We start from the raw sequence: 144,179 nt of genomic DNA, 5'->3' as shown, positions 1-144,179 counted from the left end.
TCAACCTGTAAAATTGCTCCACTAGCTACTTCCTACCATCCCATGGTGTATTTTGGTGTAATTAGACAGTAGGAATGACAGGTGGACACTTTAAGAAAAGTCAGTATGTTTTGTGTGCCAGTAAGCAAGGAAAGATTATACTGCCAGATTTTATGTGATGATTGGCATGACATTATCTCCTGTACAGAGAGAGGAGGAGAGGTTGGCTCGTGTAATAAAGTGTGAACTAAGGTTGTGGGTGGATTTTGCTCTGAGAGCTTTGGGCAGGGCTGCACCTGTGAGTACAGTACTGTCACTGTGGTGGACAGACAACATTGTTTGGATATTTTTGACATGGAGTGATAAAGGCGGTCGGAACAGATTCACAAACGGCATTGGCTGTTGACTGTAAACTTTAAACTCACACTGAAATGAATAATAATAACAGTAACAATCAGGAAAACAACATTAAATAAGAATGGAATTAAAACAAGAGGCACGCAAATGTAAAAACAAAAGAACATAAAAGCAGTGAATCAGGTATTAGAAGCAAGTCTAAAAAAGTGAGTTTTAAGAAGGGACTTGGAGGAGGCCTCTGAGTTTACCCTCTGTCATAAAATACACCTATCGCCCCCTGCTGTTTGTGTTCAAAACTGGCAATCAAAACAAACTTGGTTTTCAAATTTCACAACATGAGGTGTGTTTACACCTCTTTTTCCTGGTCAACTGGTAGTAAACTATTTGACCGTGTACCTTACCACACAGCTAATTGTCGCATTTAATGGGGACTATTTTCACTTTTTCCATTACTGTGCACTGTTACCTAGTATTTGTGGCAGTGAAGAGGCAAAACAAATTAATGGAGATAGGGAAAAAAATAAAATTACTGTGGTATTATCTTCTAACGTCACAATGAAGCTGCATTTTGATAAACTGCTTCTGTAATGTGATTAATGTAATGTGTATTTACTGTTGAAACAGGATGTTGGGGCGGGACATAACATGGGGATGAGGGATCAATCAAAAATGTAAACCAATGGGTGATCAGTCAGGGAGAGAGAGACAGTTTTATTTGGTGGGACGGGCAGAGGGGCAATGTTTTATTGCTGGAATTTTTATTTACGCCTCTTGGTACAGCATGATGTCATCAATAACGACACTCTGTTTTCCAGGAAGTAAAAGTAATGAGATCTTGATATAAAAATACAAGAAAATAATTTTTTGGTCATCTTCTTGGCATAAATTGTTTAAGGCAAACTGAAAGTGGCAAGAGTCAAAAGTAAAATTATACCAGTTCTAAATAAATGCTTCATTCATTCCCAGTGTTTTTGCGTAGAGATTAATGAATTATCTGTCTGTCTGTCTACCTGTCTCCCTGTCTGTGACTCTCAGAGAAACACTCCCTCACCTACATCTACACGGCCTTCTCCAAGCCCGTCCAGCTCCCCGGCATCCACGAGTTCACGGCCATGGGTCTGCTGGACGACCGGATGATCGACTACTACGACAGCGCGAGCCAGAAGAAGGTTCCCAAACAGCCGTGGATGGAGGAAAAGCTGGGCCCAGAGTACTGGGAGAAAGGCACACGGTCACGCCAGAGCAAGGAGCAGTGGTTTAAAGTGAACATCGACATCCTGATGAAACGCATGAGGCAGAATGACACGGGTAAGATCTGTGAAGTCTGCATGGGCATCGGTCTGTCTGTCTGTCTGTCTGTCTGTCTGTCTGTCTATTAAGGTGCATTCAGTGCATGGTCTAAATTTGAGCTTACAAAGGATATAGCACTTAATGGATACAGAGGATCACGTAAATTACTGTATGCTCTCTAGGATACTGATTGGTAGGGCTGGGCGATAATTCAATATTATCGTTTATCGTCTTTCAGTGGAATCATATCGTGACGATATGAAGATATTTTGATATCGTGACACACATTTCTGCTGTCTAAATTGATGATGACAAGCAAATTTTACTTAAAAACTCATAAAATGAGGTATGGTAGGAATATTATTTGAGAATTTCTGTTTTGTTTGACACCACACCTAACATTACCATTCGGTTCAATGAGATGAACATTCATTTGGTTATTTAACATGATTTTGTATACATGAACCATATTGTGATATATATATTGATATCGAGAAAAATCCTTATGATTATCATGATATTGATTTCAACCATATCGCCCAGCCCTACTGATTGGTTATATTACTGTATGTGCACCGCCAAAACGTCCTAAACATTATTGAAAAGCAAATTTCAGCCATTTAAGTATGGACACACAGACTGATAATGTATAATATATTCTATTTCTTTATTGTTATTTTAATTTAAAAATGGTTAAAAAGGTTGCATAATGTAGCTTCTAGTTGCATAATGTAGCCTCTAGTGGCTGATCTACGCCACAGCTCTTACTCAGCTTGAGTTGTACATAGTTCCACTCTGTTAAAGGGGATTTTTTTCTGCCCCATAGCCCACAATGACTGTGATACACAACGATCATTTGGCCAAGTACTGAGGTTTCTGTTTTTCAAAACTCACTTTCTGACTCCGAGCATCCCAACACATTTCAGCTACGAAGGCTAAAAAGCCGTCCTCAAGCCAAAAGAGCAAATGACTGATATATTACCTCTTCACTTACTTACTCCTCACTATTGGGAAAATGCTAATTTACAGGCCACTGTAAACAAATATTAAAATATTCATGTTTTCTGACCACTCCCACTGTGTATCTATCTATCCATCTGTCCATTCATCCATCCCCTCATTATCTGATTTGATTTTATTTGGATCTCTTTTAGCCCATTGGCTAATCTTCCAAGAGTCCACATTAAAAACATTCAAGCATACAATAATTCATAATAATACAACACATAATTGTTGACACACACATATTATATACATACATGCATACATACACACATATAACCTACATACATCGGCATATATCTTGTATGGACCTACACATATTCATCTACATGTGTTCACATATAATACCAATACTCTACAAACCTAATTATCAACCGTTGATTTGTTTGATTGGTCAGTATTTACCTTTGAAATTGCAAATCTGTCTGGTTTCAGACCCCCATGTTCTTCAGTGGAGGCACGGCTGTGAGGTCGACACCCAGCCTGACGGCTCGACCAAGTTCCGCCGGGGCATGGACATGTACAGTTACGACGGAAATGACTTCCTGTCCTTTGATGATGACAACTCACGCTGGATTGCCCCGGATAACTATGGGAAACAGACCAAGGAGAAGTGGGATGAGGTCCAGGTCCTGAACGACTACACCAAAGGCTACCTGGAGAAAGAGTGTGTCGAGTGGCTGAACAAGTTCCGGCAATATGGCGAGAAGCAGCTCCGAAATGCCTGTATGTATGACATTAATCTGTATTTGTTTAGCTTCTTTAGTTTTAGATTTATTAATAGTATATTTAGTAGTGTAGCCGGTTATTATGCTGGTCTGGAAAGTGTGAAAAATGAATTTGATCATTTCCAGGTCTTAAAATGTTTGGGAAAGTAGGAACGGTTTTGTTGCTCAGACCCCAAACACTTAAGACTAGCCATTTGATGTATTTGTAAAGCTACTGTCATTACTTAATTAAATTATAATATTTGTAGGGGAAGAATAAGTCTGAGCTATTGGCCACATTGTCCAGCCACTATCAGCAAACACCATAATCTTCTAATCCAGTCAAGAAAGTTTGGTAAATTTTGAAATGGAGAACGTGTAGGAACCCTGTAGTGGTTTTTGCTTTCGCTAATGATAGTATCAGTATCATCTAAGGATGGGATGATCTGCTCATCTCAGGGTACGATTCGAAACGTGATTTGCGATTCATGATTCAATATATTCAATACAACCACGATACGATGTGATAAATGAAAGTTCCATGACAACAAAGTCTGACTGTGCAGAATTCTGTTTATTTCTGAGCCACAAATCTTTCCAGCGATGCCATTGGCTGCTAGAATGTAAACAACAATTTAAAAATGTCATTACAAAGTGACAATAATATAATTTGGATGGAGAGCTTGTGAAACTGTGATGGTCAAGTGTCTCATTAGTGATTACTACAGCAGAATAACATGGAGCTGATATCACCATTCATGTTCCTGAACCACCATACTAATATTGTCACATCTTTGTATTGAAATATATTGAATTTTGATATATCGTCCCATCGCTAGTATCATTATTATTTGTTGTTGTAGTAGTTAACATTATTAATATTAGTATTTGTATCATTATTGGCTTTAGGTGTAGTAGCTGTAGTAGTAATAGCAATATTATTGATAAATGATTAGCAATCAGCTTCAACCAATTGTCTTTTTTCAGTTGATGGTGAAAGTATTTTTGGTGTTTATCAAATATCTGAAGACATTGGTACGTTGCATACAGTTACTGCTACCTGCAGCTGCCTGGCCACCAGCTACAGCTACGCTAACTCAGTTGTCCTTGTTCTCTTTGCAGCTCCACCAGAGATGCATGTGTTTGCGAAGCAGGCCAGAACTGAGACCAACATCATTTTGACCTGCATGGCCACAGGTTTCTACCCAAAAGACATCATCATGAACATCAGGAGGGACGGCCGTGTTTTGACGGGGCTGGACGGGTTGCGTTCCACAGGCGTTCGACCAAACGAGGACAACACCCACCAGATCAGGATGAGCGTTGAGATTTTAAAGACTGACCGTGCTAGCTATACCTGCGAAGTGGAACACAGAGCGTCCGGCATGAGACGTCTCAAGGAGTGGGGTAAGAGGCTTTTTTTTTTTTTTTTCCTTCAAATCAAAATAGAATAGTGTTTTTTTGCATGGCCCTTTACCAGCATCGCCCTTCTTCACATTAACACAGTTCCACATATCCACAACTGGGAGCTGCCCAGTACAACCTGATGGAGGTTAAGTACCTTACAGTGTGACGATACTTGTTGGAGTGGAGAGCGTCACTCGTTCGGTTCACCCAGCCCAGATTTTCAGATTGTCAGTTCAGGGATCCAAACTCATAATGTTCTAGTCACAAACCCATTTCTGTAAAGTGTGTCCAGGCCGCGGCCAAAGCCTCGAGGGCCTGGATACCATGATCCCCTCAGGAATAGACCAACACCTTCATGGTCTCTTGTTTTGTTCATTTGTTTCTTGTTTCTTGTGAGATCAGATGTTTTATCTCACCTGCATATATTAGTCATTTGCATCTCATTTTGTTTTTTATTATCGGATTTTAACACTATTTATCACTATTTATCACTTTGCTTCTATGTTTTATGTTTCTATGTTTTAGAAACATTTCTATGTTTTAGGACTAAACAAATATACTAAATTAAAACTAACCTGATCTGTAGGGTACATGAAGTTGCAATTTTGTTGAAAGTGAATTGTTTTACCCCAAAAACTTGTGTTGCTCATAGCACCTGCTGGTAGTGTTGTAGTCGAGACCACCTAAACCGAGACCGAGTCAAGACCAAGACTAGAGCGTATCAAGTCCGAGTCAAGACCAAGACTTTGAGGGGGCGAGACCGAGTCAAGACCAAGACGGAAGGGGGGCGAGACCGAGTCAAGACCGAGACCAGACCAATGCGAGTCCATTTTCAAGACCATGTAATCAGAGTGATGGCTCAACATTTACACCATTTCTCTGCTAAAATTCAAAAAGAAAGAAAGCATTATTTAGGAATTTAAGTAAAATACAAATGGATGTACAGTATGTACTCAGTGACAGAAGGCAATCCTTTGAAACATTGCAATTCGATTTCACTGACCTTTGGAAAGGCTCAAGACAGTGGGCAGAATGAAACAGAAGTGTTAAAACACCCTGAGCAGATAGCTTCACTAAAACATTCAAAATTATTATCAGGTTATAGCTGACCCTTGCTTTTATGTATTTTGACTTTGACCAATGTGCCAACTTGCCCTGCTCTCCCCTACTCAATCTGCCAGAGCCCCGTTGTGCAGACGAAAGTGAAACTTAAAATTCCACAATTTACTCACCTGTGTTAGTAACGGTATAAACAGTAACCTGATAACACGTCTTCTGCTGCACTACAGACTTTAACAGTAACGTTATTACCTTGTGGAATTTAAGCCTAACATTATGTTACATTATTGAAATGTGTCGCAATGCTTTAATGCACCGCATTGAATTGAACGCGCCATTTGCCTGTATGGAATTGGTGCTTGTTCTTAGAACTGTTTTGCAAAACTCTCTGTGATTTCTGTAGGCAAATTGTATTATTCTCATTCTCTCCTCCTCAGCCACACATGGTGCTCTCTCCTACTGTGTCCTGCGTTCTCTTTCTTGGCGCAGCTCACAGGGGGGTGAGTGAGGGTGGCAGCGTTTAATGGTTAATAAACTTTCAAACTTAAAATAAGCAAAGTTATCGGTTGCAATTTGAAGGGGAAAGTTTTATATCCAATCACAGTAAAAAATAAATAAATCAGACAATGCACCGGCAGGTAATGATGTTACTGCACTTGTGGTCTCGACTGGTCTTGAAATAAAATTCTGAGTCCTCTTTGTACGAGACCGAGTCAAGACCGAGTAAAAATGCAGTCGAGTCCGAGACGAGACCGAGACCATCACAATGTGGTCTTAAGACCGGTCTCGAGACCAAGACCGATCTCGAGTACTACAACACTACCTGCTGGTGCCCCCATTTTTTAAGAATAAATGTTATCCCACACTAGGGATGCAGCAATTAATCAATGTCACTAATACACGCGGACTTGAACGCAGGTGCTGTGACTGATGTGACTGTTCCTGTGTTTTAGATCACAGTATCCCTGCCAACCCTGGAATCATCGGAGGTACTGCTGCTGCTGCTATTGTTCTGTTGCTGATAATTCTCTTCGTTGTGGTGCTGATCATGTATCTTAAGAAGAAAGGACCATTTGGTAGGTGCAATATATAACAGTTGTCTTCTTTTAACAATGCATCAATATATTGTTTGACTGTTTAACTATCTTTACATAATTTGAGTGATGGATTATTTCTGATACAGTTCACAAGTTCCCTCTGGATTCTGTTTAATCAAGCATAACACAATATTGAAGTCTGAATTTGCTGTGGTTATGGTGTTAGAGTGAAACCATGTTGATGATAAACAGGGGTACATGTTAAAAAGTGTTTGGATGTTTCATTACCTTATTCCATTACTGTTTGTAATTTTTCAGCGAAAAGCAACAGCTCAGCAAGCACTGGCTCAGGTAAGATTCCTTAAACATAACATTATTACAATATGTTTGATATACAGCTTCCAGTTTAGTTTCAGGGAATAAATAAATATAAAACCAACAAGCAGAAAGATAGATGGAAACCAGGGCTGCACTATATATCGTATTTTATTGTCGTGATGTCAACGTGAGGGGCTGTAATATCAGAATAGGACAAATAAGAGTGTTGGTAAACAAAAGGCTTGCCTATACTTGTGGTATTAGGTGAAACAGCAGGTTAGAAAAATTGTTATTTAAACACTAACCCACTGAAAATAATCTCATTCGATTTCATTTTATACACAGCAGCTATAGGCTGTTCATTTTCAGGGTGTACATTTACAGCAAGTATGATCGAAGGTACAATGGTACACTTAAGTATTTGCTATATTGCAGTTCATATTGCTATCGCAATATCTAACAACTTAATCTCACATTGCGTATTATCTCCATATCGTGTAGCCCTAACGGATACATACATACATACATATGTACATACATACATACATTTTTACATGCTTAAAATACTGTTTCTTTACTCTGTAGGGTCTGTTAGTGGTGACTCTGGTGAGTATTACTATTTAATGATTGAAAGCTGCAGTAGGCAGGTTCGCACTTTGGTGAGAGATAACTGAATTTTTTAAAGTTTGAAGGACTTCATTACCAAGAAATCATATAATGTTATGTCAGTAAACTGGCCACTCCTGACCTAAATTTCTTCTTCTTAGTGTCTGGTGGAGGTGGTGAATAACGTTTCGTATTGAGAACTAGTCCTGAATTAGGTCTCTGTTTCTGATTGATCAGAACTGAATCACAGATAAGTGTCTGGATAAACGGTACTGTGAATGGTTCTTAAAGAAACAGTTGACTCCAAAAAGAAAACTGTCATCATCCACTAACCCCCATGTCAGTTGAAACCTCACTGAAGTTTGTACGGCCGCCAAACACACAGCAAGTGAGCTATCGCAGCGCCATCTCAGCCAAACAATAAACTTTAATCAATTAGTTAAGGGTTAACAGTCATGCGCCCTACTGCTGTTTGCCAGAAGGCTCTGGTGGCCCCGCCCCCAACCTCCACTGTTTGATGATTATAATCTTCAGTTTTGATTTGAATTTCATGTGGAGATTTCCTGCTGATCCATTTCTACATTCTTACCTGGTGCCTATAATTAGCAGTTGTCTGTTTAAATGTTTTAATTATTTTCTTTATCTAATCTTTAATTTGTTGACTTCTTTATTTATGATTCTAATGATTTTGTATGCACTGTCTTTCCAATGAAATTAATTTAAATGCTATATTATTAATAGCATAATAGCAATAATAACACCCATTGTTTTGATCCTCTTCCTTTTTCTTGTGCATTTGTGTGTTTTTAACTTGCTGCTGAATAGTAAATCACTTTGAGCTGCATTCTGTGCATGAAAGGTACTAATATAGCAAACCGTTTTTTGCTGATAGAGTATAACATCTTTTCTCCTCTTTCTCCTATGAAATCTTGGGGTAGGTTATAACTGCCTTTCCATGCATGAAAAATCACCATACTTGGCACATAGCTCCAGTCCCATGCCAAACGACACCCACTAAAGTCTGGGGCATATAGTCCAGATAATAATAATAATAATAATAATAATAATAATAACCTTTATTTGTATAGCACCTTTCATACACACCATGCAGCTCAAAGTGCTTTTCATCGATAAAAGGCAGATAAAAGACAGATAAAAAGATAAAATTCATATAAAAGAACAAGCAAAATGCACTGCATTAAAAGAATCAAATCAAGTAAAATAGAAAGATAAAAGAACACAACAAATACTTCCACTTTTAGATGAACATTATGAATTTTCTTTTCCCCTGTCCTTCCTGATTCTACTCTTAATCTGATATTTACGTCAGATCTCACTGCCAAAGGCAGACGAGAATCACAGATTCTCCTCTTGGTCAAAAACGTCACCATCCACAGATGGATGAGAATCAAACAGGGTAAAGCTCTGTCCCCGCACATATAGTGTTCACTCATGCAAGTAAGCATTACCCGGACAAGACCAATGAAAATTTGTACTTGCCCGTGTCAGCTGTTGGGATCCTGAACAGAAACAGTTAAAATGAAGGCTATTTAAAAGCTAAGCTGGAAAGATATGTTTTTAGCAGTTGTTTGAAAATGCTTACAGAGCCCGCCTCTCTAATATTCTTTGGCAGGGTGCTCCACAGTTTAGGAGCATAGTTAAAAAAGGCTGCATCCCCAATCTTCTTTTGAGTGGGGTTTTGTACTTCTAACACACCAGCAAGACCTGAGGCTCTTGATGGAATGTAGAACAGCAGGGATTCTGTAATGTAGGCCGGTCCTAAGCCATTAAGAGCTTTGTATACAAGTAAAAGAACTTTAAAATCAATTCTAAAGGACACTGGGAGCCAGTGCAATGTAGCTAAAACCGGAGTGATATGCTCTCGCTTCCTTGTTTTTGTTAAAAGTCTAGCTGCAGAGTTTTGGATAATGATGGTGGCGCTAGAGCAACGGTCTAGATTTTAAAACTTTAAAAAAATCATAAAAAATCAAGAATACATGCTACAGCTCTGTAATGTTCTGAGGTTAGAGGCCCAAACAAAAATCTAACTAGTCCCACATACTTTGCACAAATTTCATGAAAATCACTACACAGCATCATAATAAAATCGTTGGGTTTTTCATTTAATCAAAAATTGAGCCCACAGCTCATCAAATTATCTGACTATAAATGGTACTGCACACAGCCACGGTGAATTGCTGCTTAGTCGATGTCCAATCTTCATGTTAAAAATAGAAAATATTTTCATATGTTGGTAGATGAAACTTACAAAATTTCAGACTTGTATCTCAAAAACTGATTTTTTTTTTTTATTATTTGAATTCTGCCCTTATGGAAACCATTGTAGTCAATGGGAAATAGAGCATCTTTAAACTATTATTAGTTTTTCGCTTATGGAGCATTCAATTCTTGCAAAAATAAATTACAGACATCCATGATGTTTAGATACAGTACGCAAATTCACATAATTCTATCTTGAAAACTGAATATTTGACACTAGTTTGAAACCTGCCTTTGTATGGATAGATAGATCTTATCATGCACCCTGCTGGTTGCCTCAGTCATAACGTGACGCCTCCTCCCTTCAAACCACCAACAGATAGCTCAACAAGTTCATGACTTGCCCTTGGTGTCAAAGGTTGTGAGTTTGAGTCCTGGGTGATGCTGAGTAAATGCGCTTTGTTTGCTGTAACTCTTTTTCCTCTTAACGCTACATCCGCCGGCCTCGTCCATGACTGCTTACAGTCCAAGTCTGGTTTTTTTTTTTTTTTACAATAATGAGTTTTTCCTTGGTTTGATCCCCAGGACAAGTCAGCCTTCTGGTGAAGAAACAACCACTAACAGGTAACATAATTTCGCCACCTGCCTATGTACTACCTGCACAAGCATGTGAAGAATTCAAAAATAAGAAATCTGCCATTTGAATAATATGACACCAACTTGCACAAATGAACTGAGCACACAAAATTAAAACAACTGATGGTCATTTTAATGGATAATTAGTAACTCAAGTCCTTGCCTAACAAAATAACACTTTGACAGGCTGTAACCTCTGTATTTTAGCAATACTGGATGATTTCAGACTTCAGATAATGATTTGTTTTCCAAAGTTAGAAAATGGATATGTAGCATTTCCTATGTTCCTATTCATGTTCCTATGGACTGTTGCACTATTTGTCTGCACTTAAGATCCTGTGCTCTTTTGCCCTCGTTCTGTTATCTTAATCCTCTAAGTGTAACAGTGAGCAAATGCATCCAACTGTTAATTAGTGTTTTAACTGTTTGTTCCTTTTCTTCATAGGACAAAAAAAGGCTGCCACTGCTGACTCTTCCAGCACTGATTCTGGTGAGTTCTCTATTTCTCTGGTATGGAATGATTTAAAGTCAGGAAATTAAGCCAGTTATGGCACAAGTCCTACATTTCACAGTAAGTGTGTTTATGTAAATCACCATCCTGTAGCAAACGTTAGCAGGATCCATTTTCTTTGTGATATAGATTGAAGTATTTAGTTGTCAGAATCATCGCAGTGTCTCAGAAAACTGTAACAACACTGTTTTTTTTCTGATAGATTACATTTTTCCTCCTCTTGCCTATGAAGTCCTGGGTTAGGTTATAATAATAAGCCCTGAAGTGCAGTGTAGTGTAGAATGCCTATGTAGACTTATGGCAAACTCCCATTGAATCACATGACGTTACTACTGCCCAGGGATCTGAGGCTGCGATTTGGCTCATGGGGGATTAAAATGTCAGAGGTGTAGCTAGGTGCTAGACCAGCACGAACCTTTACCTAATCAGTAAAATCTTAAAATCAAGTCTAAATTTACTGGAAACCAGTGTAGAGAAGCTAATATGACAATCTCTTAGATGTAGTCAACAGCTTCCTGCTGAACTCTGCACTAACTGCAGACAAGAGAAATTCTGATTGAGACAGGAATACAGAGAATAATCTAAACAAGATGATATAAAAGTGTGACCTTTTTCTCAAATCTTTTTATTGATTTTGCACCAGCGTTGTAGACAACAAACAGTGACATATCCAAGATGTATGAGTGAACTGGTTTCTGATTTGACAGACAAGACATAAGCAATATGCAAGACATATAAACAATAACAAGAACATGAACCAACCCTCAGTTCTATCAACTCCTACCCAACCTTCACATACTCATTAACCCTTCCCACCCAAATTCCCGGCATCTAGTTGCCATCCGGGTGAATGGTAGCCTTGTTCAGATACTCAATAAAGGGCTTCCAGGTCTTGTCAAAGGATCTACTGGAGTCTGTAAGTGAAAATCTAGTCTTTTCAAGTTTGATGTGATTTAGGATCTCCTTGAGCCAACTATTGTGTGAGGGGGGAAGAGCATGCTTCCACTTAAATAAAATGAGGCGCCTAGCTATTAGAGTTGTAAAGGCCAAAACACGGCGCTAAAAGTGTGACCTTTTTGAGGTCAGTAAAAGATTTTTTTTTTTAAAAAGTCTGTATTTTGGAGATGGTTTTCAACTTGAGGAAACAGGATTGTACATCTTTCTTAACTTGATCATCAAAACAGAGGTTTGACTCAGAAATCACTCCCAGGTTTCTAGCAGTAGGCTTAACATCAGCGAAGAGACCTTTAAGATGAAGTACCAGCAAATTACAGAAGTTTGAAGTGCCAAATAAATTTGTTGTCTGTAAGGTGAAGGAATTTTTGGACATCCAACACTTGCTGTCAGTCAGGCAGTCTTGAACTTGACCTAGGTTAGATATATTGTTAGATGGATACATCTATAGACTTTTTTTTTTGTTTGATTTCCAGGGAAATCCAGCCTCGGCGAGGACGAGATGGCACCACTGAAAGGTAACATAATTTCTCTGTATGTACTACCTGCTGTTGTTCATGGCACAAGTCCTACATTTCACAGTGAATGTGTTTATGTAAATCACCGACCTGTAGCAAACTACAGCAGGACCCATGTTCTTTATGATACAGAATAAAGTAATAACTCATGTCTGAATCGTCGCAGTGTCACATGTAACGCTGTTTTTTGCTTTTTTGCTTTTACAATAAAACACCTTCTTTTTCTCCTGAAATCTTATGATGAACTTTCAAGTGCCAAATACATTTTAGGATGTTTGTTTATGTATGCTAATGGCAAAAATCCCATTGGATTACTTAACATTTACAGCTGTTTTTTTCATCCTATCAAACGATAAATCGATAGACTTGTAGACAGATAAATGCATACTGTACGGTAATATTAGGGTTCAACCTATGAAGGTTTTTGAAGGCCAAGACCAACATCAATATGTTTAGAAGTTGCCGATAGGTGATAATTTGTGATGATATTAAGTATCTATATATTTTACCATTTTTATGCTGCAAGAAAAGTATTCAGTGTTTCCCTGTAATTTCATACTCATCACGGTGGAAAAGCCTCTGAAACAGCATGTAGACCATCAGAGGACACTAAAACTCTCCATGGAAACCTAAACTAAGAACTATGAAATTTGTGTATTGTTAGTGCCTCTTAAAGGCAGGGAGACAGGCAGGGTCAGTATCAGTCCAGTTGGTCAAACCCTTGTGAATAATCTAGATATAAAGGAGATCAAACAAAAGAAATATAAATAAGTAATATAAAAAAAGTGCAGCTTAGCAATAAAAAATACATGAAGAAGTAATAGCAGATAGTTCTTTTATCTATCCAATGTGTATGTGGAAAATAATGCCTTTGTCGCCCTGCAGCCGCTGGAACAGCCAGCCCCGAGTCCAGCAGTGAACAGGATCAGGAGCAGAATGGAGCAGCGGAGATGGAGACGGTCTGAACTGTCTCCAAAATAACATCATCGCCATCCGAGTACACCAAGCTCGGCTGTGCAGTCTGAAACCAAGCACTGCTGTTGCTTACCTGTGCCAATATTAGAATTTAGAGCAGTGTCCTGCAGTACAAAGACTTTGGGAGATTGGCCTGTTGGTCGGTGTGATGAGATGAGAAGTGATGAGAACATAGACACCAAAATCATCCAGCTTTATGTAGGAGACTGGTAAAATTTACACAAAATGATACAAAAACACACTGTTTTGAACTAGGGACTACTTTTCCTGTTTCTATAGAAGTGAAGGTGGTGGCTGATGGGAGACTGTGTACAGCTAAAAATCACTGCTCAGTGGATGAATACACGCTCACCTGAAATAGTTCCAAAAATAAACCTGGCTGCAAGAGTTATATTGAGTTGACATTTCATTTTTACAGGCCATGTAATAAAAAACACTATACATTTTGTATTAATAGTTCAGTCTCACTTTGGGTAATGCTAGTAGCATACAATAACTTAATATAGTGTAACCAAAAGAGTTAGCATGGAGCACCAGAGCGAATGATCTACTGGGAACACAAGGATGATTTTGGTGTCCATGTTTTATGTCTATGTTCAACTGAACAGGTAAGTTGACCAACAGGCCAATTTCCCCCAAAACTCACTGTATCCCTTTGTCCCATATGATTCAGTTTTGATGAAAGTTAAATTAGTTAAACTGAATGAATTTGATGACCGAGTCCTCACAATTCTGGACCCTGATTGGCCGACAGCAGCAGCAACCAATCAGGATCAAGTCCAGTTGTGATGCGTTTACTTAGTTAGTCTGAAACTGCCTGTAAAAGGAAGGGTGCATTTTTGAAAATGCAATAACTAAGTTTAACCTCCTGAAACAACATCAATTTTTAACATGTTTGAACATATATGTATATAAATAGAGGAAAATTTGAATTCCTATAATATGGGGCCCTTAAAGGCTGTGCTGCTATTGCACTTAAAAGTTAGAGTTCTAGTACACAACCTTCTTATCATGTGTGTAATCTTAGTGATCGTTGCCTTTTCCATGTGAAAGAGAATATTTGCAGCCTTTAGCTTCTTCCAACAAGTAGCCTAATCGAATAAAACTGTGTAAAGGTAACATTTTTATTGAAAAACAATTTCCATTTTGTAATAATCTACATTTGCCGCTGATTGCATTATTAGGGTTGTCAGATTTAGGTCCTGGTAAGACCGGACATTGTGTGCATGTGCATGTACAGATGTGTGTGTATAGAGCTCAAACCTGGGCAACCTAAATGTGATTCAGTTTTATCAGTATCATCCAATCCAGCGACAACATTGTATTTTCTATGCCTGGCCATTATTACATTCGATATTGAAGTTATTGATAAGCTCTGGAGTCATTGCTTTCCTGTATGTTTCCACTGGAACAGGAGGCCATCCTCATAGTCATGTCAAGTGCTGTCATTGCTGTGCAGCTAAATCAAAGTGAGCACAGTAAGCTCTGTCAGTAAACTAAGACAAAACAAACATTACATACTGTAGCTATCTAAACAGTGTGTGAATAGAAAAACACAAAAAAGAAGAAAAGAAAGTGTAATATTTGAGCAAATATATGATTCTTCTCATGCTGATCTTATTGAGCTGCGAAGCTGAATGCAGAGCGGACGTTTTCCTAAATGACTTGTTGGGTTGTAGAATGGTAAAATAGGTGTAGAGCTGTAGACATGTTTGAAATGTTTGAAATTGTGCGTTAGCGACAAAAGGTATTTTTTGTTAAAGATGGCACATATTATGTTAAAGATTGCACATTATGGCATTTTCCATTACTGTTATGACATCAAATATTAATCTGAGTTCTCACTTATTGGGTTTGACGATCGAATACAATTGAATTGCGTTTACACGATCCACACAATAAAACACCTGCCCACGTGCGGTGATGTGGTCACTTGTGATTGGTGGAAGATTCCTCCTGCTCTAGTCATTAGCCAATCGGTAAACCGGTTTTAACTTGTGAAAGCAACAAATACTCACAGACAATAAGGAAAATATCTTAGTCTCATATCTTGGTCTTTGAATGTGTGTGTATATAAGATTTATGTTCATGCTTTCTGTATTGCTGTTTATTTCTTTTAAAGCCTTCAAAGATATGTGTGCCTTCTGTGATTTTGAGCTTGAACCATACATAACTTAGTCATGTTTTAGATCAGTGGCTCTCAAAGTGGGGTCCAGGGGCCCTTGAAAGGGGTTCCAGGTGGTCCCCAGCAAATGGATGAATTGTTAAACCATTATTTAATTTACAAGAAGTTAACATAATTATAGAATGTAGAAGAATGACTGTTTTGATCGTAGTTTCTCTGTTATCTGTCTACCTACAATACAGTCCTGGGATTCTGGACAAAATCAAATCTAACAATGAAAATATTCTCAGATTTGGGTCAGAGAGACAAAATCTCATCAAATGTTGGTCTGTGGCTCTAATGTGACTAAATTAGGGTCCTTGATATGAAAAACGTTGAGACTCACTGTTTTAGATCACTCAGATTGTAAGGAATTTGATTACATCAAGAATATTATTGTTTACATAAGGAATATTTTATTGTATGCTCATGGGTTTTAATAAATCAAATCATTTGGATCATGTGGCTTGACGTTTGATTTGATAAACAGAACTGAAGAATTTAGTGACAGAATTTGTCTACCCAAATCTTACCATAGAGATAAAACAGTTTAATATCTATGACTACTACTACTATTACTACTACTACTGAATCAGAATCAGAATCAGAATCAGAATCAGAATAACGTTTATTGCCAAGTAAGTTTTCACAGTACAAGGAATTTGCTTTGGCATGGAGGTGCATACAATAAACATAAAAATAATAAAATAAAAATAATAATAATACAATTAAAAATATAATAAAAAATATAATAAGAAATAAGAAATAAAAATATGTACAAATATATATGTGCAATTACTAATAGTAATAATAATAATAATAATAATGAATTTTATTTATATAGAACACTTTAAAATACAACAAAACTTCAAGGTGCTTCACAGAAAGAGTAAAACAATCATAGTACAACGTTAAAACTGGTCAATTTACACAAAAAAAAAACATGCGATTATAGGCATAAACCAAAATAAGGTTTAAAATAAGATGAATAAAATTAGCGACAAATAGAGACCCAAGTTTAAAAGGAAGGCACAGATGAGCCGGGACCCTAGGGGAATGCAGAGAGGAATAGGTGAGTTTTAAGATTTGATTTAAAAACAGCGAGAGAGTCTGAGGCCCTAATCGTTCCTGGGAGCTGATTCCACAAACGTGGCCCCAGAGACAAAAAGGCACGATCTCCCAGGCTTCACAGCTTAGTCCGTGGCACAGCAAGGAGGTTTGAGCTGCCGGACCCGAGTGTCCGGGGTGAGGATTGAGGGGTGAAGAGCTTCTGAAGGTAGGTTGGACCGGTGCAATTTATGGCCTTGAAGACAAGGAGGAGAATCTTGTAGATGATCCGTTGGTTTATTGGGAGCCAGTGAAGGGAGTGGAGGACTGGGGTGATGTGTTGTGATTTCCGTGTTTTGGTGAGAACCCGGGCGGCACTGTTTTGGACATATTGTAACCTCTGGACAGTTTTGGTTGGTAGGTCTGCAAGCAGAGAATTGCAATAGTCGATGCGGGAGCTGATGAAGGCATGGACCAGTTTTTCTGCATCACGTTTGCTCAGGGAGGGTCTTAATCTTGAGATGTTCCTCAGGTGGAAGAATGAGGTTTGACAGACAGATTTAATGTGTGCATCGAAAGACAGTGATGAGTCCAGCTTGACACCCAGATTTGTGACAAGTGAGGAGAGAGGGATGGGGTGACCACTGATGGTGATGTGGGTGATACCGGCCTTTTTTGTCTGGTGGGGGGTACCAATGAGAATGTCTTCTGACTTTCTGCCATTTAGCTGCAGGGAGTTGTTGCTCATCCAGTGATTGATGTCGTCCTGGCATTTGGTAGCCCGGGATAGTGCTAAGTGTTTGTCAGGGGAGGTTTGCAGGTAGATTTGTGTGTCGTCTGCGTAGGAGTGGAATTTGATTTTGTGGCTCCTCAGTATTTTTCCCAGGGGCTGCATATAGATTAAAAAGAGCAAAGGCCTCAAGACTGACCCCTGGGGGACGCCAGAGGTAACACAGCTGATGCTGGAGGTGAAATTGCCAAGGACAACATATTCCTGTCTTCCTGTGAGGTAGGAATGGAAGAAGTCAAGAGCAGTGCCTGTGATTCCCACCTCCAGGAGGCACTGACACAGGATGCCATGGTACACCGTGTCGAACGCTGTACTTAAGTCCAGCAAAATTAATAAGTTGGGGGAGCCAGAGCCTGCAGCCATTAGGAGGTCATTCACAACCCTCACCAGAGCAGTTTCAGTACTGTGAAAAGGTCTGAAACCAGACAGGAAGGTTTCATAGAGCTGGTGGGAGTGGAGATGGTCATGTAGCTGGAGGGTGACAACCTTTTCCAGGACCTTTGCTAAAAAAGGCAGGTTTGAGATGGGACGGTAGTTGGAGGGAACCTCAGGATCCAGATTGTGCTTTTTAAGTACGGGTTGGATGGCTGCCAGTTTAAGTGAGGGGGCTACTTCACCAGTAGACAGGGACCAGTTTATTATGTAGGTCACAGTGGGGACAATAGCTGCAAAACACGCTTTCAATAGTGGTGTAGGGATAGGGTCCAAAGAGCTGCTGGAGGAGTTCATCTTTAAAACAATGTTGGAGAGCTCGGCTTGAGTGACCTCAGCAAAGTGATTCAGGGTTGGGCCATCATAGGGGGCATGGTCAGGGGGAGGGGCAAGTTGGTTTGGGGCAGCCAGGGCGATGTTGTGCCTGATGTTTTCAGTTTTTGTTTTAAAAAAGTCCATAAAGCGGTTGCAGTCATCAGTGGAGGGAGTGGTGGAGGAGGAGTCACTGGGCTTGAGCATCTGATTTATTGTGGAAAACAGGTGCCTGGGATTGTTATGACCAGACTCAATGAGATTAGAGTAGTAGGTCGACCTGGCAGCTCTCAGTGCGGAGGAGTATGCTTTCTGGTGTTCTCTGATGGACAGTCGGTGGACAGTTAAGCCAGTTCGCCTAAATCTGCGCTCTATTTTCCGGCCCTCCGATTTTAGGGCTCTGAGCTGGTCAGTGTACCAGGGGGCGGAGCGATGGAAAGACACCAGTCGCATTTTTCCGGGGGCAAACCTGTCTAAACCATCTTGCAGAGCGCTGTTGTAATGGCGGACGTGCTCTTCGAGTGAGAATGCGGCATAGGGCTCAGACAGGGCAGAGGAGAGAGCAGATGATAGCAGGCCATGGTCAATGTCCTTGGTCTTACGGAAGGTGATGGTACGTTTGCTGCTAGAGGCAGGTGGGGTAATCATTGCGTCCAGTAGCACCACACGGTGGTCAGAGATGCCTAACTCTAGAATATGGGTGTTGGTAACTGAGACATCACCAGTGATGGCAAGATCAAGGGTGTGGCCATGCTTATGGGTGGGTCCTTGTACATGTTGAGTAAGTGGGAGGCAGTCCAGGAGGATGAGGAAGTCAACGGCCAGCGAGCACTTGGGGGCATCCACATGGATATTAATGTCACCAAGTACCACCAGCCTGGAAAAAGTGGGGCACAGGGTTGTGAGGAGATCTGAAAAATCTGATATGAAGGTTGAATTTGCCCTAGGTGGTCTATAGATAGAGACAATTAGCAGGGGTTCTGGAGTTAGGCATCTAGCAGCTAAACACTCAAATAGTACTACTAGTACTATTACTACTACTACTTTTACCAATAATTTTCAGATACTGATAGTAGTTACAGCTAACCCACACATATTCCCCAGAAACTCTTAACCTTTTTCTATCTTTTTGATGTTTTTTTTTTTTTTATTATTTGAAAGTACAAGAGGTCAGGTAGAAAAAAACAGACAGTATTAACATGCATAAATGAGACAAACGTATAATAAGAGAATAAAATAAAAAAATAAGAAATAAAGCAAAACAAATAAAATATATGTAGTAAAATAAGTTAAGTCAGGAGTTTTGTTGAAAAAATCTTTATAATGAGTTCATAAATTACAGATGAAGTGATGTTAGTTCTACAAGGAAGCGAAGTCAGTCAGGTGAAGACTTGGAGAATGAATTGTCTGCTTGTGGATAAAACATTTTACATGTAGAATAATAAAGTTTACAATATATAGAGGTTTGATGTTCCCGCGCTTATCGTGATAACATATAATATCGTTCTGTTTAAAATTACAGGTAGTGCTCGCCCTTCCAAAAATGTAAGATCCTAAGTCTTTTCAAAACGTCCTGAATACACTTTCTTCTCTTTGCTTGCAAAAATGTGCACGAGGTACATTTTTGAGACGCACACGCGTGTTACGGCATGACGTCACTAGGCGGCGGCAGAACACGACATTTTGAAGTTGAGCCTAAAAAACCATAAAACACATAGCAGCAGTTTCACAGCACAGCCGCAGCTCCTCCGTCCCACGTCGGCTGACCTGGTGTGTGTTTAGTGTGTGTGTGTGTGTGTGTGTGTGTGTGTGTGTTTTTTTAGCTCTACCGGGGCTTCAGCTCGTCCACAGCACTCAGCAGCACGGTGTCCTTCAGGTAATTCCTCTGTAGTTTCTGCAAAGCGGCCAAAACCACGGGAGAATTTTGAAGCCAAGTCTCGACAGGCGGCGATATTCCTCCAACGTCCGCTAGAGTCCGGCTCCAAAAAGACTCCAGACCGCCCAACTCCATGAAGTCAACCCAACGTCTCACTCAAATAGAAAGCAATAAATATATAAAATACATAAAAGCATTGATACACAAGTGATGGTAATAAATGAAGATGATAAAATAATGGCAAGAGTGGGCATTTCAGTTCTGGGGAGGCAGTGTAACATACAATTACAGCATAACAAATCACACCCACTCACCCATTTTTACAGTCTGCTTTTATAAACACAGTTGGATATTGTGACCATTTACAGTTTTCTTGCTTAAATTCCTTCGATGGTTGAATTGTGTTATTGGTTAATTGGTTAAAATTGTTCATAAATGTATTTCTAAGCCGCATCAATAAGGTCCTAAAAAGTCAGAAATGTGCCTTTTCTGAAACCCGCATGTATCGTGCACGCAGCATTAGTTCCCGGTTTTACGAGCAGCACCTGAATGCGCCGCCAGTACCTGACTACGAGGCGAAGTCTTCAGCAGAGAGAAGCAGGACGAGACGCTGCTGTCAGCCTGGATTTAAAAACGTCTGCTTTGTGTTCAAAATGTGTGTCATCGCAGCTTTTGTTCTATTTGGGACAATACTGACGGTAAATAGCGGTAAGTTGAGAGTTTACTGCTTCCTTATGTAGCCTAAGCCAGTGTAAAAGTACTTAGTAACTTAGTATGAGATACTAAGTCATAATTATGAGATATAGAAGTCATAATTACGAAGTTAATTAAGTCTTTGGTTAATGCTAGCTTCCCTATAGAAGTGAAAGTCAAAGTGGACAGCTGTGATAACTTTTCAATTTTCAATTCAATTGTGTTGCGTTTGGTTATTTGAGTTAAAATTTTCATTTTTTTTATCCGTTTAAAACAAATTCCAGTTATGCCATACATGCCAAATTCACATATCCCTAGAAATAGTCTGCTGTCTGCCCAATCATTGCACAGAGCAAATACTCTCTGGGCCACAAGTGCCAACAGTTTGAGCTTTTGATGGTACGATTGTAGTGTGAGGGAAAAATCACGGTTTCACGGTTTTATGATTATTATGCGCTAATGACTGTGAAAATAAAATTGGCATTTTAGAATTACAGGATTTACTGTATTTTTCACAACATTTCTTCTGCAAAAAAAAAGGAACTGTGTATTAAAACCACATTTCAACACAATAGTTTCCATTTGAAAGTGAAATAATAAGACCGATCCGGTGTAACGGCAGGGGCCATGGATGTTCCCAGAGAAGTTGAGTAATCTCTGCCAACCAGTACCTGCTTGGTCACATAGGGGCTCAGTATGTTAGCCCCTTCTCCCGTACTCTGGCTAGTGTGGGTGAGATCAATGCCAGAGGAGGGAAAGCGTAGAGGAGAACATTTGGACCCAGTGGAGCCTCCTGGTCCCTCAGGGAAAAATACATTGGGCCCGATTGTTTTCCCTTGAGGCAAAATGGTCGACCTGGGGTTGACCGAACCGTGCCCAAATTTGACTCGTTACTTGTGGGTGGAGTTTCTAGTGGAATACTGCTAATAGCTCTAAATAATTTATGTGGGTAAACTTCAGGTGAGGTCCCCACACCAGTAGTAGTCGATACCAATAACACTGAAATTCCACGATTCTCGATACCCAATTCGATACCACGGTAAAAAATAAATAAATAAATCCCATGTATTTCAACATACACTCCTTTATTTAAGAAAACTTTGAACATTACAAAAAGCAACAACAGTGAAGCCTTGACGTAATAAATAACAAGAAACAAATATTAACATTACAAAAATATGAATGGGAAAAAAGCCTTAATAAATAAAACATTGACTGACTGACTTTGCCTACTTTGCTCCTGTCTCTCCTGCTCGACATCCTTATCAGGTATAGCTCAATGAGAACAGCAGAGTCTGCTGCACACACAATGTACTAACACACACACACACACACACACACACACACACACACACACACACACACACCTATATACTCAGTGTGCAAGTAGTAGTTTAAATTGACCAACATGGTGACAGACCATTAGTGTGGAAATATGTATTTTAAAAAGTTAACGTTATATTTTCATGACAGACTGAACGGTAATGACTGTAGCCTACTATGAGCTATCGTTACGTTAGCCTAGCAAGATAACGTTAGCCTTAGCGTTTAGCCATTGCAAACGTCTACAACAGATGCCAGCTGTCTCAAACAAAAATAACATTTCAGAATAAGAACATTTTGACGATATGTTGACTCACCTTGAATTCTTTGTATAAATCTGGATGCCTGTTTTTGAGTTTGAAGTGTTTCCTCCTTTCGTCTGAAAAGTTCGGTGGCACCGTTTGCAGACTGGTTTTCGCGAATCTATTACTAATCCCTGATCATCCGCCTCAAACGCGAAGTGTTTCCATACACAACTCTTGGTGTGTGTTTTATTTTTTTTTATAACAAAAAAACAAATACTTTAATAGGATATCGTTTTTGAATGTAGGAAACAATATCGGCGAATAATGAAATGACAGCAATAAAACGTGTCATGGTCGTGCCATGCAGCTAGAAGTACTGTAGGCCTAAATGCGACACTCAGCTGGACCACGCTGGTTTTGAAATGCCCACATATTGATTAGGGATGGGCATTTCAAGCAAAAATACTATTCGATATTCACTGGGAACTATTCGACCATTCTTCGAAGATCACCCCCCCCGCGCGCGCACGGTAGGTGCGAAGTAGGCTAGCTATACTGACGTTAGCTAGCCAGGCTAACTAGCAATCTAGGCGGACGTTAGCATACTAACTAAGCCAGCTACCTAGTCCGGCTAAATAGCTCTGGCTTGATTAGCCCCGAACCGGTCCTTCTCTCGAAAACGAGAGAAGGATCGGTTCGGGGCTAATCAAGCCAGAGCTATTTACTACTAGTAAGCTATGAAAATACACTTTTTAAGACAAGACGATAGTTGCATAAACTATTCGATTTTTTTTATAATTTAATGACTATTCGAAAATTCGAAAACCATGACCCATCCCTAATATTGATGTGGGGCTTACAGCCCTTCACTCAACCAATTCTCATGTTATTACTAATTATTTCTGACACTCGACATAACGTGCAATTGTCCACATATTTAGCTGTGGGACTTACAGGGTCCAAATAATTTCTGTTTTGCAGTCATCTGTGCAAATATGAATTTAGATGTTATTGCCCCAGCAGAGACCTAATAGAATTACAGAATATGCTAACATAAGCTGTCCTGGGGGGGGATCCCTATTTGCCTCAGCCCGCCCAAGGTTTCTTCCATGTTTTCCTACTAGGTTTTTCTTGGGAGTTTTTCCTTGTGTGCATTTAGGGTCTAAGGCTGGGGTGCCGGGTAGGTTAGGCTATGTAGAACAGGTAGATTGTTTGTCTTGCTAAATCTGCTCTTGCCTACCTGTGTTTTTTCTTGCTATGTTTGTCCTACATAACTTTGTTCACCTTTGTTCACTTTGTTCTCTGTAAAGTCCTCTGAGACATGCTTGTGACAAAGGGCTATATAAATAAACTTGACTTGACTTAACATGTTTACAAACAAAAGAAACCATGCTTACCTTGTCTAATTTTCCAAAATAGGCCACACAGCGGACATATAAAGGACAGCAAATTCAAACGTATTTTAGCCATGACGATGTCTGAAGTTTACCATAACACACTCTGCAGAGCAACTCACTCGTGTGACGTGATTACTATGCTTTGCTACTTTCTAATAGGGTAATCACCTGTCTTCATATGGCAATTAGGTTTTTGGAAGGGAGGGGAAAGGAAACAAGAGTAAACTATTGGGATCACGGTTACCGCTCCTGTCAAATTATTTGTGGTTATCATATATCGCCCACCAGGGCTACTGGGGAACTTTGTTGTTGAACTGGACATGCTACTCTCAGCTATTCCTGAAGATGGCACCCCACTGATTGTCATGGGGGACATGAATCTCTATCTTGACAAACCCCAAGCGGCTGACTTCCTTACACTACTGTCCTCATTTGACCTCAAACTGGTCTCCACCGCTCCCACACACAAAGCGGGCAATACACTCGATCTGATTTTGACTCGGAACTGTTCCACGGCAAATCTGACTGTCACTCCCCTACATCTGTCAGACCACTTCTTTGTTCAATTCATGGTTTCCTTGCCGGAACATCCTCACGTTCCGCCGCAAATGGTCTCCTTCAGACGGAACCTCCGGTCCCTCACACCGGCTCGGCTCTCCGATGAGGTCACGGCTACCATGCCCCCTCATAATGAGTTCTCCTCACTCCATGTCAATGAGGCTACAGACACACTCTGCTCCTCACTAGCTGTCTCTCTAGACAATCTCTGCCCACTCTCATCTAAACCTGCTCGTAAAACCCCCACTAGCCCATGGCTCACCGGTGTCATCAAAGAGCAACGGGCGGGGCTCAGAGCAGCGGAGAGAAAATGGCGCAAATCCAGTGATCCCACTGACCTCACTGACTATCAAACTCTCTTGTCGGCATTCTCCTCCCATCTAAAAAATGCCAAGACCACTTACTATCAGGATAAAATCAGCAGCGCCAAGGACGCTCGCAAATTATTTTCAGCTTTTAATTCACTCCTCAAACCTCCACCACCTCCACCCTCAAGTTTGCTCACGGCTGACCTCTTTGCATCCTTCTTTACTGATAAGGTTTCTACCATCAGTAATCAGTTCTCTGAGCCTGACCAACTCAGTCTGCTGCCACCAGCTAACAGGACCTCACTCCTGTCCTTTTCCCATCTCACTGAAGAGCAAGTCTCCAAACTACTACTTGACTCTCGTCCCACTACCTGTCCGTTGGACCCCATACCCTCCAACCTCCTGCAGGCCATCTCTCCCACACTTATCCCTGCAGTCACGCACATCATCAACTCCTCACTCTCAGCGGGTGTGTTCCCCACTGCTTTTAAGCAAGCCCGGGTTACCCCGCTACTAAAGAAACCTACACTCAACCCATCTCAGGTTGATAATTACAGGCCGGTTTCACTACTCACCTTTCTTTCCAAAACACTTGAGCGGGCGGTCTTTAATCAAGTCTCTGAATTCCTTTCTGAGAACAACCTGTATGATCCCAACCAGTCTGGCTTCAAACGCGGACACTCTACCGAGACTGCGCTCTTGTCTGTAGTAGAAACACTGCGATCAGCTAGAGCTGCCGGTCAGTCCTCTGTCCTACTGCTACTGGACCTATCGGCCGCCTTTGACACGGTGAACCACCAAATCCTCCTCTCCACACTCGCTGAGCTCGGCTTCTCAGGATCTACCCTCTGCTGGTTTGAGTCCTACCTCTCAGGGAGATCCTTCAGAGTGTCTTGGAGAGGGGAAGTGTCTAAATCCCACTACTTGTCCACAGGGGTACCTCAAGGGTCAGTGCTTGGACCCCTTCTCTTTTCATTATACACCACCTCATTGGGTGCAGTGATCCGCTCACATGGCTTCTCTTATCATTCATATGCTGACGATACCCAGCTCCTCCTGTCGTTCCCGCCAGACGACCCCACAGTCTCGGCGCGGATATCGGCATGCCTCGCCGACATCTCGGCTTGGATGAAGGAACGCCACCTTCAGCTTAACTTGTCAAAGACTGAGCTCCTTGTCATCCCAGCCAGTCCCTCTATACAACAACAAATCAGCATCCAGCTCGAATCAACTGAGCTCATACCCACAAAGTCTGCCAGAAACTTGGGTGTCATGATTGATGACCAGCTAACCTTCAAGGAGCATGTGACTTCTGTTACTCGGTCATGCCGATTTGCTCTATACAATATCAGGAAGATCAGACCCTACCTGTCTGAGCATGCAGCACAACTCCTGGTACAGGCTCTTGTAATATCACGCCTTGACTACTGCAACTCCTTACTGGCAGGGCTCCCGGCCTGTACTTTCAAACCTCTGCAGATGATCCAGAACGCGGCGGCGCGTCTGGTCTTCAACCAGCCCAAAAGAGCACATGTCACTCCGCTATTCATCTCCCTCCACTGGCTCCCAGTTGCTGCCCGCATCAAGTTCAAGTCCTTGATGCTCGCCTACAAAACAATAACCAAAACGGCTCCGACCTACCTGAACTCCCTCATTCAGGTCTACGCTCCCTCCCGCTCACTACGCTCTGCCATGGAGCGGCGCTTGGTGCTGCCACCTCAGCAAGGCCCTAAGTCTCTAGCCAGACTCTTCTCTTCTGTGGTTCCCCGGTGGTGGAACGAGTTGCCAAACTCCATTCGATCCGCAGAATCCCTCTCTATCCTTAAGAAAAGGCTAAAGACCCAGCTCTTTAGCGAATACCTCCTTTCATAAAAAAAAAAAAAAAAAAAAAAAACTTGATGCACTCTATGCATTACCTCATAGCACTACCTTGTAGCACTCCCTCGTAGCACCTATGTCCTGTTGGACCAGAACTTAGCTTGTTGCACTGTCTCGTAGCACCTTTGTCCTGTTGGACCAGAACTTAGCTCTATAGCACTTACTCTCGTTGTTCTTTCCTATCTAGAAACTTGCTTGTGTTGTATGCAAATCTCATGTGTAAGTCGCTTTGGATAAAAGCGTCTGCCAAATGTGAAATTGTAAATTGTAAATTGTAAATTGGATTATTATATGGCAGACAAAAAACCCCACAAAAAAATAAAATGTTTCATGCTACCAGAGGTGCCGGATCCACGCAAATAGGTACCGGAACGCAGGTAGTCCAAAACAGGATCCGGCACAAATTAGGCACTGGTGGACAGACAACACTGGATATTTTTGACATGGAGTGATAAAGGTGGTTGGAACTAAACAGCGTTGGTTGTAAGCTGTAAACTTTAAAATCACACTGAAATGAAATATGACTTTTTAACTGTGTTCACTAAGTAATAATAATTTTATAAACAGAATTACAAAGTGCTATACAAAGACATCAGATTAATAACAGAAAATAAGAATGGAATTAAAATGAGATCATAACTTTCGCCCCCTGCTGTTTGCATTCAAAAATGGCTTTCAAAATGAACTGTGTGTAATGTGTATTTATTGTTGAAACAGGATGTTGGGGCGGGACCAAGCGGCCAAAACCACGGGTGAATTTTGAAGCCAAAAAGGAAGTAGCTGAAATCTTTTGGCTTCAAAATGGCCCTTCAGAAACCTATAGGTGACGTCACACTCACTACGTCCATCTTATGTTTTTTTACAGTGTATGGGTGGGACATAACATGGGGAGGGATCAATCAAAGTGTAAACCAATGGGAGATCAGTTATTGAGAGAGAGGCAGTTTTATTCGATGGGAAGGGGAAATTTTAATTTGTGCCTCTTGGTACAGCATGAGGTCATCAATAACAATACTCTGTTTTCCAGGAAATAAAGGTAATGAGATTTTGATATAATACAAGAAAATAATTTTTTGGTCATCTTCTTGACATAAATTGTTTAAGGCAAACTGAAAGTGTCAAGAGTCAAAAGTAAAATTATACCAGTTCTATCCTTTAAATAAATGCTTCCCAGTGTTTTTGCGTAGAGATAAATGAATTATCTGTCTGTCTACCTGTCTCCCTGTCTGTGACTCTCAGAGAAACACTCCCTCACCTACATCTACACGGCCTTCTCCAAGCCCGTCCAGCTCCCCGGCATCCACGAGTTCACGGCCATGGGTCTGCTGGACGACCGGATGATCGACTACTACGACAGCGCGAGCCAGAAGAAGGTTCCCAAACAGCCGTGGATGGAGGAAAAGCTGGGCCCAGAGTACTGGGAGAAAGGCACACGGTCACGCCAGAGCAAGGAGCAGTGGTTTAAAGTGAACATCGACATCCTGATGAAACGCATGAGGCAGAATGACACGGGTAAGATCTGTTAAATTAACAACAGTAGTATGGACTCTTTGGTAACATCTAATGGCAGCCGTAGGAACTACAACAAGGAACCTCCTCCACCAGTCTCAGTCAAAGTCCCCGGGTCCGCCCAACCTCTCTCACCCCTCCCCTCCCCGGGAGCTACGGTGGCCTGAAACTGACAGAAAGTATGAACTGGTGTTTTCACAACAGACTCCACCTAGCCAAGTAGTGTTACAGTTCAGAAATGTCAAGTGCAGAGGCAACATATCCCACTGCAAACTGCTATATTTAGAACATGTTTAGAAGTCTGCATGGGCATTTATCTATCCATCCATCTATATATTCATCCATCCCTCATTATCAACCGTTGATTAGTTTGATTGGTCAGTGTTTACCTCTGAAATTGCCAATCTGTCTGGTTTCAGACCCCCATATTCTTCAGTGGAGGGTTGGCTGTGAGGTCGACAGGCAGCCTGACGGCTCGACCAAGTTCCGCCGGGGCATGAACATGTACAGTTATGACGGAAATGACTTCCTGTCCTTTGATGATGACAACTCACGCTGGATTGCCCCGGATAACTATGGGAAACAGACCAAGGAGAAGTGGAATGAGATCCAGGTCCTGAACGACTACACCAAAGGCTACCTGGAGAAAGAGTGTGTCGAGTGGCTGAAGAAGTTCTTGCAATATGGCGAGAAGCAGCTCAGAAACGCCCGTATGTATTAATCCATATTTGTTTAGCTTCTTTAGTTTTAGATGTATTAATAGTATATTAAAGCAATATTCCACTTAGTTGTAACATGGGAGTTATTCGGCACTTGACTGCCATGAAAACCAGAATATAAACTAATTATCAAGATCAGATACAGCTGGACGAGTTTGTAGCGTTCAGATTTTTACTTCCCATTCATTTGAATGGAAACTGACATTGAACAAGTTGGTGAACAGATTCAACAGCAGATCCTGCTTTTAAGACAATAAAGCAATCTTGGGTCCTTCGTCATTTTGCATTTCTATTCTTGCTTTACACTAAAAATAGTATTTAAAAATAAAAGTTTATTGTTTATTGTTTATTGTTTATTTGGATCCCCATTAGTTGTTACCAAGGTAACAGCTACTCTTCCTGGGGTCCACGTTAAAGATCTGGTCTCCCAGGAACTGTCTCTCCTAAATGGTATCCCTCCACTATGTTCTTGTCTATCAATGAAAATGCTATTTGGCGAAATGACGTTCTCTGATTTGCGGTGACGAATCGTCAAGAAAAAGTTCAACTGGGTTGAACTTTCTGTCCGTCAAAACGGAGACGGACGTGTCATCAGCGCTGCCCGGACAACGACAGCTCACATTGAAAAGACGGACAGACACAACGGACTACTCTCCCGTTCTCTCCTAGGAACCGAAATTTCAAAAAGGTAGGAGTCGGACTACTACGCCTACCAAACATGAAGCAAAGAGCTGCAGTTATGCAGTTACATCACTATGACTAGTATTTAAAATATTTTTTCATAATCAGATGATCTGCTTAATGAGGTTGCTTAAGCATAGGCTATAGGGAGGAAAAGTAAGGAAAGACCGGGTGAGTAGTTGAGGATGGGCTGTGGGCTCAAATGTGCAAAAAATAGAAATTGTAGGCCTAATTAATATCCAACATAGGCTACATACATGTAAAAAGTATAAAAGAAAGTATATATAAAAATTCTAGTACCAGAGCAGCTCACATGAGAGCCTTGTCCGTTTCATTTCGGACATATGGAAGAACATCTTGTCTTGTTCGTCTATAAAATCACCCCCCTCCCCAACGATATCATCGTCCATTGCGATGTTTCACTGTGGACATCGTCATATGCCAATTTGGTAGACATCGCCCAACCCTACTACTAACTTGTCCAGCTGCATCTGATCTTGGTGAGGTGATTATATTCTGGTTTTCATGGCGGTCGAGTGCCGAATAACCCCCGAGTTAAAACTAAGTAGAATATTGCTTTAAAACACATATGACTCACCATTTGATATAGTTGTAAAGCTACGGTCATTACTTAAATTATAATATTTGTAGTCTCAGCTATAGTTCAGTCAGAGACACTTACATCAAAGGACCATTTGGACCATTTATAGCACTAATGGTTATACACTTGTATTTGTTGGAAAAGGCTCTGCTCTTGAGGAAGCTCCCCAATGAATCCAAGCAGCATGTGAGAGATTTTTCAGGGAGCGACATAAACCCCACAAGGCAAAATAGACATCATTAATAATATGAAAACCACATAAAATCACATAAAACCAGACATAATTCGGAGAGAGCCTGTGCAAACATCCTGCAGCAATCGTGGAATCCTGGAGGGTCTAGTATTTGTATCGTTATTGACTTTAAGTGTTGTAGCTGTAGTAGTAATAGCAATATTATTGATAAATGATTAGCAGTCAGCTTCAACCAATTGTCTTTTTCCAGTTGATGGTGAAAGTATTTTTGGTGTTTATCAAATATCTGAAGACATTGGTACATTGCATACAGTTACTGCTACCTGCAGCTGCCTGGCCACCAGCTACAGCTACGCTAACTCAGTTGTCCTTGTTCTCTTTGCAGCTCCACCAGAGATGCATGTGTTTGCGAAGCAGGCCAGAACTGAGACCAACATCATTTTGACCTGCATGGCCACAGGTTTCTACCCGAAAGACATCATCATGAACATCAGGAAGGACGGCCGTGTTTTGACGGAGCTGGACGGGTTGCGTTCCACAGGCGTTCGACCAAACGAGGACAACACCCACCAGATCAGGATGAGCGTTGAGAATTTAAAGACTGACCGTGCTACCTATACCTGCGAAGTGGAACACAGAGCGTCCGGCATGAGAGGTTTCAAGGAGTGGGGTAAGAGGCTTTTTTTTTTTATCAAAACAGAACAGTGTTCTTTGCATGCTTTTTTATCAGCTTCAGTCTGCATGGTGATTCATATCGGTCTGATCAAGTCTATCCACCACTGATTCACTGACGGAATTTCTCGCCCCGACTCATTGGTCGGTGTTAGTTGTCAGTTATCAAAATCTGTGACCAATCACAGCTGCAAAGCAGATTGATGTAATCTGGAAATGCCTCAGAGCAACAACAATCATGGCGGCGTTCACTTCTGAGCTTTTAAACAGCTGATTGTTCCTGTTTTAATTCGCCGGCGTTCTTTTTAAGGTTTTTAATTTTTTTTAAGGACTGACGAAATCACTAAATCTAGTTTGCTATCATCCAATTCCTTTGGCGGCTGCCATTTTGGTCGCTGTTGTCGCTCTGTAACGCTCATCATAAGTAGGTTTGTCCCGCCTACATCCACCATCCAATCAGGTTTGTCGGACAGTATCTGTCAGAATTAACTGCTGGTGGATATAGGCTTGGTCCAGACAGCTATGAATCACCATGCAAATTAAAAAAGTGCTAAAGACTGAGAGTCAAGGGGGCTGGACACCAGGCAACAATTCAGCAGTATGACTATTTTTTATTATATAAACATCGAACAAAAAGTTCGGAAATTTGTGTTTGGTAGATTATTTCTCTGTTGTAACAATGCTTCTTGGCAATACATTTTATACCGTTGGAAAGCCTGTTTATTTCCCTTTTAAATGGTGCCTCATTTGTAAGGAACATGCATTTGTGGGATGAGCAGCACAGCTGAGTATGTGGGTTGCGCTCATGTAAAATTTGCCAAATCTTCTCTGCCAATGCCAAACAGCTTATTTTGCTATTGCTATTGACTCTTGTTTGGTGTTGTTTGGTGGATTGGATGATTGAAGTCTATCAGTAACAAGGAAGAAACAAGACATATTGGCAATTTTACAATTTATTCATTTAACAAACAGTCAGGAGCCTCAGTAGCGTGTGGAAGAACCATACACAGCCACAACAGCCTGGCACCTCCTCCTCATGCTGGTCACCAGCCTGGTCACACACTGCTGTGGGATGGCATTCCACTCCTCAACCAGGATTTGTCGCAAGTCAGCCAACGTGGTTGTGTCGGTCACTCTAGCACGAACAGCACGCCCAAGCTGATCCCATAAGTGTTCAATTGGGTTGAGGTCAGGTCTGTTGGCAGGCCATTCCATTCTCTCTACTCCCAAATTCTGGATGTAGTCTCTGATAAACCCCGCTCTGTGGGGGGCGAGCGTTGTCATCTTGGAGGATGGAGTTCGGTCCCAGACTGTGGAGATATGGGATTGCCACTGGTTGCGGAATCTCATCTCGATATCTCTCTGCATTGAGATTGCCTCCAATGATGACAAGCCTCGTTTTTCCAGTGATGGAGATGCCGCCCCACACCATCACACTGCCTCCACCAAAAGGTGTTACTCTATCGGTGCAGCGATCAGCATAGCGTTCTCCCCGTCTTCTCCACACTTTGACCCTACGATCCAACTTCCGTAGGCAGAATCTGGACTCATCGCTGAACATAACGTTCCTCCACATGTTCAGGTTCCAGTGCAGGTGTTGCCGACACCAGCGCAAACGGGCCTGACAGTGAAGGGCAGTCATGGCAGGCCTCCTGGCAGCCCCATGAGCCCGGAGATTGGCTGCGTGCGGTCTGTTCTGGATTGTCTGGGCCGAGAGCCGTGTGCCATATCGTCCTGCAAACCTTGACTGCAAATCTGTAGAAGACAGCCTACGGTTCCTAAGTGCTGAAAGGGTGAGGAACCGGTCTTCTTGGGGTGTCGTCTTCTTGGGACGCCCACTTCGCGGTCTGTCTCTGACATCCCCCGTTTCATGGAACTTGGCCTTCAGTTTGGAGATGGTACTATGGCTCACTCCAAATAATGCCGCAACTTGCTTTTGTGGAACACCAGCTTGAAGTTGCCCTATCGCACAGGCCTTATCGAGATCAGACAAACGTGGCATGCCGATTCTTGGAGCAGACACCAATTGACCACTGTAGCAGGGCCCATGCTCACAGGTGCTGCCAATCAGGTGCCAATCAGGTACCTGATTGTCAGCACCTGGGGGTACCGAAAGCTCAAAACAAGAGTCAATAGCAACAGCAGAATAAGCTGTTTGGCATTGGCAGAGAAGATTTGGCAAATTTTTCATTAGCGCAACCCACATACTCAGCTGTGCTGCTCATCCCACAAATGCATGTTCCTTACAAATGGGACACCATTTAAAAGGGAAATAAACAGGCTTTCCAACGGTATAAAATGTATTGCCAAGAAGCATTGTTACAACAGAGAAATAATCTACCAAACACAATTTCCGAACTTTTTGTTCGATGTTTATATATATTGTCAGAATCAGCTTTGTTCACGTTCGTTAATGTGCTAGAAGAAGGGTCCAAATTAACTTTTTGTCCCATCTGCCAATGGCAGGTAATTAAGAAAATTTACCAGCAAAACAATTTTTTACCAGCCATAAAACTGCATCATTCCTGTTTTAGATCACACTGTTGTAGATGAGCCTGTTCCTTACATCGCTGGAATCATCAGAGGTGTTGCCATTTGTCTGTTGACAATTCTCTTTGTGTTGCTGATCGTGTATCTTAAGAAGAAAGTATGTGGTAGGTGCAATATTTAACAATTGTCTCTTAACAATGCATCACTATATTGTTAGACTGTTTTTTTAAAATATTTTTTATATTTACTTATGTAAAAGAATATATCCATATGAAGAGTTTAATTCCAAAATGAGATTTCCACTCTTTTATGTTGCCCGCTCCTACAAGATGATTTCTGGCAGGAAAGTTAAGTCCTCTGCTTACAAAATAGCTCTGTTTTTGAAAACGTATATCTCTAGAAAACACAACGCAATGCCTAATTAAGCATAAACATGTTTACTTAGCATCACCCAGGACTCGAACTCACAACCTTTAACACCAGAGGCAAGTCACAGGCTTGTTGAGCTATCTGAGAAGTGAGATGACTAGAGGAGGCTTCACATTATGCCTAAGGCAGGCACCAGGGTGGATGATAAGAACAATAGAAATAGAGGGGAATGGTAAAAGAATCACAAGAAGGCTAGTCTATAAAAATGAGTTTTAAGGAGAGACTTAAAAGAAGAAACAGATTTAGCCATCCTAATCTCCTCCTGTAAAATCGGGCCAAGCACCGAACCCTGAGGAACCCCACAATGCAGCTTTGAAGTAGATGACCTAGCCTCACCGAGCCCTACACAGAAAGTCCTATCCGAAAGATAAGACTTAAACCACCGGAGAGCCGTGGCACTGACACCCACCCGCTGCTCAAGACGAGACAGGAGGATAGAGTGGTCCACTGTGTCAAACGCCGCACTGAGATCTAAGAGTACTAAAATGGAGGAGTGCCCAGCGTCGGCAGCTAAAAGAAGATCAGCACTGTGCGGAACACCGGCTCCTGATACACCTCTCTGTTCCCGCCCCTGCTTCGTCCTTATTGGTTGGCAGAACTTTGAAGTGACATTGATGCGTGGTGCGCTTCAGACAATGTTGAAATTGTTTCAACTTGAGAACAGGTCCAGCGCTCACGGCGTTCAGTGCTACGAAGAGGTGAGGTACCTGTTTTGGGTCGTAAACGCTGACAGCGCAACTTTTCCACAGGAAATAATGAAAAAACAACAGCAGCGCTTTTTTCACAGGTCTTTGGTGGACAATGCCTGGCAGTGACCTGATCAAGGCCTATCAACCTAGCTTGTGCTCTCAAGCTGATGTAAGGGAGTCACCCCTGATTCCAACTTGGTTCTTGTCCTATAGTTAGGTTAGGCCCTTAAGAACCTCTAGAAACTCATTCTATTTCACTCTGCTCACGCCCAAGCCCCCTTTAACCCTGTTGATAGTTTTACGCACAAGTAAATTCGTTCTGGGGGTTTGATACCCAGACATGGGATGATTTTAACCAGACTCAGGGGTTGTAAATGAAACACTGGACAAAACCACTTCACTTCTATGCAGAGCTGATCTACAGAACTGCACTTCCTTTATATCGTTACTTTTAGGCACACACTCAAGAGGAATAGAGAAATGACATTTTTCTTCAGGGGGCCTTATGTTCTTGCTTTCGTTGGCTGTGATGAGGGGGAAGTAGTGGTAGAAGCAGCTTGTACAGGCAACACTTGTCAGCAGCAAATTACGCCCTTGCTGCTGACAGAGCCGGATTGGAACCACAACTCTGGAGATAAGCATGACTTCTATTTTTGACGAACTACACATCCGTCTGTTCTGTATTTTAGCCATATAAATGTATATAAATGTCAATATTTCGCGTATTGTAGTCATTTATCACCATGTCAGTTAACAAAATAGAGGATACATACAATGTCACTTAAATAAATGTTGGAGATGAGGTTTTCTATGGAGCCGCTGAGAAGCTTTGGCAACCTACGCCTCTCAAAAAAAAAAAAAAAGTGACATAAGCACTGCTCTATGGTACATTAATGTTCCTCACAGTACAATTTGAGTTGTTTATGGAACAATAGGCAAAACTGGATAACTGTGTTCACTTATCCATAGGTAAAATCCTAGATATGAAATCTTGGGTTAGGTTATGATAATGAACCCTTAACTACATGTAAGGAAGTATGCCCAAGTACTGTAGGCTAATGGCAAAAATCCCATTGAATTTTCAGAGAAAAACATGTTATGTCAGTAAACTGGCCACTCCTGCCCTAAATTTCTTCTTCCCCATAGAAGGTTGGGTATTGAACTAGTGCCGAACTAGGTACCTGTTTCTGATTGATTAGAACTGAAACACAGACATTTCCAGTTGTTTTTGTCATCGAACAGATGATGGATTGATAGCTGGATACATAGATAGACTAACATCAGTCAAAGCACTGAGTGATTTTTTTGTTTGATTCACAAGGAAAAAAGGAAGGCGAGACGGCAAGACTAATGGGTAACGTCATTTCTGCCTGTGTTCTACTATGTTCTATTTTTCTCCATTCATTTACAACTACAGCATGTGAAGAATTCCAAAATGAGAAATCTACCATTTGAATAATATGACACCGACTTGCACAAATGAACTGAGCACATAAAATAAAAACAAGTGATGGTCGTTTTTCGGAATAATTGGGATATGAATTCAGAATTTTACTCAGTTAATGGCACAAGTCCTACATTTCACAGTAAGCATGTTTATGTAAATCACCGACCTGTAGGAAACATTAGTAGGATCCATTTTCTTTAAAAATATAACACTATTTGCTTTTACAATAAACACCTTTTTCTCATGAAATCTTATGATGAACTCTCAAGTGCCAAATGCGTTTTAGGAAGTGCTTTTATGTAAGCTAATGGCAAAAATCCCATTGGATCACAACTTTCATAGCTGTGTTTTACATCCTATCAAACGATAATAGACTTACAGATAGATACATAAATGCATACTGTATGTCGATATTAGGGTTTAACCTATGAAGGTTTGTGAAGGCCGAGACCAACACCAATATGTTAAGAAGTTGGCAATAGGCGATAATTTGTGCTGATATTCAGTATCTATACATTTGACTATTTTTATGCTCCAAAAAGTATTCTGTGTTTCCCCATAATTTCATTGTTGTCGTGGTGGAAAAGCCTCTGAAACAGCATGTAGACCATCATGGGACACTAAAACTCTCCATTGAAACCCAAACTAATTGACTAAATTTGTTTATTGTTAGCAGCTCTTTAAGGCAGGGAGACAGGCAGGGTCAATATCAGTCCAGTTGGTCAAACCCTTGTGAATAATCTAGATATAAAGGAGATCATACAAAAAAAAATATAAAGAAGCAATATAAAAAAAAGCAATACAAAATACATGTAGAAGTAATGGCACATAGTCATTTTATCTTTCCAGTGTGCATGTGGAAAATAATGCCTTTGTCCCCCTGCAGCCGGTGGAACAGCCAGCCCCAACTCCGGCCTCTAGTCCAAACCTGAGTCCAGCCCCTAGTCCAAACCAGAGTCCAGCCCCGAGTCCAGCAGTGAACAGAATGGAGCAGCGGAGGTGAAGACGGTCTGAACTGTCTCCAAAATAACATCATGGCCATCCGAGTACACCAAGCTCGGCTGTGCAGTCTGAAACCAAGCACTGCTGTTGCTTATCTGTGCCAATATTAGAATTTAGAGCAGTGTCCTGCAGTACAAAGACTTTGGGAGATTGGCCTGTTGGTCGGTGTGATGAGATGAGAACATAGACACCAAAATCATCCAGCTTTATGTAGGAGACTGGTAAAATTTACACAACATGATACAAAAACACACTGTTTTGAACTAGGGACTACTTTCCCTGTTTCCATTGGAAGTGAAGGTGGTGGCTGATGGGAGACTGTGTACGGCTAAAAATCACTGCTCAGTGGATGAATACACGCTCACCTGAAATAGTTCCAAAAATAAACCCGGTGACAAGAGTTATATTGAGTTGATGACATTTAATTTTTACAGGCCATGTAATAACAAGACTAGGTCAAAAACTAGTATATGGCTGGACCGTGTATGAGTGTGCCACCTGCCACACAGAGCGTCCCCGTAACCATAGCAACTCACTCTCACTCCTGCCTGAGAGGAGAGGGAGAGACGCAGAAGAGCCGCTGACTGAGATTACTCTGAGCAGCATGCATGGGAATAAATTACAATATAATAATTATATAATAATAATATAATATATATAATAATTTGTGTATATTTCTCGCTATTCAGATGGTCTGAATAAATTCAATAAATTGAAATGGATGAATGTTTGTGTGAAAAGTGGATAAAGCTGCGTACATCACATTGTTTATTTGTTTGTATGTAACAGAAGTTTGTGACATAAAATTTTGCTCCAAATTATACACTAAACATGATTTTTCAAGGGTTCTTTATGGGCTATGGTCTATACAACTATTTCAAAATAAGAAATCAAGAAAACATCAGACTTCAAATCAAATCAAATCTTATAGATTGTACCTTGTCCCCAGATAGTATTGTATTTTTTTAACCTGTTTTTTTAATATATAGTGAATTTATAGCGAAAACAAACAGGAAATATTGCAACAGTCTCACAAAATAGCACAAATTGGACACAGCATTTAGCACATTTGTCACATGAAACGGCTGGCCAACAGTTACGTTTAGCCAAGTAAAACAACTTTGGTTAATGTAGGGTGATAATGTTTGGCAACTAAAACAATTTTGTTTTGGTCATGGTTTAATAAGAAAAGTGTTCACTGAAAATGAAAACTACACTCACAGAAGAAAACTTTTTCATATGAAGGAACTGAATCCAGGATTTGAAGGCGACTGTAGACACCCATCTGTCACCCCAACCTCTACTGTCCCCTTCTATTGCACTACTTCTTAAGATGATTATTTTTATGGCATTTCTGCTTTATTAGACAGTACAGATGAGAGAGACAGGAAAGGGGGATGGCAAAGGTCCCAGGCCGGAACCCAAGACATCACGATTACACGGTGTGCGCCTTAGACCACTGACCTACCGGGACGCCTCTGTGTGATGGGGAAATACCGTATGTTACTTGCATTTTAAGACATCAGGCTCATTTCACTAAATTTCGTGAGACCAGGCTGGAAAGATAAAAAAAGAGAGAATGTCATGGAGCTCATTGGGTTTGTACATGAACAAAATGGCATTTGAATATGTTTTTTTACATTTTTGAAGAAAAGAAAAAGGCTTGATTTAGCTTGGCTTAATAGAGGTTTCTGCTGTCAGGACACTAATGAGCCTGACGACTGAAATCAAATGCGTACCGTCCCAAAAATGTAGGGTTATTCGAAACACGACGCCCGCAGCGTTTAGCTTTGGGCTTTGGCCGCTGGTCGCGGTATCTCTCAAAATGGACAGGGCAGCAGTGGTTCTCAATAGCATCACAAGCCACAGTCACATATCGGTTGGGTTTAGTTAAACTCTTAATATTGCAAGACGGGCTGGACATGTTCACTTCGACGACGTATACCGGCATGCGCCTGGCGCTGATGCACTTGTTCCCTTCGTATTGAGTGCCGGAGCCGCGGCAGATCTGCAGGACTCTGTCTTGGTGTCCTTCGTCGATGAAGGTCTGCAGTGGAGTTCTGCCGCAGAGCTTTTTCTTCTCCAGGTAGCTATAGAATGACATCAATAATACAATCAAACTGACTGTACAGAGTTATATCCACTGTAGAAGTCCTGCTGTTTTCAGCATGCTTGCTAAACTACTGCTGTACTGTTGCTCGATCCCCAATTTGTTTTTTATAATTTAATGACTATTTGAAAATTCGAAAATCATGACCCATCCCTACTTAGGACGGCAGCGGGGAGACAAGCGGAAGGCGAGGAGGGCAGGTTAAACAGAAATGAAACGAGGCCTTTGATACAACACACAGCTGTTGCCATATTGAACCTGCTAGTAAGAGAGTCTGTCTACCTGCCAGGCTATAATGACACACAATTCATTTGTAGGAAACCAAACTGACCCTTGCATCACAACCACATGACGCTGATATGTGACTGTTGGGTTGGAGGGTGAAACCCACTGCCTAAGATGGCATCTGCTTTCCACGAAGTGATGAAGTGCAGAAGAAAACAGCATGGAGCAATGTTCAGGTTTCAAAGCACTTTGATTTACTGAGGATTTTTTAAGTGAACAGGCAACAGTTCCATACAACAAAAATAATCCAGACAATTGAGAAAAATACACAAGAAGAGAATGGACAAACCAAGATGTTAGGGGTTCCCCTACCCCCAGCCAAGTGACTGCCCTTATCCACATGCTAGGCTTAAATACTCTCCGGACTTTTCCATTACCTTTAGCTGCAGGGGAGTTTTCAGTTAACATCTTAACAGTCATTTCACAGGTAGTGGCCTCATAAACATTATTATCAATATTGTGTTCAACATCTAATCACAGGCGGTAAGTACACTACTGCCTACATAGGAAGAATAAAAGAAAGAAACTACATAAAGCAAACCCATCCCAACCCCCCTCCCCAATTCAGTCCACTTGATATAGTCCAATGAGGTTAATCAGCAGCAGCGTTCTCACATTGCGTGCTAGGGTGATTACACTGCCACTCATCTAGGCCTCAACCAGGAAGTGTACCTCAAAGGAGAATAAGGTTAGAAACAAACCACAACCACACACAGAAAACAGTCCATGAACCTATATGACAAAATAAAGTGGATGGCTCAACTGAAATGGGCCCCTTCCAGTAGAGAAACACTTAAAGAATAACAAGTCAAACCATAATAATTATTAAACTACATATACTGTACAAACATAAAGTGTGCTCAGTAAATGTATGAGGGCTGTTCACATGACAGTTGAGGGAGCAGATTCTTCTCCCTCACAGTGACTAAAAAGAAATGCTTCTTATTCACTCATTAATGTACAATCTAATGTGCAACTGTATTTTTTCCTGGCTTTTCCATGTCTGGTTTACTGTTTAATTCACCTTCTCCATGCAGGCTTCGATTTTCTGTCAAATTCCTCCCTCAGGAAATGCCTGTAGGCAAACTGGTTGTATGCATTGTTGTTGCTGCTCTTCTGACAAGGATGTCGATTGTACTGAGGTGGGGCCAAGCCGCTTGTCATGTTGTTGCCATGGCTACAGCTGACCACTCCCTGCCACGCTTGAACAAGAGCTAGAGGGAGGAGGATGGCGGTCAGAAGAGTGATGTTCATCCTGTGGAGAGAGAAGACAGACAAAGAGAGTGTTTTGAAGGGATTCATTTGATGTTTCAAATTCAACAACAAATGAATAATTGACAACTGCTGTCAATGCAGGATCTGAAATTAATCTAGCAGATTAATTAACATTAATCTAATTAATCATCATAAAATTAATTAACAGATTAATTCAGATCTCAGTTACAGTCTTTGGCCGTTGCCTAGAAGTTTTGACCAAGAAAACTAAGCTGAGTTCACACATAGTTCTCATAGTGATTTAGAAATGTATTGTTATTGTTTTTATAGAGCAGCTAACTTTATTTGATATTAGGTTTTTAGCTATCAAGCTATCAAGTTTGATAGCACTAATTAGCTGGCATTGATCAAAAATCAATGGTAAAATGACTTCAGAGCTTGTCATCGACCCCAACGATGGATGCAACTGCAGGCATCGTTTTTGAGATGTTTATTCCTGTGATCATTCAAATAAAAGTTGTAGAGAACCGGGAAGCTTTGAACGGCTGTAATCAATTTCTTGTCCTTTTTGCACTTGCAAGGCAGAACTATTGATCATGATATCAAATCACATTGGTAGGGAAACAAGGAAGTACAGAAATCTGGCTGTTGATAGTTGACGACCGCAAAAAGTTAAACCATGGCCAACTTTTGTCGCCCATGTTTGAACTAGCTAACTCTAGTTGAACAAACTTCTTCCTGATGCCTTCCCCGCTCCCTCCCCAACTGTACCTTCACTGGCCCGTGTGAAGCATACAGTTTGAGATCACTCTTGTTAACAGGAGCTTTCCTTTTACTGAAACAACTGTTGGTTGTTAGAATAGGGTTTTAGTGATAGTATGTTACTTATCGAGTCTACAAGGAACCAATGAGAACCTTCAGGACCTATAGGACCCGGACCTGGCTATTTTACATCAGTGAGGAGAAGCAAATAATCACCGTCAAAGAGCTAGTCTTGCCAAGGGAGGAAGAAAATATTAAGAGAAGATATTCTTTAAATGCAGGTTAAAGAGTATATTTAATTCAGCTGTAAAAACAAAATCACAAACAAAATCAGATCGTAATAATATATATTAACTCAATCAATAAGAATTTGAGGGAGAGAGAGAGAGAGAGTATTCTCACTTACTCTGAAAGCTGTCAGATCAGCCAGCCCAAAAAATGAGTATGGAGAGAATCGATGTGTCTGGAGAGATTTGATAATAGCTGATGCAAGGTTTCTGCTGGAAGCCCTCAAAATGTCTCCCCCTTTTTATACCTTCTCTCTCTCTTGCATATGTTTGATTACAACCAATCATCTCGTCCCAAATCAAACAGCTTAATAGCTAATCATAACACAGCAAAATCATTCTACGATCATTACCACCAAATTTGTGAAGGTTAATGTATGTGCACACAAAGGTATATCTAAATAAAAGCTGTAAGTGATTTTGTGTAACATGGGTAATAAAGTTATTTACTTTTGCTCTTTTATTCTTATTATATTTAATTCCCCAGCTGACTTTGTTGAACCAAACAGTACGTAGTAAGCAATAGCTAATTCTAGTAAATGGAGAAGTGTGGTTTTGTGGTCAGCCATGTGTGAAGGTCTCAGGGTAGGTGTGAATGCCAGAAAATGCTAAGAGATATGCACCAGGGCCCATGCAAGTAAAGCATGTTCAAATGCTGTTCTCAGATTAGAGGTCAGTTCTTCAGTTCTATTGAAGTCAAAGAATACATGATTCATAGCCCATCGAGCCATGAGAACTAGCAAAAACAGAAAAGACCAGTCATTAAGGTAATAAAGTATATGTGTTTGATATGTGAAACCCACAAAATATTCTGTACTTAATATGTCAAGGGCTACACGCATGTTCTATTTAATGTTCTGTGAATGTGACGATAATGGTCAATTACAACACTGTTAGGTTTCATATCAAACATTTTTTTATCTGTCAAAATTAATCAGCTTTTTGTGATCTTGATGATACACAATACAAATTGAATACATGTCAAAAATAATATAGTAGCAAAATATCACTATCCCTCAAATCTGTGTTAAAGAACGGCAATAAACTAACACCAGGAACTGTCTTTCTGTTTTCTACTTATCGGCCAATCACAAACAGATTAGCATGTGCAAAGAGTGTTATTTTTTTTCTCTGTGAAACTGATGTGTCGTGTGCAACAGCTGTATTGCTAAACTAGCTAGCTTAAATGAAACAAAGCAGTTGAAGGAGGGGATTTGCAATATGGCTTGGAACATACATTTTGTAAATTAAGTTTTGAACACCAGGAATTAAGACCTACTCCTAAACTGGACATAATCCATTAGAGTAATGGTGGATCGCGTTGCTTCATTGTGGATACCTACCCAGGAGTGGAATGGCTAACAGGTAACAGTGCTGAATTAGATCTTTTGTTGGATCACAGGGGATAATAATCCTTGGATTACACACGGGTTTGACGAAATGAAGAATTTGTCAAGGGCCATGAGGAGGCATGGTAAGCAATCAAGCTAAAGCTGTTTGGGCGTGTGAGAATTGATGAAGCCCTTAGCCAGGCAGCAGCCATCAGGACACGGTCACACAGGATGACTTGGCTGATGGCCTGCCAGAAGTGGTCAAACTCCTGAAACTGATGACTAACCACTCCTGTAACAAGTGTCTCGGGTTGGTGTCTCAGCTGAAAGATCCTTCTCTTGCCTAAAACGAGTGAAAACCTACTTGCGCAATACCTGTGGACAAGGACACACCTGGGGACTATCTCTCTGGAGTCAACATTAACACAGGAGGTGAAAGGAAAGGGAACACTGACAAGAGTCTTAGACACCTTTGCTTCAAAGGACAGGAGGATGGACTTCTTGCACAAGTAATGGGGGAGTCAGATTGCTTTTATTTCCCCATCCTGTGGGCTCGCTGAAGCCAAATGCATTATTTCACACCTTGTTATGTAAACAGAACTTCTCGTGGATGGTGTAAATAAATGGGAATTGTCTATAAATTGTAACTATTGCATCTGTTGAGTATGTCTGTTTATAGTAGTAATCTCATAGTGAAATAGGATAATTTTGGGATGTATAATTCATATTTGCGTGTTGCCCATTTGCTGTGGTTATAGGTGACCATGATATCTTCTAGGTACATGACTGGTGGTATTTATAATTTACTGTCTGTTTCGAGTCTTCTTTGGGTGAGACTTAGGTGGTTTTTGTAAGTGATGCTTTGAAATAAATGGGGCCTTTTACACCAATAGCATTTAAATATTTATTGAAGCATTGTGTGCGCACTCAGGGAATCCACATGAACACAGGGAGAACAAACTTCACGCTGAAAGGGTTAGGAATTGAACCCAGGACCTTCTTGCATTATTCTCTCTTTATTTTAAAATGAAAGACAGCAGAGGTTCTTTCTATAGATAGATAATTCAAGTCACAACCATACATCAGTAGCATTGAATTTCTTTACTGTATTTCATCATACTGAGCATTTCTACATCAGCATTGCCCACCGGACACAGTGAATGTTTGAACATTATAGAAACCCTGCAGTTTAGTCTGTAGAGCTCTGACACTCTACCATTTTGATCAGGCCCAATGTAACCAGAAGAGTGATAGGTCCCATTATTGTCACGGTAACAGTAAGCACTCCAATAATACCTAGCCTCCAAAACACACCCTGCAGCAATCTTTTGAATTCCAGGAACCACACCAGTAACTACACAGGAGTTGGGGTGTGTACGGAGGATGGTAACCAGGCTCAGCTCGTGTGCCTTCCACTGGCCACGGTTGAAGGTTTTGTCCTGAGGGGCAGCGTTGGTCAGGGTGAAGGTGGCCTGCATGGCACGCTGAGTGGCGGTACGGGACACCGGGAAGAGGTGACCCTTGTCATAGCGGGTACCATCGTAGTCACACACCACAGCCTGGCGATGACCTATGTTATTGGATAAGAGGCTGGTTGGTGTAGCCATGCACTTTCCACCGATACCATCCAGCTTTGAATGACAAGAAACATAGTGATAGCAGCTATATTGTATGTTTTTAAACCTCATTATACAATCTTGAATGGCTGCATCTTCAATGTCTGCATGTGGCACTGCGGAGCCGTGAACGAACGACTCATTTGGAGTGAGTCCTGACTCCCAGTTCCTCATGAAGAGTTGTTCGCCATGAACAAATTGTTCACAGGTCTTCCATCACTACTCTAATCGCATAGTCAGGCATAAAGTGAATGCAAAAGACAGTCACAATGTCAGAGAATGCACTTATGGAATTATTACTACTGTATTTAACTAGGCAAAATGACTAAGGGTGGATTGCACCAATAAGGATTAACTTTTAACTGGGTTAAATCATATTAATATAAATATAAATATATATTAATTATGTTGCACCAAACTTTTAACCTACTTTAAGTCTAAGCAGGGTAAAATTTAAACCTTCATTTCAATCTCAGTGAAATCTTACTTTAAACCTACATTTTATGTAATCCTGTTGCTCCAAAACACTAATTTAATCTTTGATCAGTTGAATCAGTTGAGCTAGTTTAACTATCAAAATGGCAGCACAAAGGAGTCTGACATGGAGCTGAACAGGAAGCTTGGACCAGCTATCAAGCACAACTCCTGTTGGCCCTGACTGCTACTGGAAGCTTCCAGAGGGTGGATGGGGACCTGATTGGTGTACAAACTCAACTGTGTGCCGAAGTGTCAGAGTGTGTAGGGAAAGCCATGACAACCTGAGCAAAGTTGATAATTTGTTTAATTATCCATTTGTCAACTCTGGTCATGTGTGGATGCTGAAACACATAAGCAGAGTACACTGGGATCCTGTTCTCTGTGTCGTAGAGTGTAGCGTAGAAGTACTCAGGCCGGAGGTTCTGGTCCAGGAGACACTGACATATCTGCTGGTAGCGGTTGTTGCTTCTGAGGATTGTTGGCGGGATACCATTCAGAAAGAACTGTGGACAGTTTGCAAACAAGCTCACTTCTCCTTTGGAGAGCAGAGGAAACAGTAGTAGAAAAACTATGTGGAACATATTGTCTGAGTTTGGGTGGAGAGCCGTGGTCATGAAGTGAACTGACTAAGGTTTATATATGCAGGGCTGCCAACCCTCACGCATAAAGCGTGAGACTCAGGCAATTTGCTCCACTCGCCCGCAATCACACCACACTTCCTATTTCTCAGAAATAGAACGAAAGAACTTCTCAGAAAGAACTTTTTCTTAGTTTTTGTTATTTTCAGGAAATGAAAGCCACATGCTAGCACAGGTACTCTGCATTATTATATAGTCATTAAGATCACTGGTACACTCAAATTGACTATATACAGTAGAGTTATATCCACTGTAGAAATCCTGCTGTTTTCAGCATGCTTGCTTAATAGAGCAGGAACCAAACCCACAAAAATTTGAGATACCCCTACCCGGGGTAGAACAAAACATGACCTTGTTTTTTCATAACTTTCACATGTCCCCTTCATGAAATGGATGGTCATAATTTTTCTTTTTACTGCAAAAGTCATTAAATTCATCAATGAAGTGATTCACCACATAGGCAAAAAAGTGCAAAAAAAAAAAAAACGCCTGCCCTGAAAGGGGGAGTACCAAGTTAATCCCATGTAATTTTCTACCTACTGGTTGTATTTACATCATATTTGCACTGATGGTCTACAGGTAGTGTCCCTACACTCCAAAGCAACCAGAATGTCAAAATATGGTTCTATTGTGAATCAACAGCCTTTTATATAAGGCCTTATTATAGGCGGAAATATCAAACAGTTAATTTTTCTGAGAAATACTCACTTCTAATCCTAATCCTAATCTAATAATACTGTAATCACTACCCAATTATGATAATAATTCATTTCAGGTAGTCACTGACATTGTCTCATCAAAAACAAGAAGTAATAGTTTGTAACTGAGCACTATTATTGTGACTATCCAGTGAGTATAACCCAAAAAAGTACACAAAAATGCCTGCCTTGTAACAGGGAATACCAAGTTGATCCCATGTTTTTTACCCACTGGTTGTATTTACATACTTCATATTAGCACTGATGGTTCTCAGGTAGTATCTCTAGACCTCAAAGCAACCTTAAATTAACCACAATGTCCAAATCGAGGGCTTGGAGCCAAAGGGGCGTAAGTGCAATTTTGGTTGAATATGAGTATTATATATCAATTAAAAGGTCTCACAGTGCCAAAAGGACACAACTGAAATCATGACCCACTTTGTTTTAACAACAAAAACTGAAAGCCGTAACAGTAAAAGTAGGGTTTTGCTTGGTGTCAAAAGGGTGGTGTCAGTGTTATGAGGAGTTTTACAGTCTGTGAATGTGTCCCAGGACACATCAATAAGTGATGTGTCCTGGGACACATACAAAAATGTATTATACTAGCAAAAGAAAAACTAGTATATGGCTGGACCGTGTATGAGTGTGCCACGTGCCACGGCCGACCAATGGTGTAACTAACTCCGCTGTTGACAGGGGTTAAAGTGGGATTTGGCAGGTGGGGGAACCCTGTTTCGGAGGGGGGGGGGGGGGAGAAAAAAATAGTAATTTAACACAAATTTCCTGCATTTCTACGGGGGGTAGATACATAATTGGTGGGGGGGTCAGAAAAAAATAGTAATGTAAAACCTGCATTTCTACACCACCTAACCTCTTGGATTAAGTCAAGAAACAGCAACCCTGTATAATGTTAACCAAACATGTAAAATGATGTTATATTATTAGATTTCAGCATTGAGGTGCTTACAGTCATGATCTTGCATAGGCATACTAACCTAAAAACCTATTATTGGGAATCATGAGAAAGTTTCAGAGCGACAGACACAGAGCGTCCCCGTAACCATGGTAACTCACTCTCACTCCTGCCTGCGTGCGCACGGCGCAAGAGGAGAGGGAGAGACGCTGAAGAGCCTGAGATTATTCTGAGCAGCATGCATGGGAATAAAGTACAATATAATAATTATATAATAATAATATCATATATAATAATATAATATAATAATTTGTGTATATTTCTCGCTATTCAGATGGTCTGAATAACTCGCTGCTGCGCTGTGCTGCTCCGTCTCAGTTATGAATTTGTTTTTCACTGCGTGAGTAAATAGACTTGTGGCGTGAGACGGCGTTCATCCAGATTTCAGTTTACATAGAGTTACACCGACACATCAACACGCGACACCACACAAACGTTTCCTTGTCTGAACAAGACAGCCAGGTTAACTTGTGACCACGCTATAGCGCTGCAGAGCTTTTCCAACAAACACGCGCTCATTTACACATTCATTTTAGAGTACTGTCATTTAGTTCTGTAGTTATCAATGCACGGTGTAAAGTTTTTAAGGTTAATGACAAAATAAAGACGAAACCTGATTTGGTTTGATAAGAATATGATAACAGGAGAAGAGGGATGATGTGTGAATGCTGGGTTTACACATTTGAAAGTCACATCACTGTAGTTGCTTGAAACCGAATGGAATCTCAGTCGCAGTGTAAACTCTCTGCTACTCACTGGAAACTGTCAGGTTTCTTGTAAATTAATTTCCATGCAATCTACAACTAGTCGCACGCTGGTATAACTCTTAACAGCTGAAGTCTCAAGCCACATGAAAGTGCTGTCCTCAATCAGTCGTTCAGTTATTTTCGTGACAAATTTAATATAGCCCGATAAACCTTTTATTTTGTCATTAACCTTAAAAACTTTACACCGTGCATTGATAACTAAATGACAGTACTCTAAAATGAATGTGTAAATGAGCGCGTGTTTGTTGGAAAAGCTCTGCAGCGCTATAGCGTGGTCACAAGTTAACCTGGCTGTCTTGTTCAGACAAGGAAACGTTTGTGTGGTGTCGAGTGTTGATGTGTCGGTGTAACTCTATGTAAATTGAAATCTGGATGAATGTCATTAGTCGTGTGTAGTGCAGGTGAAGAACAACAGGTGACCTGTGCCACGCTTCTGTAGTATTTCGTCCTTCGGATCGAATCCCGTGTGGAGTCTATTTTTTTCTTCTTCTTTCTTTGGGGGAAACGTTCAAAAAGCGGTTCACGAATGTCACGAGCTCAGCTTCATTGACGAACTTACAGATCAACATCACAATCAGATGAATATTTATTGAAATGACAGTTACAAATGGCACAGAAATGATTAAGGCATTCGCGAGGTCAGCTACATGTTGTCTTCCTGGTTGCAACATCTGCCGTCGCTCCGAGTAACCACTGACTCATTCAAGCTACGGTCACCAGTTAATCTGGAAACCAGTTAAGAGGTAACACCGGTGTAACGTAGTATCGTAACGTAAATCGAAACAGCTGTGTAAGTATAATTAGTGTAGTTTTCAGTTCTCTCATCCGTCAAGATGTCTACAGATGTTTATGTCAGGCCAGACTTCACTACGAAGGTGAGATATAACAGAGGAGACCAAGAGGAGAGAGGAGAGAGGGAGGAGAGGATGGTGGAGATCTACGAGAGCGCAGACACTTTGAGAGACCAGCAGCCTGAAGGAGGTACATCTGAAATCATTACAACTGAAGAAAGCACCATTGAATTGAATTGAGAGAGGAAGAGAGAGAGAGAGAGAGAGAGAGAAAGAGATTCCTGCAGATTAGAGAAAAGTCTAAGGGAGTTTCCACTTATAGTTCTTTTTAAGTGAAATTTGTGTTCACAGTGTGAAGTGAGAAAACAGTGCGGTTACAGCCCGCGATGTGAACTAGTCACAGATAACTAACTCTCTCTCTCTCTCTCTCTCTCTCTCTCTCTCTCTCCACTCTGTACGTTGAGACAGAGGAAGTGACATCAACTTCTCACCCAAACTCCCTTCAGTGTTTACTCACTCTTTACTCTTCCTCCTCTTCACACACCCTCAGCATGTTTGTGGGATGGATTGCACAGTGAATCTATTTGTGGACAGAACAAACTCATGCATTCTTTGGACCTGGTGCAAGAATTCAGTGACAGTGAACTTCCACCTGAACTGGTGAATGGGAATTAATAAAACACCTGTCTCTGTCTCTGCATGTCACCATCCTGTGAACACATGGCAGGGCTGAACCTGTGGTTTGTGGTCAGTGAGTGTTGCTTCCTCTGCTGGGCCAATATCATGTGTGTGTGTGTGTGTGTGTGTGTGTGTGTGTGTGTGTGTGTGTGTGTGTGTGTGTGTGTGGTCAAATCTTTTTCATCTTGTCTGATATATATGTGGCACACCACTCTGCTCCAGGCATGATGGCCTAAATACAAATGAAACCATCACAGAAGTCGCCTCATCTTAAAGGAACAGCTCTCCCCAAAATGAAAACGCAGTCATTATCCTCTCTTCAATGCTTTTATACAACAGTTCTATAAACAAAGCTGTTCATCAATTTATGGTAATTTGAGACAACAGATTGATTTTATTGTCTTTTATTAGTCTCCGCCAACAAAAGCAGCTTCCTCAGGATTCCACTACAACACATAAAGTCTTAGGGTGTAGTGTAGTTAACTGTATGTCACTGGAACGCCTCCTGTCCAATCAAATTGCTCGACTGGAACTACTTGCTTACTTCCTTTAAATTTCTCTACAGCTCTGCATGACCCAAATGTTTTGTAGCCACAAAGGCCTTTACTGAGGCAGCAGAAGCCACAAGGACAGAGGACCCAGACAGCAATAGTGAGCCGGGCAAAAAAGTGTCACTATTGGTCAAGATAAGTGACATCACCGTTCTTCTGTTAACAGTTCTAAAGCCACTGAAGTCTTGAAAGTCCTCATTTTAAGCTCATGTCCACACAAGAGGAGAGAGCCACATTCACCTTTGTATTTATTACATTTTATTTTGATATCCATGTGCTCTATCTTATAATAGCTAACAAAAATACAGTGCTTTAAACACTTTTTTTTTTTTTTACTCGGTCTTTATTGCTTGATGGCGGGGAGGATTCATCTCAAAAGGGGGCCTCCACAGAAAATTTTGCCTAGGGCCTCCAGCAGTTCAGAGCCGGCCCTGGCAACTCGACAGCTGATTCGTTTAATTGTTCATTAAAGAATATCAAAAGTCAGTTTGGTATTCAGTTTTAAAATCAGATTTTACTTAAAATACTATCTATTTAAACAAATATAGCTATGTATATATAGATTTTAACAAACTTGCTTATTGAGTGTGATATTTTTTACAGTGCAGGGCAGATCCAGTCTGTCCTGTCCTGCTGCCTCCCTGCACCAGTCGGTCTGTATGTAAATAACACACACATGCAAATTCTCTTCTTATTTTCCCATCTATGTTTGCCAGCTGTAATGGAGCGAAAAGCCTCAGTGAAGCTCACGAGGATTTAAACACTGAGCAGTGTTGTTACAGTCGGCTGGTGACTGGTGTCAGGACTGAAGACTGTTAGCAGCCGTCCACAGTGCAGGAGGAACCAAGGAGGGGTCAAAGGTCACTCTGTGTCCCACAAGTCGTTGCATACATGCAGAGGAAGTCCTCTACATGGAACCAGAAAAGTCGGTCGGTCAACTTTGCTCAAGTCCCAAGTCAGTCTCAAGTCTTGAGGCACAAGTCTGAAGTCAAGTCTCAAGTCTAAATGTAGAACAGCAAGTCAAGTCAGAACAAATCAAGAGTCCAGTATCAATTTAATATCTTAAAGAAAACGAAATATCTAGGACTTTTCAATGCAATATGGTTTTAATAGGATAAAAACTTAGTAAGAGCATCATGAGTTTGATTTCTATAATCAGTTTCAACTTCAGTAAATTCAGTCATTCCATACAAATTCAGAAAACAGAATTTAAATTCAGTCGTCTGCTGGAACAAATCTCATCACTTTCAATCTAAGTCATTTACACAAACACAAGATCTCAAGTGAAGACTTTAGAAACCTTTTCAAGTCATCAGAGTACAAGTCAGAGTCAAGTCCCAAGTCACCAGAACCCAAGTCAAGTCAAGTCTCAAGCCTTCTCTTCATGCATTAAGTCAAGTCTCAAGCAATTTCCCTGAGGGAACCCTCCCAAGGGATTAATAAAGTTTATATCTATCTATCTATCTATCTATCTATCTATCTATCTAAAGTTGTGTGAAATCATGTGACTCAAGTCCCCACCTCTGCTCTTACTACTTACCACAGATTCAGGTAATTTAAGGGGTAAAAAACACATTTTGAGCTGTTTTGGCACTTTGTTTCTCCACTGCTATACCATTTACTTACTTTTTAATCTCCTACATGAGACAATTATATTGCTTCCATTTAAAATTTCCATTTATAATGTGTTCACCATCACGATGCTGCTTGACTCCTCCTTGTTTCACGGCTCCCAGCCTGCAGGACAAAAGCTCTTTGAAATGAGTTTATTTGGTCGGACTTGTTCAGCCGGCTTCTCGCTCTTACATCAACATTAATCGGTCTAACAAGGACACAGACTGGAATCTCCTCCATGGATTGTTATTAGACTTTTATTGTGGAATTAAATATCAACTCTCAGATAGCGTTCAATCCATCCGATGTAACTTTCCACTGCTGTACAATCTAAACTTCAATCAGCTGATGACTCACACACCTTCTGTTTCCACACATTAATCTGAACCTGGTGCTTGTTGTGATTTGCTTCATTTAGTTTTGATTCCTTCCTTTCCTTTCCTTTCCTTCCCTTCCTTTCCTTTCCTATCTTCCTCTCCCCTCTCCTCTTCCTCTCCTCTTTCTTCTCCTCTTTCCTCTCCTCTCTTCCTCTCCTCTTTCTTCTCCTCTTTCCTCTCCTCTCCTCCTCTCCTCTCCTCTCACCGGTTCCTCTCTCCTCTCCTTCGTCTCCTCCTTCTCTCCTCCTCTCCTCTCCCCTCTTCCTCTCCTCTCCTCCTCTCTCCTACTTTCCTCCTCTCCCCTCCCCTCTTCTTCTCCTCTTTCCTCACCTCTCTTCCTCTCCTATTTCTTATCCTCTTTCCTCTCCTCTCCTCCTCTCCTCTCATCGGTTCCTCTCTCCTCTCCTTCGTCTCCTCTCCCCTCTTCCACTCCTCTCCTCTCTCCTACTTTCCTCCTCTCATCGGTTCCTCTCTCCTCTCCTTCCTCTCCTCCTTCTCTCCTCTCCCCTCTTCCTATCCTCTCCTCTCCTCCTCTCCTCTCTCCTACTTTCCTCCTCTCCTCTCCCCTCCCCTCTTCCTCTCCTCTCCTCCTCTTCCCTCCTCTCATCGGTTCCTCTCTCCTCTCCTTCCTCTCCTCCTTCTCTCCTCTCCTCCTCTCCCCTCTTCCTCTCCTCTCTCCTACCTTCCTCCTCTCCCCTCCCCTCTTCCTCTCCTCTCCTCTCATCGGTTCCTCTCTCCTCTCCTCTCCCCTCTTCCTCTCCTCCTTCCCTCTCCTCCTTTCCTCTCATTAGATCCTGTCTCCTCTCCTTCCTCTCCTCCTTCTCTCCTCCTCTCCTCTCCCCTCTTCCTCTCCTCTCTCCTACTTTCCTCCTCTCTCCTCCTCTCATCGGTTCCTCTCACCTCTCCTTCCTCTCCTCCTTCTCTCCTCCTCTCCTCTCCCTCTCCTCTCTTGTTCCCTCCTCTCCTCTCCTCTCCTCCTCTCCTTTTTCCTTCAATTTCCAATCACTCTGGTTGCCTCAGACAGCCACAGTGAAAATGGAGAGAGTAGCAGTAGTAACACCTGTTGAGTTGTTGCTGTGGGAGTTTCTGTGAAGTCTGAGAGTTTTACATACACACTGTTGGCTGATAGTAGCATCTGCTGCAGCTCAAACCAAAACAAAGTGTACCTACCTGCTGCTCCTCGGCGTGCGGCGCGCGTCAGGCAGAGTCAGCACCTTTAGGGGGGGGGGGACGCGGGTCTGGGTTCGGTGTCATGCCGTGCCTCCCTCGCTTTGATCCTCGCTCCCAGAAATGTGATATTTTACCCCGTCGGTGAACGCGTTAGTCCTGGAGATTACCTCGCCTTAATGATGCCGCTGCCGCTGCCGGCTGTGTCACGTCGGGACAGAGTGTCGCTCTCGCTGTGCCAGGTGAGAGGCAGACGGGGCTTTACGGGGATTTTCATGCCCAGGGGATTCATTGGATTCCTGGATTTTTTTTTTTTTTTTTTTTAATCTTTTTAGTTTATGTACAAGCAAATCAACTTATGAACATTTACTGACACAGATGAACAAAGGCCTGTAGTATAATATCACACCATCCCGCCCACTTTTACCAGGAGCGTATCTATGTTCCCAGGATGCTATGTTCCCAGGGTCCTAAGTTCCCAAGGTCCTAAGTTCCCAGGGTCCTATGTTCCCAAGGTCCTATGTTCCCAGGGTCCTATGTTCCCAAGGTCCTATGTTCCCAGGGTCCTAAGTTCAAAAGGTGCTATGTTCCCAGGGTCCTATGTTCCCAAGGTCCTAAGTTCCCAAGGTCCTAAATTCCCAGGGTCCTATGTTCCCAAGGTCCTATGTTCCCAGGGTCCTATGTTCCCAGGGTCCTAAATTCAAAAGGTGCTATGTTCCCAGGGTCCTATGTTCCCAGGGTCCTAGGTTCCCAGGGTCCTATGTTCCCAAGGTCCTATGTTCCCAGGATCCTATGTTCCCAGGGTCATAAGTTCCCAAGGTCCTACGTTCCCAAGGTCCTAAGTTCCCAAGGTCCTAAGTTCCCAGGGTCCTATGTTCCCAAGGTCCTATGTTCCCAGGGTCCTATGTTCCCAGGGTCCTATGTTCCCAGGGTCCTATGTTCCCAGTGCCCTATGTTCCCAGGGTCCTAAGTTACCAGGGTCCTAAGTTCCCAAGGTCCTATGTTCCCAGGGTCCTATGTTCCCAGGGTCCTAAGTTCCCAGGGTCCTATGTTCCCAAGGTCCTATGTTCCCAGGGTCCTAAGTTCCCAAGGTCCTAAGTTCCCAAGGTCCTATGTTCCCAGGGTCCTAAGTTCCCAGGGTCCTATGTTCCCAAGGTCCTATGTTCCCAGGGTCCTATGTTCCCAGGATCCTATGTTCCCAGGGTCCTAAGTTCAAAAGCTGCTATGTTCCCAGGGTCCTATGTTCCCAAGGTCCTATGTTCCCAGGGTCCTAAGTTCCCAGGGTCCTATGTTCCCAAGGTCCTAAGTTCCCAAGGTCCTATGTTCCCAAGGTCCTAAGTTCCCAAGGTCCTATGTTCCCAGGGTCCTAAGTTCCCAGGGTCCTATGTTCCCAGGGTCCTAAGTTCCCAAGGTCCTAAGTTCCCAAGGTCCTATGTTCCCAGGGTCCTAAGTTCCCAGGGTCCTATGTTCCCCAGTTCAATATTCTGTTAACACACATTAACCCTCCTATTGTGTTCGGGTCAAATTTGACCCGTCTCAAGTTAAAATATTTCATGAATATTAGGCAGTTGTTTTTTTTTTATTGGAACAAGGCTTCAAAACAGCTATATAAAGACAACAAAACCAATGGTTATAATTTTATTGGATTTTGAAGGTCTCTAACCCTAACCCTAGAACTGGGGAAACATCTACAACGTTAAGTTCTCCTCACCCCATATTGGGGTACTGATACTTTCTACTCCAAAGTCAGAAGGAGCAGAAGTGCAATCAAATTACAGTGGATGGCCTGAGCCTAACCTGGATAGCTCTGATAAAAAGCCCTTCTGTTCTGTGAAACAGTTGTGGTCAGAGCTCTGGGTAAACATCTACACACAACCAACCTAACCCTAGAGCTGGGGAACATAGGACCCTGGGAACATAGGACCCTTTGTCATGTTCCCATTATGTGCCATTTAAATCTGGGGAACATAGGACCCTGGGAACATAGGACTCTTTGTCATGTTCCCATTATGTGCCATTTAAATCTGGGGAACATAGGACCCTGGGAACATAGGAATGACTCCCTTTTGCTCATCCAATATTGTCAGTGACTATGTTTACATGGACAGCAATAATCCAATATTAGCCCGACTAACAGCTGAAGTCTCAAGCCACATGAAAGTGCTGTCCTCAATCAGTCGTTCAGTTATTTTCGTGACAAATTTAATACAGCCCGATAAACCTTTTATTTTTCCTACATTAACCTTGTCATTGTCATTAACCTTAAAAACTTTACACCGTGCATTGATAACTACAGAACTAAATGACAGTACTCTAAAATGAATGTGTAAATGAGCGCGTGTTTGTTGGAAAAGCTCTGCAGCGCTATAGCGTGGTCACAAGTTAACCTGGCTGTCTTGTTCAGACAAGGAAACGTGTGTGTGGTGTCGAGTGTTGATGTGTCGGTGTAACTCGTGTGTAGTGCAGGTGAAGAACAAGTCAAGTCAAGTCAAGTCAAATTTATTTATACAGCACATTTCATACACAGGGCAACACAATGTGCTTTACATAAAAAGACAATACAGTATGCATATGCAATATGCATCAACAAGTGTTAGTGCAGTTACACAAGAATCAGTGCAGAATATGCCAATGTCAAACTACACAAAACACACACACGCAGACTCACACACACACACACACACACACACACACACACATACACATTAAGAACTTAGCCATAGATTGTTGTGAAAAGAAAGGTTTTTAACCTGGTTTTAAAGGTGTTCAGTGTGGGGGCCTCTCTCAGGTCCTCAGGCAGGGCGTTCCATCTACTTGGGGCATAAATACAAAAGGCAGCATCCCCTGCTTTGGAGTTAGTGCGAGGGACGGTTAAAAGGCCGCTGCCTGTGGACCTGAGAGTTCTTGCTGGTTTGTATCTAATTAGCATGTCTGTTATATACTGAGGTGCAAGGCCATTTAGAGCTTTGTAAACAAGTAGTAGAATTTTAAAATCGATTCTAGTTTTGACAGGGAGCCAATGCAGGGATCTAAGAACCGGCGTAATGTGTTCAGACTTTTTAGTTCCGGTGAGAACGCGTGCAGCTGCATTTTGAATTAACTGTAGTCGCCGCACAGCTGATTTTGGGAGGCCGGTGAAAAGACCATTACAGTAGTCTAGTCTACTTGTTATAAATGCATGAATTAATTTCTCAGAGTCTGATTTTGATAGAAAGCCCCTCAGTTTTGAAATGTTTTTTAGATGGTAGAAGGCTGATCTTGTGAGTTGATTGATATGGCTCTTAAAATTTAGATCGCCGTCTATGATTACACCCAGATTTCTAGCTTCACTTTTGCTCTCCAGAGACAGAGAACTGAGATGAGCTGCAATTTTCTGTCTCTGAGCCTTTGCACCAAAGATGAGTATTTCTGTTTTGTCTTTGTTCAGTTGTAAAAAGTTCTGTGACATCCATAGATTAATATCATCAATACACTGAGTTAGGGAATGTATGGGATCTAGGTCCTCGTGGGACAGGGATATGTACAGTTGTGAATCATCTGCATAATTATGGTAGTTTATTTTGTGTTTCTGTATGACATGTGCGAGTGGGAGCATATAGAGATTAAACAGTAGTGGTCCAAGAATCGAACCTTGGGGTACTCCACACATAATACTCACTCTTTCCGAGGCAAAGTCGCCAATGGACACAAAGAACTGCCTATCCTGTAGGTAGGATCTGAACCAGTTTAGAACCGGGCCGGATAGGCCGACCCATTTTTCTAACCTCTGTAGTAAAATGTCATGGTCAACAGTGTCGAAAGCGGCACTGAGATCCAGAAGCACAAGAACAGATAGTTTATTGGAGTCTGTGTTTATATGCAGATCATTCACAACTTTGATAAGTGCTGTTTCTGTGCTATGGTGGGATCGAAAACCAGATTGATAAGTGTCTAGAAGGCTGTTTGATGTTAGATAGTTATTAAGCTGAGAATAAACTGTTTTTTCAAGTATTTTGCTGAGGAAAGGTAAGTTGGAGATGGGCCTGTAGTTAGCAATAACTGTTGCATCAAGGTTACTCTTCTTCAGAAGTGGTTTAATGACAGCTGTTTTAAGCACTGCAGGAAATATACCTGACTGAAGAGAGCAGTTAATCATTTCCAATACCTCAGGTGCTAAGCAGTCAAAAACAGTTTTAAAAAATGTGGTAGGGAGAGGATCCAAGCAGCAGGTGGAGGACCTGAGCTGCCCAACAAAATTGTCTAGTTGTTGTAGGTCTAGAAGGTCAAAATGAGACATGGCACAAGTAATATTCCTGGAGAACTGGAGGGTAGGTTCATTTATAGAACTTGAGGCACTAATGTTCTGTCTGATGGCAGTAATTTTGTTATTGAAGAATGTGGCGAATTGCTCACAACAGGACAGAACAACAGGTGACCTGTGCCACGCTTCTGTAGTATTTCGTCCTTCGGATCGAATCCCGTGTGGAGTCTATTTTTTTTTCTTCTTTCTTTGGGGGAAACGTTCAAAAAGCGGTTCACGAATGTCACGAGCTCAGCTTCATTGACGAACTTACAGATCAACATCACAATCAGATGAATATTTATTGAAATGACAGTTACAAATGGCACAGAAATTATTAAGGCATTCGCGAGGTCAGCTACATGTTGTCTTCCTGGTTGCAACATCTGCCGTCGCTCCGAGTAACCACTGACTCATTCAAGCTACGGTCACCAGTTAATCTGGAAACCAGTTAAGATGTAACACCGGTGTAACGTAGTATCGTAACGTAAATCGAAACAGTTGTGTAAGTATAATTAGTGTAGTTTTCAGTTCTCTCATCCGTCAAGATGTCTACAGATGTTTATGTCAGGCCAGACTTCACTACGAAGGTGAGATATAACAGAGGAGACCAAGAGGAGAGAGGAGAGAGGGAGGAGAGGATGGTGGAGATCTACGAGAGCGCAGACACTTTGAGAGACCAGCAGCCTGAAGGAGGTACATCTGAAATCATTACAACTGAAGAAAGCACCATTGAATTGAATTGAGAGAGGAAGAGAGAGAGAGAGAGAGAGAGAGAGAAAGAGATTCCTGCAGATTAGAGAAAAGTCTAAGGGAGTTTCCACTTATAGTTCTTTTTAAGTGAAATTTGTGTTCACAGTGTGAAGTGAGAAAACAGTGCGGTTACAGCCCGCGATGTGAACTAGTCACAGATAACTAACTAACTCTCTCTCTCTCTCTCTCTCTCTCTCTCTCTCTCTCTCTCCACTCTGTACGTTGAGACAGAGGAAGTGACATCAACTTCTCACCCAAACTCCCTTCAGTGTTTACTCACTCTTTACTCTTCCTCCTCTTCACACACCCTCAGCATGTTTGTGGGATGGATTGCACAGTGAATCTATTTGTGGACAGAACAAACTCATGCATTCTTTGGACCTGGTGCAAGAATTCAGTGACAGTGAACTTCCACCTGAACTGGTGAATGGGAATTAATAAAACACCTGTCTCTGTCTCTGTCTCTGCATGTCACCATCCTGTGAACACATGGCAGGGCTGAACCTGTGGTTTGTGGTCAGTGAGTGTTGCTTCCTCTGCTGGGCCAATATCAGCCAGGGGATATGGTGTTAACCTATATGTGTGTGTGTGTGTGTGTGTGTGTGTGTGTGTGTGTGTGTGTGTGGTCAAATCTTTTTCATCTTGTCTGATATATATGTGGCACACCACTCTGCTCCAGGCATGATGGCCTAAATACAAATGAAACCATCACAGAAGTCGCCTCATCTTAAAGGAACAGCTCTCCCCAAAATGAAAATGCATTCATTATCCTCTCTTCAATGCTTTTATACAACAGTTCTATAAACAAAGATATTCATCAATTTATGGTAATTTGAGACAACAGATTGATTTTATTGTCTTTTATTAGTCTCCGCCAACAGAAACAGCTTCCTCAGGATTCCACTACAACACATAAAGTCTTAGGGTGTAGTGTAGTTAACTGTATGTCACTGGAACGCCTCCTGTCCAATCAAATTGCTCGACTGGAACTACTTGCTTACTTCCTTTAAATTTCTCTACAGCTCTGCATGACCCAAATGTTTTGTAGCCACAAAGGCCTTTACTGAGGCAGCAGAAGCCACAAGGACAGAGGACCCAGACAGCAATAGTGAGCCGGGCAAAAAAGTGTCACTATTGGTCAAGATAAGTGACATCACCGTTCTTCTGTTAACAGTTCTAAAGCCACTGAAGTCTTGAAAGTCCTCATTTTAAGCTCATGTCCACACAAGAGGAGAGAGCCACATTCACCTTTGTATTTATTACATTTTATTTTGATATCCATGTGCTCTATCTTATAATAGCTAACAAAAATACAGTGCTTTAAACACTTTTTTTTTTTTTTACTCGGTCTTTATTGCTTGATGGCGGGGAGGATTCATCTCAAAAGGGGGCCTCCACAGAACATTTTGCCTAGGGCCTCCAGCAGTTCAGAGCCGGCCCTGGCAACTCGACAGCTGATTCATTTAATTGTTCATTAAAGAATATCAAAAGTCAGTTTGGTATTCAGTTTTAAAATCAGATTTTACTTAAAATACTATCTATTTAAACAAATATAGCTATGTATATATAGATTTTAACAAACTTGCTTATTGAGTGTGACATTTTTTACAGTGCAGGGCAGATCCAGTCTGTCCTGTCCTGCTGCCTCCCTGCACCAGTCGGTCTGTATGTAAATAACACACACATGCAAATTCTCTTCTTATTTTCCCATCTATGTTTGCCAGCTGTAATGGAGCGAAAAGCCTCAGTGAAGCTCACGAGGATTTAAACACTGAGCAGTGTTGCTACAGTCGGCTGGTGACTGGTGTCAGGACTGAAGACTGTTAGCAGCCGTCCACAGTGCAGGAGGAACCAAGGAGGGGTCAGAGGTCACTCTGTGTCCCACAAGTCGTTGCATACATGCAGAGGAAGCCCTCTACATGGAACCAGAAAAGTAGGTCGGTCAACTTTGCTCAAGTCCCAAGTCAGTCTCAAGTCTTGAGGCACAAGTCTGAAGTCAAGTCTCAAGTCTAAATGTAGATTACCAAGTCAAGTCCATGTCATTAATGTCAAGTCTCAAGTCTAAATGTAGAACAGCAAGTCAAGTCAGAACAAATCAAGAGTCCAGTATCAATTTCATATCTTAAAGAAAACTAAATATCTAGGACTTTTCAATGCAATATGGTTTTAATAGGATAAAAACTTGGTAAGAGCATCATGAGTTTGATTTCTAGAATCAGTTTCAACTTCAGTAAATCATTCCATACAAATTCAGAAAACAGAATTTAAATTCAGTCGTCTGCTGGAACAAATCTCATCACTTTCAATCTAAGTCATTTACACAAACACAAGATCTCAAGTCAAGACTTTAGAAACCTTTTCAAGTCGTCAGAGTACAAGTCAGAGTCAAGTCCCAAGTCACCAGAACCCAAGTCAAGTCAAGTCTCAAGCCTTCTCTTCATGCATTAAGTCAAGTCTCAAGCAATTTCCCTGAGGGAACCCTCCCAAGGGATTAATAAAGTTTATATCTATCTATCTATCTATCTATCTATCTATCTATCTATCTATCTAAAGTTGTGTGAAATCATGTGACTCAAGTCCCCACCTCTGCTCTTACTACTTACCACAGATTCAGGTAATTTAAGGGGTAAAAAACACATTTTGAGCTGTTTTGGCACTTTGTTTCTCCACTGCTATACCATTTACTTACTTTTTAATCTCCTACATGAGACAATTATATTGCTTCCATTTAAAATTTCCATTTATAATGTGTTCACCATCACGATGCTGCTTGACTCCTCCTTGTTTCACGGCTCCCAGCCTGCAGGACAAAAGCTCTTTGAAATGAGTTTATTTGGTCGGACTTGTTCAGCCGGCTTCTCGCTCTTACATCAACATTAATCGGTCTAACAGGGACACAGACTGGAATCTCCTCCATGGATTGTTATTAGACTTTTATTGTGGAATTAAATATCAACTCTCAGATAGCGTTCAATCCATCCGATGTAACTTTCCACTGCTGTACGATCTAAACTTCAATCAGCTGATGACTCACACACCTTCTGTTTCCACACATTAATCTGAACCTGGCGTTTCATTTAGTTTTGATTCCTTCCTTTCCTTTCCTTTCCTTCCCTTCCTTTCCTTTCCTATCTTCCTCTCCCCTCTCCTCTCCCCTCTTCCTCTCCTCTTTCTTCTCCTCTTTCCTCTCCTCTCTTCCTCTCCTCTTTCCTCTCCTCTCCTCCTCTCCTCTCCTCTCATCGGTTCCTCTCTCCTCTCCTTCGTCTCCTCCTTCTCTCCTCCTCTCCTCTCCCCTCTTCCTCTCCTCTCCTCCTCTCTCCTACTTTCCTCCTCTCCCCTCCCCTCTTCTTCTCCTCTTTCCTCACCTCTCTTCCTCTCCTCTTTCTTATCCTCTTTCCTCTCCTCTCCTCCTCTCCTCTCATCGGTTCCTCTCTCCTCTCCTTCGTCTCCTCTCCCCTCTTCCACTCCTCTCCTCTCTCCTACTTTCCTCCTCTCATCGGTTCCTCTCTCCTCTCCTTCCTCTCCTCCTTCTCTCCTCCTCTCCTCTCCCCTCTTCCTATCCTCTCCTCTCCTCCTCTCCTCTCTCCTACTTTCCTCCTCTCCTCTCCCCTCCCCCTCTCCTCTCTCCTCTTCCCTCCTCTCATCGGTTCCTCTCTCCTCTCCTTCCTCTCCTCCTTCTCTCCTCTCCTCCTCTCCCCTCTTCCTCTCCTACCTTCCTCCTCTCCCCTCCCCTCTTCCTCTCCTCTCCTCCTCTCCCCTCCTCTCATCGGTTCCTCTCTCCTCTCCTCTCCCCTCTTCCTCTCCTCCTTCCCTCTCCTCCTTTCCTCTCATTAGATCCTGTCTCCTCTCCCCTCTTCCTCTCCTCTCTCCTACTTTCCTCCTCTCTCCTCCTCTCATCGGTTCCTCTCACCTCTCCTTCCTCTCCTCCTTCTCTCCTCCTCTCCTCTCCCTCTCCTCTCTTGTCCCCTCCTCTCCTCTCCTCTCCTCCTCTCCTTTTTCCTTCAATTTCCAATCACTCTGGTTGCCTCAGACAGCCACAGTGAAAATGGAGAGAGTAGCAGTAGTAACACCTGTTGAGTTGTTGCTGTGGGAGTTTCTGTGAAGTGTGAGAGTTTTACATACACACTGTTGGCTGATAGTAGCATCTGCTGCAGCTCAAACCAAAACAAAGTGTGTCATGGGACTTTTTATCGGGACAAAATGCGGTTTAGGCGGCGCTGTTTCCACACACAAACAAGTGAAATATGTAAACACACCTGACAGCATGCTGGGGTTTGTTTCTCACTAACAGCCACGCAGGGATAAAGGCTCACACCCGGAGAAAACCAGCATCAAAGAATAAACCGTTGCCGCGTGTGAAATCCATTCCGGCGCGCCTTTCCGCCCCGACACACAAACTGACATTTGGAGTCGGTGAATGAATCATTATGTCACTATTTCCAGCAATTAAACACGACTCCGCTCCGGTCTTTTCTCTCCCTATCCGCTACCTGCTGCTCCTCGGCGTGCGGCGCGCGTCAGGCAGAGTCAGCACCTTTAGGGGGGGGGGGGGGACGCGGGTCTGGGTTCGGTGCCACGCCGTGCCTCCCTCGCTTTGATCCTCGCTCCCAGAAATGTGATATTTTACCCCGTCGGTGAACGCATTAGTCCTGGAGATTACCTCGCCTTAATGATGCCGCTGCCGCTGCCGGCTGTGTCACGTCGGGACAGAGTGTCGCTCTCGCTGTGCCAGGTGAGAGGCAGACGGGGCTTTACGGGGATTTTCATGCCCAGGGGATTCATTGGATTCCTGGATTTTTTTTTTTTTTTTTTAATCTTTTTAGTTTATGTACAAGCAAATCAACTTATGAACATTTACTGACACAGATGAACAAAGGCCTGTAGTATAATATCGCACCATCCCGCCCACTTTTACCAGGAGCGTATCTATGTTCCCAGGATGCTATGTTCCCAGGGTCCTAAGTTCCCAAGGTCCTAAGTTCCCAAGGTCCTATGTTCCCAAGGTCCTATGTTCCCAGGGTCCTATGTTCCCAAGGTCCTTTGTTCCCAGGGTCCTAAGTTCAAAAGGTGCTATGTTCCCAGGGTCCTATGTTCCCAAGGTCCTAAGTTCCCAAGGTCCTAAATTCCCAGGGTCCTATGTTCCCAAGGTCCTATGTTCCCAGGGTCCTATGTTCCCAGGGTCCTAAATTCAAAAGGTGCTATGTTCCCAGGGTCCTATGTTCCCAGGGTCCTAGGTTCCCAGGGTCCTATGTTCCTAAGGTCCTATGTTCCCAGGGTCCTATGTTCCCAGGATCCTATGTTCCCAGGGTCCTATGTTCCCAGGATCCTATGTTCCCAGGGTCATAAGTTCCCAAGGTCCTACGTTCCCAAGGTCCTAAGTTCCCAAGGTCCTAAGTTCCCAGGGTCCTATGTTCCCAAGGTCCTATGTTCCCAGGGTCCTATGTTCCCAGGGTCCTATGTTCCCAGGGTCCTATGTTCCCAGTGCCCTATGTTCCCAGGGTCCTAAGTTACCAGGGTCCTAAGTTCCCAAGGTCCTAAGTTCCCAGGGTCCTATGTTCCCAAGGTCCTATGTTCCCAGGGTCCTAAGTTCCCAAGGTCCTAAGTTCCCAAGGTCCTATGTTCCCAGGGTCCTAAGTTCCCAGGGTCCTATGTTCCCAAGGTCCTATGTTCCCAGGGTCCTATGTTCCCAGGATCCTATGTTCCCAGGGTCCTAAGTTCAAAAGCTGCTATGTTCCCAGGGTCCTATGTTCCCAAGGTCCTATGTTCCCAGGGTCCTAAGTTCCCAGGGTCCTATGTTCCCAAGGTCCTAAGTTCCCAAGGTCCTATGTTCCCAAGGTCCTAAGTTCCCAAGGTCCTATGTTCCCAGGGTCCTAAGTTCCCAGGGTCCTATGTTCCCAGGGTCCTAAGTTCCCAAGGTCCTAAGTTCCCAAGGTCCTATGTTCCCAGGGTCCTAAGTTCCCAGGGTCCTATGTTCCCCAGTTCAATATTCTGTTAACACACATTAACCCTCCTATTGTGTTCGGGTCAAATTTGACCCGTCTCAAGTTAAAATATTTCATGAATATTAGGCAGTTGTTTTTTTTTTATTGGAACAAGGCTTCAAAACAGCTATATAAAGACAACAAAACCAATGGTTATAATTTTATTGGATTTTGAAGGTCTCTAACCCTAACCCTAGAACTGGGGAAACATCTACAACGTTAAGTTCTCCTCACCCCATATTGGGGTACTGATACTTTCTACTCCAAAGTCAGAAGGAGCAGAAGTGCAATCAAATTACAGTGGATGGCCTGAGCCTAACCTGGATAGCTCTGATAAAAAGCCCTTCTGTTCTGTGAAACAGTTGTGGTCAGCGCTCTGGGTAAACATCTACACACAACCAACCTAACCCTAGAGCTGGGGAACATAGGACCCTGGGAACATAGGACCCTTTGTCATGTTCCCATTATGTGCCATTTAAATCTGGGGAACATAGGACCCTGGGAACATAGGACTCTTTGTCATGTTCCCATTATGTGCCATTTAAATCTGGGGAACATAGGACCCTGGGAACATAGGAATGACTCCCTTTTGCTCATCCAATATTGTCAGTGACTATGTTTACATGGACAGCAATAATCCAATATTAGCCCGATTAACAGCTGAAGTCTCAAGCCACATGAAAGTGCTGTCCTCAATCAGTCGTTCAGTTATTTTCGTGACAAATTTAATATAGCCCGATAAACCTTTTATTTTTCCTACATTAACCTTGTCATTGTCATTAACCTTAAAAACTTTACACCGTGCATTGATAACTACAGAACTAAATGACAGTACTCTAAAATGAATGTGTAAATGAGCGCGTGTTTGTTGGAAAAGCTCTGCAGCGCTATAGCGTGGTCACAAGTTAACCTGGCTGTCTTGTTCAGACAAGGAAACGTGTGTGTGGTGTCGAGTGTTGATGTGTCGGTGTAACTCGTGTGTAGTGCAGGTGAAGAACAACAGGTGACCTGTGCCACGCTTCTGTAGTATTTCGTCCTTCGGATCGAATCCCGTGTGGAGTCTATTTTTTTTTCTTCTTTCTTTGGGGGAAACGTTCAAAAAGCGGTTCACGAATGTCACGAGCTCAGCTTCATTGACGAACTTACAGATCAACATCACAATCAGATGAATATTTATTGAAATGACAGTTACAAATGGCACAGAAATGATTAAGGCATTCGCGAGGTCAGCTACATGTTGTCTTCCTGGTTGCAACATCTGCCGTCGCTCCGAGTAACCACTGACTCATTCAAGCTACGGTCACCAGTTAATCTGGAAACCAGTTAAGAGGTAACACCGGTGTAACGTAGTATCGTAACGTAAATCGAAACAGTTGTGTAAGTATAATTAGTGTAGTTTTCAGTTCTCTCATCCCTCAAGATGTCTACAGATGTTTATGCCAGGCCAGACTTCACTACGAAGGTGAGATATAACAGAGGAGACCAAGAGGAGAGAGGAGAGAGGGAGGAGAGGATGGTGGAGATCTACGAGAGCGCAGACACTTTGAGAGACCAGCAGCCTGAAGGAGGTACATCTGAAATCATTACATTTGAATATTGTAAAATGAAGGCTTGTGAATGTGTTACAATTAAATGAGTGATGACAGCTTGATCAATTTCACATTTGTACAATTTGATATTATCATTCTGCAAAAGCCAAAGTGGAAGGGTTCAGATATCTTTGCACCAAACTTCTAAACCATATCTTACCCACTTGTGCACCAGTGTTTCAAAACTTTGGGTGTTGACTTTCCTTAGTGTTACTTCCCACATAATAAGGGTGAAAAGAGTTTGGAAATGCAAAAAAGTAAACTTGGTACATGGTAACACCATGGTTTAGACCACGGTGGAAATCCACAAAGAATCGGGTCGATAAGAAGAATTGAAAATCGCACCGGATTTGGTAAAATCCTACCGATATCCAGCTGTAGGAATAAACACTCCAGAACATGCTTGGTATGAATGTGATCTATGTTTTCCAAGCACGAGGAACCGCTGGCTATCAGATGTCAACATCCATCTCTTTATACCATGTAACAACTCATTATGTAATAACTCGACAAAATGTAATACATTTTCACTTCATTATGTAATAACACCCGCATTTTGTAATAATCTGCCGCATTTTGTAATACACAGCCTGAACGCAAAATGTAATAGCCACGATAGAAAGAACCATAGATGGTTATTACATAATGCACCATATTATTACATTTTCATCAAAAAAAAAGTGCAACTCCTGTATTTTGTAATAACCACCGCAATATGTAATAATTTATTACAAAATACGGGGAAATTTATTACATATTGCGTTCAGGCTGTGTATTACAAAATGCGGCAGATTATTACAAAATGCGGGTGTTATTACATAATGAAGTGAAAATTTATTACATTTTGTCGAGTTATTACATAATGCGGTGTTATTACATAATGTGGTGTTACATACCCATAATCCCTTGCTTTTTGGGGTGGTTTCCCCAAGTTCACTTGTTAGAGGACTGAGACTCTCTCTGTTTGTATTTGGTGCCACCAGAGTTCAAATGCCATCGTTCTCGCCTGGAAATATGAACTGAACTGAAGGAATAAATGCTCAGAACATGCTTGGTGTGAATGTGAATGTGATCTGTGTGTACTTTGCCTCTGCAGGATCACACACTCAAACGTATCTTCCGGCCGTCCAGAGAAGCAGAAACCCTTTCAGAGCTGCTGCAGTGAGTCTGGGCCTGCTGGGCCTTCTGCTGGGGACTGGGATCATCGTCCTGTCCATCTACTGTGAGGCTCTCATTTTTATTTCATAACGTTGTATCTTAGGTCACTGTAATATACTGTATATACTGTATATTTGATTATAGTCTTGGCCATAGTATCTTATTTTTAAGTTATGCCATGTATGACTTAAGCCTTTTTTTCTGATGTACATTAATTAGTTCAAAGCTGTAAAGGGCAACTTCACATTTTGGCGGCACTTTGGAAAAATCACTGAATTTCTGAAAAGCCCAGAAATCATATAATGTGACTTCAGTAGGATGAGCTCAGAGCTAAATTTATTCTTCTTAGTGCCTGTAGGGGTAGAAATGGTGAAAAAATATTTCGGCAGCAGATTGGTGAGTCCAGTTTAGTGTGGACAGAGCTCTCTGCTGGATTTCGTTCAATCTGCTACCTGAAATTAATTTGGGCCAACAGGGTGAATATAAGCTGATAAGATGGATGTATTTTTACATAACAATCTTGCCTTGTGCAGCTTTAACTACTGAATATAGGCGTGGGCATTTTAAAGTTATTTCATAGAAGTAGCAATCACTTAGCCCCTGTGCCACTGGGCATCTTTTTTAGCTAGTAGCTCTAAGCAGGTGATTGTTGGAAATGCCTCAGAGGAAGAACCTGCAGAGTTCAGTCAGCAGTATGTCTCAGAGCTATTTTTATTGTATTTTTGAAATCAATGGCAGTATATGGCTTCTGGAAGTTCGGACAAACCCTTATTTTGCCAAACCCAACATCGGCAAACTCAGTCAAAGCCCCCGGCTCCGCCCAACCTCTCTCACCCCTCCCCTCCCCGGGAGCTACGGTGGCCTAAAACTGACAAAGTATGGACTGGTGTTTTCACATCAGACTCCACCTAGCCAAGTAGCGTTAGCCTACAGTTCAGAAATGTCAAGTGAAGAGGCAGCATATCCCATTGCAAACTGTTATAAATGTTTAGAACTTCCCACAGAGTTACAGACATATTATGCAGCAAGTCAAGTAAAAGATGGAATCAATACAATGCTATGCTATCTGTAGGGTTCCAGATTTGTATCTTGGGAAAACCTTGTGGGCATGCACATTCATTCGCATCCATGTGCACATGCACAGATGTGCATGTATAGAGCACATCCGCTCACTTGTCTCTTGTGATTGGTGGAATTACCCCTGCTCTAGTCATGAGCCTATAGCGATTTGTTAAACAACAAACACCCACCCGTGACAGGGAAATATCAGCAGGGCTACAGTTATTATACAGAATGATTTTGACCGGTCGACCCTTCTGACCGAACACAGACAATGCATCTGAAAACCGGACAGTCTGGTCGAAAACCGGGCATCTGGCAACCTATCGCTAGCTAACCCAGAGGTCTAACAGTAACGTTAGAGCTCCACTACCAGCATCACTTCACGTTGCCATCAGCGTTGCGCCAATGTGACGTTCTCCCTGCTCCACAGAGCATGTTGAATTTTGAATGAATACACCACAAAACAATCAATTCAATTTTATTTCAATGTGGGAGAGCGCGTGCATCAGCTATCGAGAATTGGCAATTTTTTATCCTGGACGCAGCCATCGGACGCAACGCGAGCAGTGGAGCATCTTTCAGTGCTGGGAAAGGAATCACTCCTTCCATGGCTGACGGCCGATGGCTGTAGTGGAGCAGGGCCGTAAGCTGTAGCTAACGCTAACTTTACCCAATCCCCTTTAGCCACTTAGCTACTAGCAACAGGTTGTGATCGTATTGCTTGACAGATACTTGAGCTAATGTTTGCTTTGTTGCATCAACAAGAAACGTTAGCTAGCTAGCCTTTGAAATGCTGCAGCAGTGTTCACTCAGGTTTTGGAGCGGCTGTGTTTAGCCTTTCTGGCTTTAGAACGAGGCTTTTTCGGCTTTGTTGCGGTTTGTGTCCTGCACAAACTAAACAAAAAAGCTGTTGCTGAATGGAATTTAATGGCAGTCACCTCTTTGATTATGAATAAAGAACTTTGAAGACACTCTGTGCTGCTCTGTGCCTTTGTGGTTAGTTTTGCTTTTCCTGTTGCTATTTTTGTGTGGGTGAGATACAGAATGATGTGGGCTATGAGGGTCGGGCCCGGGCCCGTTTCTTTCTTTTTTTGTGCTTAGGACTTGAAATCAATAGGCATACTAATCAAAGAAACTACTAATCTAAGAAAAAAAAATTGATTTTAAAACAAAGTTAAGATAGAAAAACATTTCAGCCTATCAAAATGGACTCTAGCCATGTTCTCTGATGAAGCTTTTGATCGTACACAGCATGCGTTCAGTTTGCGTAACACAGAGCTACTACAGCAGCTCCGTGGTTCTGCCTGCGCTCCGCCCGTTCTGTTGGCCGTATCTATTATTTTACCTATGGGTAAGTCAACACAGTTATCCAGTTTTGCTTATTGTTCTATAAACAACTCATGTTGTACTGTGAGGAACATTAATGTACCATAGAAGAGTACTTATGTCCCTTTTTATGAGTGTAGATGTACTGTTGCCAAATAGAAGCTTCTCAGCAGCTTGATTCATGTATCCTCTATTTTCCTAACTGACATGGTGATAAATAACTACAATAAACAAACTATTATTTATATACATTTATATGGCTAAAATACGGAACAGACGGACATGTAGTAGTCCATCAAAAATAGAAGTCATGCGTATCTCCAGAGTCGCTGCTCTGATCCTGTTAAAAAGCTCAACCTTTTTCTGATAAACATTTGAACTGACACATTTAATACTGGTAATGCTTTGGAAGTGTTTTGGATGGTGTTTTGTATGGTGCTGATTTAATAAGCTATTTGAAATTAATCAAACACATTAGGTTTTTAGATTTAAAAATAAAATAAAAAGAATTCAGGCTCTGGCCGGCCTAGAGCCTGTAGTTGAGGCCCGGGCCGGGCTCTACTGTGAACTGCTACATTCTTCTGGTGGCAGTGGAGAGGCAAAACAAAACTTAAGGCAGAGCGGAAGTAAAAACCCACAATGATCTGTTCACATTCAAGTCTGGAAGAATGGGACTACTTTTGATATGACTGCAACTGCAGTGATTATGGCCTTATAAGATCATGCTAGGAGCTGTTTTTAATGTATTTTATAAAACAACAGGAGCCTGTGACTTCAAACCTGCAGCAGAACAGACAGTATGACTAAGAAGTATGACTGTTCAGAATTTTGTTAATTTCTGAGGCACAAATCTTTGCAATGGCATTGGCTGCTAGAATGTAAACAACAATTTAAAAATGTCATTACAAAGTGACAATAATATAATTTTGATGGAGATCTTGTGAAACTGTGATGGTCAAGAGTCTCATTAGTGATTACTACAGCAGAATAACATGGAGCTGACATCACCATTCATTTTTCTGACACACCATACGGATTGTCACATTTTTGTGTTGTGAAATATTGAATTTCGATATATTGTCCCATCCCTAATATTTACCAATTTAAGAAGAATTGTTGATTGTTTTTTTTTCTTTTTCATGGTTGTCATCAGATATTTCAGTCATTGTGGATAGACACAATTTGCTGACCAGTCACCACAATCTGACTCAAGAGAGAAACCAGTTGCTGACCAGTCACCACAATCTGACTCAAGAGAGAAACCAGTTGCTGACCAGTCACCACAATCTGACCGAAGAGAAAAAACTGTTACAGACTGAAGTAAACCAGCTGAAGAGTAAAATTGAAGGTGAGATAAGATTTAACAGAGCTGTAGACTTGAGACCTGAGACTTGGACTCGAGTGGGACTCGAGTCACACGACTTGTGACTCGACTTACTTGCGACTTGACTGCTTTAAGACTTGACGTGACTCGAGACTTGAAAGCAAAGACTTGATCGGATTTTAAACTGGTAAAACTCCGCAGCAATTGCTTATTCAAAAACAGGCTTTTAAATGCTTCCCTTTATTGCTCTGCGCTCGGTTCCGCCTTTAGCTTTTGTTTTGGAGTAGCCTAACCTTGATAACCGGCCTTTGCGCTGCCAAACTGGTGTGGATGGGGATAGCTGGTGGCTGACTGTTAAGGAATAAAAAAAATAAATAAATCACTTTGGCGTAAATGTTTCCATATAGGCCTAAATGTTGTCTAACAGCCTTAAAGCATAAACACGCCGCCAAGCCTCCAGCCAGCTCTCCAGCTGCACCGGGATGTAAGCGGCGAACAACTCAGAAAATAAATACAAATAATAACTGCATATGAATTGAGTTAAATAAAACAAGTAGCTTTCGTTCATTTCTGTAAAAAAAAAAAAAAAAAATCCTGAATTTGAGGCCTGTGCAGGGCTCTACGGGACATTCACTATCAAAACCACATACTGTATGTCATCAATCACCAAGCTGGCCAATCACACCTCAGTCGTCATCTTTATTGTTTGCCTGTGTTGTAACTACCTGCATTCATTCAACACTTCAATACACATTCTGAGCTCTATAAACTGGACTCTGCATTGTGTTTGATACCTCTGAACCCAGTGAGTGGGCACCAAATGAACCAGCAAAATTAAGGTGTAAAATAAAAGCCTGGTGTTATCCATTGTCAAATTTCATGTTCTAGTCAGGTACACAGCATAGAAAAATAAATAAAATAAAAAAAGTTTTGAAAGGAAAACTTTAAAAAACATGAGAACTGGTCCCGTGTCATTGTAATGGGCATGGTCAGGATTCACAGGCCTGAAAGACTTGCATCTTGACTTGCAATTATGAAAACTTACAGTAAGACTTGACTTAGGACTTGCCCTGAAAGACTTGAGACTTGACTTGGACTTGCACCAAAAGAAGCTCTGGGATTTAAAATACAGAGCAAATAGTAAATTCTAATCAATCTGACGTTGAATTAATTGAAATCCGTTACTAAATCAGTTCTTTGACAACAAGGGAAGTGGTGTCCTAAAGGATGGGAGATATTTGGCGGCAGGTGTTACTGTAACTCTACTGAGAAGAAAACTTGGACAGAGAGCAGAAAGGACTGTCTGAAAACAGGATCAGATCTGGTGGTCATAAACAGCAGAGAGGAACAGGTTTGCATGTATATACTGTACAGTATGTGTTCGTATATGTACATATGTGTGTGCCTGTGTGTTTATTTGTGTATTTCTATGTGTGTGTTTATATGTATTTGGCTATTGAGTCAGCGACAGCTGATAGCCAAACAGTTTGGACTCATTGTTGCAGCAAGAGGCAGCAGAGCTGTTTCAACTGACAGCTGACTGGAGACAATACTGTCTGTGGGTCCAACAGCTACAGGGAGGAAGAGAGGAATTATATATAGGAACAAAATCACTGAACTTATGCTTTAAGAACAGAGAACTGATTGCGGCCTCTTTTGACAAATTATCAGGAATTTGTCAGTAAGCTGAATCAGGATGGAGCCTGGATTGGTCTGCGTTATACAGAGAGATGGAAGTGGATGTGGGAGTGGGTGGACGGATCACCGCTGACACCAACGTGAGATATTTTACATTATTTTTTAGGTTTTTTTCTATCACAATGCCATCACAGGAACTGTTTATAACTAATAGAATGGATGTGTTAAAGAGTAGGGCAGCAAAGAATGTTACATGAATTTAAAAAAAATGGAAGAAATCAATAGGAGAACAGAAAAAAATCTTCTATTCAAATGTGGGAGTCAAAACAAACCTGATTTAAATCTAACTTAAGCTAAGTGTGATTAACTATCATAAAAAATGAAAAGAAAAGCAAACCTCAGAGAGAATGAGGGTTTACTAAACACATTTTCAAAGATATACGCCTATTTAATATATATATATATTTTTATTTTTTACATTTTGAACAGCTTAATACTTCTGGTTTACTGGGATATCATTTTATTGATACATCTCCTGTCTCGTCAAAAAAATTGATTTGTTCTTGACTATAGATTATTTGATACGAGTTGTGATGTGATTTGATGTGAGATTCAATACATTATTTCAAATGAAAATAATCAATAGTTTCAGCTCTATTAAAAAGGATAATATGTTGTTTGCTCTGCAGGTACTGGGCAGCAGGAGAGCCTCAAAGCCCCAGTCACTGGCCCTATGTGTCATGCTGCAATCACCAAGGGCAGTGGACACAAGTCTGGTATACTGAATCAAAGTTCTGGATCTGTGAGAAACAGATTTCCTACTTTCTTTGTTGATAGATGGCTGTGTATTGTTGGGATCTGCTTTTGAATGATTGACAAATGTGACCAAGATCACTTTGCTATGAAACTGTATTTATGAATCTCAAACTTATCCATTTAATGTCCATTCAAGTCATTTGTTCTGTCTTTCATGCTGAATCATGTGGTTTGGTAGATTCCTGTGAAAATATTCCACCAAACAATGTCTGACTTAATGTAATGTGTTGATGTAAGTGTATTTATTCTGTTGGCTTAAAATGCCTTGATTAAGGTGAACGTTTCCAGCTGCACTGAGTGACACTGGGTTTGTTTTGTTAATCTGTCAATAACAGTGAGAATTCTTACAGAATAATAGTAGCTCTGTATTAACAAAGCTTTTTTTTTTTTCATAAAATTGACTGGAAACAGCATTGCAGTGAGCAAAATCTGCGGCTGATATATTTAGAATTTTCAAAATCAATACCGGTAACCTCAACAAATGAAGCCAAAGAGCGTCCAGTCTGTTTCTGAAACCTCCAGACGCTGATAGTTAACAACACTGACACTGCATGTCCATGCTATTCTGAATAGTGGGGCAATGGTAATGTATGATAATGCTATGTTAACGATGTTTTGCTCTTCTCGGTGATCCGAACTTGTTGCGACCAGTGTTGGGCGGTAGCAGTTACTCAGTAACGTGTTATAGTAATGTGATTACTTTTTTCTGCAACGAGTAGTGTAAGGGATTACAATTTCAAATTCAGTTATTACATTACAGTTACTAATCCCAGTAACGCTCCATTACTGTGTTACTTAAACCTGAACCCCCTTCAACGTTTTCTTTTCTCTGCTTTGAAATTTTTGTTTGTTTTTTTCCTCATATGTATCTTAAGGACATGTGCGGACCGGTTTACGTCTGCTTTTCCCATTACTTAATGGACTAATGTCCAAACAAGACCTAGAAAGGCTTACCCACGCCTTTATTTCCAGTAGATCGGATTACTGCAATGGTCTGTTCACAGGGCTTTCAAAAAAAGCTCTTCGGCAACTCCAACTTATTCAGAACGCCGCTGCCAGGGTCCTGACGAAAACTAAGAAATACGACCACATTACACCAGTTTTAAAATCCTTACACTGGCTACCAGTCACTCAGAGAATTGATTTCAAAATCTTGCTGCTTGTCTACAAATCACTCTGTGGCTCTGGGCCCAAATACATCTCTGACATGCTTGTGCCATATGAACCTTCTAGGACCCTTAGACATCTGGGGCTGGCCTACTGGCTGTCCCAAGAGTTAGAACAAAACACGGTGAAGCAGCGTTTTGTTATCATGCAACACAGACCTGGAATAACCTCCCAGATGATATTAGACAAGCCCCGACTCTGACCGCTTTTAAGTCAAAGCTAAAAACTTTCTTATTTTACACTGCCTACTCTACCCTGTAATGTCTAAAAACATATCTTTTCAGCTCAGCTTTTAAATAACCTTCATTTTAACTCTTTCTGTTCAGGATCCCAACAGAGCTGACACGGGCAAGTACGAATTTTCATTGGTCTTGTCCAGGTAATGCTTACTTGCACGAGTGAACACTATATGTGGGGGGGACAGAGCTTTACCCTGTATGATTCTCATCCATCTGTGGATGGTGAGGTTTTTGACCAAGAGGAGAATCTGTGATTCTCGTCTGCCTTTGGCAGTGAGATCTGACGTAAATATCAGATCAAGAGTAGAATCAGGAAGGACAGGGGAAAAGAAAATTACAGAAAAACATATGGGTTCACTCACAATGTGCATCTAAAAGTGGGAGTATTTGTTGTGTTCTTTTATCTTTCTATTTCATTTGATTTGAACTGCACTAGTTTACTTTTTAAGTCTTTTATCTTTTGTATCTCTTGTCTGTACTTTTGCACTTTTTAATTGTACATCTTTTACCTTTACTGTATTTTTATCACTCTGTAAAGCACTTTGAATTGCCCCAGTGTATGAAATGTGCTATACAAATAAAGCTGCCTTGCCTTGCCTTGCCTACTTTGACTTTATCTCAGTTAAGGATGCAAAGAACGTTATCGTCCGTTGTAAACTTTGTGCGGCAGCAAAACGCTTTCCACAGCGAGAAACACATCCAATTTATCAAAGCATCTGATACGGCAACACAGCAATGAGAAACTCTGGGAAAAACAACAACAAGGAGGCTCCACTGCCAACGACTAAACAACAGAAGCTGGATTTCAGAGCAGGACACACTGGGGACAGCTACTCAGCAGTAAAAGAAGTGATGTAGAAGAAGTAACGAAAGGTAATGACAGCAGGACAGACAAGACAGAGCAGCAGTTATTCAGACCATCTGAATAGCTAGAAATATACACAAATGTATTATATTGTAATTTAATCCCATGCATGCTGCTCAGAGTAATCTCAGTCAGCGGCTCTTCTGTCTCTCCCTCTCCTCTCGCGCCGTGCGCACGCAGGCAGGCGTGAGAGTGAGTTGCTATGGTTACGGGGACGCTCAATGCTGAAATATAGTAATATAACATCATTTTACATTTTTGGTTAACATTATACAGGGTTGCTGTTTCTTGACTTAATCCAAGAGGTTAGGTGGTGTAGAAATGCAGGAAATTTGTTTTAAATTACTATTTTTTTCTGAACACCCCCCCCCCCCCCCCAAACAGGGTTCCCCCACCTGCCAAATCCCACTTTTACCCCTGTCTATGACTACTAATATTACCAATACTTCTACTACAGTACTGCGAGTTGCTGCTACTACTACAACTACTACTACTGATATTATATTCTCCAGTTAGTTACAGCTTGCTCTCACACGCGCATGTTACGGCATGACGTCACTGGGCGGCGGCAGAACACCGTTATTTTGAAATGAAACCTAAAACTCATAGCAGCAGTCTGACAGTACAGCACCTCCCGTCCCACATCAGCTGACCTAGTGTGTGTCGGGTGTGTGTGGGTGTGTGAGTGTGTGTGTGTGGGTGTGTGTGTGTGTGTCGTGTGTGTTTTAGCTCGTCCACAGCACTCAGCAGCACGGTGTTCTTTAGGTAATTCCTCTGTAGTTTCTGCTCGGCTAGCAGCTTTTAAGCTAGGCTGTGTGTATGTGTGTTATTGTTTCCATGGTGACGTTACGCGGGAAAGTGGACGCTACGTCGCTAGGTACGGACCAGCCGGACACTGGCTCTCCGACCCGGCAGGCTTCACAGAGGTCCGCTGTCGTGAGCAGGATCCAGAGGAAGATGGAGAGCAGGCGGGGGGAAACTTCGGCTCTGTCTAATGTGAGTTTCTGTTGGGAAAAGAGTTTAGTTTTTCTGTTGGGACCGGAGAGTAAACTGCATCTTTTGAGTTTTATTTAGTGTCATTCATAACTGGAGTGTCTGACTGCAAAAAAAGTAAGGTTAGTATCATGGGTTTTTAAGGGATTTATTCATGGGTTGGTTCACAGATACACTAGAAATTAAGGGATTTTTCATGCCTTTTGTGCAGGGTCACATGTTATTAGTGAGTTATTAATGGAAAGTCTCCCTGAATTTTACATTAAATTAGAAAGTAAGCAGTCAAACATTAAGGGGTGTTTAAGGAGGTTTTGATGGGGTCTCCTCCATTAATAATTCCCTAAACTAATTTTAAGGGGATTTTGCATGAATTAAGAGGTGAAATCATGTAAATGTAAGGGTATTTTAAGGGACTGGTTTGTACAGAGGACTGACACTAGTATTTATCACTTAAAATAATAATAATAATATTAATAATAATAATAATAATAATAATAATAACCTTTATTTGTATAGCACCTTGCATACACAACATGCAGCTCAAAGTGCTTAACATCAATAGAAGGCAGATAAAAGACAGATAAAAAGATAAAATTCATATAAAAGAACAAGCAAAATGCATTGCATTATGCAAGCGTTGCAACCATGGCAGCTGAGAAGGCCATTCTTTGCGTTCTTTAAATATGTGTTTAATACTACAAAATACACTCAATGTTACAGTCACTGCCCTTGCCGTCCAGAATAGCAGAGAACATCCCAATGGAGTGAAGGGGTTTGTGGAAACTGTGCTTCCTAATTATAGTGATCCAACATTTGCCTCATTTGCATTTCAGGATGACAAGGCGAACATTTCAGGTGAAGGATAATCCACTTCTTACCTTCGAGACTGCGTTAGGATCTATATGAGCGAATTATTTTATTATGAGGCCTATCATAATTGCTGATCACTGTTGTTGTGATATGATATTGTAATATTTACCATTTTATATTTAGAGGAGTAGAGTGGAGTAGAAAAGTTTATGAAAGTGTCACTCCACAATGGTTCATACAATAGCAAAAGATACAAACATGTCTTCTAATTAGTTCAGTTGTTGCAGACAGCAAGCTGCAGCGGACGCATTAGTAAAGGACTTTTGTTGGATCCATTGTGCGCACTGCCGTTTTAATGCGGCGGGGTTTATATACACGTCACTGCTGATTGGCTAACAGCTCTGACACGCCCACCAAACGAGAGACAACGTACCTCAAAGCCCGTTTCACACCGTTTCGAGGAAACATGACGTTCAACCCGGAAACCGTAGCAAAACGGTGCACACCGTTTTCAGATTGAACGTGCCCGGTGACTTCATGCTGCACTAGTAGGTGTAAATAAATTTCTAACCAATAAAACCCATCAGATTTTTGAACATTTCCGCCCCTCTGCACCCCTCCCATCAAATACAATTGCCTTTCTCTCCCTGACTGATATTCCATTGGTTTAAACTTTTGATCGATCCCTCACTGCATTATGTCCCGCCCCGACATCCTGTTTCAACAGGAAATGCATCAAACCCAGGAAGTAAAGATGCCATTTCATGGTGTCTTTAAGTTGAATTCTTGTGGTGTTTCTCAGGGCTTCGGGGAAGACGACAGACAGAGTCACATTCATTCAGAAACACAGGAGGATGAAGATGGGAGAGCAGCGAGGACGATGAGAAGGTGGAACCCAAATGTAGCTGTTACATGACTGCAGCCTTCAGTGTTACGCATATGTGTAGATGCACATAGCAGAGGCGGGGGCTCGAGTCACATGACTTGGACTCGAGTCAGACTCAAGTCACATTTTTAATTGCTTGAGTCTTGACTTGATGCATGAAGAGAAGACTTGAGACTTGACTTGACTTGGGTTCTGGTGACTTGGGACTTGACTCTGACTTGTACTCTGATGACTTGAAAAGGTTTCTAAAGTCTTGACTTGAGATCTTGTGTTTGTGTAAATGACTCAGATTGAAAGTGATGAGATTTGTTCCAGCAGACGACTGAATTTAAATTCTGTTTTCTGAATTTGTATGGAATGATTGAATTTATTGAAGTTGAAACTGATTATAGAAATCAAACTCATGATGCTCTTACCAAGTTTTTATCCTATTAAAACCATATTGCATTGAAAAGTCCTAGATATTTAGTTTTCTTTAAGATATTAAACTGATACTGGACTCTTTGTTTTGATTTGTTCTGACTTGACTTGCTGTTCTACATTTAGACTTGAGACTTGACATTAATGACATGGACTTGACTTGGACTTGACTTGGTAATCTACATTTAGACTTGGGATCACACCTCTGACATAGTGCTGAGTCTTGCCGGGTCTCAGGAAGCTCTGCTCTGCCACACCTTCTGTGATGTTTTCTGACACTGAGTGCTGTTTGTTGTATTTTTAGGAGATCTTCGAGGCTTAATAACCCTGAGGGGAATGATGGGGATTTAAACGGTAAGCATTTCGGTCTGGAATATCATGGAATTTCGAAAGGTGGATTCCAGACAGAGAAAGTCTTATAAATGTTATGAATACTCTGAAGAAGCAAGGGAATATCAGGGAATTATGAAATGGGAATAGCCTATAGCAGAATGTATTTTACAGCTTGTTTCACACGTTCGATGCATTAGATTGGTGGATTTCAGCCCAGCTGTTGTGGAAGCCAGACCGTTCACCCCTTTAGAAAAACGACATTAACAAACCAAAACACTTTCAGGTCACAGAAGCGCCTGAAACTCAGTTATGGAAAGTCCTGGAAAAGTCCTGGAAACCGGTCTCCTTGTTAACTATGATGGAACATTGTGAAGGGAAACAGCAACATACAGCCTGCCTTCATCAGCCTGGGTTTCAGTGGAGAGTTTTAGTGTCCCATATGATGGTCTAAATGCTGTTTCAGAAGAAAACTCTGTGGGGGAAACACTGAATACTTTTTTGGCATGAAAATGGTCAAATGTAAAGATACTGAATATTGGCACAGAATATTGGCTATTGGTGACTATTACAGTATGGGCCTTCAAAAACCCGTATCGGTCGAACCCTGATATGTCTATGTGAATATGGGTGTGTTCTGGGTGATGTAACCCCCCCCCCCCCCCTTCTCCCCAAGGTGACAGTAAGAGGAGGCAGGTGAGGAGAAGCTCCCGGCCGACCAGACCGACCAGCAGATACCAGGCTTCCTCCAACATGTTAGTAAGAGCAAGAGAGTCTGCGGCTTTTCACTCCAGCCAAAACACCGCAGCAGCAGCTGAATTCTCTGATTTTCACACCTTCAGCCAGAGAGAGGAGGGGGGAGGAGGGGGGGGCAGGGAAACTCGCCGCTACAGTGACTGGTTGGAATGAAAACACGGGGCTCTTCCCTCGGTTTGCGCCCTCCCCACGTTCTCGCGTTCTTCTTCTTCTCGTACCGTCCGAAGTACGATTCCAAAACAAAAGAACGCCGAGGATGGAAGTTTTACTCTCAACCTTTTTTGGCTCGTGACCCTTAGAAGGAAGCGATGCCCACTCACCCTCCGTCACTGGCTGCATATGCAGAGAGGTGAACAGTTCACCCAAAGAATGATTTTCCCTTATCAGGTTGTTTCATTTGATTATCAGAGGAGGCTGAGAGGCTGAAAACTAGCTGGAAACTCAGTATTTCACAATAAAAAGCGAAAAATAACACAAAATACACCTGATAATATCTTTAATATTAATATATATATAATGTAATATGTATACTAATATCTTTATAGCAGAATTTCTGCGTTTTGATTGTCCACATTGGTGTCCACATTTAAAAGTTACCTCTCTCCCAGCATGCAAAGCTGCCTACTGCAGCTTTAATCTGCATGGAGGAAATGAAAGTTTATCTTATCTGAAATGAATGAATGCTGAAATGTTGCATTTATTTTTTTATCATATTGAATGAAAACACTGCACGAGTGTTCAGCGACTCCAATTTCAAATGTAAGCACTTCACCCAACCTGGAGAGCTTCTCTCTCTCTCTCTCTCTCTCTCTCTCTCTCTCATCCTCCTGTTGCGTTGTTTCTTCCCAGGGTAGTGGAGGCCGTCCTGAAGGGAATGGACAGCATGAAGAAGAAGAGGCGGCTCAGCAGGAACAAAGGAGTGAGTCCTGCTTTCACTGCTGCCATGAACACACACCTCCCATACGGACTGAATCTAGATATGAGTTAGCTGGGTGACATTCACACCTGGCATGAGTGACCTGTCATCCTGCAGGTTAGAGAGTCAAAACAAGTCTGACTCCAGCTCCTGTAACTTTATCTCAGCATGATGGACTTGTCTGTCTCTTCTTCTGTGGTGTTCATACCAGTTGAAAACACATGAAGAAACAGCTGAATATGAATCATCAGTCCAGACTTCATTTTGTTCTGCTAGGCTTTCCAAGCATGAGGAACCTGCATCCGTCTCCTTCTACCCATAATCCCTTGTGTTTTGGGTTGGTTTCCTGTAGTCGGCTGGATTAACGAACCGCGCCGCAGTTCTCTTGTTAGAGGACTGAGGGCGTTTTCACACCTATAGATCGTTTGCTCTGGTCCGAATCAGTCGATGAGTTTGTAAACTCGCAGCGTTTTCCCCTTGGATCGGTTTCTTTTCACAATGGGAAAAATCCAAGCGAACCAAAATGCATCACTACAAACCATGTGAGAATGTTCATACCTGCTGTACCTGCTGTACCTGGCTACAGGAGCCGTTTAGCTCAAACTTGCGGGGTAAATTGAGTACACCTGGTAGTTGGGTCGGATCGAGGTCGGATCACGTTCCCACCACAAACGAACCACTCCAGAGTTCGTTCGGGACCGGACCGAGACCGCCTCCTCTAAAGGGTCTCGGTGCGGTTGTTTTGGTCCGCACCTGAATGCGATTACTGTGTTCACACCTGACCAAACGAACCCTCGCACCAAGGGGGGAAACGAACCAGAGTCCGATTTAACCGGACTAAAAGCGCAGGTGTGAAGACGCCCTGAGACTTATTTGGTGCCACCAGAGGTCAAAGGTCATCGTCCTCACCTGGACAAACCCACTGAACTGAAGGAGGAAACGCTGCAGAGTTCAGAGAAACCGATCAGAACACGCTGGCTGTTGAACGCAGCCTTAGAGTCACACGGATGCAACTTGATCAGACGGGCTGTTGGTCAAAGTGTGGAGCTGCAGGGTCGAGCTCAGGACCGGGCCGCGTTGTGTTTACATCTACACTACAGACTCTGTCTCTCTCTCTGTCTCTCTCAGTGGGTGCTGCCTCTCTTATCAGGTCACTGTGAGGGTGGTGCACCCAGCTGCCCCCCCCCCCCCACCCTCCCTCTGCTCCCTGGTCATGGGGAGTGGGCTGTGTTGGCTAATCTCTCTCTCATATTGTCTCCTCGTCCTGCCGGAGCAGCCCACTGAGAAACACTTTATCAGCTGACACCATATTGGAAGACTGAAGGCCGAGACCTGCCAGCCCTTCTTTGTGTGTGTGTGTGTGTGTGTGTGTGTGTGTGTGTGTGTTTTTGTCACACAAAGGTTTAACAGCTGCCATAGTTTAGATCAGTGGTTCTCAAAGTGCGTCTTCCCCCAGCATAATTAGGAGTTGTTTATTTTCACCAGAACTTAGTTGACTAGAAATTATCCCAACTTTTCTAATCACTCTCCTTCACTCTCTCCACTCACCTGCAGTATAGTACGGAAGCCCATTGAGGACATTTATTCATACATTTTAATTACAATGTTTTCTCGAGATATAGAGTTATTTACGTCATTATCTCGAGATAACATGTTTTGTTTTCCAGAGAAAATGCTAAAATTCTCGGGATTAAATGAGATAATTTCCTCATTATCTTGGAGAATATTATATTGTCGTTTTCCTCCAGTGTTTTTTTTGTTTGATGTGATTGCAGAAGATCTACTCTAAAGCCCAGAGGAGGGAAACGCCGCCGCAGAGGGAGCTCAGTGACCAGGAGGACCACTACGGTTTGGATCAACATTTACATGACTGTTACATTTTAGGCTTTTAGCTGACGCTGTTATCCGGAGTGATTTACAGTAAGAGCAGCAGCAGAATGAGCTTCAAATCCCAGATCAGCAACATTACAAGCAACCAACAGTAAAGAGTGCAAGGGTCAGAGCCACAGTGCAAAGACAAATAGATTTAACACATTTTCCTGGAGTCCTGGACAAAAGAGAAAAGCAAAGTAATGAGATGAGGCCCTTTTTCACGTCGTCATGGTAACAGCTTCCATATTGACGTCACATAACGTCCTGTGGCAACTTTATTTTTGCAAAGATTAAACTTTAGGCAAAAATCTTGTAGCCTGTCGCTAATTTAGATCCAGGAGTCTACAAAATGGTAATTTTGGGAAGGTTGGGGAGCGATTTAGTGAAGGCCAGAGCTGGCGACAGGAAGTTGTAACGCACCTGTTTCTCGATGCAGAAGCTGTTACCATGACGATGTGAAAAGGGCCTGTAACAACACATTATGTAATAACACCGCATTATGTAATAACGCAACAAAATGTATTAAATTTTCACTTCATTATGTAATAACACCCGCATTTTGTAATAATCTGCCGCATTTTGTAATACACAGCCTGAACGCAATATGTAATACATTTCCCTGCATTTTGTAAAATATTATTACATATTGCGGTGTGTGTGTGTGTGTGTGTGTGTGTCTCCTGACATTTGTGTGTACTAGTACTTAGATGTTTGTGTCAGTATAACACTCAGTGTCGTGCAGTTTCTATGTCTCTATGAACCCTGAAGGAAGGAAGGAATACAGTGACACTTAATGCAGTTTTGACCAATGAAAGATACTAATCTACTGAACTAATAGTATCTTTTTAAAATGAATTTTGAGTCAGTATGATTCATGCTAGAATGCATAAAATAAACGTTGTTATAATGTTATAACGATTTTTATGAATGAAGACATCCGTTTTGGTTGGTTATTACATAATGCACCATATTATGACATTTTCATCCAAAAAAAAATGCAACTCCCGTATTTTGTAATAACCACCGCAATATGTAATAATTTATTACAAAATACGGGGAAAGTTATTACATATTGCGTTCAGGCTGTGTATTAAAAAAATGCAGCAGATTATTACAAAATGTGAAGTGAAAATGTATTACATTTTGTCGAGTTATTACATAATTCGGTGTTATTACATAATGTGGTGTTACAGGGCCTATAAGATCCAAGCATAATCTCAGAATTTTGAGATTAATCTTGGAACTCAAATCAGTTTTTCACTCTTCTGCACATCAGGTAACAATAGAGGAGGAGGATAATGAGAGAGGAAGGGAGAGGGGAGGAGATGATTTAGTGTGAAGAGGAAGTGATGATGGGAGGGGAGAGGGAACCTGAGGCCATGCTACCTCAGTGTGGATTTCTGACGGTGTTTCTTTCTCTTCTCTGCTCAGTGAACTATTTGTCATTTCCAGGTGAAGACGACGGGGAGGAGGACGAGGAGGACGAGGACGAGGAGGAAGAAGAAGACGTGTCGGCGGACGACGACAGCGGCGTCGGCGTTAGCCAGAACTTCAACGCCAGACGGAGCAGAGCCACCAGCGGTCTGTCCGTCTGTGTCGATACGCTGCTCATCACAGACTGGATCCAGACCCAAAGTGATGCCGCTCTGACTGTCGCTTTCTCTTTCTGTTCAGAGTCCCGGAGAGGAAGCTACCGGATCGGCGCCAGCAGAGGAACTCACAGGTCAGCTTACTGCTCTTTTCTTTTCTTTGTCTCCCCCAGGCGATAATGAAAACTAGGACAGCACTCCAAATTGACTTTTTATTTGCCACACGGACGTTTCGGGGTAAGACGCCCTTCTCCAGCGCGTGTACTGGCAATTTCACAATCCATAGACACAGGTGGGGTTAATTATGGATGTCCACAACTGGCACAACAGGTCTGTCCCAGCAGGGGGAGTCACAGTCACATGATGTATGTTACTAAAACATGAAACAATTTATACAAAATAAACAGAAGATAAAAAACATAAAAATAAAAAACAAACAAAAAACAACACAAATTGCGTTCACTTCATAAGAAACAAACAAATGAAATCTCCTCATTCAGCCCATTGGGAATGAGGGTACAAAGGGAGTGAAATAATGAATGAAATAATGAAATGTTGGCTTATTGTAAATTTGGACCCAATACAACATGCTTTAATCCAGTTTAATCTGGTTTGGTTTGTTTGTGGCTATAAAACGATGAAATACGGAAAGAAGAGAAAACTTTTGCAGGTGAGATTGAAAAACCGAAAAACTTTGTCATTCCAAAAGAAATGAGAAGCATGTCTTAAATGATTGTGGTCCTAAAGTAAAAATATAATAATAATGATGAAATATTATCTGGTATCTGATGATTTCCCACCTCTCCTCTGTTGTTGTCCTGTTGCTCTCTACAGGATTTGGGCGACACGCAGGTGAGTGCTGGTCACAACATTTTTTTTTTTTTTTTTTTTAGCAGTACATAGCAGAATGCAAATGTGAGAAATAAAGTGTAAAATAGAATAAAAATAAATGAATAAAATAAAATTAAATAACAGACACATATCATAACAAACAGAAATATATAAACAAACGAGCAAACAAATAAATAACAAAAATGTTATTTGTGAGGAAAGCATGTGCTGTTACGGAAATGACATGGTAATTAAAAAAAGTAAAGATCAAACATTAAAATGCCAGTACAATTGTTTTAAATTTCATTTTCACACAACTACAGTTCAGACATTTTGGGTAATTTTACACTAACATACTGAAAAACACGATTTCCACTGCAGCGGAACTTTAAATAGAAAAAGAAAAGAAAACAAAAAAAACACAGCTATTAAAGTAAGAGCTGTAAGAGCCTAGGAAGCATGAGACCAGGTGGATAATGTCTCAAGTTTTGCACCATTAACCTTGGCTGTAGATTTTTCTAGAAGACAAACGCTGGTCACAGTATGAAGTGTTGGCTGGCACATGCAGCCTGAGGAAGAGAGAGACGATTTAACATCAAATTACACCAATACCCCACCACCCACACACACACACACACACACACACACACACACACACACTCGTCCATTTCCTCCCTCTCCTCCCCTCATCCTTTCGTTTCGGCCTGCAGACCCACTAAGCGTGCGTGGGCGAGGGAATCCGGCTCTTCAGAGGGAGACGACGACTCTGAGGACAGCGAGCAGAGTGACGGGGAAATCCCCGACAGGTCAGTGGAGAGACGGGCGGTCCAACGGCAAAACAAACAGCAGGATTATTTGCAGGGTTCCTACGCAGGTCTGGAAAGTCTGGAAAAGTATAAAAAATTAATTTGATCATTTCCAGGTCTTGAATAGTTTGGGAATTTGAAAAAAAATGTCTGGAAAAGTATGGAAAATGTTGCGGTTCAGGTCCGATACACACATAATTCTAGCTTTTATGTTGTTGTAGAGCCACTTTGAGTCCACAGTTTTTGTTGATGTGAAGAATAATGTTCAGATAGAGGGACGCTCTTATTACCCAGCCGCTGTCAGCATGCATTATATCAAATACAGACCAAAATCAAATCCGGTCAAGAACATAGGGTCTGGGAAAAATATGGAATTTTAAAATGGAAACCGTGTAGGAACCCTGTATTTGGTTTATCCGGATGGAGACGCTCAAATCAGCTCTCTGTTTGCTGTCAAATCTCCTGGTTCAGCTCTTCGATCCAGACCCCCATTGGCATTGCATTGGACTGGAAAGGGGGCGTGGCAAGTTAGCATCCGAGCTGCATAATAGTAATAATAACTGTATTTCTGTAGTTCCATTCATACATAGAATGCAGCTCAAAGCGCTTTACATAAGATAAACGGATTAAAACGATTACAAGCACAGGCAAAAATATTTAAGCAAAATCAAAAATACAAGCAAAAGCAAGGGAGAAGTTAAAATGGTAACACTTTACAATAAGGGTCACTAAGTTAAGTTAAGTTTAAGTTAACCCTTAATTAACAGTTAACTAATGTGCCTGGTAATAATTTACTTATGGTGTTCATGTTAACTAAGGTATTCATTTATACATTATTTAATAGTATCGGACGGTTCAGGCCTCCCCGTCGTCCATTAATTCCTGATAATGGACACCTCGTCGGGCATTATCCCTTACTTAACTAACCCTTAACTTAGTGACCCTTATTGTAAAGTGTTACCGTTAAAACAGTAGTCTAGTAAAATGACATTAAAAAAGAAAGAAAGAAAGAAAGAAAGGTAAAAATAGTAAGGATAATAATAAAAAATAGAAATGTTCTTTTATCTTTAGCCTTACGTAAGCTGCTCATGTGACCCGACCCAGCGGCCTGGCAGCTCTGGATCTGGAACCGACTTGAACTTTTTGCCTCTGATCACAGAGAAAGACCGCCTGGTGTCCAGCCCCTATGAATCGCCATGCAAATTCGAAGAGTGCTGAAAACTACGATTCATAGGGGCTGGATACCAGGCTAAGAGAAAGACAGATTTTTACTGCTGAAAGTGGGCAGTGTTCTCCTTTACGTACAATTGTGTTCAAAGTATCTGCATGACTTATGGTAATTCAGCTGCTCATAGAATTAGCATCAGCTCTGTACCAGAAACCTTGTATTGGAGCTGATGCCTTAAACCGCTCTAGTGTGAACGGACACAGATTAGAGACAAACAGGAGGAGAAACAGCAGTTACAGTAGTTTTAAATCTTTAAACACAGCCTCGGCTTTACTGTGTCGCCTCTGTCTCACTCTGCTGTGTAAGAGACTCCCTCCAGGTGGTTTTAGGAGGGAATATTTTTTGGATCAAGTTGACAGTTCCTTTTCGGTCTCGGTCTTCCTCCCAGGTGTCGACCGCTCAACCTGCAGACAGAGGATGCTGCGGGGAGCCGGGGAGGCAGGAGGAAGGCAGGAGCCGGTCTGGCCGACATCGACCCCGTGCTGATCGACCGGGCGGTGCGTTGTCACACTGTTAACGCCTAACCGGCCCGGGAACCACTGCTTTGTCCTCTTGATTTCTGATAAAAGGAAATGCACACATCACTTTTTGGAATCGCTGGAATCGGAGCAAATCTGTGAACCCCCAGAAAACATCGTATAGCTCTGTTCTGTATGGTGTCTGTAGTTTTAGATTCTTTTAAGCCCCACACCCCTGCAGCATAGTTCAGTATGGGGGAGACACATGCGTCGTAAAGCTGGGTGGGTATATGTAGAATAGCCAAGATCATTACATACTTTCAGTTTGTTAATAACTGATCCCAAAGCTCTCCCAGCAGAGTCAGCAAGGGACCCAATTCCAACCTCGTAAGTCATAAATTCATCAAGAAAGAAACCCAAGTATTTATATGCACTAACATATTCTAAAGAGACTGAGCCAAAACTAATTCTTTGTGTACTTCTTTCCATACCTTTCTTTCTGAAATGCGTTATTTGTATTTTGCTCTGATTTATTGCTAATCTCCACTTATAAAACCACAAACTAACCACATTTAACATATTCTGTAGGTCAGACTCGGACTCAGCCAGTAAAATTATATCATCCGCGTATAATAAAATACCCAATTTAATATCATCCAAGCATACGCCTAAATTAGCTTCCTTAATCTGTAGAGCTAAGTCATTCACAAATAATGCAAAAAGGGTTGGAGAAAGTATATCACCTTGTTTTACTCCAAAAGGTGTGTCAAACCAGTCAGTAAACATGTCATTAATCTCCACTCAGGCAACAGGTATGACAGGTAGAATGAGCTTTTCATTTCTCCTGTCAGTGTGACTTTAAGACAAAGGGGGAGTTCTGGGAGAGACCGATCCCTCTGTCGCCCTCTGGTGGCCGATGGCAGAACAACTGGAAACTCCACACACCTCAACATAAAGGCTTTATCTTCTATGTAGACAAGAAGTTAGACCTGGAATAGCTCATTTAATTTCTTCTCCAGTCTCCACTTATGGTAGTTTAGCTAATTAGTTGTGCCTTCAAGAAGACATTTATGTGAATTTCAGTGCATGTACTGTAAGGGGGGCGAGGCATCGAACACATGTGAGCTAGTTAACGCTCAGGTGACTCTGTCATAAAACCTGTAGTTAGTAAACATGTCATTAATCTCCACTCAGGCAACTGGGCAACTATACAAGGTCTGGATTGCTTTATAGAATCTACCATCCACCCCCACTTCCATAAGTTTAAAGGCAAGCAAATCTCTGTTAACCCAGTCAAACGCCCTTTGAAAGTCAACAGAACATGCGAAAGCGGGTTTGCCTTTAGCGATTCTAGTTCTAATGATAGTTGATACTGAATGTATATGATCGATATTGGACCTGTGCACAAAGTAGGAGCTGTGTAACGACCACATGCAGAACTAGACAGCTGCAGCTCATGGAGGAAATGTGTGGGCTAGTGCTACGCTGCTGGAGAGTAGTATGGCTGCACAATTAATCAATTAATCAATTTCCAGATCACAAGAGGCAGCAGTTGTTTTATCAGAGTGGTGGACTGCTAAACAGCCCAAGTCTCTGCCCTATAAATGACAAATTACACATGAAAAAACATTTTCTTCTTTTTTTTTCTCGAAAATACTGACAATTCTGTCTGTATGTGTGTATTGCAATTTATATTGCTTTCCTCCCTCACTCCCTTCCTTCCCTCCTACCTTCCCTCCTCCTTCTCGGCTTCTACTCCCTCCTCACTCCTTACTCTTCTCTCCTCTTCTCATCCTCCCTCACCTCCTCGCTCGTCCCTTGCTCCCTCCCTCCTCATCCCCTACTTCCTTTCCTCCCTCCGTCCTTCCCTCCCTCCTCTCCTCTCCTCCCTCCTTCCTTCCCTCCTCTCTCCTCTCTCGTCTCCTCCTTTCTCCTCCCTCCTTCCCTCCTCCTTCCTTCCTCCTCTCTCCTCCCTCCTTCCTTCCCTCTCTCCCTCCTTCCTTCCTCCTCTCTCCTCTCCTCCTTCCTTCCCTCCTCCCCTCCTCCCTCCCTCCCTCTCACCTCCCTCCTGTCTCCTCCCTCCCTCCTCTCTCCTCCCTCCCTCCCTCCTCTCTCCTTCCTTCCCTCCTCCCTCCTCTCTCCTCTCCTCCTCCCTCCCTACCTCCCTCCCTCCCTCCGTCTTACCTCTCTCCTGTCTCCTCCCTCCCTCCTGTCTCCTCCCTCCCTCCCTCCTGTCTCCTCCCTCCCTCCCTCCTGTCTCCTCCCTCCCTCCCTCTCACCTCCCTCCTGTTGCCTCCCTCCCTCCTCTCTCCTCCCTCCCCCCCTCCCTCCTCTCTTCTCTCCCTCCCTTTTCCCTCCCTCCCTCCTTCCTTCCCTCCTGTCTCCTCTCTCCTCCCTCCTCCCTCCCTCCACTCCTCTCTCTTCTCTCCCCCCCCTCCCCCTCCTCAGGTGTGTTTTGACAGTGTTGGAGGTCTTTCTGGTCACATCTCCTCTCTGAAGGAGATGGTTGTCTTCCCTCTGCTCTACCCCGAGGTTTTCGACAACTTCAAGATCCAGCCTCCCAGGTGAACCTGCTGGGCACACACACACACACACACACACACACACACACACACACACACACACACACACACACACACACACACACACACACACACACACAGAGCATGCACAAAGGGAACACAATAGGAGAAATGCATATACCAGGGAATAACCCTTATGTGGCTAATCCTAGCTAACGTGCCTCTCTCTCTCTCCCCCCCCCCCCTCTCTGTCTGTCTCTCTCTCTCTCTCCCCCTCTGTCTCTCTCTCTCTCCCTCTCTCTGTCTGTCTCTCTCCCTCTCTCGCTCCCTCTCTCTCTCTCTCTCTCTCCCCCTCTCCCTCTCTCTCTTGCCCTCCCTCTCTCTCCCTCTCTCTGTCTGTCTCTCTCTCCCTCTCTCTCTCTCTCCCCCTCTCTCTCCCTCTCTCTGTCTGTCTCTCTCTCTCTGCCTCTCTCTCTCTCTCTCCCACTCTCCTCTCTCTCTCTCCCCCTCTCTGTCTGTCTCTCTCTCCCTCTCTCTCTCTCTCCCCCTCTCCCTCTGTCTCTCTCTGCCTCTCTCTTTCTCTCCCTCTCTCTCTCTCCCTCTCCCTCTCCCTCTCTCTCTCTCTCTCTCTCTCTCTCTCTCTCCCTCCCTCTCTCTCTCCTTCCCTCTCTCTCTCTCTCTCTCTCTCTCTCTCTCCCTCCCTCCCTCCCTCTCTCTCTCTCTCTCTCTCTCTCTCCCCAGAGGTTGTCTGTTCTACGGTCCTCCCGGTACAGGGAAGACGCTGGTTGCCAGGGCGTTGGCTAACGAGTGTAGCCATGGCGACAGGAAGGTGGCCTTCTTCATGAGGAAGGGAGCCGACTGCCTCAGCAAGTGGGTGGGCGAGTCGGAGCGCCAGCTGCGCCTGCTGTTCCACCAGGTACACACAAAGTGTAAACCAATGATTCTCAACCTTTTTCATATCAAGGACCCTAATTTAGTCCACATTAGGCCCACGGACCCCCATTTGATGACATTTTGTCTCTCAGACCCAAATCTGAGAATATTCTTATTGTTAGATATGATTTTGTCCAGAATTCCATGACTATCTGTGTTGTAGGTAGAGAGATAACAGAGATGATCAAAATTCATTCAGTCATTCTTCTCCTTTTTCTAACTGTGTTAACTTCTTGTAAATGAAATAATGGTGAAGTTTAACAATTCATCAATTTGCTGGGGACCCTCTGGAACCCACTCAAGGACCCCTGGTGGTCCTCAGACCCCACGTTGAAAACCACAGGTGTAAACCAATGGGAGATCAGTTAAGGAGAGGAAGGCGGTTGGTTGGAATTTTGTATTTACACGTCCTGGTACACGATGATGCAATGCAATAATGCAATAAAATAAAAGTTTTGGTCATTTTTTTGGGCACACCATTGTCAAACAGATGTAAGCTATGACAGGTAGAATGAGCTTTTCATTTCTCCTGTCAGTGTGACTTTAAGACAAAGGGGGAGTTCTGGGAGAGACCGATCCCTCTGTCGCCCTCTGGTGGCCGATGGCAGAACAACTGGAAACTCCACACACCTCAACATAAAGGCTTTATCTTCTACGTAGACAAGAAGTTATAGCTGGAATAGCTAATTTAATTTCTTCTCCAGTCTCCACTTATGGTAATTTAGTTAATTAGTTGTGCCGTCAAGAAGATATTTATGTAAATTTCAGTGCGAGTGCTTATTTAGCAGTTGACCCATACGTTCCTGTATGCAGGGTTTGCACTAGAAGTGCTTAATTTAAAGTCCTTTATATTTAACTTTTCAAAATTGAAGTACTGGAATACCTGAAATCACAGAAAAGAAACAGAAAAGGAGACCAGTGTATTTTGGGAAAGACGACTTAAAAGCACCTGAACATGTGAATCTGTGATTTAAAGCATTGGTGGTTGTTAAAACGCAGCAAGGTTTAGGGAAATGTCTCTTGCTTTTGTGTGGAGTCCTTATGAACAGAGAAATAGTGCTGGAAAAAGTCCTTGAATTTGATTTAATATTGTCTGTATGAACCCTGTGTATGGAGAGAACCTGCCAAACTCCATTCAAAAACACGACAGTTTAAGGTGGTCTTGATTATCGCCAAAGGTACAAAACCCCTAAAATACGACTTTTCTGACACCGCTCAGTTCAGCAGTCATACAATCCACCAAGTAGCTCTTATTTCTATAAAATTATGATCTAAATATTAATGCAATACCACGCACATTACTCCAATATAGTCCGTAGTCAATAGAAGAATCACAGGTATTTAATTCAAGCATTTATTGACAAATGAGTGAATTAAATACACTCATAATATATATGAGTCTGGACAAATGTAATCACCACAATCCACAGTCTTCTTCCCCCTAAACGTCCAACACCAACACCACTTTACATCATCAGTCTACATATAGACAGCAGACTATACACACAAGCCTGCCATGCATGATGGGAATTATCAACATGGCTGTAACACGGCTTTGACCAATCAGATCTCTCGACTGAAACTACCTGTTGTATAATTTGCCATGCAGTATATTTTGCAGCCAGTATCAGATCACACACAGTTTGACATGTCAGTTACAGCGGAGTGTGTGTGTTCTTCCTCAGGCGTACCAGATGTGTCCGTCCATCATCTTCTTCGACGAGATCGACGGCCTGGCTCCGGTCCGGTCCAGTCGGCAGGACCAGATCCACAGGTCAGAACACTTCAAGGTTTCATTTCATTTCATTGTTTATTTGAAAAGGGACAGATACATAGACATAGAATATTTTGACGAAAATAGTCTGATGTCACTTATCATGACATTTATAGCCTAAGCTAATTTGCAGTGTTTGTCCCTAGATGGGCTTTTGTAAAGACATTGTTAAAAAACAGATATAGAATACAACAGATATAGAGTACACACACAAAATGACATTGTCAACATAAGACAGATAGTACCAAAGATGGTTTAAAAAAAAGAAAAAAAGAGAGATAAGCTGGTGTAAGAAAAGGAAACAGGGAAAGAGAAAGAGAAAGACGAAGTCACTCATGAATGTATGACTGGTTGCTCTTCAGAAACAATCAATTTGTATTTAAAATGATCCCAATTATGATAATTTTTGAGGTGTGTGGGTAAAGAATTCCATATTTTAACCCTCTGTACAGAGAAAGCTGTTTGCCCAAGGGAGGTTTTGCGATAAGGCACTTTGCAGTTCCCCACAGCAGCGCCCCTAGTGGTTGTGCCAGAGACCCAAAGAGAGTTTTAACCAGGAAACAGTTTTTACCAGAGGAACAACAACATTTTGGGTTCACGAGCAGCTCAGCGTGTTTTTTCCCGTCGGTCTTTCTCAGCTCGCCTAGCGTTCTCCTGCGTCGGCCCTCACGGCACAGGTGGAGAGTAGAGGACAGTTCCAAACATTAACCAAATATTAACCTCTCTCTGGCTTTGTCTCTCTCTCCCCCTCCATAATATAAGCTAATAATATAGCTAATAATAATAACAATAAGCTAATAATAATACGCTTCAATTCCTGGATCACAAAACACAGTGTTGGGTAAAGAAATAGAAAGTTTTAGGGATGAGGCAAGAGGAGGAGGGAGATGGGAAGGAGGATGGAGGGTGAAATATATCTACAGAAGAATCACTGGCAGGTACTGTTTCCCCAAAAGAGCCTTGGCTGTGTGCTAATAGAGAAGCCAGGTAGGGATGGGACAATAAACAGTATTACTATATATTGTGGTAAAAAAAATGATAACTTTTATTATCATGACCACCGCGACTCGTCTGTCATCATTTATGTGATTATTTAAGCGTTCTAAGAAATGTTTTTATTCATGTTGTCGCACTTTATTTGAGAAGCATTTGACTTTATTTTAGTTCAGATGCTGTTATCTGGGTTTTTATTTGAGTTGAGTTGAGTATCCCTACAGTTTCTATAAGATAAATCAGCATTTTATCATTTTGATTTTGAAGAAGAAAGTCACTAAATTAGTTTTCAAGTAATTGAAGCATATTACAGTTGCTGTTACTGTTTTTAAAGTTTTCATCGTTTTAATAGTAATCAAGATAATATTGAATATTGAGATCATTTTGGTCAATTTTCAATTGAATTAAAATGTATTTGTATAGCACCATCTCATACAAAAGCAGTTCAAAGTGCTTTACATAAACACAGAATAAAACAGCAAAAATGTGCAAATAAACAGAAACATCCATTCATACAGACACATAAAAACACATATACAAACAAACATAATGTACAAATACAGGGTGTTCATTTAAGAAAATGCTTGAGTGAAAAGGAAGGTCTTTAGTTTGGTTTTGAAAGAACAGTGTTGGAGCAAGTCTAAGATCAGCAGGCAAACTGTTCCATTCTTTAGGTGCATAAATACTGAAAACCATCTAACCAGACTTTGAAAGTGCTCTAGGCACATGGAGATAATGAAGATAATGGTCCGCAGGCCGAGTCCCAGGTGAAGAGTTTAGGGTGACAGGATGAAGAGGAGGATCTCCTTCAGGTGACCAGTGAGGTGTTTCTTTCTGAAGGCAGAGCAGTTCAGTGTTTCTTCCTCTGGCAGCTCCGTGGTGTCGACTCTGCTGGCTCTGATGGACGGGCTGGAGGGCCGGGGGGGGGTGGTGGTGATCGGAGCCACCAACCGGCCGGACTCCGTCGACCCGGCGCTGCGGCGGCCCGGCCGCTTCGACAGGGAGTTCCTGTTCGGCCTCCCAGACAGAGAGGTGAAGTTTATATTTGTATTTAATTTGTAATTCTTCATTTTAGTTCACATGTACTTTCCTCCCCTCTCCTCCTCCCTCCCTCCTTTCCTCCCTCCTCCCTCCCTTCCTCTTCTCTCCGCTTCTCCCTCTCTTTCCCTCTCATCCTCCCTCACCTCCTCTCTCCTCCCTCCTCATCCCCTACTTACTTACTTCCTTCCCTCCCTCTGTCCCTCCTCCCTCTCTCCTACCTCCTTTCCTCCTCCCTCCTTCCTTTCCTCCCTCTCTCCTGTCTCTTCCCTCCCTTCCTCCTTCCTTCCCTCCTCTCGGGGGGAGAGGAGGGAAGAGAAGAGAGATTAGGGAGGATAGGAGGTAAAACATTTATTTTATATATATATGCTATATTTTCATTTTTATATTTATTGTTATTTTATATTTGGAGGTAATTGTTTGTAGTTTTTTTCTGTACTGTTTTATTCATGTATTTTTTAAAGGATTTCCTGACTGTGATGCCGTTTGTAACCTTGTTTTGAAAAATCCCAAATATTTAAAAAAATATATTATTATTGTTTGTTTTGTTTTTTCCTTATTATAATTACAACTCTTTCCCAAAACCCAGTGAACCAACACTGGGATTCGTGTCATGTCATCCAGCAGATTGGAGTCTTGTTAAACTTAGAGACTTGTTCACGCTCACAAATCTCTGAATTCTGGATTTTTGGTTGAATTTTTGTTTTAAAATAGCGAAAGCACACTTTTATTTTGAGGTAAACACAAGATGGATTATTTGATCTCAAGCAGCTGGGACAATTATCAATCAATACTGAGATAACATTATTTTTTTAATACTTAAAAGAGAGGCATCTTCTTCTCATTGGGACTACAAGGAGTTCACAATGTCATTTTTCTCTGAACTCCTGATCTTATTATAACATGTTTTATTACCTCTTTTATCATGTATCATCATTTTATCTGTATTTGTGTCCTCTGTCCACTAACCATGTAAAGCTGTCGGTTAAATACACTTTCCAAATAACTTTGTCTTGACTATATTCACCTGGCCGGTTGAACCTGTGTGTGTCTCCAGGCTCGCGGAGAGATCCTGAAGATCCACACCAGGCAGTGGAAACCGGCTCCTTCTGAAGCCTTCCTGGACGAGCTGGCAGAGAAATGTGTCGGTGAGAAACACAGCAGAGGGCTTCCACCTGTCCAAAAATGAAGAGATTTATTCTAAGTTACGCGGCTCTAACAACGCAAGGTTTTGGGCTTCGGTCCCTTCATTGCGATTCTGAATTTGCATGTGTGACCTGGGCCAAGAGAGCAGCATCATGACAAACAGATAAAATGCAGACAAACAACACACAACAAAAGCAAAATACACTCAAAGTGATAGAAAAGACAGAGCAGAGTCAAATTTTCTAGATCAGCGCTCCAATAGTAATCCAATATCAAGGCAGCAGGCTGAAGGGACAAACCTGTTTAAATCTGATATTCATGACTTAACGCTTAAAATGACTCGGTGCCTCAAATGACAGTCCACCGAACAGCAATTGCTATGTAAGAATGAGTGTCTCTGATTAATTTTGTTTTCAACCTTTTTTCCATCCTTTATTGATTTTGTTTTGGAAAACATCCAAATACAATGGTACGAGACAGGCGCTGTGAACATTTGGTTTTGTTTCTTTAGTTTAGATCTGAATCTCTCCGACAGCGCTGACCAAGTATGTATTTAGAACTAAAGGACTTCTGGCTAAGAAATTCATTGCTTTAGCTCCAAGTAATCAAACTCTAAATATATTTTAACTTTTTCTAATGAATAACTTTTTTTTCTAATTTCAAAAATTTCAAAATTTTCAAACTGAAGCAAGCACACAAATTTTCTTCAGCAAATTTAACCATTTCCATTTCCAGCTATTTTTTATTTTCTCTGCTGAATCATTTTTATTTTGAGTTTTCAGTATTGTGGAGACAACAAAAAGGTTTTAGTAATAAGGAAATTAATTTCTTTCTCAGGTATAAGCCACAAGGTATGTTAGGTTAATACTACAGTTATTGTATTGTTAATTCATTGGTGGTACAAGTGGTGCGGTATTTGATATGTGCTGCTCATGTTTATGTATTATGAAAATTATTATTACCAATGAAGAAGAATTATTTTATAACAATGTTCAGAACAGACATGAAAGGAATATAAGTTAAAACAAGTGTAATTGTATATGCATCTCCTCCAAGTTGTATGTTCTCTGTATTATGTGTGTTGAATAAAAAATCAGTTAAAAAAACAAAAAAAAAAAGGAAATTCATGTGTATAATTCATATGTATCCTACAAATCCATACATAGTTTTCTTTCCTCATTTCTTTACTCCTTTCCTGAACCCAACTGTGTGTCGTTGTCTCCCAGGTTACTGCGGCGCTGACATCAGAGCGGTGTGCACCGAGGCGGCGCTGTGCGCCCTGCGGCGCCGCTACCCGCAGATCTACCACACGTCCCGGAAGCTCCTGCTGGACGTCTCCTCCATCGCCGTCGCCAGCCGCGACTTCGTGGCGGCCGTGAGGAAGACGGTGCCGGCCTCGCGCCGCGCCGCCGCCTCCCCCGCCAAGGCCCTGTCGCCCGTGGTGCGCCCCCTGCTGGGCGCCGCCCTGAGCGCCGTCCTGGACGCCCTGCGGAGGCTGTTCCCCCACGCAGAGTGGGGGCTGAAGAGGAAGAGGGAGGAAGGTGGGTCAGAGGGGTCTGCTTGTTTGCGGCGTCCCTCAGGGTTCACACCGCGGCCCCGTGACTTTTACATGACTTTCTGTTAGGGCTACAGCTGATGATTATTTTCATTATCGATTCATCTATTAATTATCTTTTCAATTAATCGTTTAGTGTCAAAGTGTTTTTATTTATCAAATGCACAGTATAACACAAGGTCATTCTGAACAGTGAAATTCTTAGGTCAAGGCAAGCGACAACTACGTAGTAGGCATGAAAAGAAAAAAAAAAAATCAAATATTTAATTGTTAAAAAGAGTCACAAATAAGGGCAAGAATAGCAAAAATATACATAGTAGTAGAACATTAACAGCAGTTCCAGAGCCAATAAAGATGGGCAATCTGGACCGTAAGAATAAAAGTAATAAATATTACGATGAATATAAAGTGTGGGAGTGCCGATGGATATGTACAATAATTTATGGTGTTGTACATTTAATGTACATAGGAAGTGTCTAGAGCATACACTGAGGTGATCATGTGATCAAAGTGATCACTGAGATTAATGTTGCTGGTTGAGAAGCCTGATGGCCCGGAAAAAAAAAACAAAAAACTGTTTATGTGTTTGTGTATTTTCATTAGCGTTTCTGACTATGTGACTGTTAGACGTTTGATGTTTCCCGGTGTCACCTGTCAGATCCGACCTCTCGTATCCTTGACGACGACCTGATGTACGGCGGAGACGACTCCAGTATCTCCGCTCCCTCCTCCGCCTCCAAGAGCGGCTCCTTCCTGCACTTTGCCCAGTAAGTCTGATCTGCGCTCATGTGTCTAAACTCTACAGAAGCACTTTTCATCCAAAGCTCCTTACAGTGACATGAGTGAGCACATTTTTTAACATGGGGGGGACCCGGTGTGAATGTCACCCCCAAACCCTGGCAGTGTTAGAGCCACCGGATAGAAGAGTCTGCTGAAAGCCGTTGAATTTGAAAAGATCGCGCCTCAACAGCAAGCTTTGTTTTGTTTTTACTATTAGACACATCACCTCTGCACTAGAGCGATGCGGTTTCATCTTGCCTTGTCTTGCTGAATCTTATCTTTCTTGTCTTATCAGTTTAGTATAAAAATGCTAATTTCCTGCCTTGATCACATCCTGACAGAGGCTCATTCAGGCTGAAAGGTGTCAGTGAGTTTTAACTTTTCAAAACTGTTATTATCACAACAAGGCGTCTCGAACCATCTTTGGTTTTTAATACATTCTTGTAATACCATAGACGAGTGGTTCTCAACGTGGGGTCCGGGGACCACCAGGGGTCCTTGAGGGGGTTCCAGGGGGTCCCCAGCAAATTGATGAATTGTTAAACTTTAGCATTATTTAATTTACAAAAAGTTAACACAATTAGAAATGTAGAAGAATGACTGTTCTGATCATAGTTTCTCTGTTATCTCTCTACCTACAATACAGATAGTCATCGGATTCTGGACCAAATCATATCTAACAATAAAAATATTCTCAGATTTGGGTCAGAGATTCAAAATCTCATCAAATGGGGGTCCGTGGCTCTAATGTGGACTAAATTAGGGGTCCGTGATATGAAAAAGGTTGAGAATCACTGCCATAGACAACCTGTTGACTGCTTTCTGCCATGGACATTTCTGGTACCAAGTAACACCAAAATCTTCTTCTTTTGGTCTTTTGTAGTCTTTTGTAACTTTATCTTAATAATTTCAGCTCCATTCTCTCATTCTGCCTCATTCTTTCTTTCCTTCTCCTCTTCTTCTCTCCTCTCCATTGTGTCGCTGCCTTCTCCCTTTCTCCCTCACTCGACCTTCTGTTTTCTTTCTCTTCACACCTCTCTCCTTACCCCCTCCACCCGCCCCCACCCCCAGGAGTGCGGTGAACCACCCCACCTCCCACCGTCCCAGGATGCTCCTGGCGGGACGTCCCGGCGCGGGTCAGAGCTCCCACTTAGCCCCCGCGGTGCTGCACGCCCTGGAGAGCTTCAGCGTCCACAGCCTGGACTCGGCTGTGCTGTTCGGAGTCAGCAGCACCTCGCCGGAGGAAGGCTGCGCCCAGGTAACACCGCAGGAAGTGCAGCACAGCGGGGGGCGGAGCCAACCGGTCACAAGTCAGTGTGCAACCTCCAAGTCGCAAAAGCTCATTCACTGATGTAGCCAGTGAGCATTTTTCAGTTGAAAACACGTTTAAAAAATGACTCTGGTCACCGGTGAAAAGACGTTCAAAACAGGTTCAAAAGTGATATATATTTCACCAGGATATTACACCGGTGAAATACGGTCTAAATGTGAACGTTCAACGTTCAAAGACAGGAAAAATAAAGGGAGAGAGAGAGATGGGGGGCGACATGCAACAAAAGTCCACAGCTGGATTCAAACCGCAGACGTTGTGGTTATGAGGTCTACGTCTTAACCAGTAGGCTATCAGAGCATGCTGCATTTCACATTAAATATTTTAGTATATAACTCTTAGTATATCCATCACTTCACTATGTCAGTGTCAGCTGTAGTCGAAGCTGTACCACCTAAGGACTTGCGCATACGCGTTACAGCAGTAAGCGCAATTTCTTATTTTACATGAATGTATAGAAGTGCTCCCATTACGATGTCCTGGAAGCTTCTTGTTGGCAGCACACAGCCTGTATAGTTCCATATTTATGACATTTTAAATGAAACATTAAATGCGTTGACATTTCACCTACCAGTGCAATATGACTTTGGAGAAACACCTTCACACTAATCAATATCGTCTCTCTTTCAAGCTACAACTGAACAAATTATCAAATGATTAAACAAATTTGTGTTTTGTGACACGTTGATGTTGTAACTGTATTTTAGCTGGTTGAAAAGAGGGCGAAAAGAGGTCTGAGACATTCAGACCGAATATCAAACAGTTTCCAACTAGAAATCAACATTGAAATGCCAGCTGGTGCTCACCGGGTAGCCTAACACTACGATGTGTATTAGGGTCATTGCAGATTTTTTTTTTTTTTACCGCAGTCAGGGGGCAATATTCCGAGAAAAAAACGAAAGTCAGAAATGTGTGAGAAAAAACTCATAATTTCTGAATCATAACATACCAACTTCATTAATTTTACTATCTAGATAAGTAAACTTGATGCCTCGATTGTTGCACTTCCTCACTGACATGTGGCTTTCATGTTCAGGCTGTCTGTGCAGTGGAGACTGAAGTCTTCCACTTGGTTGATCCTATTTTGCAAAAATCTGTGCACTTACTTTTCCTCAGACTGGCTGGTGTTTAGTTGGCTAAATGAAATTGCATATCTATTGCAGCTATTGCATATCTATTCTAGAAGTAGAGGAGGCCTGCACTCATTTTGCAGATAAAACGTCTGATGGACGAAACATCTGTCTACTAAATCAGTCTAGTGCTGAAACAAAGTCGATTAATTGATTAGTTGATTGACAGAAAATTCTTAAATTGGTTTTAGTCATTTATCAAGTAAAAATACCAAACATTTTCTGGTTACGGCGTCACAAAACATTTTCTACTTTTCTCTGTTTCATATCACATTTCATATATTATAAAATGAATACTTTTTTTTTTGGCTACTGGTCAGACTGAGACTTTGGGCTCTGGTAACTTGTGATGGGCATTTGTAATATTTTTTTTAACATTTTATAGACTAAGCGATTAAATGATTAATACAAAAAAAAAAATAGTCAGTGAGTTAATTGATAATGGAAATAATCATTAGTTGCAGTCAGACTTTTGATCTGAAAAATGAGTCCTGCAGTCCTCCTCTGCTTCTAGAATTGCAGACTGGAAGTGACTGAAGCCTCAGCCTGTACTTCAGTGACATCTAGTGGTGGTGAAAGGCAACTGCAGGACATTTTTGATTTTCTACATGATTTTCTGCATGACTGACACCACCCGCTTTCTCCAAAATAATCCGGGCGGTGTGTGTGTGCCCTTTAAAAGCCTTCAGTGTAAATGTAAAACCCCCTCGCTCCCCGTCTCCCCTGTCAGGTGTTCCGCGAGGCCAGGCGCACGTCTCCCAGCATCCTCTACCTCCCTCACATCCAGCAGTGGTGGGAGACGGCGGGCCCGACGCTCCGGACCACCTTCCTCAGCCTGCTGGAGGACGTACCCCCCTTCTCCCCCGTCCTGCTCCTCGCCACCTCCAACGTCCCCCACCACCAGCTGGACGCAGAGGTAGGACGGACATAGTCACCGCCTTCCTGTCACATGTTGATGATGTCTCGCAAGAACCCCCGATGTCCGTTATGTCCGGGTTCCCATCGGTCCTGGGATTCCTGGACTATCATGGAATTGTGAGAAGTGTATTCTAGAAATCAGGGAGTTTGATAAATTCCCTAGGGAAGTCGGGGGATATCAGGGAATTTCAAATGGTTCAGGAATATTGCAGAATGTATTTAAAACTTTTTTCACACATTTATTGCATCAGATGGTGGTTTTCAGCTGTTTTTCTCCACAGCAAGACCAACTGGAGTGGAATCTGAACTGCTCATGCTTTTGCAACTTTTCTGAGCTGAAAAACAGCATTAACAAACCAGAAAGGAGAAAAAGAATTGCTAATGGAAGTGCTCTGACTTCCTCTCTCTCTCTCTCTCTCTCTCTCTCCCTCTCTCTCTCTCTCCAGGTCCAGTCCCTGTTCAGAGTGCAGTACGGGCAGGTTCACCCGGTCAGCGTTCCCACCCAGCAGGAGAGAACCCGGTTCTTCGAGGAACTCGTCCTCCGCCAGGCGGCCGAGGCTCCGGCCTGCAAGAAGGAAGCAGGTACGTCTCTCTGTACTGTCCAGACAGAGGGTTTAGAGTCTCTGAACCGTCCAGACAGAGGGTTTAGTCTCTGAACCGACCAGACAGAGGGTTTAGAGTCTCTGAACCGTCCAGACAGAGGGTTCAGAGTCTCTCACAGTTCCTCCTCACAAAAACACAGTGCTGAAAACATACTTAACATACATATAACTTCAATTAATAGCCCGAGAGAGAGAGAGAGAGAGAGAGAGAGAGATGGTCGAGCGAGCTACAAAGTGAATGAAGAGAGGGAGCGGTAGTAGCGAGAAAGCAGGTGAATCAGAGAAATATAACGTTATTTTCTGATTGTTTCACAGCGGTTACGTTCTAAAGCGCAGAGAGAGAGAGAGAGAGGGAGAGAGAGAGGGAGAGGGAGAGCCCCGTATCAAAATACCGGTAGCCTACCTTAGAAAAAAGATTTTTAAAAAAAAAGATCAACGGAGAAATGTCTTGCTGCTGCTTCTCCTGAGTTTTGTTCAGCAAATTTGACAACTGACAGCTTGAATTTCAGGTCGTACTTTTTGCTCTGTGCCACCATGGCGATCAGCAAATGTGACTGATGTTTGACTGCAAGTAAAAAAAAAAAAGAAACTGCTTCGCAGCGTCAATGGCAACCGGCTTACGGATTCATATAAAATTACATTTAAAAAAACGAATATCCGAATCCCCACCCCCCACCCTCCTTTCCCTCAGTGCCCCAGGCCATGGAGGTCCTCCCCCTGGCCCTTCCCCCTCCGCCCCGCCGGCTGTCGGAGCGGGAGCGGCGGCGTCTGGAGGAGCAGGAGGAAGACGTGCTGCGGGAGCTCCGCCTCTTCCTGCGCAACGTCACCGAGCGTCTCGCCACGGACCGCCGCTTCAAGGCCTTCGCCAAGCCCGTCAACATAGAGGAGGTGAGCGAGTGTGTGTGAGTGTGTATGTGAGTGTGTGTCTAGTAGCTGTTTTAGCTGTAGAAATAGGGATAGACACTATTGAATACAAAGGAGGTGAGTGTAAGGAGATGAAGAGGGCTGTGTTTATTTGTGTATGTGTGTGTGTGATAGATTTTTTGATTTATTTTATTTTCGTGTCATGCACACAAAGTGCCCAACCCTCATGGGTTTACAAGACACCAAAGTTACAGTTGCAGTGGTCACACATTTCATTTCATTACAAAATTACAGATACAGCTCGGTCTTAAGCAAAATATTCTGCCTTCTCTCCCAAGCTTGGCAAATAAAATCTGCAACAAAAAAGATTCCCTTCGTGAAGCACAACTCAAGTTTTTCATAATCATCCAGCCCAAAGATATCAACATAAATAGAGGACATTTTACTAAAAAGTAAATCCCTTACGTCCTCGTAGACAGGGCAGTAAAACAAAAAAATGAAACTCATTCTCAATTTCACCTAACTCACACAGCAAACACAGTCTGTCCTCCTCTGGAGTGGCATTAAACCTGCCGGTCTCTAGGGCTAATGGTAATGTTCCTGTAACTGTGCACATAGGGATCTTTGTCTTTTATTTAAATTATACTTCACATAAGGTTCTACACTGTAGCTACTCTTTATTAGACAATAAGTTTGTAATTTTTGTTTATACCATATATCAACAGACCATTTTTCTTTATACATGAGAAACATTTTACTCCTAATCTCCTGAATATCACAAAGTAACCTGTTCTGGAAAATGAATGACAAATCGTTCAAGTAAAATAAGGATTTCAACTCATTGGCCCAGGGATGACCATGCGAAATGTCCCAATTAAATATCTTTTTAGTGAGTCTCTGATCAGACATCTTCACAAGTCTATTCCAAAGCCGAAGCATTTGACCTATATGTCTGGAGATTCCCATCCCATATCTCCACTAATGGCCAAAACTGAAGTAAATTTATGGACTCCCATAAAAGATCGAATAGCTGTGTGTGTGTGTGTGAGTGTGTGAGTGTGTGTGCACGTCCACGTGTAAAGAGAGTCAGAGTGTCAAAACGCTTCAAAGTATTGGATTCCTGAAGTGAGAACTCAAGTTTTCTTCTTTTTTTCCTGAGGGAATCGGGGGGGGGGGGGGGGAACCCAAAGAAGAAAGTTCACATTCTGTTTGATTCTGACTCTGTTTAGAAAAGCAGACACGATGTGCAAATGTTAAACGGGAAATCATTTACTCTACCGCATAAAGAAATTCATTCAGCAAAGAAACCCATCAAAACAACCTGGGAAATTAGAAAAAGTGTTAGTTTTAAGATCAGTATCAAGTGGTAAGCGGAAACTGGAAATGGAAACTAGAAACTGAAAACTGTCTCCTGCCTCCTTCCTTCCTTCCTTCCTTCTGTTTCTCCTTCTCTGTTCCCACCTCCCTCCATCCCTTCCTCCTTCCTTCCATCCTTCCTTCCTTCCTTCCTTCTGTTTCTCCTTCTCTATTCCCACCTCCCTCATCCTTTCCTCCTTCCTTCCATCCTTCCTTCTGTTTCTCCTCCTTCTCTGTTCCCACCTATCTCCATCCCCTCCTCCTTCCTTCCCTCCTTCCTTCTGTTTCTACCTCCCTCCATCCCTTCCTCCTTCCTTCTTTCTTTCCTTCCTTCCTTCCTTCTGTTTCTCCTCCTTCTCTGTTCCCACCTATCTCCATCCCCTCCTCCTTCCTTCCCTCCTTCCTTCTGTTTCTACCTCCCTCCATCCCTTCCTCCATCCTTCTTTCCTTCCTTCCTTCCTTCCTTCTGTTTCTCCTCCTTCTCTGTTCCCACCTATCTCCATCCCCTCCTCCTTCCTTCCCTCCTTCCTTCTGTTTCTACCTCCCTCCATCCCTTCCTCCTTCCTTCTTTCTTTCCTTCCTTCCTTCCTTCTGTTTCTCCTCCTTATCTGTTCCCATCTCCGTCCCTCCCTCCTTCCTTCTCTCTCTCTCTCTCTCTCCCCCCCCCCACACCCCCGCCCCCCTCCAGGTCCCGGACTACCTGGCGGTGGTCGAGAGGCCGATGGATCTGTCCACGCTGCTGTCCAACATCGACCGGCACCGGTACGTCACCGTCAGCCAGTTCCTGTCCGACGCCGACCTCATCTGGAGAAACGCCCTGGAGTACAACCCCGACAACGCCCCCGGGGGTGAGAGACCGGCAGGCTGGAAACGAAGAAAAAGTAGTGAAGTCCCTCAGGTTTATAGCTGCTCACTGGGAACAGGAATCTGGGGCCGGATTCACCAATGTGTTCTTAAGATAGATCTTAAGAAATGACATAAGAGGAAATTTTAGGAAGTTCTTAAGAAGGCTCTTAAGTGCAATTCCTCAACATTTTCTTAGTAACAGTCTCATTTCTTATGGATTTCTTTAATTTCCCTACTTAAGAACTTCTCAAAATAGGGCCTAGGAGACAAGGCTAGCAGGCTAGGAGACAAGGCTAGGAGGCAACCCAAAGTGCTTCCATCTACAAAACAATTGGGGAAAAACCTATTTAGAGCAACTAGAGCAAAGATTTAAACATTGGTTGCTGTTGGTAACTGTAAAATTTGCAGCTTATTTCCAACAGACATGAGACAGAGGCCTACCTGGCCCTACACCAAATAAAGCTTTACAATAAATGTTCATCTTAATGTTAGGTGTAGGGGAACCTATGAAGACTTTGAACTATAACCTACTTGTCTAAAATGTGTTTAAATATATGATATTAGAGGCTTACCTTTTCACTGTAGGAGTTTTAAGACAGGTGAAGGGCCGTCTGAAAGTTAAGAAAAAAATCAAGAACAAATTTGAGAACTTTCATTTCAAGAATACCATTTATTCCTAAGTTTTTTCTTAGGAAGAAACATAAGAAGAAAGTTAAGAAAATATATAAGACTAAAGTTAAGAAAAAAAATGGCACTTGAGAAGATTTTTTTTCTTAAGAGGGTTTTGTGAATCCGGCCCCAGGTCTCTAGAAAACTGAGATACCAACTGTGAGATTGAAAACCTCCAGTGAGGAAAATAAAACCAACGAGTTTCAATATATATATTTTTTATAATTGATGGTGGTTGATGATTGATGTTTGCCTTATGTTTGTTATGAGGTAGTTTACTGTACTTTTTATTTATCACTCCATCACTGGTTAGACAACCTGTCTCTTTCCATGAAACAGACTGAGCAGGTGAATCCAGGTGAAAACTCTGATCCTGTATTGATTTCAGCTGTTAAATCCACTTTTATGAAAGACAGAAGACAGGTGAAAAAAGGAGTTTTAAGCTTAAATTGTGCAAAACTTGTATTAGTGAGGTGGTTCTGATTTTGAGTTTATATCAACTCAGTGTATATAAAAGATAATACAAGTTGTGACATTTACACTGTAGGTGTCTGGCTTGTTGGAAAGCCACCAGGTTTTTGTTTCATGTTTTGCTTGCTGGAAATAAATCCTAAAAATCCTTATAAATCCTTCTTCAAGCTTCTCCTCTCCTTCATCTGTGCCTCTCTTTCATGAGGGAAGTGGATTTAATTTGATGAAATCAATACAGGATCAGAGCGTTCACCTGGATTCACCTGCTCAGTCTGGTACATGGAAAGAGCAGCAGGTCCAAATCTTTAATATAGCAAAATAAATAAAAAGGAAGGGAACTGTAACCTCCAGTCGGTGATCATCATGAGGCAATAAAAGGGTCGATGACAAATATTTATTGAACCCATTTAAAGATTTTAAATAATGCACTTTCACTCTATTTACCATTACTGAAAGCCTAAAAACATTCATCATTGTATTGTCTATAATGCATAGTGTATTGAGAAAATTATCACCACCACCTGACATTTTTGGACTTCAAAACACCAAAAATAGGTGGAAAATTAATGGATTTGGACACAGAAAATGCACATCATGTCATTGAGCTATAAACGAAAATCAATTATACTTTTAGAAAGGCATTACAATATGTTTTCCCCTTTAAAAGACCATATTTGTATTTAACTTACATCAGTTTGATCCTGCTATGGGTATGGGAGGAATTTATATCTTAAACATTTGTGTCAAATCAATACAGGATCAAAGCTTTTACTTGGATTCATCTGCTCAGTCTAGTTCATAGAAAGAGCAGGTGACCCTAAATGCATTCAGTATTTATGTGTGTGTGTGTGTGTGTGTGTGTACCCAGACCGTCAGATCCGTCACCGTGCGTGTGCGCTGAAGGACGCCGTGCACGCCATCATCAGAGACGAGCTGGACGAAGACTTTGAGAAGATCTGCGAGGAGATCAAAGAGTCGCGCTTCAACAGAGGTGACGCTTCTGAACACCGGTCCTCATTATCTCCCGCTGTCCTGACTACTGTCTCTCGCCGTGTAAACACACTGCGGTGGCAAGATCCAAACCTTACCTCACAAGGACTGATGGTGAAGTCGTCTGTTTTGTAACCGTTGTGCAGCAGTAGTTCCTAGTTCTCAACTCGTGTGCCTTCGAAGGCCAAGAGTCTGCAGGTTTTCATTCCACCCAAACACTACAGCGGCTGATTTCACCGATTAGTTCCTCTTCTCCGGCTGAAGGTGTGCAAATCTGTGAAATCAGCTGCTGCAGTGTTTAGTTGGAATGAAAACCTGCAGACTCTCTGACTTTGATGCTCATGGTTGAGAGCCACTGCAGTAAAGCATGGGACTTTTACAATAGCTGCATCTGTAATTTGCTCAGGATAAGGCTGCGGCCACGCTGATCCATCAGAAAACAGAATTATTGATGATAGATGTGTGTGTGTTGGTTTGTTCTGAGCGTCAACATGGCGGCGAGGCAGAAGAACAGGAAGCTTTGCTCATACCGGAGCTGCTTGATGGAAAACAGAAGAAACAGACTCTACTGTATAAATTCAATCAGAAACTGAGCTGGAAAACCTCCAGTCATCCCAACGCTCCACCAGGGTTCCTCTGTTTTATCTTTGTTTTGGTCTGACCATTGTCGATTGTTGATTGGCTAAATGGACGGTGACGAATCAGTCCATCCAGAAAAAGATAAACTGGATTGAACTTTCTGTCGTCATCAGTCCTGTCTGGACAACAGACAGCTCTCATTGAAAATTAATTGAAATAAACGGAGACAGACGCAACGGACCAGTGTGGCCGCCGCCTAAGAGCATCAGCTAAATGTCTAAAATGTAAACGTAAATGTTAAGTGTTTAGACCTCAAACAGCTATCAAACCTCCAAACCACAGACGTAAGATTTTTCTTTTATCAGCAGGTTGCACCTCCTCCAGGTTCGGGCCCTCTTACTACCGGACCCGGCCCGAAACGGAGGAGGCTGACGGGGAGAGGATGAACGGCAGCCAGGGCAGAGAAACCCCTCCTCCGGGACGTGAGTCCGTCCCGTACCGCTGCAGACAGAGACACAGGGCCTCAGGCACAAACTGATCTGTTTTCTTTAAAGAGGCATCTATTGCCTTTATTGATCTCTATTGGCGAGTAGTGAGAATTGCAACAACTTTGATAGAACTTAACTCCTCCTACACAAGTCTCTGGCACAGCCTCAGTGCCTGGTAATTATTGAGACATTACTATTGATCAATAACCCTATCAACCCCCACAGATATATATTATGGTCAGTTTCTGTTATGAGATGCTTAAAATCTTCCTTAGTGCCCCATTAATGTTTCGTTTTGTTTTCTAATATCGTTTCATGACAAAATGCTTTTAGATGAAAAACCCTCAATGATATAAATATTTGGTAGGCAACGTTTTTAAAATAACTAATAACTTAAATGCTTTTTTCCAAAATGAGTTTTACTTTCACATCAGCAATCATTTTGTAAGAGTAGGGCTCACTTTTTTTCAAATGGTGTCTATCTCATTTTGTAGCAAAACTTAGTTGAAAACTTTTTACTAAACGTAGCCACACAACCCGTTCACCACATGTAGCTTGTATCTAATGCAGAGCCACAGTTTCCTGAAAATATAAAAAAAGATTTTGAACATTGAGGATCCTGAATTTTTAGGAAATTATTCTTAACAGGGAGGTAAGAACAAATCTATTTTCCTCACAAATGATCCATGATTGAGGCTCGATGCCCTTAAGCTGTCATTTCATCATTAGGTCAATTTACAGCAAGAAAAACAAATGAAAGTGATGACAAAGTTCACCCAGAGTAAAATGGTATTTATACGGTATATCCACCAAATGACAGGGAAGGTAAGGTAGGTGGACAGGCAAACTCCAGAGCAAGGCAGCTTTACTCAACCGTCAACGCATCAACACCAAAGACCAGATCAGGAGAAGAAGAGGCAGTTTTAGCAGCAGTGTTGACAGGAAGAAGAAGAGGAAGGGTAAATTGGAGGAAGAGTAAGAGAGGATGAAGCGGAGAGGTTTTCAGTGGAGCAGACAGGCAAAAGTAAAGCAAGATGAAGTGGAATAGTTAAAAAGGAGAGGAGGAGGAGGTATAGTGGAGGGAAGAGGAGGCTGGACTGCAGTGAACAGCCTGCGGCCTTCTGCTTCTGTTCTGTCAAATGACCTTTCCTCCTCTTCCTCTTCTTCTCTCTCTTCTCCACGCTGTTTTTTCTTCTCTGTCTCTCTCCCAGCGCGTAAGAAAAAGCGGTACAAACCGCCCAGAAAATCCAAGTGGAGCACCGGCGTCATTAAGAAGAGCAAGAAAAAGAGACCGCCCAACCCCGCCTCCCCTTCCTCCTCTTCCTCCTCTTCCTCTGTGAGCAAGTCTGCGCCAGAGGAAACCGGGGTTCTAGAAACGGCGGTAGCGAACGGCTGCGTTGGCGACTCCGCCGATCAAAGCTCCTCCTCCTCCTCCACGTCAGAGAGTGTCAGCGATGGGGACCCAGACCTCCACGGTGTCACAGGGACCCAAAACGGGGTCCAAGTCAACGGGTTCCATCGGCCCGAGCCGTCCGGCCCTCGTCCGACTAACGGTATACCCACAGAACTGGATCTGAGGCGTCGAGCCCGGACCTCAAAGACTACCCCGGCCCCTAAGAGGATGGGGAACGGGGTTTGGTCGAGCAAACTAGGTCTGTATGCAAGAGGTGACTCAGTAATAACGCCATTTGGTGGACGCTTCTGATCCAAAGTGCCCTATGCAGCACCATGAGTGCATATGTGTGATTTCCGCTGGGAATCAAACCCCTAACCCTAGTGTTGGTGCTTTGCTCTACCCATTGATCTACTAAGGGAATCAAACCCCTAACCGTGGCAGTGTTGGTGCCTTGCTCTACCCATTGATCTACTAAGGGAAGCAAACCCCTAACCGTGGCAGTGTTGGTGCCTTGCTCTACCCATTGATCTACCAAGGGAATCAACCGGGTTGTGCAACCGGGTTAAAGACCGCTAATATCAGCTTTTCATCCGTGTTTGCCAGTGTCCCACCATTCCTACCACATCAAACCGCATCAAAACAGGAAGGAAAGCCCGAATTCTGCTTGATTTGATTGGCTGCCTGGCCCAAACGTGACACTGATGAGCTGTGCGACTCCATGCCTTGCGCTGAAAAGTTGAGAATATTTTAACTTTTATGCGCGCCTAAAAACCGCCAGAAAAACGCCACACGCATCACAACACGCGTTTCTAGCTGCGCTTCTTGGTATGATCACCCCCTAAGGGAATCAATCCCCTAACCCTAGCTTTGGTGCCTTGCTCTACCCATTGATCTACTAAGGGAATCAAACCCCTAACCCTAGCTTTGGTGCCTTGCTCTACCCATTGATCTACTAAGGGAATCAATCCCCTAACCCTAGTGTTGGTGCCTTGCTCTACCCATTGACCTACTAAGAGAATCAAACCCCTAACCCTAGCTTTGGTGCCTTTCTCTACCCATTGATCTACTAAGAGAATCAAACCCCTAACCCAAGCGTCGGTGCTTTGCTCTACCCATTGCTCTACTAAGGGAATCAAACCCCTAACCCTAGCTTGATGCCTTGCTCTACCCATTGCTCTACTAAGAGAATCAAACCCCTAACCCTAGCTTGATGCCTTGCTCTACCCATTGCTCTACTAAGAGAATCAAACCCCTAACCCTAGCTTGATGCCTTGCTCTACCCATTGATCTACTAAGAGAATCAAACCCCTAACCCCGGCAGTGTTGGTGCCTTGCTCTACGCATTGATCTTCCCTGGACCACAGCTGAGCCACACTGCTACAGTTTCTCAGCTCCACGGGGGAAGAGTACGTGAAACAGATAGTGAGATTATGTCTCTGCTGCTGCTGCTGCCACTGCCCAACAAGCTGCTACAAGCCAAAGCTTCGACTCTACGAGGCTTCGCAGAGCGCCGGGCTGCGAGCCAAGCCGACGCAAGCTGCCGCCGCGCCGCACCTGAGCTCCCGGCTCCGGGCGTCTGGACAGAAGTGACTCTGATATCTTATCAAAGTCGTATCCTCAAAGGAACGCACAGCTTCACGGCTCAGATGCTTCAGTCGGAGAGTGAGTTGTTTTTGGTTTAGCCTACATAGGAAGAGTTTGTTTCCAAAATGTTATAGATACACATTTTGGAAACAAATTATTACATCAAATTCATTATTTGATATCCTTAATTTGGCCTGTAATGGTGTTGTCATTTTGTCAACTGAGACTCAATGTACCCATGGTCATTTGAAAAGTACCATCACTTTTGTGCTATTAATAATATAATGAGAATAGGTGTCACTTTTTTTATTTTTTATTTTGCAGCAAAACTCTTCATATGTTCATTCACAACACCATGATGGTGAATGGTTGGACACATGCAGAAGGGTTGATACATAATATATTGTACTAGACTGACCAGCTGAATTCAGGTGAAAGCTGTGATCCCTTATCGATTTCACCTGTTAAATCCACTGCAGTCATGAAGGGCAGCTTGGGATGAAGAGGAGGTGGAGGAGAGAGAGGCTAAAGAAGGATTTTAAAACTCCAAACATGATCCTCAGAGTTGTTTAAAAATATTACTTTTGGCACAGTGAGTGTGAGTGTGACTAGGAATGCAAAGTCCTTAAGATGCCATTGTTTTTTTTCCCAACTGCACATTTGCACAGACAGTGATGTGAACTAACTAACCTGAGACCTGCTGTTAGCCATCTTATAGCCCCGAGAAGTGTGTTACAAAAATTCAAACCATTATCTCTCGCTGAAACTGTGCAAAGTTGCCTAGTGCAGCTTTAAGTCGTGTTAATACCGTGTGTACCATTCTGTACAAAATGGAATTTGTACAGAATGGTACACATAACGGTTAGCTCATCATTTTTGCCACAATCCACATACAAGGCTGGAAAAGGTTTGCAAGTATGCTATACTATAAAGGTAATACATAGAGGACCTTCTCTCTTAATCTCCTCCCTCCTCTTCCACCTTCTGCTCTCTTCCTCTTCCTCCTCCTCCTCCTCCTCAGAGAGACACAGGAGGCGTGAGGCGAGAGCCACCAAGGCCGAGTTGGCGCAGAGGCAGCAGGTCAATATGGACAAAGCCATGGAGATCCTCAGTGAGAAAACCCCACCTCTGGTAGTCAACCACGACAAACTCAGGGTGAGTGGACCTGCGTGTGTGTGTGTGTGTGTGTGTGTGTGCGTGTGTGTGTGCATGTGTGTGTGTGTGTACCTGTGGCTGGAAGGTCTTGTCTCATCTTTTAGTTCTGCAGTTTCTACAAACATTTCCTGGAGGCAGAAATAATCTCATTGGTTGAGTTTAACCTCAGTGGGCGGAGCCAAATAACTTTTTTTCCGTGCACACTCAAATTTTCATATATGTACATAATATGCATTTTCATTGTAATTTTTATTCTGAATAGTAGTAGTAGTAGCAGTAGTAGTAGTAGTAGCAGCAGTTGTAGTTGTTATAGTAGTGTTGGAGTGGTGGTCGTAGTATTCATTGAAGTACTACTGGTATTATCAGTTGTTAGTAGTATCATTATTATTCTCCAGGAGCTGCTCAGGAGCGTTGTGTCTCGGTCGGAGGGTTTGGAGGTGAACCAGCTGGAGAAGCTTTACGCTCGTCTGGCTCAGAGCATCTACAGGCAGCGCTGCAGCCACGACAAGACCCAGCTCATCCAGGTACACTTTAACAACAGAGTACTACTGCTGTGTAACTCGACAGGGTGTCTCAGTGAGTAAAGAGACTGTCCCACAGCCAAAAGGGAACAGTTTTGATCACTGGAACAGCAAGTTGTTCTGGGTAAAAGCATCAGTGAAATGCCTTTAATGTGAATGTAAAGCGTCTGCATCAGGCCAGGAGACTTAAAGCTACAATATGCAGCTTTTCACCATGAGGCAGGAAGTGTATCGTTAGCCCCGCCCTCCTCCCCCTCCATCGGTCAACTCCCCGCCCCAACACCTGTCAGTCATCTTGATGATGTCATCAGGTCACCGGCAGCGCGAAATCTCCACAGCCGATCTGATGCTGATGATCACCGTGTTTCTGAACCTTTAGCTTCGCTCTTCTTTCTTTTCTTCCTGCTTTCCTCCATTGTTGTTGTTGTTGTTGTTGTTGTGACTTCCTGCTCTGCGGCCGCTCGCCTCACCTTGACAAAGGGTCCACTTGTAATTCCACCCGGCGTACACCGAAACTGGCCTGGGTAGGCGGAGTAGGCACTTGTTATTTAAACGGGCGTACGCCGGACGGCCCGCTTCAACCTGGCGGCTGAGACCGGCGCTGACGTCACCAGCGCTCTCCTATTGGCTGAGACACTGAACGAAGTTAGAAAGAGAACCAGACAAAACACAAGCAGACTGAGGAGTCACGTTTTCTCCTGCAAGTTGTGATTTAGCTTTTAATGCGTTCCTATCCTCATGCCAACTGTGCAGCTAGCTGCTGAAATAAGAATGGAGCATGTGACGCACCGCCGCCGGGTGTTTTTTGCACTTGATTTTACCGGCTAACTACGCCGGCGTGAAGCCAGACACGACCGGCTCACCGCTGGCCCCGCCCACAGGAAATGGTACACGCCCCAAAACGTCCTGAACATCATTGAAAAACCAATATCAGGCTAACGGAGTATTTAGGCATGAACACACAGACTGGCAGTTTATAACCCCATAACTTATAATTTATATTTTAACTGTGCAATACCGATTTTTTTTGTGCAATAATTCAACTGTGCAATAATTATTTAATTATTTACACTGGTGTATATATTGGAGTATGATGCACATATTGTACATAATTCTTATTTCTCTTATTTCTATATTATTATTATTATTATTCTCATTGTTATATATTGTAGTATGATGCACATATTTTTTATATATTTCTTACTTTCTTTTTTCTATTTTTCTTATAATTTCTTATAATTTCTCTATGCTTATATATATTCTCTTCTACAATGTGAGCAACTGCAATGTAACCCAATTTCCCCTCGGGGATCAATAAAGTATTTCTGATTCTGATTCTGATAATATAGATAAATCCTGTTTATTTGTTGTCATTTTAATGTGAAGTTGCATATTGCAGCTTTCATGTTTCATCTAAAGGCCACAGTTTGCTGTTTCCTCCAAAAAATTCACCAGCCACACACAACTTTACCAACCAACTGGGTTTTTAAAATAGAAAAGGACTTTCAAATAATGGTTGGTCATCTGCGAACATGGCTAGCGGAGTAGAAAAACCAGTGTCAACCAATCAATCAGACTTTATTTGTGTAGCACATTGCAAGCGAATGCAGCTCAAAGTGCTTCACAACACAGCCAAAAAAAAATGCAATGGAATAGAACAACCAGAAAAGAGAGATCATAAAAATAGATGATGTATATAAGAGTAGAACAATAAGTTTTTCACTGTGTGTTCAGCTGCTCTGGGTTTCAGTTCAGTTTTCATTTTCCTTTTTCCCTTTTTGTAGGAAATGAAGACAGAAATCGACAACTTGTTCTAGTCTCCCGCACCTTCTGCCTGTTTTAATAAAACCTCAATGCCTTTCAGGACGAGATTGTTTCCTCCTATCATTTTGTTTTTTACATTTCGATATTTATGAAAACACCTCAGTATTTATTCTAGTGGGTATTATTTATAAAACTAATATTTATTTAAAACATGATATCAGTGTACTATAATGTGACTATGCAGTATTCATGTAATGCCGTTTATATAAACCTGAATAAAAGTGTTTTTGAAACTTAATCATGTCTGTGTTTTCTGTACAGAAGCCAACTGAACTGCAGCAGATTCTTCAGGCGTCTCCTTGTATTTAGTCATGACATTTTCTTTAGAAAATTAAAAAAAGTGCACTTTTAGTAGCCTACACTTTATTTTGAACTAAGAAAAATGAGCAAGTATACTTTTATTTTACTTTTATTTAACATTAAAAAGTAAACTTAACATATGCTACATTTCCATAAGGGTTTCTTAAATAAAATCCTGCTCTGCGTGCAGCATTTGGCAACATTAGCTAGCTAGTTAGCATAGAACGTAAAGTGCAACTTTATATTTAAAATTTAAAATGTTTAACTATTTACCACACGGGTGTTTTGATAGATTTAATAGTCATGTGATCCTGAAAATTGAACTTGCGTGTATTTTGAGGATTATAAACATGTTAAAAGTGATACTGATGTTTTCCATGTTGACGTGACGTTGAAACATTTTGCCTGAGAGTCCGTGGAACTCCGACTTGAAGGATCGATCCGTCGCATTTTTGCTGCTAGGAATTTTGAATTTCCGACTTTCCGGCCTGACCGGAAGGCAGCATTAAGCCGCTTTTCCACTGCATGGTACTCGACTCGACTCTACTCTTTTGGTTTTCCATTGGGCAAGTACCAGGTACCAGGTCCCATATTACCTGGAACCACCGTCGAGGTTCCAAGCGAGCTGAGGCCATACCGAAAAGGTGACGTGAAAACACTCCAGACCACTGATTGGTCAGAAAGAATCGTCGTCATTGCGCGACACGGTACATATATGCTAACATTAGCTACCAGGCTAGCTTACCCTCTTGTGTCGCCTTTGAGCAGCCAGAGAGCAGTCTGCTGTCTCGCTGCCTTCAGCCTCTTCTGAAATAAAATCTGTTTCCTTGCTGTGACTAACAGACACATACTGAGAATCAAGAACACCATCCCTTCGAGATCCTCCATTGTTGCTGTGTGTCGCGTTGAAGACGACGTCACAGCAGTTTCATGTGGCGTCACTGTGTCGACCAGTTGTGTGGGGGGTGGGGTACACTGAGGGGGTACTGTATGCAGTGGAAAACCAAGTGGTACTACCAAAAGCGAGTAGAGTCGAGTAGAGTCGAGGCGAGTTGAGCCAGTACCATGCGGTGGAAAAGCGGCAATTGTTACATGAAGATTAGGGTGGAGGCCAAGCACCTCTCAGCTTTACAAATGTCCCTCCATCGCTTTAGATCCAATTTCTGTTTAAACCGGGGGTGTTTGATTTTCAAAATCACACAAAGAAATAGAAGTTATAATTATTTTTACCCCATGAACTGACGGCTTTTTGGCCTTCTCCTACACCACCCGAATCCATGGGCCTTTCTGGTGTAAAGGCACGATCACATTGGCGCAAACCTACATGGAAATTTGCTTCTCTTCCCCATCAGTTGAAAAACGCATGAAAGACGAATTAAAAAAAAAACGCTTCTAGTTGCGAATCGATTTCGCCAATTTCACATGATGAGGGAAGAGAATTCAGGTGTGACCGCTCCTTTAAAAGAGCATGAAATGATGCTATTCTGGAAATATAATTGAGATTTTTGTTTATATTGGTGGCTGTTTGCCTCATGATGATCACCAACTGGAGGTCATACTTTATTTACCACTACATCACTGTAGTAGCAGTAGAGTGTCCCAAGTGTAATAGAAGTCAAGGATGTAAAGTAGGAGTGCTAATCACTGTTGAGAAGCGTCCCCGCCTGGTAAACCGAGTCCCTACTGGCTGCTTTTGCAGGATCAGATCTGCTTTTGTCTCTTCCATCAGACTCGGAGCTCTGAAGCTGCTGCAAACTGACTCTGGATCAGTTTGTGGTTCGGAGAGGCAGCGGAGGGCCGGGTGAAGTCGCCTCACGATGACGCAATGACGCACGCGAACATTCTGCACCGACGCTGTGAGGAAATGAAAAAAATATATATATCCGTCAAGCCAGCGACACGCGATAGACCGTCGTTTCCGCTTTTCAGAGGTTACCTTCAAAATAAAAGCTCGGAAAGTCACTTTCAGCACAAGTTCATCACCATTGCTCTTCAAAAATCATACAAAAAATACCAAGTGTTCCATAATTTGGGTTGTAGGTGATATAAGAGTTTAAAACGCGTCAGTAAAAATATTATGAGGTATTGATGTGATAAAAAGACACAAATTAAACATTTACATATGACATGGCTGCAGGGCTTTTCATGCAATCAGCCCCCAAATTACCACTACATGTGTTGAACTATACTATTGTAAAAGAAATGTAAAAACTAAAAATTATTGTTATTGTTATTTTATGATACGGTGTATGCAACAAGCATTACATAAACCTGTGGGGCGCTTCATGATTATTGTCATTCATAACTCATAAAATGTTATAAAGACATTATATATATCAACACTTGCTTTGCACGCCATTTAGATGTTTGCCATTGTAGTTTCCCCCATTGAAAAATCACCATAACATTCCTACAATATTCCTACAGGGACTTATGATATGTCTTTGGTAGTTTATAGTGCTGCTATTATACTTTATATTTTAATTTAATGTAGTTTCACAAATTTTTGCCTTAAGTGCATTTAGTGAAGCCTTTATTTTGAAAAAATCCGACCGGATGTTGTTCCTGGCTGCCGCTAGCTTAGCGGCGGTATAAAAAAAATGACCATCGTCAGATTCGGTGAACTATCGGTGCCTTTTATTCTGGCCGTTTTTTAACGCATTAACAAACTAAACAATGCGACGTACAGCGATGCAAGCGAAAACGAGAGGAAGCCGGCGGTAGTTCGCGTATCCCCGGCAGTTTGTCTCGCTATCCGTGTCTGTGTTAACAGATGGGATCCTTGCGCCAGTCTAGCTTTGCCACTCGGTATATTTGGGGAGGCTAAAAGGCGGAAGACTGCGTATCAACAGACCAGAAGAGATGCTACAAAGCTAGCTACAGTTGCTAGCCAGCTATTTGTTGCAAGATGCGGGTAAACGACAGCCGTTTCTCAAGGTAAATATGCACCAAGTTGACAGTCGACTCGTAACTGTTGCTGTGCACGATCACAGGTTGCTACACGGACGTTGCCACTTGTGGAGAATTGCCCCCCTCACTCCCATAAAAACCACAATGTTAGCTAACGTTAGCGAGAGGGGATGTTGGTACTATCGTGACTGTTGTGTTTGTTGTTGTTGTTTCTCTCCTCTGCTGTCGTGTTTTCCTGACTGTGGCAGGTCTGGGTCTCAGTTTGATGGCAGCTTTTCTTCACACAGGTCTGTTGTCAGTCAGTGAGCCCGGGTGGGAAGGAAGGGAGTTGCTGCAGCCTCAGAGTTTGAGCCCTGAATGGTCAGTTGCACGGTATGCATAAGCATACAGGCAGGCAGGGAACTTTTGATAAGGTTGCCATGGAAATAAGTTGTACTACAGTGTTGCCATGGCAAAGACACCCTACCACTTAACATTTAATGAGTGCAAAACACCCCAACTTTAATTGCCTCATGCCCAGTACTCATTTACACATCAAAACTCAGTTGCATAGATATTAGAGGGACTGAAGCCACACCAAAATGTCCCTGCTATATCCAGTTTTAATTCTGTGGATGTAGCCAAATCACTTCATGCATAACATTGAGGCAATGTTGCAGTAACAGTTGTTTCTGACATAATTAGAAACACCTTAATTGGGCAAATATAATAAATGGATACAGGGATTTGTCGTTCATGCAGCGATACAGAGAATATACCTCCCTGTTCCTTTGAGGCACAGGTGTAGAAAAACAGAAGTTTTTTTTGCAGGACTGTGGGAAGGTGAGCGGTGAGAGAGAGAGAGAGAGAGAGAGAGCGGCGCCAAAAGTAGAGTCTGCTTTATGCAAATTTCAGGCAGCTGGAGCAAGCGGTGACAGATAGAGTGGCAGGTGTTTGGCTGTTTGGTCGTGAAACATCCTCGTCCAAGTTCTGCCTGTCCGACCAGACGGAGCATTGCAGAAAAAAAAACAAAAACAGCTTGTGTGGATTTCTAAACTTAAGTCGTGCTGAACCGAGAGTTGATTTTAGGAACGGGCCCTTCTACCACCGGATTTGCCGAGACCCATTTTATCATCAGTGGACGTTCACCCGATGCTCTGTTAACAACCAACAGTTAAAGGGGAACGCCACCCATTTTAACAATTCACATATATGTTCTTCTTCCTCTGCCCCGGGACAGTTCAGTCAATACTTGTGAACTCTTTCTTCAAGCTAGAAACTGGAGAACTGAGCCTCGAATGTGTGATGTCACTGGGATGTAAAATAAAATCTGGCTCTGCTCCATTTGGCAATGAATGGGACGCTGATTTTGTTGACGCATGAGATTTTTATGAGAGGTTTTAAATTCTGGTTCGTATCTGTCAGCAATGCTAGAATATGAACTTCATTTTGGTGTGGCGACTCGACTCGGCATCTCATGGCTCCACGAAGTCACCGCTGCCCCGTTCGTTGTCAACGGAGCAGCTGCTGATTTTACATCCCAGTGACATCACACATTTCTACAAAGGCTTTCTCTCTGATTTCTAGCTTTAGGAAAGAGTGTGGAGCAAGTTCACAAGCACTGACTGAACTGACCCGAGGCACAGGAGGAACATATGTGAATTGTTAAAGTGGGTGGCGTTCCCCTTTAACTCACACACATGCATTGTAGCTCTTGTTCAGTTCCTAGCTGTATCCGATCCATCTGTCTGGAAAGTGACTGAAACCAGCAAGACCCCCGGTAGATCCGCATGCTTCCTGATAGAAGGTTTAATAAGTTCATGTTGCCAGGCAACACATACAGTTCCAGCCAGTGAGTAGTTCTTTTTTCTTTTTTTTTCTCTCCCCTTTTTTTTTTTCCCCCCCTAATATTGCCTAGCAACCAAGCGTAGTTCCAGGAAGTAAAAACTGAATCACGGGAGGCTGAAAAAAAAGTTACAGGCCTCCCGGTGTCGCAACTTTTTAGATGCGAGTCTTTGCTGAACCAAAGACGAAAGGAAAAGTGCAGAAAAACCGCAGACTTCAGTGTAGAAGTTAAGAGTTACGGCCCATAAAGATTCTCACAGCAGCTTCACCAGATGATGATCTCACTCTGGGTCAGTGATGTAAACCCTGCTGGTCCCGATGAAAACAGGTTCAACACTTATTTCTAATGGCTCCCCACTTGCTAAAGACGGTAATATGTCTTTTTGAGATGGATTATCAAGAGATCGAAAAGAAAACACCCTGACATCTAACACGTGAAGTCAAAAAAATAAATAATGCTTATTTAGAAATGTGTCAGAGTTAGCTTCTTAGGTCATATATCATCATGGTGGTTGTTAATATATTTGAGCGAGTCATGTCCAAATCACTACTCAAATATAATCAAATTGCATCAAACTCAATCTTGGAACCCATCGTCTATCGGTCTGACGACGATTCGACTCCAGCTCCATTCTCGCGTCTCAAGTTGCTAATCGGACTGTAAACAATGACCGGCGCACGGAAGAGGAAGTCTTGTCCCGGATGTCCGCTGGCTACACCGGAAACCCCCAAATATTGGCCGTTGCCCCCAGAGTCTAATCGAGATTGCATCAAACTAGACTAAAAAGAATAGTTAGAGCTGCTTTGTTTCTCCTTAAAGAGAAACCCCAAAAACATCCTTCAGTTGAGTCTAAATGTAGTACTGCCCACTAAGGGTTAAACACATGTTATTGCTATTGCAATCTGCTATTGGCTGATCCGCCCCTAGCCCCGCCCCTAGGTGACTCAGGTTTTCCCAGGTTTTTTTTTGGGGTGTGGCTACTCTTTAGGGTGCGATCACACCAACAGTTTGATTTCTTTGGTCTGAAGCAGCTGGAAAAGTTTGGAAAAGACTTTGTTGCGTTTTTGTATATTTAGTTCATTTAGGTTCAAACTGACCAATCACAAGAGAACCGGGGCTTGTAAACAAAAGTCACATGACTCACAAGTAGCTCGTTTATTGGACAGAGTTTCCCGTCACCTGTCATCCTGCAGGTTAGAGAGTTTTCCCTGCAACTTTTATCTCAGCATGATGGACTCTTCTTCTGTGGTGTTCATACCAGTTAAGAACACATGAAGAAATAGATGAGTATGAGCATCAGTCCAGACTTCATTTTGTTCTGCTAGGCTTTCCGAGTATGAGGAACCTGCATCCGTCTCCTTCTACCCATAATCCCTGAGACCGAGACCCTCTGTGCCGTTATTTGGTGCCACCAGAGTTCAAAGGTCATCGTTCTCACCTGGACAAACCAACTGAACTAAAGGAGGAAACGCTCCTGAACAAAGTCACAACATGTGGAGTGTGAACGCGCCTTTAAACTCAAGTTTGTGTATTAGTCTTACAGTCACTTTAACTAACTGTTACTTTCTTCTGCAGGAATTAAGGACAACAAAAGAAAGACTCATCTGGACAGACAACACCATCCTACTTTATGGAGCCACAACAACGCTTAAACTCCCACAGCCTGAATTGAGACAGCTTTGACACTCGGCCAGACGCAGCGCTCACACACACGCAGGATGGCGAGCCGGAGGAAGTCCACCACGCCTTGCATGGTTCCTCCTCGGGAGACCGTGGACTCGGACCAGGAGATGGAGGACGTCACGGACCTAGCGGAGGAGGAGGCCAGCAACGGAGCGGCGAGCGTCTCCGCGGAGGCCGCCGGTCTGTCCGACGAGCGGGGCGGGGGCAGGGGCGGGGGCGAGGACGCGGACGCCAGGCGGGTGTCCGATCACTACATGGACTCGAATTTGGCGGAGGGAGGCTACGAGTGCAAATACTGCAGCTTCCAGACGTCGGAGCTCAACCTGTTCACCGTGCACGTCGACACCGAGCATCCGGACATCGTCCTCAACTCCTCCTACGTCTGCATGGAGTGTGACTTCCACACCAAGAGGTAGCAGACAGAGTGTGTGTGTGTGTGTGTGTGTGTGTGTGTGTGTGTGTGTGTGTGTGTGTCAGGGCAGGAAATTAACTTTTGTGTTGTCCACCAGCCTCAGTTGATGCCAAATACCAAAACTCAGCTAAGTCACTCTGGATAAAAGTGTCAGCAAAATGTAAAATGTAAATGTAACTAGAGCTGCAACGATTAATCGATTAGTTGTCAACTATTAAATTAATCGCCAACTATTTTGATAATCGATTAATCGGTTTGAGTAATTTTTTAAGAAAAATAAGTCAAAATTCTCTGATTCCAGCTTCTTAAATGTGAATATTTTCTGGTTTCTTTACTCCTCTATGACAGTAAACTGAATATCTTTGGGTTGTGGACAAAACAAGACATTTGAGGACGTCATCTTGGGCTTTGGGAAACACTGATCCACATTTTTCACCATTTTCTGACATTTTATAGACCAAACAAGTAATCGATTAATCGAGAAAATAATCGACAATGAAACTAATCATTAGTTGCAGCCCATGTAACGGTTCACTATTTTTCCAGAGGACTAGACTTATAGGATAGAAAAAAGCTTCCAGATGATGGTTGTTTACCTGCTGCAGTGGCTGGTGGAGTGGAGAAACTTGCCAACCACAGTGAAAGATTTAGCAGCATTTGGCTGGTGGTAGTTTCCAACCTTCTGTCTGAAATAGTCACAATCAAAGTGAAATGTGAATAGATTTATATTTGCAGAGAGAAAAAGATAGAGCGTGTGTGTCACAAAATAATGGCAAAAAAATGTAACTTAACTTGAAATCTTTAAAACATTGCGTAATGTAAATAATCCCTTCAGATAATCGCATTGTTTGCTGATTTAGATTCAGTACTCGCATGCACTCATTTCTGGTTGTTTAGAGTTCCAAAGAGAGCATAAAATAACCAGAAAATTTCTGCAACTAACGATTATTTTCATTGACGATTATTTTCTCGATTAATCGATTAGTTGTTTGATCCCTAAAATGTCAGAAAATGGTGAAAAATGTGGATCAGTGTTTCCCAAAGCCCAAGATGACGTCCTCAAATGTCTTGTTTTGTCCACAACCCAAAGATATTCAGTTTACTGTCATAGAGGAGGAAAGAAACCAGAAAATACTCACATTTAAGAGGCTAGAATCAGAGAATGACTTATTTTTCTTAAAAAAGTACTGATTAATCGATTATCAAAATAGTTGACAACTAATCGATTAATCGTTGCAGCTCTCAGCACAATACAGGCGTTTTGTAATCAAACACTTGCACTGTGAGTCCAAACGGCCTATATTTAGCTCAATATGAGGCGGTGTGAGTCCTCACCACCAGACCCCTAACCTCAGCCCATGTCCTTGTTTCGGTCTCCACTAGAAGAAGTTACCGTTTCCTCTGTGTAGAATTATGTTAGATAATGAGGTAAATACAGGCCACAGTGCTGTCATTTATAACCTTGTGGGAACTCTAAACCAGTGATTCTCAATCTTTTTCATATCAAGGACCCCTAATGTAGTCCACATTAGAGCCACAGACCCCCATTTGATGAGATTTTGTCTCTTGGACCCAAATCTGAGAATATTTGTATTGTTAGATTTGATTTTGACTGTCTGTATTGTAGGTAGAGAGAATAACAGAGAAACTATGATCAAAACAGTCATTCTTCTACATTCTCTAATTGTGTTAACTTCTTGTAAATGAAATAATGATTTGCTGGGGACCCCCTGGAACCCCCTCAAGGACCCCTTTGTGGTCCCCGGACCCCACGTTGAGAAGCACTGCTCTAAACAACCAAAATCCATTTGACTTCAGTTGTTTTTGGAGACGAAGGCTGAGATGCTTGCTGTGTGTTTGGTGGATGTTCAAACTTAAATGGAGTTTTGAGTGACATGAGTGTGAGCAGATAATGAGACTGTTCCTTTAACTCCTATGGGTCTGTTATTTCCGGCTCTTAATGGAAGATTCCCATTTTTCTTTTACCCTCTAGTCCTCCTGTGGATCAGCTAGGAATGTTAGCTTTGCTTAACATTCCTCATGGAAGAGAAATATTGTTTTTAAAGTCGAGATGAAATGAAAAATGCATTTTTAGCCCTTTTAGATCACATCCCTGGTCATATTGTGCACCTATTTAACAATATATGCAAAATCCATTTCTTTGTATTCTTATATCAAAATCCAATCATGTTTTCTTCCTGTAAAACAAAATATGCTGTGTGCTTACATAAGCATGAACCAACCAATTTCAACCAATAATATCATGACATCCACCCATCAATCATTCTTCAACCTGGTGTGTGTGGAGCCAACAGTCCTCTGTAGCTCCGTATCGCACTAAACTCTAAGCCCCGCCCACTGTTTAGCGGGCCAATCAAATGCGAGGGATTTGATTTAAATCCCTCTTGTAACTGTACACTGCTCAAATATTCTGTTTCACTGGGAAATACGTCACAGGACAGAAGCTGAAGACGCTCTAACTTCCGTTTCAGTGGGACTTTAAGAATAATTCTCCATGATCCCCTCTTCGCCCTGTAGGTATGACGCCCTGCTGGAGCACAACGCTCGCCACCACCCGGGCGAGGACAACTTCACGCGGACGATGGTGAAGCGGAACAACCAGACCATCTTCCAGCAGACGGTGAACGACCTCACCTTCGACGGCAGCTTCGTCAAGATGGAGGAGGACGAGGCGGAGGACACGTCCCGCAAGAGCATCGCCCTGAGCAAGACGCCCATCATGAGGATCAAGAGCAAGGCGGAGCCCAAGAAGTTCGCGCAGGGCTCGCACAAGATGGCCGCCGACGTCATCAAGGTGGAGAGCGACGAGGAGGAGGAGGAGGAGGAGGAGGAGGACGAGAACAATGAGCCGCCGACGCTCTCGCCCGCCCCGGTCGCCTCCGCCGCCGCCGCCGCCGTGCCGAGGCTCGTCGCCGTCTCCGCCGCCACGGCCATCCAGGTGCAGCCCGTCCAGCAGAGCATCGTGGTCAACAGCCCCAACCTGCTGCAGATCAAGAGCGGCTCCAACTCGGGCGCCGCGGTGCTGCCGCCCGGCACGCTGGCCCAGGTCCTGTCCGCCTTACAGAACCAGCAGCACGGCCCGCAGACCCAGACCCAGCTCCTCATCCCGGTCAGTAGCATCCCCACCTACAACACCGCCATGGACAACAACGTCCTGCTGGTCAGCGCCTACAACAGGTACTGTCCCGTCCCGGGCCGGGGGGGACAGGGGGGGGGTAGAGCTGCAACGATTAATCGATTAGTTGTCAACTGTTAAATTAATCGCCAACTATTTTGATAATCGATTAATCGGTTTGAGTAATTTTTTAAGAAAAATAAGTCAAAATTCTCTGATTCCAGCTTCTTAAATGTGAATATTTTCTGGTTTCTTTCCTCCTCTATGACAGTAAACTGAATATCTTTGGGTTGTGGACAAAACAAGACATTTGAGGACGTCATCTTGGGCTTTGTGGAAACACTGATCCACATTTTTCACCATTTTCTGACATTTTATAGACCAAACAACTAATCGATTAATCGAGAAAATAATCGACAGATTAATCGACAATGAAAATAATCGTTAGTTGCAGCCCTAGTGAGGAGATACACTCCAACTAGGGCTGAAAGATAGTGACACAAAATCTAATTATGATTATTTAATCATAATTATTGCAATTACAATTTAAACTGCGATTCATATCATCACACGTTTTTCTTGTCATGTTTGTAGAACTTTAAAATTGTTTAAAGAAAAGTGATTTTGTTAAAAAAAAAAAATAGATACCAGTGTGCAGGATTTAGTGAGTTTGAGTCTGATGAAAGGTTTTGATTCATGGACCAAAGATCACCTGCAGCTCTGAAACTCTTTGTTCACAAAATCCAGTTTGGACCAAACTCTCTCTGAAGAAATTAACTGCAGCCTCTGAGATTTGGAAACTGCAGAAGTTCATATTGTGATTTCAATTTTTTTTTTTTTTTTGATTAATTGTTCATCTTTAGATTAGATTAGATTTCGAACATGTTAAAAAAGTAAAAAATATAAGTGAGAAAAACGAAACAAAAATAACCAATAAAATTAACAGCAAACATATACAGCAAACTCTCAATAAACAACATAAATAAATATTTCATATCCGAAAAGGAGTAGGAAGACGTGAATACTTATCAAGTCCTACCCCCTATTTTTATATGTTATCTATAAACTTAATGTTAGACATAAATATTCCAACTTTCCGCCCCAGTGTTCACGATACACAACTCGATCAAATCAATCAAATCAAACAAAAATAAAACAAAACAAGAACAAAACAATCACAATAAAACAAACCATCTCATATCCATTCAATATGTTATCATGTCAGCTTTAATTCCAAAGTGCATTCTGTGTCATTTCTATGAATTGACTGAAATGAGTCAAATTCAACCGACATTCCAACATTAATGATAAAATTTAAATAATATTGACACATGAAAGCAGGGCGCAATGAACAGACAGACTTCTAAACAGATAGACTCTATTCAAAGTTGATTCACAACGTGCGTTTTTTTTTTTTTCCCCGTTATTCAGTTACTTGAAAGATTGTGTGAAAGTTGGTGTTCTGCTGAATCTTTGTCTTTTATTGAGGGGAATCAAAATATCTGGCACATATCGCTCGGAGGAGGAGGAGGAGTTAGGAGGAGTATGTAAATGAGCATGTAAACTTTCATTTGAAATAAGGAAAAAAAAAAAGAAAAAAACACCAAGATTGCAGCCTTGTGTTTTTGTTTATTTGTTTTCTCCACCACAGCAAGCTCTGTTCTGCCCTTAAAGCTATATATGTAATCACTCTGTGCAATGATTGAGGTTTTAAGTCATTTTGTTTTTGTTAAATATTGTTATATATAAAAAATAAATGAGTATAACCTAACAGTAAAACACTCTTGTATCATATGTAGGTTTCCTTACCCCTCGGTGTCGGAGATCATGGGCTTGTCGTCGCAGACCAAGTTCAGCGAGGAGCAGATCAAGGTCTGGTTCTCGGCTCAGAGGCTGAAGCACGGAGTCAGCTGGACGCCGGAGGAGGTGGGTGCTCCTCCACCTGCTGGGCTGCTTCACACCGCACCTCAAAACAGGCTGGATGGGGTTTTTTTTTTTCCTCCCTCACATGTGACACAGATCTGATGTTGTCTGTTCAGTGTGGAGTCACATTTTTAAATTCTCACCTGGATATGTGGTTCAAAGTTGGAATTCTGAGGCATGTGTTTGGTATTTGAACGTAGGGCTGGGCCATATGGACAAAATCAAATATCACAATATTTTTGACCAAATACCTCGATAACGATATTGCGACAATATTGTAGGGATGACTATAGGGCTGGGCGATAATTCAATATTATCGTTTATCGTCTTTCAGTGGAATCATATCGTGATGATATGAAGATATTTTAATATCGTGACACACATTTCTGCTGTCTAAATTGATGATGACAAGCAAATTTTACTTAAAAACTCAACATAAAATGAGGTATGGTAGGAATATTATTTGAATTTTTCTGTTTTGTTTGACATCACACCTAACATCACCATTCGGTTCAATGAGATGAACATTAATTTGATTATTTAATGTGATGTTGCATACATGAACCATATCGTGATATATATTGATATCGAGAAAAATCCTTATGATTATCATGATATTGATTTCAACCATATCGCCCAGCCCTAGATGACTATTGGTGCTTTCACAAAATATTTACACAATGAGATTTTTGATAAATAATCATCAGTAATGTGGATATAATGACTAAGTGGGTAAAGGCAAATAATAGAACAGCTAGAACAGTCTGGTAAGTTCAGAAAATGACATCACTTTACTGTAATGCAGCCTTTAAAACCAGGAAAAGACACTTATGCCATATCACGATATCCAAAATCTAAGACGATATCTAGTCTCATATCATGATATCAATATAATATCGATATATTGCCCAGCCCTATTTGAACGGTCAAATCTGAACATGTCAGCATTACCATGACAGTAAATAAATCTTACGTCATTAACCTGAGACAATTGTCATAATTTTGTCAGCTTGTCTGAGCGGGACAACGAGAAACACAACAATGGAAAGAAAGACAAAAGAATAGCCAGCTTGATAGTTATTTGGGGGAAAATTCAGTCAAAACATGAAGGCACACACTGTAACTGAAATGAAACAAGCAGGAGAAGTGTCTGTGCAAAAACAGCAAAAATTGCATCTTTTGTTATCCTTGTGCATGTGTGTCTTTTCGACATCCCAGTCAGTTCATATTGGTATCAGGTGTCGGTCACATCCTAGAATAGATGTGAACGGTCATCCAAAAAAATCTGATATGAGCAGCGATTTGGAATTGAACGTGGTCCTGGTGTCTTTATTTTAAGATCTTACTGATCTTACTTTGAAGGTATGGAACTGGGTCTGGCACTGAGCCGGATCGCAGCCCTGAAGGCCTTGGGCAGGTTTCTATTGGCTGAACTCTTGGGCCTTTTCCATCAGGACGCCTTGACTGGAACGATCTGCCCGAGGCGCTTAGACTGGCGGACTGTTTTATTAATCGTTTGCAACCTCCCTTTCATGGTTTTATTTAATTTATTTTGCCTTGCTTTCATTTCTTTGTTTTACTCCTTTGTAAAGTGCTTTGAAAGTGTTACATAAATGAAGATTATTATTATTATTACTAGTAGTAGTACTTCTTCAGCTCTTGCCATCTTGTGTCTCCAGTTGAATTTATCACGTTTACCCGGAGGGACACGGAGTGTTTGCAGGTCAGAGTTGTGACTTGCTTTAGATTTTAGGGAAAACATGTTTGAAAGGTTTTATTCTAAAAAACATGCTGCCTGAAATGTTTCAATTATCGTATCAGGCATATCTCAAAAGTTAGTGTGTTTTTAGATATAAAGACATAGACATAGATAGATATATTTACCAATTCTTATTTACCCGCCCAGCTTGTATCTGTTGATCTGTCTGTCTGTCTCTCCGACTAAGAAAGGAGGAGGAAATTCTTATCAGTGAGCTCCAGCTGTACAGTTCATCTTTGTCTTCTCCTCTCTGCCAGGTGGAAGAGGCGAGGAGGAAGAAGTTTAACGGCACGGTGCAGACCGTCCCCCAGACCATCACCGTCATCCCCGCCAACATCGCCGCGGCGGCCAACGGCCTCCAGTCCATCTTCCAGACCTGCCAGATCGTCGGCCAGCCGGGCCTCGTCCTGACCCAGGTGGCCGGTAACGGGAGCGGCGTGCCGGTCGCCTCTCCCATCACGCTGACGGTGGCCGGCGTCCCCGGCGGCCAGGCCAAAGCGGCCGAACCGTCGACGTCAGAATCCAAGACTCAGATGTCGGCTTCGTCGTCCGGCACGCCGCGCAGCCCCGACCCGCTGGCCGCCAAACCCAAGAAGTCCAAGGAGCAGCTGGCGGAGCTGAAGGCGAGCTACGGCAGGCGGCAGTTCGCCACCGAGGCGGAGATTTCGCGGCTGATGCGGGTCACCAACCTCACCAAACGAGCAATAAAGAAGTGGTTCAGCGACACGCGCTACAACCAGAGGAACTCGAAGGATCACCACGGAGTCCTGCTGAGCGAAACCTCGTCCGGCGGGGCCGCGGCGTCCGGAGGAGGAGGAGGAGGAGGAGGAGGAGGAGGAGGAGGAGGCAGGAACAGTAGCAGCAACTTTCTCGACAGCAACAACGGCAGTAACAACAACACCACCATCGTCATCGACTCCAGCGACGACGCCAGCGACTCCTCCCCGACGTCCGCGAACACGCCGGGGTCGTCGTCTTCCTCCAGCGACCCGCGGGTCAAATTCCGCCACGCCTTCCCCGACTTCACGCCGCAGAAGTTCAAGGAGAAGACTCCGGAGCAGCTGCTCGTCCTGGAGGCCAGCTTCCAGACGTCCGACACGCCCTCGGACGAGGAGCTGAGCCGGCTGCGGGCAGAGACCAAGCTGACGCGGCGCGAGGTGGACGCTTGGTTCACCGAGAGGCGGAAAACGCCTCCCGCCGCCGCCGAGCCCAGAGACGGCGACGGCAGAGCGGGGGAGGGGGACGGGGAGAAGGCCGCCCCGTCCTCCTCGGCCCAGGAGCGGCAGACCACGCCCCCCGTCTCCAGGAAGATTATGAAGAAAACGCCGGAGCAGCTCCACATTCTGAAGATGGCCTTCGTCCGCACGCAGTGGCCCACGGCCGAGGAGTACGACAAGATGGCGGAGGAGAGCGGCCTGCCGCGGACATACATCGTCAACTGGTTCGGAGACACGCGCTACGCCTGCAAGAACAGCAACCTGAAGTGGTACTACCTCTACCAGAGCGGGAAGGTGACCATGCTTTGCTTTATTTTTACTCAAACGGCATCTGAGTTCATTATACTCACATCATAAAATGATGCAATGCCTGAAAATAAATATCATATCTGTGTGTTTTGAGACTTTATTGTCCCTCATATTTACTCAGTTTTATTAGAAACTTGCAGAAATTTCCTGTGTATCACCCTATTTTTGTATCTTTATTTTTGAGAAAAGTACTATGCAGTCTCCTCCTTCTCCTTCTTCTTCTTCTTCTTCTTCTTTTTCATCTTCTTCTTCTTCTTCTTCTTCTTCTTCTCTTCTTCTCCTTTTTTCCAGTAGTGTCAGTAGAAGTGGCAGCAGCACCAGTAGTAGTAGTAGTAGTAGTAGCAGTAGTAGTCACAGTAGTGTTTGTAGTTTCTGAAAGCAGCTTGTCTTGCTGTACTCTCTGAACACCTGACTGATGCCTCCAGGTGGACGAGGCGCTGAACGGCGGAGCCAAGGTCCAGAAGAAGTCGAGGAAGCGTTTCCGGGGCTGGTCCAGGAGGACGCGCCGGCCGTACCCCTGCAAACGCTCGCCACAGGGGGGCGCCACCGCCATCAAGGTCTGCACCTGTGTGTGTGTGTGTGTGTGTGTGTGTTTACCACAACCTGCTGCTGGGCAGATTGGGCATGTTTCACATTTAGTGTGGTTCGTCTGTACACCAGGGTTCCTACGCAGGTCTGGAAAGTCTGGAAAAGTATTAAAAATGAATTTGATGAGTTCCAGGTTTTGAATAGTTTGGGAATTTGAAAAAATGTCTGGAAAAGTATGGAAAATGTTGCGGTTCAGGTCTGATACACACATAATTCTAGCTTTTATGTTGTTGTAGAGCCACTTTGAGTCCACAGTTTTTGTTGATGTTCAGAATAATGTTCAGATAGAGGGACGCTCTTATTACCCAGCCGCTGTCAGCATGCATTATATCAAATACCCACCAAAATCAAATCCAGTCAAGAACATAGGGTCTGGGAAAAATATGGAATTTTAAAATGTAAACCGTGTAGGAACCCTGCCAATCATCTCACATATTCTGATATTTGTCACTGTGAAGAACGATCTTCATCTATACAGTGATATGACCTAGTTAGCAGGGGCAAGATGTCTGTCTGCGTAAATCATACTGAACACCAGACAAAATCTTCAAAACAAATCAAGGTCTGGAAAAAGTATGGAATTTTTTAATTGAAAATGTGTAGGAACCCTGGTACACAAGTATTAGGAACGCCTTCCTAACAATAAGGTGCATGGAGTGGATTTAAGTTCAGGTTTGTTTATTTCTACAGCTCTTTATCACAGCATGACTCAAAGGACTTTACAGAGAATGAGCCGAACTAGATCTAACTGATCAGCAATCAATCATAGAACAGAATGATACAGAACAAACATCAGGAAATGCAAGACACACAAAAGCGGAAGAATTTAATGGTTAAAATCAATAATGGATCACACATGTGGTTTGGATTTGAAGCTTGGCGGAGGAGAGCGGAGCTCTTCCTCTTTGTGGATCAGGTTTACCTTGATTTGAAGTGTTTTGTCCCAAAATGTGATGTAACGTCTTGGAAAAAAGTGACACCAGCTCGTATCAAATGACTGAAACAAATCCCGGTGCTTTTTAACGGATAGCACCGCCTTACCAAGCTGAAGAGCTGTAACTGCATCAGACAAGACGGTGAAACTGAGAAACATGACTTCATTATCTTCATCTTCATCATCATCATCTCCGGGCCTGACAGAAGTATCCTTGGGACAGAAGTTGATGATATATATTCTTTAGTTACAGAGGGTTTCCTGTGCAGTTCACAGCTGTAATTACCTCTGGAATATATCCACGAATCTGCATTTATTTGCACTGTGTCTCTAGTTTTTATTATGTACATTACCTTTATTGTTATTTTATCACCTATTTTCTTTTATTACCTTCCTGTACTTGACTTCCTTGGCACTGTTCCGCCAAGTGCTATCTTATCTTATCTTATCTTATCTTATCTTATCTTATCTTATCTTATCTTAATTCTCGGAGAATTCCTTTCATATCTACCCAGCACTGGTATTTGTAACTGAAGGACCCCTAATTGAATCGAAATGATATTGAATCGAATCTGGACCTTGTGAATCGAAGCCGAATCGAATTTGTCGCTGGGTGGGCGGTGTTACCGGTGGCATGCGGTCTTGGAGTCCACACCAGTGTTATCAGCCCCACACCGGGAATACCGTTATTTTGTATTTTGTAAAATAAAAACACATATTCAGAGCTTCCATGTTCAAGTTAGGCTACTAAATGATAAATGGACATACTAACAACATACTGATACTCATACATTAATATGATCACTAATATGACAGATTAGAGTGAATAGGATTAATTATTTGTCCTTACCTAGTGACAGTAATGTGTCCAGTACAATCCAATGGGAGCCTAAAGAAGGGCGATATGCCAGAATCTAACCTGCACTCACATTAACTCTCTGAGTGTTGAGCAGTGTTATAAATCTCTGATTTAAAAAAGTGTTACCGTTTACAAATGCGTGAGTTTGGAGGGGAATTTTAAGTTTCACTTTCACTAGTCCATACCCGGGGATGTGCGCGCCACAACTCCGCGCAGATTTGCCAAAAATACGCATAAACAGCCTAAATTTGGGAAAATGGAAAAATCAGCTTCATCAGTCCCTGCCTGTGCCGATGCTCAATGCCCATGTGCCGTTTCAGATTGATTGGCCAAACCATCGAGGAGCAAAATGGATGCAGACAGACGGACGGACAGAGTTTTCCTCATTTTATAGTAGGATTGTAGTGACGCTGACTTTGATAGCGCTCAGACCCCCTAGTGGCGACAGGCGGTATAACCGGTGTGGCCGGTGTTGAGGAGGGAAACGACACCGGTGTCAAAATGGCATCACCGTGACAACTCTAATCTGGAGACCAGTGCTGACACCCGGCTCTGCTGTTTACCTTTCTAGAGAAGAGTAATTAACTGTATTACTCCTCTCTTTTCATGCCGGGACCCGTTCTTTATCTCTGTCTTTATTTCTGTGCAGGTGAAGAGCGGCAAGGCGTTCCTGAAGGACCACTACCTCAAGTACCGGGCCTTGAGCGAGAAGGACCTGGACGAGCTGGTGGCCAAGTCCAGCATGAGCTACCAGCAGGTCCGGGACTGGTTCGCCGAGACCGCCAGGCGGGCGGAGGAGGGCAAGCAGCCGTTCAGCGACGAGGAGGGAGAAGCAGAGGCAGAGGAGGAGGAGGAGGAGGAAGACGAGGAGGAGGAGGAGGAGGCGGTTGTGGAGGAGGAGGAGGAAGAGGAGCAAGAGGATCAGGAGGAGGAGGAGGAGGAGGAGGAGGAGGAAGAGGAAGAGCGGGCAGACAGCGAAGGAGAGATGGAGGTGAAGGAGCAAGGGGAGGAGGCGACCGACGACGACCACAACGAGGAGGAGGAGGAGGGAGAAGAAGAAGAAGAAGAAGAAGGGAAGGAGGATGGAGAAGCGACAGAAGGAGAAGCGATAGAAGAAGAACCTCAAGGTGTCAGCCAATCACAGCCTCAGGCAGAGGAGCAGACATGAGCAGCCAGGTGGGAGTCAGACAGGATTTTATTTCCTGGTTTACTAAACTGTCACTTGACCTCTGAATTGACTAAGAACAAGTTCTGAGGATGCATCAGACCTCCAGTTTGTTTTCTGTGGAAAAGTTTGCTTTGTTGCATTTTTGTATTTGATTCATTTACGTTCACACTGACCAATTACAAGCCAACAGGGCTTGTAAACAAAAGTCACATGACACACAAGCAGCTTGTTTATTGGACAGTTTTTCTAACCTACCATCCCATCAGGTTTGGGATTTTGCCGTAAAAACAAATCCAGTTTCTGTCCCTGTACCTGAACTAAGCATGATGAACTTGATACTTTTTGTTTCTCGGTTGTTTTAAGGCTGCAGCTAATGATTGTTTTCATTATCGATTCATTTATCGATTATTTTTTTGATTAATCGATTAATCATTTACTCTGCATACTGCAGCGTTCTGTCAAATGCCCATCACAAGTTCCCAGAGCCCAAAGTGAGTCTTAACATTGCTTACTTAGCAAAAAAACCCAAAAGACAAAAAGTTTTCATTTAACAAATGTATGAAACGGAGAAAAGAAGCAAAGCTGTAACCAGCAAATGTTTGGTATTTTAACTTAAAATGAACTAAAACAAATAATCGATTTGATAAAAATTATAATTGATTAATTCTCTCTTTCAAATATTTTTTACTGAGCCAAAGAATCTTATACATACAGTATATTATTCTGTCAATGCTCATTTTCATTTATATTTACGTGTCTTCACAGATACAAAACATATGATACAAAAAATATAAGATTGTTTCTTGAGATTTGGAACAAAAACAAACCAAAAAGAGAAAGGGAAATTAAAAGTATAATTGATTAATTTTCTTTACTGTTTTTGTTAATCCGGTGTTAAAGCATGTTTTAAAGCAGACACCTCGCTATTGTCGAGGTTCCCGTGATCCAGGTTTTAGCTCCCAGCTGCTCCAGTGGATCCGGGTGTAAACCTGTTCCTGCGTGAACGCCGAGTCGCGCGTTAGTGACGAACACGCGGCCGAAAGAAAAAGGTTAAAGAACTCTCCGAGTATTTTAACGAGGGGGAAACGAGTTTACTAATTAGCGGTGACAGACGAGTCGCTCCTCCTCCTTCCTCCTTCACGGCGGCTCCGCTCCGCTCCGCTCAGATTCCCGCTCCTCCTTCCCGTGGCGTCTGGTTTCTCAGACGCCGCCCGGACGTGTGAAGCGTTTCAGAACGGAGGAGAATAGAGTTTGACGCAGGGCGAAGTGAAGCTGACATTTACTAGTTGTGCATCCGGAGCTGTTGATGCTGCCGAGACGCTAAATATTTATGAAAGGAAAGGCCGCTGCAGTCGTGTGATTTTTTTTTTTTCCTGAACGGAGGCAGCTGATTGGTTGGATGTCGTCCGTCTCACAAATCCATGCATTGTTTTTTGTTTGATACACGACTTCAAGCAATTTACATTTATATCAATTTTGGATTGCATATAGAAAGTTTATTTGGAGCTGTTTGTGCTGGAAAGATGGTAAATATTTATGAACGGTCTTACAGAAACGTAGTTGTCAACCTTCTGCTGTTCTCATGTGACAGTGGAAGTCCAGACAAGTCATTACATAGTGACTAAAATCACACATTATCTGGCTCAAAAACATGGATTTTTTTGTGTTTTTTTTCTGAGCAATCTATATATCAAATCATATAGTATATCAAATTTGGATTTCAGGAAGGACATTTTGTTTGAAAGACAAGTGATTTGTACCTTTCTTTGTTTGTATATGTAGGGATTTATCTTTTAAAAAAAGGAAAAAACAACCACAAGGACATCCTGCATGAAACTGCCTGTTATGTTTTGTCAGAATATACAGTATTTGGTTAATGTTAACTATCCTTGGAGCAGGCTGGTGTGTATATAAATATATTATAACAACAACAACAACAATTTAAGAGCACCTTTCTGAGACTTAAGAACACTTTACATAGTTCAAAAGTTCAAAAATCAGAAAAATCAAGTTAAAAAAGCTGCATTAAAAACTGCAAAATTTTAATAGAGATTATATCTGGGAGTGAGGAGAACCTCGGCAGTATTGGGTTCTGCTGGTTCTGCTGGTTCTGCTGGTTCTGTCGGTTCTGTCTCCGTTCCTCTGTCAGCTGGCTGAACTCTGCTGCTGCTGTTTCTCTTTGATGCTTTTTGAGGTCTTGAGTTGTTTTTCTTGTGATCTGATCTTCTATTTTCTCCCCCTCTTCTTCTTTCATCCCACAGATTTACCGTTGCTTCCCCCCACTGCGGAGCGGACATGAAGGACAGTAATATGTCAGTGTTTCTCAGCTGGCGGCTCGGGACCCAAAGGTGGGTCGCAAAGAGGCTCAGACAGGGTTTTCAGACAAAAAGAACAGTTTAGGTAGAACGTGTAATTCTGTGTTAATTCATGTGTTGCGGTCGAGGCAAACTTTGGGTCCTGGTGCAAAAAACGCATTTGAGAAGCACCGGTGTATGGAAACCAAGAACAAGACAAAGAAACAGGATTGTGTTTGTTGTGGCTGTTGGGTTGTGGGGACCAAGCAGACAAACTGACATGCAGGACGACTAAAAAACGCCTTTCGCCAAATCAAACACCATCAGCAAGGGAGAGTCAGCAGTCTGTAAACACAGCAAGGCTTTTATTTTGGTGAAAATATTTTGGTGAAAATGACAGGGCTTTTATTTTGGCCTTTTGTGTCATTTTTCTTACAAAATTGATGTTTTACGGTAAACCTTGATACTTTGTATAAAGAAAAACAAAAAAACAATCCAGTACATTTCTAAGAGGTGAGACCTCGTCGTTTTCTCGTAAGGATAAACAACTTTTTCAAAAGAAAGGAGGAACCATCAGTCATTTTCTCAAGGGAAATAAGGAATCCCCAAATCCAATATTTAAAGCGTTTTGGTGTTCTGAGAGAAATGGTTTTTAAAACCGCACTGCTTTTGGTGAATAGACGACTTAAATCAGTGCCATTCTGTTTCTAAGTTTTTGTTTCAAATCAAAAAAAAAAAAATCAGTGCTGGAGTAAATTTCCGCTTCGACGTTTTTACTTTTTTTATTTTTTCAAGTGATTTGTTAAGTCCTAACAAAATATAATGGGGATTGAATCCATTGTACTATTATGCTATTATCAGTTTTTTTTTTGAAATGGTGATAATTTCTGTTCGCAGGTGTTTGGGTCCATTCAATTTCAATGGCATCAATTCAGTCAATCAGTATGTGAATTTACCTCTGAATCCTATATTTACAAAAAAAACAGACAAATCACCCAATCACAGAAGGATGTTAGAAAAGCTTATTAGCCCAGATTTCGTTTTTCAGACTGGAATATTGCTAAATATTGCTCTCACTACCCAGAATTTTAAATGGGAATTAATGGAGACGATATGAAAAACAGAAGCCAAGTGCCCAAAGTCCTTAAAGGAAAAATCCACCCTAAAACACCTGAACACTGTTACAAACAGCTATTGGTGTTGTATTTTTCTTCTTCGTGGGTAACCGGCCAATCGTAGACGAGGACTCTGATAGGAGAAAATGTTTCAGGATGTAAAACCTCAGCGGTAAACGTCAGGTTTTGGTGTCAGTCCCTCAGAATCAAAGAGCGAGGGCTTCTTCTTTCTAGAGCCGCCATTTTGGCACCAAGAGACGTTCAACAATCATACAGGGAGAGATCCATCGTAGAAGAGGAGAGAGACCAATTTCTCCACCCACAGGAGCAGGAGAGAGACCAGAATGCAATGCGGCACCAAGGTGTGAACATTGGGGCGTGGCTTCTATCATAGCCACATCCCATATGTTCACAAACTAGTTGGCAAGCCGGCTGCATTTATAAAAAAACATATGATTTTCTTTGACATAAAGCCACAAGCTCACGCCCCGTCTCTGGGGGTTGTCTAGAGCAGTGGTTCTCAATGTGGGGTCCGGGGACCACCAGGGGTCCTTGAGGAGGTTCCAGGGAGTCCTCAGCAAATTGATGACTTGTTAAACTTCATCATTATTTCATTTACAAGAAGTTAACACAATTAGAGAATGTAGAAGAATGACTGTTCTGATCATAGTTTCTCTGTTATCTCTCTACCTACAATACAGATAGTCATGGGATTCTGGACAAAATCATATCTGACAACAGAAATATTCTCAGATTTGGGTCCGAGAGACAAAATCTCATCCAATGGGGGTCTGTGGCTCTAATGTGGACTATTAGGGGTGCCTGATATGAGAAAGGTTGAGAATCACTGGTCTAGAGGCATTCTGGGAAATATAGGAACTCACCAGGCAGGTTGAGGGAAAGGGGGTTCGCCAAAAAAAGCAAATTACAACACTTCACCACTAAATAACTCTTGGGATTTATTGACAAATTTGCATCACAAATTGATGATACCTAACAGTGTAAGAGGGACTGAGGGAGGATTTTTCCTTTAACTTCCAGCCTTGCAAAAAAAAAAAAAAAAACACTCTAAATGAACGCTCTGTGAAGTAAATAAAAACAAAAACAAGTTCTGTTCTGGCGGTTAGGTGGCGCAGAGGTTAGACCGACCGCCCCGTAATCCAAAGGTTCACAGGTTGGATCCCGGTGGAGGAGGAGGAGGAGGAGGAGGAGGAGGAGGTGCGTCAGAGTCAGAGTCAGAGTCAGAGTCAGAGTCAGAGTCAGAGTCAGAGTCAGAGTCAGAGTCAGAGTCAGAGTCTCTTTAATCGCCGGGCGGAGTGAAGCGGACGAGTTTGTCTTGATGGAGTTGAAAGCGAGCGAACCCAAACCCTGCTGTGTGTCCTTTCCAAATGAAAGCAGCATGCGTGCTCTACTTCAGGAAACAGGCAACTTTACCTCAGTCAGTTAAGCTACAGAGTTGGAAAGATTGTGACATTTACACGAAAGATTTCTTTTTCTAGAGAATACAATACTGTATGCATGAAAAATGGGTCAACAAATACACAATAATAATTATGTCTTTCAGATGGCGTTTGTTTCCTCTCCTCGCCACCAAAGTAAAAGTGAATCACTTTAAAGAAAAAAAAGGCGTAGTTATTAGTGCGTTTTCTCCTCAAATACGGGTGTACTAGTAAACAATATCTTTCAGGTGTTCCACAGAAATAACAGACAATATTTTAGGGACAAGAAACCACAAGCACTTGGCTCGGTTCCCATGGGAACCTTTTAACTTTTCTTATGTGGGGGGAAAAAAAAAAAAAAAGAAGAAAAAGGCTTTTTCTGTTTTCTCTGCTCTCTTCTTCTTCTGTGTTTTCTGTACCATGTAGGACTATGCTAGGATCTTCTGGATGTGCAGGATTTCTATATGCAATGATATTCATCAAAGAACAATCAGCGAGTCGAGCGGGGCCGAACTGTAAAATCAACTTCTTTTTGATTTTGGTTTTTGGATGATTTCATCGGCGACACAGGATCTCTGATACGAGCTCTGTAATTTTTGCAAAGTAAGCCTTTCTGCCATTCTTAAATTGCTTTAATAGCCAACAGTTTTTAGTAGTTAATTTATTTATTATATCTGGACTTTCATGGATATCTTTTTTTTTTTTTTTTTTGTCTGCAAGCAAAAAAAAATAAAAACTTAAAAACAGGTTGGATTCAGAGCCGCCTTTTTCTTTTTTCAGACCCTTATCTGTTTCACATCAGTAAATTTTAACATTAAAACACCAAACACAGCTATCGGTGCGTTAACGGTGATCGATCACATGTAATCAATACACATACGTGACCGTTACACGCTTTAAAAAGGACGTTTCATTTTCAACACACCTGTCTGTTCAGTTTGAGACTCACATGTTGTGCCACTGTGTTCGATATTCAGTGGAAAATTATAAGGCAAAACAAACTTTATTTCTACAGTAATTCATACACAAGGCAGATTCAATGTGCGTTACATAATTTATTTATTTATATTTATTTATATACCACCTTTCTAAAACGGTTACAAAGTGCTGTACAAAATAAAAACAGAGCCAGCAAAGTAGCATCACATTAACAAATAATAAAAACTAGGTAAGATAAAGCAAAGCAGGGAAAAAATGAAAATATAAGACAATAAAATGAGGATTAAAAAATAGTAACAGACTCACAAAAAGGCTTGACGATATAAATGAGTTCTTAGAAGAGACTTAAAAGGAAAAAAATGACAAAAAAACGAAACTAAAAATATACTATATAAGTTTTTTACAAAGAAAAATACATAATCTGTCTAGTAAGATGACATTATAAAAGAAAAACATGCATTTTGTCCCAAATTGGGTACATAGACGTGTTGAAAAGGACTTTGAAGATGATTTTTTTTAGTAGTAGAAGAGTAGAAGAGTAGATGTGTGTGTATATATATATTTAAAAAAAAAAGAGTTAATTCACTGCATGTTAAGCCTCATTACAGCCAGTATGAGCAGCAGGCAGCGTCAGGCTCTGCTGAGCGTTGATGGGTCAGTGTCAGCAGGAACAATATGGAGGAACAGATAGTGAAACTGATCCCTGTTTTCGGGAAACGCGTGAACTCTCCGCCGCTCCGACCCTCGCGTGACGCTCCGGAGGTCTGGAAAAAATGTTTAACTTCGATACCCAGAAATCCCGTGCGGTGTGAGGTCAGTAAACGTCTCGCAGCTCTGTGGCGCTTTGTACCCAAGAGAGGAGAGAGGAAAAGATCTCACAGATTTCACTCTCAAGTTTGGATTCATCACTTCTTGTAGGAGGAGAAGAGACCAAGCTAATGAAATTAATTTGGGTAAACGGGGAGAATCTACAGAGTCTCAATTGGTTTGGATGGGGCGTTCTCCTCTGATGCAGTGATTTAAACTAAAGAAGAAAGGTGGATTTTCACATAAAAAATCTCACTTAGAGCAGCATCTGCATCTGTTGTCGAGGTGCTGACAAGTCTAAATGTAGAACAGGATGAAAACTTGGTAAGAGCATCATGAGTTTGATTTCTATAATCAGTTTCAACTTCAATAAATTCAATCATTCCATACAAATTCAGAAAACAGAATTTAAATTCAGTCGTCTGCTGGAACAAATCTCATCACTTTCAATCTGAGTCATTTACACAAACACAAGATCTCAAGTCAAGACTTTAGAAACCTTTTCAAGTCGTCAGAGTACAAGTCAGAGTCGAGTCCCGAGTCACCAGAACCCGAGTCAAGTCGAGTCTCAAGCAATTAAAACTGTGGCTGGAGTCCAAGTCATGTGACTGGAGTCTCCAGGTCTGCTTGCATGTATTAATGGGCTGTAAGAGTCTCTTCAGCAGTGTTAACCGGCTCTGTTGCAGAGTGTGACCTGTGTAACTGGATCTGTCCTCTGCAGCTCGTACACACGATCCGTCCAGCAGTGCTGCGTGTCTTTCCTGCCGCAGATTCGACCGACGAAGCATGAGAGACGTTGTTTTTTTTTTGGTTCTGTATGTGCGCTGACCCTTGACCTCCATACTGTAGGTTGTAATGTTGGTGATTCAGAAACCGAAGCCTGTTCTGCTGTTGCACTCAAGTCAGTTCAATCAGCTGAAAGTGTAAAATGTAAAAATGTTGAACACAAAGTTAGAATTTTATTTTGCAAAAACACTGGGAGAATCTGTTTAAAAAAAAAAAAAAAAAAAAAAGTGCTTCACACAAATATCCACATTGTTTCAAAGCAGGTTCATTATTGAAAATGCAGAATATTCTTTCAGTTCTGCTATTCATGTGCAACGGTTCTCAACCTGAGGGGTCGGGACCCTCCAGGGGGTCGTGAGGTAATTTGGGGAGGGTCACAAGATCATTTAGGGAATAGGAAAAAAAACATATTTCTGCTTTACTAATTTATCATTTATGACCATGACTATTTTCTCGATTTTCTCTAAATTTTTGCTTTCTTTTTGTGAAATACTGACTAGTTTTTCCGCCTCTCCTCCTTGATAATGAATCAAATGAAACAAACTGAAAAGGGAAAATAATTCTCTGGACTCGAGGAGCCGTGTCTTCGTTCTTAAAGGGTCACGAGCCGCCCCCCCACCCCCCCCCAAAAAAAAAAAAAAAAAAAAAAGGTTGTGAGCCGCCGCTGTCAGCAACAAGCGCCCGCTCTGTCCGGAGCGACCCGCCTGAATCACTGGAGGTATTTAGCTGGTTTCTGTTGGTGTGCTTTCACCACCGCCGCCGCCGCCGCCGCCGATCGGCACGCCTGGCGGAACACCATAGAAACCAGTCAGACCAGTCCAGGAACATACTGATCCGCTCCAGTCAGCCCAGTGCTCCTGAAGAGACTGATAACAGGAGGAGAGGCTTTCAGGACTTTGGGGGGGCGGGGGGAAACTCCAGCTGGGTGTTGTTTTTGAGAATCAGGTTGAAATTTCTGTGTAAAGGGTTGGGACGGATATTTTTCGGGAGCCATGTTGGGGCGGGGAGGGAGGAGGGAGGGAGGGAGGGAGGAGGTGGTTTGAATCTTCTTGTGCCCCCGTCCCAAGTTATGCGCTATCCCGTCAGCAGATGGCGCTGTGTGCCTGGACACCGCCTCCCCGCCTCATACTGTAAATCATGTAAAGCTGGGTCGGGTTAGGTAATACGACATTTGTTCACAGATCTGGGCATTATTGAGCTTTCCTGGAAGTTCAGTCACTGGAAATGAAAGGCCACTCTCTTTTTTTTTTTTTTTTTTTTTCTTTTTGGGGGATGGAGGGGGGAGGGGGCTCTGTTATAAAAAAAAAAAACAATATTCCTAATTGGACAACGGGGGGAAAAGGCTGATTTATGTCCTTTTCATAAGACTGTGTTCTGCCACATTTTGCGGCGCTGGGTCTCCCTCGAAAACACCAATTACGCACCGCGACTGGTTTGGCAGCGAGGCCTTTCTGAAAACTTAGCAAACCGCCACTGTGAGCGGCGCTACAGTAAATATGACAAGGCAGATAAAAAACTGGACTGGGGTTTTTTAAAAAAAAAAAGAAAAGAAAAGGAGAAGACAGGAGAAAAGGGGGATGAGAGAGAGAGGAGAGAGAGAGGCCGGCGACCGAAGAGTTAACCATTTGAACCAGGGGTGGGACCTGTTCGCTTCCTAATCAGAGCAGAGAGAGAGGGGGATGAGGAGAGAGAGAAAGAGGGAGAGATAGAAAGAGGGAGAGAGAGAGAGAGAGAGGAAGCAAGGGGGGGGGGAGGAAAAAAAAAATAAAGGATGAGGAAGAGAAAATTAGAGTAGACACGAGTGGTGTGATGTTGGGGAGCGGAGGCCGTGTGAGGACAGCACAGACCCTTTCACTACTGACCTACTTATACTAACACACACACACACACACACACACACACACTGTACGGACACTGTGTGTGTGTGTGTGTGACAGAGAGAGAGAGAGAGTCTATATGGCATGCCGGTGCAGACTAAAGCTCGTGTTTAATGCCTCTCTCTCTCTCTCCCCCTCTCCCTCTCTCTCTCTCTCCCCGTCTTGGCAGCAGGCACCCCAGCCCCTGCTTTTTTTTTTTTTTTTTTTTCCTCCCTTTTTCAGCCGATTACGCAGCAGAGAGAGAGAGAGCGAGTGAGGAGAGAGAGAGAGCGAGTGAGGAGAGAGAGAGAGCGAGTGAGGAGAGAGAGAGAGCGAGAGAGAGAGGCGGCCTCGTCTGTCTGGTGCTGTGTGGGTCATTCTGAGGACAACTCTCCTCTCTTCACCCCATCCCTCCCTCCCTCCCTCTCGATCCCCATCCTCCTCCTCCTTTCTTCCTATACCCTCCCTCCTCTCTCTCTCTCTCTCTCTCTCCCCCCCTCTCTCCTCCTATACCCCCCCCTCCCCTCCCCTCCCCTCCCCTCCTCCTCCCATGCGTCTGCAGCTTGTGCCCGCGGTCCCTGCTCACTGCGTCGGCCTACATACTATATAACTACTGCAGTACGCACAGCTATTCATCCTGTAATTGTTCCAGCAGTTAATCCATTCATTCATTCATCCATTCATTCATTCATCCATTCATTCATTCATCCATTCATTCATTTCCATTATGAAAGAAAGAACTCTCGATCCGAGCAGAAATCTTAGAGGGATGTGATGTAAATGTCGCAGTGCAAATTGTAAAGGCCTCATAGGAATATTATAGGAGATAAGAAAATGTATCGTTAAGTGCGATAAGCTTGATAAAAAACCACCGTTAGTCCCTATGTGAATACCATAGGATTATAATAAAAAATAGATTAAAAAAAAAAGATAAAAATATACCGTAAGGTGAGATACAGTCACTGTAAACTCACTATTGAATACCACAAACACACT

At 42.4% G+C, this 144,179-nt stretch overlaps 4 protein-coding genes across 5 annotated transcripts in view; all 4 read left to right on the top strand.

Moving 5' to 3' along the window:
• Positions 1-16,198, top strand: part of LOC139653669 (saoe class I histocompatibility antigen, A alpha chain-like) — an 18,467-nt gene extending 2,269 nt beyond the window's left edge. For both annotated transcript variants that reach the window (XM_071530587.1, XM_071530588.1), the window contains exons 2-11: positions 1,372-1,644; positions 3,064-3,354; positions 4,458-4,742; positions 6,755-6,877; positions 7,157-7,189; positions 7,742-7,762; positions 10,568-10,606; positions 11,064-11,108; positions 12,560-12,601; positions 13,487-16,198. In XM_071530587.1, the coding sequence (XP_071386688.1) occupies positions 1,372-1,644; positions 3,064-3,354; positions 4,458-4,742; positions 6,755-6,877; positions 7,157-7,189; positions 7,742-7,762; positions 10,568-10,606; positions 11,064-11,108; positions 12,560-12,601; positions 13,487-13,566 (1,232 nt within the window). In that variant the 3' untranslated portion in view covers positions 13,567-16,198. The remainder of the gene's footprint in view (positions 1-1,371; positions 1,645-3,063; positions 3,355-4,457; positions 4,743-6,754; positions 6,878-7,156; positions 7,190-7,741; positions 7,763-10,567; positions 10,607-11,063; positions 11,109-12,559; positions 12,602-13,486) is intronic.
• A 4,563-nt stretch (positions 16,199-20,761) lies between these two features.
• Positions 20,762-37,004, top strand: LOC139653671 (major histocompatibility complex class I-related gene protein-like). The gene is made up of 6 exons (XM_071530590.1): positions 20,762-20,905; positions 27,839-28,111; positions 28,528-28,818; positions 30,688-30,972; positions 33,509-33,628; positions 36,916-37,004. The coding sequence occupies exons 1-6, from the start codon at positions 20,851-20,853 to the stop codon at positions 36,948-36,950; spliced, it is 1,059 nt and encodes a 352-aa protein (XP_071386691.1). The 5' UTR covers positions 20,762-20,850; the 3' UTR covers positions 36,951-37,004.
• Positions 37,005-58,195: 21,191 nt separating this feature from the next.
• LOC139653670 (ATPase family AAA domain-containing protein 2-like) lies at positions 58,196-114,917 on the top strand. Its single transcript, XM_071530589.1, has 30 exons — positions 58,196-58,343; positions 65,812-65,949; positions 67,067-67,192; positions 73,168-73,254; positions 79,681-79,759; positions 80,610-80,679; positions 82,452-82,524; positions 84,001-84,271; positions 84,972-84,989; positions 85,679-85,774; positions 87,391-87,499; positions 89,909-90,024; positions 90,724-90,898; positions 92,601-92,689; positions 94,555-94,714; positions 95,778-95,868; positions 97,093-97,407; positions 98,080-98,188; positions 99,273-99,459; positions 101,392-101,577; positions 102,026-102,161; positions 102,873-103,069; positions 105,090-105,249; positions 107,256-107,378; positions 108,325-108,438; positions 109,656-110,119; positions 111,205-111,502; positions 112,371-112,579; positions 112,975-113,103; positions 114,885-114,917. The coding sequence occupies exons 1-30, from the start codon at positions 58,196-58,198 to the stop codon at positions 114,915-114,917; spliced, it is 4,506 nt and encodes a 1,501-aa protein (XP_071386690.1).
• Positions 114,918-117,887: 2,970 nt separating this feature from the next.
• On the top strand, positions 117,888-138,542 carry LOC139653672 (zinc fingers and homeoboxes protein 1-like). Its single transcript, XM_071530591.1, has 9 exons — positions 117,888-118,161; positions 121,535-122,054; positions 124,593-125,252; positions 126,990-127,116; positions 129,130-130,383; positions 130,824-130,955; positions 133,429-133,617; positions 133,714-133,955; positions 136,209-138,542. The coding sequence occupies exons 2-8, from the start codon at positions 121,678-121,680 to the stop codon at positions 133,945-133,947; spliced, it is 2,973 nt and encodes a 990-aa protein (XP_071386692.1). The 5' UTR covers positions 117,888-118,161; positions 121,535-121,677; the 3' UTR covers positions 133,948-133,955; positions 136,209-138,542.
• The last annotated feature ends 5,637 nt before the right edge of the window (positions 138,543-144,179 follow it).

This window comes from Centroberyx affinis, unplaced genomic scaffold, assembly GCF_046629955.1.
Source record: "Centroberyx affinis isolate AG114_WGS23_722 - 3 ecotype Tasmania unplaced genomic scaffold, CSIRO-AGI_Caff_v1 ptg001947l_1, whole genome shotgun sequence".
In the NCBI taxonomy this organism is placed as follows: domain Eukaryota; kingdom Metazoa; phylum Chordata; class Actinopteri; order Beryciformes; family Berycidae; genus Centroberyx; species Centroberyx affinis.
This window is presented reverse-complemented; position numbering and strand designations above follow the sequence as displayed.

Bases quoted from the DNA above. Each gene is read 5' to 3' on its own strand.
- LOC139653671 (XM_071530590.1), top strand. From the start codon at position 20,851: ATGTGTGTCATCGCAGCTTTTGTTCTATTTGGGACAATACTGACGGTA. The intron at 30,973-33,508 runs GTAAGAGGCTTT...TTCCTGTTTTAG, and splicing joins GAGAGGTTTCAAGGAGTGGG to ATCACACTGTTGTAGATGAG. The intron at 33,629-36,915 runs GTAGGTGCAATA...GTCCCCCTGCAG, and splicing joins TCTTAAGAAGAAAGTATGTG to CCGGTGGAACAGCCAGCCCC.
- LOC139653670 (XM_071530589.1), top strand. From the start codon at position 58,196: ATGTCTACAGATGTTTATGTCAGGCCAGACTTCACTACGAAGGTGAGA. The intron at 92,690-94,554 runs GTCAGAACACTT...TTCCTCTGGCAG, and splicing joins CGGCAGGACCAGATCCACAG to CTCCGTGGTGTCGACTCTGC. The intron at 101,578-102,025 runs GTAGGACGGACA...CTCTCTCTCCAG, and splicing joins ACCACCAGCTGGACGCAGAG to GTCCAGTCCCTGTTCAGAGT.
- LOC139653672 (XM_071530591.1), top strand. From the start codon at position 121,678: ATGGCGAGCCGGAGGAAGTCCACCACGCCTTGCATGGTTCCTCCTCGG. The intron at 122,055-124,592 runs GTAGCAGACAGA...TTCGCCCTGTAG, and splicing joins TGTGACTTCCACACCAAGAG to GTATGACGCCCTGCTGGAGC. The intron at 130,384-130,823 runs GTGACCATGCTT...TGATGCCTCCAG, and splicing joins ACCTCTACCAGAGCGGGAAG to GTGGACGAGGCGCTGAACGG.